Source organism: Scatophagus argus, chromosome 3 (assembly GCF_020382885.2).
Source record: "Scatophagus argus isolate fScaArg1 chromosome 3, fScaArg1.pri, whole genome shotgun sequence".
Classification (NCBI taxonomy): Eukaryota; Metazoa; Chordata; class Actinopteri; family Scatophagidae; genus Scatophagus; species Scatophagus argus.
The window spans coordinates 27,786,576-27,929,976 of record NC_058495.1 but is presented as its reverse complement, the minus strand read 5'-3'; the positions used below and the strand labels follow the sequence as shown (position 1 = coordinate 27,929,976).

The 143,401-nt window shown below is 44.5% G+C and overlaps 5 protein-coding genes across 13 annotated transcripts; 3 read left to right on the top strand and 2 right to left on the bottom strand.

The window, feature by feature from the left end:
- The first annotated feature begins 760 nt into the window (after window positions 1-760).
- sdc4 (syndecan 4) lies at window positions 761-12,219 on the top strand. Of its 3 annotated transcripts, none has more exons than XM_046385240.1 (5): window positions 761-1,110; window positions 8,251-8,455; window positions 8,538-8,581; window positions 8,796-8,994; window positions 9,092-12,219. In XM_046385240.1, exons 1-5 carry the CDS (start codon window positions 1,057-1,059, stop codon window positions 9,241-9,243), a joined length of 654 nt encoding a protein of 217 aa, XP_046241196.1. In that variant the 5' UTR covers window positions 761-1,056; the 3' UTR covers window positions 9,244-12,219. The 3 variants fall into 3 exon arrangements, with proteins under 3 accessions (XP_046241196.1, XP_046241198.1, XP_046241195.1); XM_046385242.1 differs by having other exon boundaries at window positions 8,248-8,455; window positions 8,541-8,581; XM_046385239.1 differs by having other exon boundaries at window positions 8,248-8,455.
- A 14,497-nt stretch (window positions 12,220-26,716) lies between these two features.
- oser1 (oxidative stress responsive serine-rich 1) lies at window positions 26,717-30,377 on the bottom strand. Of its 3 annotated transcripts, none has more exons than XM_046385236.1 (4): window positions 30,087-30,377; window positions 28,997-29,106; window positions 28,716-28,832; window positions 26,717-28,031 (listed from the first exon to the last, which is right to left on the bottom strand). In XM_046385236.1, the coding sequence occupies exons 2-4, from the start codon at window positions 29,071-29,073 to the stop codon at window positions 27,110-27,112; spliced, it is 1,116 nt and encodes a 371-aa protein (XP_046241192.1). In that variant the 5' UTR covers window positions 29,074-29,106; window positions 30,087-30,377; the 3' UTR covers window positions 26,717-27,109. The 3 variants fall into 3 exon arrangements, with proteins under 3 accessions (XP_046241192.1, XP_046241191.1, XP_046241193.1); XM_046385235.1 differs by having other exon boundaries at window positions 29,854-30,376; XM_046385237.1 differs by lacking the exon at window positions 30,087-30,377 and adding an exon at window positions 29,657-29,812.
- A 3,769-nt stretch (window positions 30,378-34,146) lies between these two features.
- Window positions 34,147-38,877, top strand: manf (mesencephalic astrocyte-derived neurotrophic factor). 2 transcript variants are annotated; one of them, XM_046385246.1, is made up of 5 exons: window positions 34,147-34,362; window positions 34,981-35,108; window positions 36,189-36,330; window positions 36,833-37,080; window positions 38,661-38,877. In XM_046385246.1, the coding sequence occupies exons 1-4, from the start codon at window positions 34,275-34,277 to the stop codon at window positions 37,015-37,017; spliced, it is 543 nt and encodes a 180-aa protein (XP_046241202.1). In that variant the 5' UTR covers window positions 34,147-34,274; the 3' UTR covers window positions 37,018-37,080; window positions 38,661-38,877. The 2 variants fall into 2 exon arrangements, with proteins under 2 accessions (XP_046241202.1, XP_046241201.1); XM_046385245.1 differs by having other exon boundaries at window positions 37,137-38,877.
- Window positions 38,878-39,475: 598 nt separating this feature from the next.
- rbm15b (RNA binding motif protein 15B) lies at window positions 39,476-45,338 on the top strand. Its single transcript, XM_046385225.1, has one exon. The coding sequence runs from the start codon at window positions 40,316-40,318 to the stop codon at window positions 42,851-42,853; it is 2,538 nt and encodes an 845-aa protein (XP_046241181.1). The 5' UTR covers window positions 39,476-40,315; the 3' UTR covers window positions 42,854-45,338.
- A 6,159-nt stretch (window positions 45,339-51,497) lies between these two features.
- Window positions 51,498-116,297, bottom strand: pcbp4 (poly(rC) binding protein 4). 4 transcript variants are annotated; one of them, XM_046385231.1, is made up of 14 exons: window positions 116,206-116,297; window positions 83,242-83,551; window positions 82,886-82,909; window positions 81,768-81,800; window positions 78,922-79,038; window positions 73,931-74,062; window positions 73,146-73,274; window positions 70,008-70,082; window positions 65,835-65,906; window positions 63,997-64,038; window positions 63,842-63,920; window positions 63,497-63,552; window positions 60,682-60,851; window positions 51,498-52,340 (listed from the first exon to the last, which is right to left on the bottom strand). In XM_046385231.1, coding segments are annotated over exons 2-14 (1,086 nt in total). In that variant the 5' UTR covers window positions 83,398-83,551; window positions 116,206-116,297; the 3' UTR covers window positions 51,498-52,339. The 4 variants fall into 4 exon arrangements, with proteins under 4 accessions (XP_046241187.1, XP_046241184.1, XP_046241185.1 ...); XM_046385228.1 differs by lacking the exon at window positions 51,498-52,340 and adding an exon at window positions 57,134-57,769; XM_046385229.1 differs by lacking the exons at window positions 51,498-52,340; window positions 116,206-116,297 and adding exons at window positions 57,134-57,769; window positions 93,248-93,295.
- Window positions 116,298-143,401: the final 27,104 nt, after the last annotated feature.

Here is a 143,401-nt window from a genome sequence, read left to right as displayed (position 1 = left end):
TCTTGTTTCCTTGTTTTAATTTACAAAAAGATAAAATTATTCAGTAATTCTCATGAAAAAAGAAAAACGAGTACAGAAAATAAGCAGACTTCTTTTTTAAACTTCACTGTTCTGTTAATCACGCCAGGACATTACATTTCTGCTGGTTCAGAATTTATTTTATTGGTCTGATTTAATGGGCAGAAAGTTCAGTCAGAATAATGAATTATGCACACCAGAACTTATTTCATCAAGCTGCTCACAGAACAGTGAAAACATCAATGATGAAACAGGGTTAGAAAATGAAAACACGAGTAATGTTGGAAACCCTGGAGACAGAGCGAGGGCGGCAAAACCCAAAGGGAGGAACTTTTTACAGAAAGATGTCGTCACTCTAAGAATTTCCCTGAAGCAGCACAACAGCCTGCGGGCAACCAGCTTCCCTTTTACAGAAACAGAAGTGAAGGCTGCGTGACCTCATTTTCATTTTGTATTTTAAATACAGATTTCGATGTATTTCCTGTAACTTCTGTGTTGGGACACGGCTCGTTATAAAGAGACATTATGAGCTTGTTATCACGTAGTTAATGAAGACAAACAACAGCAGATATCAGCTGCACCACAACCCCTTTTCTACTGTACGTTAAATCTACGCTGCGTCCCTGTGGACCCCTATGGGTTGACGTACTGGACGTCAGGGGGCGGAGCTAATGTGAGGGATTTTTGGGTTTTTTACCGTAAATAACGTAGAAGTTAGGGAGCGTGACGTCACGCTCGCCGGTGATTGGAGGACGGTTGGGGCAGAGTTAACACGTCTGAAATATAGAGCAGATCGATCCGCCGATCGTCAGTGAAGACGAGCAGTTGGCGGAGAGGAAAGATAAATACAGCGAGGGTGAAGGTGGACAGTTTCTCCACAATCCGGACGTCTGTTGGACTAAACTGGGAGTGGAAAAACTGCTTGAACGTACACTCATTACCGCACTGGTTCAGTTTGAAGCCTCAGCTTTGGAGCTAAAGTTCACCGAGCGGTTATTTTTTAAAAAACAAACTTTAACGCTAGCTGAAAGGACAGCCATGCTCAACCTGTGCCTCGTGTTGATTTTATCTGCCTCCGTCTTTTCAGAGTCGGTAAGTTGATTTGCTAACATTTCCCACGATGCCTTAATTCAAAGTACAAGTGTGAAAAGTTTTTCCCCCGTCAGCCTGGAAGCGCCAGCCAAAAGGCGCTGCTAGCTTAGCCTGAGAGGATTAGCCATTAACTCCTTTACTTTGGTCGAAGTGTCTGCAGTAACGTTTTAACGACTCGTGTTATCTCACGCGGCCGCGGGACAAGTTTGGTGTCGAACAGCGTTCATTCGTGAGCGTTCATGTTGTTAGCTTCATGGCTCCAGGCCAATGAGTGTGAGAGGGACACACTGGCAGCCTGTTTGTTATCCAGCATGGGGCCCATATGGGGGTAGCTGGCCAGTCAGTTTTCCTGCCTGTGATGATCCCTTCAGTGGGACATCTGGACTTCTGTTTATATGGGAATGACTGATGATGATCAGTAAGCCAAAGAAAGAGGCCACACATTTGATTTATTCTCCTGCCTGTTTATGAAGCGTGTGAATATCAGATCTCCGTGTTTTATTGTCTGTAGGAGACCGTCCTTAATGCAGAGAGTGTTTGGTTAACAATAGTGATGAAACCTGAGATGAGTTGTCGTTCTGGTTCAAAGTCATGGTGAGACGTTTATGTCCAGGAGTGAGTGGTGCTTCAGTGTTCGTGTCTGCCTCTCTGAAGACATTTTCAATGTATAACCTGATTTATCGGTTTACTTTACATTTTATCACCTCTTGTTCTCCAGCATTTTCTGATGCACGCAGTCTGACCGTCGTCTTTCAATCCAGACTTTGTTTCTGGTCATGTTATTCAGACACCTGAGAATATCATCACACAGGGAAGAATTCACCGTGTGTGTGAAAGATTATCAGGATTGTTGTTTTGAGCAATGAATGAATGATTTGGCTAAGGAGAAAATAATTTTCTGCAGTTTCTTCTTTTGTTTCCTGCTCCTCTGAAACATGACATCTGGTATGATCACAAAGAAACTCTGTGACATCATGGTGTGGAGTCTGTCAGCCTCATATTCTCCAACTTCTGAAGTCATTTCCGACTGTGTGTGCGCTGGCCACACACACACACACACACACCCTCCTCCCCCCAGTTAGCCCCGTTGGCCAGTACAAATGGTGTGACCAGCGGTCACAGCCTGACTTTCCAGTCGTTCCAGGATGGTGTGTGTTCGTCTTCAGTCACCTGCTTCACTGTGACGTACCGTGACATGAATCCTAGTCTGACTCCAGTGTTTCCAGCAGCGTTGCTGTCATGGCTCTGTTACAGTCTGTTACATTCCTCATCGCTCCTTCTTCTTGCTCCTCTTCCTCTTTCTTTGATTTCTCCTCTGGAATGTGACCTCAGTGACCTTGACCAGCCCTCTTGGGGATTTTGCACACTTGGAGGGATCTCAATAGGGCCCTAGGGCCTTTTCATAAGGGACACTGCTTTCCTCTGGTCGGGCCTGGCCTGGAAAGCCCTGCAGCTTTCCCACCAGACTGTGTTGTGTTTGTACTGTTTCTGCTCCCTAACTGAGCTGTTACCTCCAGATTTCGGCCTCTGTAGTCTCCGTCTCTGTGATCACACTGAGCGATGCCTCATTTTTGTTTCTTTCTCTTAATGGATACTTGGCCTCTGAGCTGCGACAATCCTCCCCTCCCTCCTTCCAGCCTTTTTTTTCTCTCTACCCACTGAGGTCATTGTTGGTATGTGGGTTTGGGGTTCCCAGCTAATCAATAACAATGTTCTGCTATCTGACAATAGTGCGTGCTCTGAATGCAGAAAATGGCTTTTTGGGAGCCACAGGCATGATTGGAATGTTTCTGTCCCTGGACTTGAGAAAGTTAGATGCCAGTAAAATTAGTCATTTTCTCTTTCTGGGAAGGTGTTGCTTCATTCATGGGCCACCATTTTGTTTCTTTCAGAAACACTGAGCTGTGGCCAGGCCGACACCTTGTGTAGTTTTATCGGTTTGTCCAAAACACACAAACAAAATCTGTTCTTCAAGCCTTTTTCCAGCAACCTCAGCATTTTCTGCCTTTTGTAAGACAACACAAGCACAGAGCAGCGGGTGAAGGGGAAAGACGAACAGCACTGTAACTTGTAGGAGCTTTGGGACCTAAACATCTTTTTATGGCCTTGAGTTCAGTTATTCAGTATCACACGTGTGGTGGTATGTGCTGTGGGTTATCAGGGTAAAAAAAGCCCCTTTGCTCCATGTTGCACCACCAAACCTCAGCTTGTGTGGTGGAGGAGTTGTGTTTGCTCTGTCTGGTTGGAATTTCACTGCTGTTAGCTCTGATCATTTGCACCAGAATGAACCTGGTTTTCTGAAGGAAGTGTTTTGTCTCTTCTGTCTGATGTGGTGCTGAAAAGAACTTGGGGAAGGAGGGAGCATGATAAATAGTATGACTGGGATGTAATAATGGCTCCTGCATTGCTGTCCGCTGGTCTATAAAATCCCTTTGGGCTGAGGAATGTTGGCACAGAGAGAGAGGGGAGGGTTTAGTCCTGACACCCGCCCCAGCCTCTACATGTTCTGATAGTCATAACGGGAACTATATGAATACATCCAGGGCAGAAGTCAAACATAAAGCCCCTCCTGTTCTGGTTGGATCACTTTTGAAGCCGCTGAGACCAGTAGGCCATCAAACTTTGTCCTCGACACACGTGTTCAGGTTTGTTGAGGGCTTCCGTTGCAAGCATCACCTTCTTTCTGGACCTGTTGATTAATCATCCCGGTTCTATGGGTGTTTATGTTGACACAGATTAAACTGAGCAGCAGCTGTTTTCTGCAACAGAATCAGAATTCCTTTATTTATTCCCGAAAAGAAATTCTTTAATGTAATAAAAACAGTAGAAAACAGTGAAGAAGGTCGGGAGCATCGGTAACAGGCTGCACATGTATTGACGCATGCGCACCGTGTAACTAACAGCCTGGGAAACGTGAAGCTTAACACGGCACCGCCACCCATGAAAGGAGAAGCTGCTGGGCTTTGTGGTGGACCAGAAAAAAATGCAGAACAGGGAATACGAGGAAACGTATCGGGGCGCCTGAAGGGAGGCTGTTTGATGTGGGTCCTGCTGTCCCGGGTCACCCATCATACTCAGACAGAGGCTTGTTTCAGGCCTGAAGCCAGACGCTGAGCAGCTGTCTGAGTATCACAGAGCTCCGCCCTACAACCAGCAAATCAAATACCCAATGATGTTGACTTGATGTCTCTGGCTGCGGTGTGACTGTACTGCGTCAACACAAAGAGACACAGAGTCTTTCATGTCACTATGGTGGGCTTGTTGTTGTGTTTTGTGACTTTAACAAGTCTCGCCTCATCACTTTCTTATAAAAGTCCGTAAATGGAGAGAATAATTGTTAGCTGTGTTGGCTCCAGTGTGGACTTGGATTCAACTCTCCCACTCTGCTATGTGTGTGTGTGTTTCTTTTAGTAATGAAGTGATCTAGCTGCTGTTACCTTCAGCAGGTTTGACTGTTGTCATACATGTTAACATATTTGGCTTGATGTTCTGAATCACACATTGCTGAAGCAGAATGTTGTTCAAACACAGGACCCAGTGCAGCATGTTTGGTTCAGGCTCTGTGCTGTAGAGAACACGGGAATGTGGTGGTTCGCTGACCACATGGAGACACGTTGCTCAACAGCAACACGCTTATCAGAATCAGAATTCCTTTATTTATCCCCGAAGGGAAATCTTTATCTGTGAAGGCAGTACGCTGACAATGAGAAGAACCACTCTCACAGTCAAATACAAGGCTACAGCTTGGAGATGTTAGTTTAGCATCAAGACTGGAAACACAGGGAAACTGCTAGCCTGGTTCTGTCAGGAGGTAACCACCGGTCAAACAGGAAGCAGCTGTTTTTACCTTCTTATTCATCCTAAACAACAGCAAATGACAACAAAGTCCAATGTTTTAATACTGAGGCACCTCGCAGTTTCCCCCATTCTCAGTCTTTATGCTAAGCTAACGTCTCCTGGCTGTAGCTTCATACTCACTGAGCAGACACACAGGTTGGTGTCAGGTGAGTGTGAGGGCTCGCTGCTGTGGTGGACAACCACGTCCTTGGCAAGTTGATCAGTACCTCAGGATTGTGTCAGACCGGTTCTTCATAATGTGATGACTTGTCTTCAGCTGATGTATTGTAGGTTGAAGAATAACCAACATGAAGGTGTCCGTTATCCAAGGCTGCCGTGTTAATGAGTGTCAGAAGATGGACTTGAGCTCTACTTTCCATGAAGCTAAAGTGAATGTTGCTTACTGATGTTAATTGGATAATGAACTCTAGGACACAGCAGTCTGTATGAATAAGTCAGCTGTTTACCATTCGTGCTTTTTTTTTTACTAAACAGTGAGTTGATTTGTGCTGGAAGGATGTTTCCTGTTTGGCATTTAAAGCTGATCTCTGAGCTGATAACTCCATTCTGACATTAGAGACGTTTGGCCTGCTGCGGGCGTCCAGCTTAGGCCAAGTGGACAGGAAGTGTACCAGGTTTTATTTCACTGAGTTGTGTTGGCGATGAAGATCATTTAGGGTGTGGTCTAACCTGCTGGTTGTTAACATCTGATCTGTGTGAGCCACACAGCCTGACAGGCTTGTGTGTGTGTGTGTGTGTGTGTGTGTGTCAACATGGCTCAGACTGTTTTACGTGCAGCTCAATGGTGTAAATCCTGCAGCTTCATGTCCCCAGCAGCAGGATGTGGATGAGGGGAAATGGAGAGAGTGAACTGAGGAGATGATGAGGAAGGGCTTTTCAGTCCAGCTTCCATTTTGCTGAAGTTGTATATGAGTATGAAATGAGGGAGAGGAGATGTTAGAAAACAGCAGTAATATTCCTTTTTTTGAAGGGGTCAAGAGACACAACAAAGGATCAGGAAGCACATTCCTGTGTGCTGGTGTTTCTTTCTGTCTTTTCATTTGCTGGCCCTCCTCCAGACCGCCGTGTGAATGGACCAGATGGCTCTGTGTGTGTCGGCAGATGGACGGATTGTTTCCCCGGTTTAAAGAAGGGAGGCTGCAGGAGGCTTATCCCTGGTTACCTTGGTCATTGATAGGCTGTTGAGAAGTCCGCTGCCATTGTTTGCTGTCAATTGAAGGGACAGACCCACAGGCTGGGTGGCGGACGTCTTGACAGACTGCCTTTCACTGAGTGTGGATAACTGGGAGAACTGGAAGCTTCCTGGGACGTCCATGCTGAGATAGGCAGGGTCAACAGGACGGGACAGGGTGAGTTAAATATTTTGAATTGAGCTGAAATGACTGGTTCATCCATCTCACCTGCAACTGTTTCACAAGGATGTTGGTGCCCAATGTTTCCTCGCTGGAGGTAAAGGTTTGATGTGAACTGCTGAAGCAGTTGTAGTTTTCATTCTGTCTCAGGCATCACCCTGTTTGCAGATGTATGAACGTAAACTTGTTAGCTTTCTGTGTGGCTGCTGGTTGTGTCGTTCTGTGGTGGTCATGTGGCCGACCGCCTCGCGCTGCAGCCTTGGAAGGACTTCACTTTGATACAGTGAGTCCACATGAGCTGAACTGGGAGACTTAGTTTAGCTAAGAGATGAGTCTCAGACTGAAGGTCATTACGGTCTTTGTCGTCATGTGACGGAAAAGATTGGGACAATAATAATTTCAGTGTTAAAACTAAGGTTTGATGAAACATTTGTACTGACTGGATCCTTCCTGAAGTACACAGTGGTGTACTCTAGGGCATAACTAGATTTGGTTTGGCTGTGATCCACATCCGGCTGCTGTCAGCTGGACCACACAAGGCAGAATAAATAAGACCAAAGTGGCTCAGAAGTGGCTTTCAAAATGGCTGACGCTTAATATGGTTGGGCAGCTGAACAGGCCCAGTTTGAAGAAGCTAGCAAAGGAAAAGCAGCTAAAGCTAGTGCCTGCAGCCTTTCCAGCCTTTCCTCAGTGTGAGCAGTGAAAAGCCCAAAGCAGTTACTGTGTGGAGAGAAGGTGAACAAAGGAATGTTCACTCAGAAATGTAATAAATGACCTCAGCGCAAAATAATAAGTGACATTTGTTTTGTTATGTGAATCTGTTGCACCTGCTTTTGTTTGAAGAAAACAAAAGAAAAGAAAAGCTGATTTTTTTTTTACCATTGTGTATTTATGTACATTTACTGTACGTGTACTGTACTGTACACACACACACACACACCCCGCTGTGTCCACGGGGTTGAGACGAGGGCAGAATTAGGTGTGTTCTGTGTTCTCACTCCTGTGTCCAGGGTTACATGGAAAACTGAAAGATTAAAGTAAACAAAATTAAAGAATGATCTGATTCATGCTCTGAGGAGGAGAATACCGACACAAATGAGTGACGCTCATCGTTGGTCAGTGTGGATTATTGACTTCACGCAGAACAAGCAAACTTCTCAAGGAAATGAGGCGGCAAGCTTGCGGTCATGCTGCTTTCAGAGGAGTCACGGTAAAATGGCCGCTGTGGTTTAAAGCTGCTGCACAGTCACAGCAGAGCGTGAAATGTCTTGTCAGACAAATGTCTTTCCTGTCTGATGGGATGAAGACAGACAGGAGCCGTCCTCCAGGTTTAGACACCAGGTGTTTCCATGTTGACCTGGTCTGTAGTGAAGATTCAGTTTCTGATTCTGACTCTTTGACTGGTCTGTATCTCAGGTGTGCGATTGGTGGAAACGACGTGTGAAGCTGCTGTGTTTATCATGTGTGGATGAAAAACTGCTGTTAAGCTTTTCTCACCTCACTTCACCTCCACACGATTAACCATGTGTGTTAATCCCATTCATGCTGCTCACTGAAACTGAGTGTCCTAATGTGATTAAAGCCTCGCTGCTGACTGGACTGCTTCTTGCTAACGACCGTAATCAGTTAATCTGACATTTTTAATTAGTGAAAGAGAAGCATGTCTGAGGTGTGGTCAGACTGCAGTTCGCCTGGTGATCGACTGCATCGCCTGCAGCGGCACCCAGCAGCAGAACCAATGAAAGACATGGGGGGGGAGGCTGAACTTTCTTCAGTTTCAGTGTCAGCAGTGACATTATTGGAGCCCTTTTATTCCTGAAACCAGTCCAGCACAAAGAGGTCACCTGGTCCTGTTCCACATTATGGAAACTGGTGCACATCCTCTGCCTGAGTCCTTCTAAGTCCTGCTCCGTCTCTGGTGTCCCAGCAGGTGAGGGAGACCGAGACATGGATGCCCATGAAGAGCACGCAGACTGCCGCCATGTTGACACACCATGACGGCCTGGAGTCATCAGGCTCCGACTTCGGCTTCACAGACGACGACGACAACGGCGACAGCGACAGCGATTACTACACGGACACGCTGTATGACGATGAAGACGAGTACGCCGAGTTCTCTGGATCGGGTGATGGAGGTCAGTCTTCACAAACACTTCAGGTGTTCTGTGTTCATATGAAACAAGTGAGATGAAATGAAAAATATTCTTCTTTCCACAGCAGCGACTGTGTCACCTGGCAGCGAGTCCAAGCCACCAGCGAAGGTGAGACGCTTCACTGTCCTTCACTGCGCTCTGTAACTCAGCTTTCTTTCTTCCTCTGGTATCGTGGGCCTTTTTGTTCTCTGATTCACTTTAAAGTCTTCGTAAAGTTACATCCTCATAAAGTTGTATTTGTGGGCTGGTAGACAGAAGCTTATGGTTGAGTTTATCTACTCACAGCTGGTTGCTTTTTTTAACTCCTCCTCTTCATCCTCAGCCTGATGTGAACCACAACAAGATCCCAGAGGTGGAGCGGCCAGTGAGGCCAACTGTCAACGAGGTGGACATTGTCCACAACAGTAACGAAATCCCTCTGCTGAGGAGTGAGACAGAGCCCAGCGAGGAGCACCCTTCCAACGTCCTCATGTCCCATGCCAGCGGAGACAGCATCTTCAACAAGACCGAGGTCCTTGCTGGTCAGTGGACGTGTTGGAGCTGGTTGTACTTGTCCGTCTCCTCATCCCTGTCACTCTTATACAAGTCTCAGGTCTCTCTCTAATCTGTCTCTTCCAGCTGTGATCACAGGCTGTGCTGTCGGCCTGATGTTCGCCATCCTCCTCATCCTCCTCCTCATCTACCGCATGAAGAAGAAGGACGAGGGCAGCTACGATTTGGGGAAGAAGCCCATCTACAAGAAAGCCCCCACCACAGAGATCTACGCGTAGACCCCGACCCCCTCCTCCACCAACACCAACACACACCTCACCTTAAACCCAGTCAGTGCCTCATCATCATACCTCCTCCTCCTCACATTTCTCCAGCTGAGTGAAGCTGGATCAACAGATCAGGAGAGAAGCCCCAACACCACCGTAGATTGACTGACTCCTGATGTACGCTAATGTCAAACAAATAAAAGGAACAGGAGGAGAGGACGATTTCAGCTGCGGTACACAGTGATAATTTTTGTCTTGTGGTTGTTATTTTGTCCCCGTGTCGAGAAAAACAACAGAACTTCCAGCTGAGGAGAGCGTTGGCCTCCTCTTCCTCGTCGTTTCTTACCTTCCAGTTAAAACACTAACACTGTGCAATGATGCCTGTCTCACTATGGTACAGTCCAGTTATTTATTTCCCTCTCTGTCATTCTCCTCAGCGTGTTTGTTGGACTGCAGCCTCCAAAATGACTTTTATGTGAACATTTTTATTAGATTTTTTAATACAGCTCCTTGTAATGCAGAGATTTCATTTTTTTCTATTAAAGATCCCGACACAATCGGAAAGAATTGAATTCATGTTGTTGAAATTCATTCTGATTGGAAACAGGACGCGTCCCTCTGATGGTCCCAACACTAGTCAAACCAGGGTCAAATCATTTTCACTGCACAAAGTGCTGGCTTACATAGTCCACTTTCCTTTAAACTTTCTGCCATGTTTCCTTTCTGGAGAAAGTCAGGTCTGCTACTGAGTGTTAGACAAGTGAGCGAAACTGAGGTGGGAAAAGAATTAGAAATCCTGTATGGACCAGATCACACACACACACACACACACACACACACAGTGTAGGCTTTCATGCCCAATAGGGACATTACATAGGGACATTGCTTTCATTTCCTGCAGACTTACTCAAACCAAAGCCATAACTTGCCTAACCCTAACCTTTACCCTGACCTTAACCTAAACTTCAAACTCAACCTCACCTTAAACCAAGTCTTCACCCTAAAAGTTAATCATTTCCCCATGGGGACTTGCATTTTGTCCCCATAAGGCAGGTGAGTTCCCACGTGTAGCTGTGGAAACAGGTTTTTGTCCCCATCATAAAAACATGTACACACAGACTCACCAACAAACGCTCAGCTCACACACGCGCACACACATTCACACTCAAACTACTCTCAGTCACACACACTCTCTCACACACACACACTCATAGACTTGTCCTCTGCTGGCTGTTTGCAGAGCACTTCAAAAGCCTGCGAGATGTTTCACCTCTGTAATAACATCTGCCGTGGCTGCAGGGTCTGTTTTTCTGTTATTACGGTGAACTCGACTGGAGTCGAACCAACATGCTCCTACAAGGTGACACACCTACATTCCACACACACAGAGCTCGGTCGAGTGTGACGGAACAACAACACCACAATGACTGCTGCTGACCCTCTTTTCATGCAAACATTTGTGCTTAAAGGAGCAGTCTGTGTTTTTTGGATGAGATGATGGATAACACGTTGATAACACGTTAAATATGAGGGTTCAGCCAGCAGCTGCTTAGCTTTGCCTGGCGTAGCACAGAGACTGGAAACAGATGGAAATGACTAGCTGTTGCAATCACTAATTACTGTTTCTTGGTTCTGACCAGCAGGGACTCCAGGGAGTTTCTGCTCCCAGCCAAGAATTTAACAAGATGTGAGGTGATAATTAGTGAGCTTCAGCTACATTTGGGTGGGACTGGGCAAGGTGTTTCCAGTCTTTGTGCTAAGCTAAGCTAACACAGTTTCCATTTGGCTATGAGAGAAAGATGTGGAACTGCTCCTTTAACTGCTGGTTTGTGACGTCACTGCACGGCTGACGACGGAGGCTGAGCTTTATCCTGTCGTCAAGCCTTTCCTGTTGATGGCTCTGGAAAATGCTAAGTATCTGTTCAGAGGAACAGAAGTTGTAGCTCTGATACGACAAATGTTGGTACTTCTTGTTGTTTCTTTGATGATGGTGTTGATGCATCCTCAATAAGCTACAGTTTGTTGTTCTGTTGTCATGTTGGGGTCCACAAGCACCCCAATATTCACTTAACTGAAGACAGACTGATCTAGTGCGGGTTTGTCTACAGCCATTAGACAGAACAATCTCCTTGTGGTCACACCCTGGCAACAAACCTACCAAATATTTAAATGCCAAATTGTTTCTGCTGTTGTCTATCTGTTTCCCAGCGGTAATGTTCCTGTCAGTTACTGTAAAGGAGAAAATGTTTTGATACTAACTCAGCTCCTCCTCACTGTGTGTTTTCCTCTAGTAGATTGACTTGTTCTCTTTTATTTTGTATTAATTTAACTGTCAAATTATTTTATTGCCTTCTTTCAGGTCGGGGTGTTTCCCCTTTGAAGCTGTTGTATATGTGATTTTCAAAGTTTTATATACACTAGTTTGAAATTTTCAGAGGCAAATAGTTTTGAAACTTTATTTTCTAAGAGTTTCTATTATCTTTTTAGACTTTGTTGCTTTTGTATTTATGTTGTTGATGTAGAAGGATTGCTTATATGGCTGGTGTGCTGATGAGCCATGCTGTCAGCAGCAGACCTGGATTCAGTACTGCATGGAGCCGTTTCAGTTTTTACATCACTTGAGCTTATGAATCCACCCTTCGTAACCAAGTGGAGCAAGAAACATTCGGTTCAAAGTCTTTACCTCCCAGGAAACAAAAGTTTAATCGAGAAGACACTGATGCTTGTGTATCAGTAGTCACAGTAGCTCTGAGTACATTAACTGGTTTGTCTGTGAGGGAGTGAAAACGCTGCATGTCCAGTAGTCGTGAGCTCCAGGTCTGCTCCGTGAGCGTGGCAGAGATGACGTATGTTCTGCTGCTTTATGTCACGTACACCACGTGTGAATCACCAGTGGGGTGGAGAAGCCAATGAATCATTGGTTTCTGCATGCAGGTTCTGATTTCTCATTGGAAATAAAGCTATTTTTATGCACATTAACATTTTAAAGTGCTGTCTTTTTCGCTTTTTGTCCTTCTGTTTCCTGAGTGAGACATTTATAGCCACTGAGTTTATCCTTATGGTCGTAGTTCGGGTCGATAAGTCAGCACCTGCAGTTAGCGTGCTAGCCAGTTTTGTACTACAGGAAACACGCCAGAGTTGTTGAGGTCAAAGAGCTGGCTATGGTGATTAAAATTAACAAAACAGACTCTGTAACCTATGTCTTGTCCTCACCATAAAAGACAGTCTTTGTTCGTCCAATCCTGAGACAAATGTGACGCAGCAGCAGGAAGTATGTGTTAGCATTACTGTTAGCATTAGCAGTAATTCAGCTGTGATTTAGGTGCTTGAGAGTGAACAGAGGCAGATATGCTGGACTACATGCTGCATCACTTCCTGTCCTCCCTATGCCTGTGAGATCACATGACTGCTAGCCCTTGGGCTAGCAAGCTAATCTGTTAGCATGACTGGTGCTGGCTGTTATAAACCACAGTGCTTGCAGGTTCATTTGCGTTTCATCCTGCTGGAAGCTTTTTACTTCCAGCAGAAGTTTTACTTTCTTTCATAATTGTTTCTGTGTTTTTGCACAGTTTGTGAAACTCAGAAGAAATGAGAGAATAAAATCAGCAGGCTGATCTGCAGACTGGGCGGCACGGTGGTGCAGTGGTTAGCACTGTCACCTCATAGCAAGAGGGTTCCAGGTTCGAATCCCGGTCTGGGCCCTTCTATGTGGAGTTTGCATGTTCTTCCTGTGCCTGCGTGGGTTTTCTCCAGGTACTCCGGCTTCCTCCCACAATACCAAAAACATACATACACATTAGGTTAATTGGCTACTCTAAATTGCCCCTAGGTGTGAGTGTGAGAGTGTGTGGTTGTTTGTCTTTGTGTGTTGGCCCTGCGATTGACTGGCGACCAGTCCAGGGTGAACCCCGCCTCTCGCCCGTAGTCAGCTGGGATAGGCTCCAGCTCCCCCGCGACCCTGACAAACAAGTGGTATAGAAAATGGATGGATGGATCTGCAGACTTTATTTTGTCTTTGTTTTCCTCTGCAGCACAAGCAGCTAACAACTTAAGAGGCTAAGTACCCGGTAACTCAAGTTTTAAATAAATGTACTGGAAATGTACAGTAAAAGTATGTCAAAGTGTACTTGTGCAGTATGTGAGTGGATGCACTGAGTTCCTTTCCTCAGGTAAACCTCCATGTTGTGGAGTTTGTGGATGTTTCCCAGCCTTTGATGGCGCTCCAGGTGTCAGATTTCCTCCATTGTCCCTCTGGACTCAGTTGAGTCTTTCTGTCCGACACAAAGGAAGGACAGGAGACAAACTGCAGAATCAAATGGACACAATGGCATAAATACACTAAAGAAACTTGGAATAAATAAGAAAACAAGAAAAACAGCCAAGAAAAAAAGATGTCTGATCATCAGCAGAGGAGGATTTCAGAGCAGAATAAAGCTCTGTGTGTGCATATGGTTGACATTCATTCAGAACTGACAGACAAGCTGCTGCCTGTCAGCCTCTGCTGCAGGGAAAAACACTCACAGGTGATGGCAAACACTGGCGAATACACAACACACACATTCCAACACACACTCACACTGGTGAGTAACTAATTGGCGAAGTACATACTTAAGGAGAGTTTTACAATTTTGTGAAAATCTCTTGCTCTCCAACTTTCTACTGTACTATATTCACAGATTCCTTGTCAGATTAATATTTTGCACAGAAAACATAGTACTACATTGTCATGAAATACAACAGCATATAAATTATAAGTTAATACTGATTCAAGTCAAGTCAAGTCAAGTCAACTTTATTTGTATAGCCCATTTTTACAAGCAGTTTGTCTCAAAGGGCTTAACATAACATCAGCAACATCCTCTGCCCTTCGACCCTCACATCGACTAAGGAAAAACTCCCAGAAAAACCTTTAACAGGAAAAAATGGAAGAAACCTCAGGGTGAGCAACAGAGGAGGGATCCCTCACCCAGGACGGGCAGACGTGCAATGGATGTTGTACTGATCTGCAGCCTATTGCATACTTTGGATGCTACATCTTGTTACTGTTCTATGCTTTTCTTAGATAACATTTTGAATGCAGGTGTTTTACTACAATGTGTGTACTTGTACTTCCGTAAAAGATGTGAATACTTGTTCCACCGCAGGTCCGAAGGGCCAGTTTGTTCAGGCTCCCTGGAGGAAACAAAAGTTGAAGTGTGATTCAGAAGTTTTTTTGAGCTTCAGCAATACTGCCGCTGTCTGATGCTGAGCAGTACATGCAGAACAGACTTCCCTGTTTGTGAGAATCACAAGATACAAGATAGGTTTACTTGTCACACACACAATCACAGAGTACAGTGTGCAGTGAAATTCTTTATGTCCCTGCTACCAAAAAATAGGTAAGTAAAAATTAAATATTGTAAATTTGAAAACTTTATTAAAATAATAAAATTAAAAAAGTGAAAATGTGCAGTATTTACATGAATGGTATTTACATCTAGTGCATGTAGTGCAGGTGGGAGCAGGATTGTCCAGATTAACGCTCACTGTTGAGCAGACGGATGGCCTGGAGGAAGAAGCTTCTCCTCATCCTCTCAGTGTTGGTTCTCAGGCAGCAGAACTGACGGCCTGATGGCAACAGGGAGAAAGAAGAGTGAGTGTCCGGGGTGATGGGGCTGCCTGAGGATCTTCTCAGCTCTCGACCTGCATCGTTTGGTGTAAATGTCCTGCAGGTCGGGTAGAGTTGTTCTGATCGTCCTCTCAGCTGAGCGGACTTCCCTCCTGAGGGCCGAGAGTTCCTGCTTTGTGCAGCTGCCCATCCATGTGGTGATGCTCCCACTCAAGATGCTCTCAGTGGTGCAGGTGTAGAAGTTCCTGAGCGCCTTGAGGGGGAGCCTGAAGTCTCTGAGGCGTCTGAGGTGGAACAGACGCTGCCTGGCCTTCTTAACAGTCCTGTGAATGTGCAGTGACCAGGACAGGTCCCATGTGATACATAAAGATGGCAGTCATATCTTCACTTCCTCCCACTGTACAGAACTGAAGCCAAAACATTCTGGATGTGAGTGCTGCCATCTTGTTCTGGTGATGTCATTTGGAGCCAGAGTCTGTGCACTTCTCATGAGGAGGTGAAGCTGCAGTATGAAGTTCCCACCCAGACACAAATCTGAGTCTATCAGGAGCAGCACTCAGCTGTCAGTCATATTTCAGCTCCTTTTCATAGCATCAAATAACTAAAATTAAACAGATCAGAAAAATGAACACTTGAACAAACATCAGTGTGATAAGAACTACCTAAAATGACAGAAACCATATTCGGGAAAACCTCATTTGATGTGTACTTTGAGCTCTTTCTTCCTCTCCCTCTCCTTCTGCACACATTTATGTCCCATTAATGCATGTTACTAACTCAACTTCTTCCCTGGAGTCCTTGTGCTTTCTCGTCTCTCAGGTTCTCTTGGATCATGGTTTAATTCTCTTACTACTCTGCTGCAGCTGCTACCATCATTACTGTTACTAATATAGCTATCATAATCATCATAATACCTTCTGTATACTTCATTGTCATTATTATTATCTACATTTCCGATACTTCAGGTATTATTGCTGTTGCTATGCATCTCTGCTTGTGTGCTTCGTCTCTCACACCCCACCCCCTCTATGTCTCTGTTTCTCTGTGTCTGTCTCTCTGTCTGTGTCTGAATTAAACTGAAAACTTTTAATTTGGCTCATGTTAGTTAGTTGGTTTGCTGTGATAAAACTCTGAACAGTAGGTGGCGCTAGAGGAATAATCCAAAGGACTGATCATCTGGGACCACAGGTGATCCCAGTTCATCCAGTTATTGTTCAGGTGTTTCAGTCTAAAGCAAAAGTGGTGGACTCGAGTGTGTTAACAGTGAGCACACATTCTTTTCTTATTCTACACACACACACACACAGAGACACACACACACTTTTATGGGAATTTCCAAAGTGTGTTGCACCAGGCAGAGTAATCTCTCTCTGCTCAGGAGGAAGAAGGAAGGAAAAAACAGACTGCATCAAATGGTGTGTTTTATTTTCTTCCTCACAGTTTCAGTCGGGATTAGAGCTGAACTCCGAAGAGCCAATCACAGCAGCTTTTAACTTTGTGTGGTGCAATCAGTTTTTTGAATGAAGGAATTCAGACGGATAAAACAACACAGTTTGTGAGCTTCTTCCTCCAAACTGTGGCCTGTGCTGTCATTTGCTGTTTGAGGGTCACATTTGTTTTTTGTTTGTTTGACAGATGATGTTAACAGGAGTCTCTGCGCTTTGTCTCCAGTCTCCTCTTGTCTCTGAAAGAAGCTGTTCAGCTTTCACTCATGTAGAAGTATGTTGTCCTGTCCTCAGTTCGAACCTGGTTGGAGTAAATCTGTTTGGAAATCGGCTGCTCCCCCTCGTCTTCTTTCTCCTCCAACTGGAAGCTCGCTCAGTGGTCCGACTTGTTCAGTCATGTTGGATGTTCTGTCAGCCTTTCAAATTGAAAAACCTTGTGATGTTGACGGTATCTCGAGTTCCCAGCATGCATCAGTTTGACTGTTTCCTTTTGATGATTTGCATGTGGCTCAATGTCTTCCTCCTTCCTGCTCCTCTGATTTGACTGTGAGGAGGAAGTTAAAAGAAGTATGTGTTAGTGGAAATCCACTCTTGTGGCACGTCCTGATTCACTACTCATCTGGAGGTCAAAAAAAGGACAATTAAAAACTTTGCTGAAACTCACAGAACCACATAAGGTGTCAAATAAACCTCCGTCCATTCATTGTGTGGAAAACGGATCACAGAAATGACAAAATGATCACGCTGTAAACAAGTGTTACAGGTCCAAAGACCAGCTGACACTTTAAACGCACTGAAGATTTAAAACTGCAGCTGACACATCTGTTACAACTTCACCAAACTCACATTCTGAAACCCAGAGAACCTGCGGACAAAACAAACTGAGAAATAAAGAACAAAAGGACATCAGGAGGTCATCAGAGCTCAGTCTGATGCATGATGCATTCTATGCTCATGTCATGATTCACCTGCTGACCATTTGCACTGTTTACCTCACTTACTCGCACTACTTCCACCATGTATTACCTCACTTTTGTACTACTTCCAGAACCATATTTATTTTACTTACTTACTACTATGTTCTGTGTATGCACCAATCACCAAAACAAATTCTTAGTAATGTGAAACCTCTTCACTTACATGGCAATAAAGATGATTCTGATTCTAATGAGTCAAGGAGGAAGAGGGTCTTCAGTCTGTCAACACCTTCACGAATGTCAGAGGTCAGGTGACGACGGGTTAGAGGAAATGAGGCTGACAGTGTGAGTGCGTGCAAGCTGATTCAATTCAGTTCAATTCAGTTTTATTTATACAGCACCTTTTCCAATCAAAATTGTCTCTAGGTGCTTTACAGAAACCCAGAGCCTGAACCCCTGATGGATAAGAGTTTGGACACATGAATCCATCGCTGCACCATAACATCAGTTTTATGGATAATAATTTTAGTTGTGATTAACACACATGGGACATTCAAAAGAAAAGCAATCAAAGACTATCAGTCATTCATAAATGTGGATAAATGACTGTGCTTGGAGGATGAATTTTTTTACTCTATTCTGTTCTTGTGAGCTGTCATGACCAGTGAATATCCCCACTGTGGGATCAATAAAGTTCATCTTATCTTAAATTAAAAGGACTAAATGTTTCATCAAATCTCCTCCTTTTGCTTTATAAAAGCATTGAAATCAGTTCTCATGTATTGTTCTACATGCCTTTACAATATGCTAACAACCAAAACTTGGAACATCTTCACAAAAACACACACTATTGCATCAAAGGTTTCAGGTCTCCACACTCTCAGTCTCAGTCAGTTGAATGCCAAAGCCATCACACACATTGCAAGCACAATAATGCAAGACCACACTCACCCATTACACCAGTACTTTACATTACTGCCCTCGAAACACAGATACAGAACTCTTAGATGCATCAGAGCACAGTTTAAAAACAGTCTCATACCTGCAGCCATCACAGCACTAAATCAGTAGGGAATCCAGCATTATGTGAATGACACTGAACTGTCTTTGTTATGAGATGTCACTACATGCTGCACAATGTTGGAGGTGTGTTTGTCATGTAATACCCCAAAACGAAACTGCCATGATCTGTTAAGCTTGTCATTGTTGAAGTGAATGCTGTACGTTTGTGAACGTCTGTTACTCTGTCCAATGTATGTAAGCCGTTTCTTTCATATCTGTGTGCACAGAATCTGTGATAATAAATTTCATGAAAAGGACAATAAACTAAGTAACTAACTCAATGCAGCTCAATGGGTTTACGGACAGGAACACTTTATATTAGCCCAATTTAGCATCTTCTGTTAGCATGTAGCAGTTAGCTAGAAGCAGTGCTGTCGTGTTTGTTAGTGAATCTAGCGGTTTGCTGCAGGACATGAAGCTGAACGCCTAATTTCTCCCTGGGGATTAATTAATGAGGTGATCAATTTATCTATCTGACCAAAACAAAGAGCTAAAAGATGCTAAAAAGGTTGCGGATGATAATTCCCTAACCTTCCTTTTGCAAATGCTAACACAGGATATGCGAATGTGTTAGCATGGAAACAAATACTGTCCGTCTCTCTATGTCCCTGTCTGAGCCTCTTCGTCTCTGCCCATCATAGGCCACCTTTTGTCTCCATGCAACAACTCAAATTCCTCCCAGCCTTTGACCCCCCCCCCCCCCCCCCCCACACACACACACGCACACACACACATGCACACTCACACACACGCACACATTCCTTTGCCCAGTAACAATGAGGTCTTTGTGTTGCACTCTGTCCATGTTTTCATTTCATTTTTTATTGCTTTTGAGCTCCTCTCACTGAGAATTTAATCATCTCTCCGCTGGTTCCTGAGTTTGGTTTTGAAAAGAATTTTTTTTCTAGCGGCTGGTCGTCAGGGAAGCCGGCAGCCGCAGTGTGTGTGTTCCCACATGAGCCCAAGACAAAAGAACCACATGTTTCTAAAGGCACCTGACTTCACTTTTGTTTCTGTTTCACATCGTGCGGCTGACAACTAAAGACGAGAGAAAGACGTAAAGCTTTGTCGAGGAAATTCTGTTAAAATACAGCAGCCGTAGATGCATTAATTACAGGAATAATTCCACGTTCTGGGAATAAGTGCACCAACATTTTTTGTTGAGAGTGAGCTAAGATTAACGTGACTATCATGACTGCCTACTAAATCTGATGCTGGAGTCCAGAGGTGATTATCCTAGCTTAGCATAATGACTGGGAGCAGAGGGAAAAAGCTAGCGTCACTGCCCTGCAACATGTACTACAGCCAACATTTGTTCCACCATATAAACTGCAGTGTCACGAGCAGGTCAAAATGTTCCTGAAGCCAGAGACACGTTCTGGGCTGGTTGACCCGAGATGTGGAACTGTTTGTTGCCAGGCCTTGTTCTGAAGTGTATGAACTTCCCTGTTGAAAAAGACTCCTGGAATCTTCTGAGGCCATATAAACAAGTACTGAAGTACTATGTTGAAGTAGTTTACTCCATGTTTGGCAGTGCTAACACTGCCATCCATCCGGTTATGTTATTTTCAAACGGACCCAGTCGAGTCCCATTTAAGTCCCATTTGTATTCTCTCTTAGTATGTTTTCTTGTAGATGTTTTCAGTCCAATAAGAATCTGTAAAGTCATTGAGGTTTTCATTAGATTGTGTTCGGATTCTCTTTTCTTGTGTCACTCCGCCTGACCTGAACAAACATCAGCTGGTTCAAAATGCTGCAGGAACAACACATAGTCCACATTACACCTGTTTTAACACCTCCACACACACACACACTCAGACTCATACTCACAAACACACACACTGAGTGTGATCCTGACACACTGGGGCCTATACACAGCGTGAGCGAGGGCCCAACACACCAGGGACACTGCAGGAGGCAGGTGGTGGAATGATGGGGTTAGTGCACAAACTCCTGAGTTGTATGGCCACACCTCTATGACACGAGCTCCATACTGTCATACAGCACAGGAAGTGTGTGTGGGTCTGCGTGTGTGTCTGCTGGCCTTGACACTCAGTTTTTGACACTTGTTTGACTTTAACACAGCCTCTGATTGGACAGAAATTTAGGTAATGACCTTCTTCCTGTCAACGTTGACTTATGGGAGGTCGACCAGGCTGCAGCAGAGCTCAGCAAGAGCTTGGCTGGCGTCAGTTCATCCTGCCAGGTCAGATTTTTATTAAAACAGCACGTTCGCATTCAGCTTCCAGTTCATTGTTCAAATTAATAAATCCTGCTTGCCATGTCAGATTACTTTTCTCACATTCATGTCGTTCTTTGACTGCTGATTGGCTGAGTAGCATCACATGAGAGGATTTGCACATATGCAACTGGTCTGTGAGTGAATGAACAAAATGTACTCACATTTCTGGGTGTGATGGTTTAATTGATTAGTGTTAATTTCATTTAAAAAACGAGCTTAATAAACAAATGCTGTGATGTGCCACAATCCCAAACTGTTTCCTGGAGCATTCAGTTCATTCAACTGGTTTCTCACAGGTTTGGTTCTCACAGACGTACAAGCGGAAGCATGTGGAAGCATTTAGAGCCGACAGCTTCGAATCAGCACGTCCCAGTCACCCCGACACTCCACCCTGAGAGGGCTTTGAACCCAGCCCCAGAGGTCAGAGGTCAAATGAGGCGGGTGAGCACCTGGATGGAGTCCAGGCCTCCCAGGAACAAGCAGCAGCTGAGCAGAGAACACAGAAGACCAACAACTTTAGCAACACACACAAAAGGTGAACCGTCGTCACTTCTCTCACACAATCAAAGAAGCATCTGTAGTTAAAGAACTTCCTAAAAGTCATCAGTGTTAATCATCAGTTCACTCCATGTCTGTGTCTCAGAGCAGTTTAAAACCTGTTTGTCATGGAACTGTGAACCTGTAACGAAAACGTCCTGAACTCTGGTCACTTCACCTGTTTGTGGGGTTAAAGCAGTTCACCTTTTGGCTACTGGCACAAAGCGCTTTCTTCATTAATAATGGATTATTTATGTTTTCTTGGTTTGTCAGTCCCAGTCTCAGCTGCTTCCTTTCCTTTCTTGTTGCTGTCTGTAGGAACTGTACCTGTTTGCCTCTTCATCACATTACAGGAACTTGATCAGACGCCCTGCATTCCTGCAAACAAAAAGGAAGGAGCCGATACAAAGGCAGCGAGAAGAAGGAGGCTACCTCAAAATGATAACCAGTGAAGGAAAGCAACTAAGTACAGTTATTCAAGTGCTGTACGTCAGTACAAATGTGAAGTACTGACTCCAATAAAGTCATGACACTGTGAGAAACGTGAGCAGAATATCAGAATCTGCTGATCCTTTTGACCAACCGAGATCAGTACAAAGACATTCAAAGTTTGACCTCCTCACCTTCATTCTTGAATTTCCCTTGGTATCAATAAAGTATCTATCTATCTTTTTTTGTCAACATCTGCCTATTGTGAGTATGATGGCAGCAACACGTTTCAGAGGAGTTGGGACAGCAGCAGCAACAGATTGCGAGCAATTTGGACCAGTCCACAGGTAAACTGGTCAACAGGATCCTGACTGGTTGTAATGGGCTCAGGAACACTTGAAACTGAAAAGGGTTCCTTTGAAACAAAATGCACTCGCTAACACGGGAAGTATAATTTTCACTTTTAGAAGAGACTACCTGAAGAAAACTAGTAAAAGCTGTGTCACTGCAGCACCAGACTAAAGAGAAAAACCCCATTTCAAGTGATTAGTCAGCCACTCTGCAGCAGGTTTTGTTCGACATGACTGATCAAACATCAGGAAATCCTGAATTGACTCATCAAGCTTATAACCAGAGACTGAAGACAAATCCTGGGTGAAGCTGCCTCGGGCCTGTGCTTGGGTTTGAAAAATGTGTTTTTGTGGTTCAGTGCTTGTTCTGGTTTCATCGTGTGAAACAGGCTGCTGCACAGTCGCTCCTCCTCACTCTTTTGATTTACTTTTCACACCTCTGACACACGCTTAGTTCTGTTTGTCCAGCGTTTTGTGAACATTGTGATTGTGAAACAAGTCCTGAGTAAACACATCGGAACAGCAGAGGAGAAGTGAGTCACGTCGGAGCTTGACTCTGGATTTCCCGTCATCTTCGCACTTCAATTCTTCTCATGACACAAACAGGAAGTGGACAGTCAGGTGTTTTCTGTCTATGTAATGCCTATGAAATTCATTAATTTGGTAGACGACTTATTGGAACCTACATCCAAGACATTTTTATGTATTTTTTTAAAATTTTGTGTTCGTTTTATGATATGATATGATTGTGAACTTTTTGGAGATAATTTGAGAGACACTTTGATTTGAAGACATTGTTGGTTCTAAAGTTAATCACCAACGAGAAAATTCAGAATAATTAAATGGAAAGTGAAAATGTAATCGTACCGTGACAACCCCAACAGGGCTGGTGATGTGAGCCAATCATAGCTGCAGTAACACTTAAGCTGATGTGAACCAACTGCACTTGGTTGATCAAAACAACACATTTTTGGGGAAAATTATGCGGATGTATTTTTGTGTAGAAAACATGGGAATGAAACCACAACCCTGCAGTGTGAAAACAGATTTTTCAGATGAGCGACTCTTCATCTGTTCTCTCCAGGCTGAACTTCATTCTGCTTGTTCTTTATGGAGTTTTCTGGGAGTCATTTGTTCTGTGGTTGTTGTTAAATGTGGGTCACCACTGCCAACCACAGCAGCTTCCTGCCATGATCTTTGTTCCTGAAGCTCAGTGTCCCATTCAAACCACAAATGAACTTTCGTTTCCAGAGTGAGCCTCTTGTTCCCACACTGACTTAATCTGAGAGCTGCTTCCTCTTCTGACATGTTCGAGTAGCTGCAAAGCTAATGACAGTCTCAGCAGCCTCAGTCCTACTTTGTAATGATTAACAAATGTTAGCATGCCAACATGCTAAACTAAGATGGTGAACAAAACATGTTAGCATGCTAACATTAGCATTTAACTCAAAGCAGCTCTCAGTGTGTCTGTGCACTGCCTCACTGAGCTGTTAGCATGGCTCTTCGTCTGTTGGGTGGACATCACCGTTTTCCCCAGTGTCAAAGCGTACTCAGTTCTCTCTGCTCACAGTGTCCTGAGAAGGAAGGCCAAAGGTCATCAGCAAACAAACCTCAGCTGAGGTGTGGTGTGTTCGAGAGAGTGTCACTGAAGCGTACATTACTGTCGACTGCCACATAAAACAGGCTGCGGTTGAGCACGATTACTTTCAGTGTAATCTCACACATTGAATTTCAAAGGCTGCCATTACTTCAGTGTCAGTGTGTTCTGAAGTGTCCCACACTGTAATGAATCTGCACAAACCAGTAGTGAACACAACACCACTCTGGAGTTTTCAGCGTGTGGTTGCTGATGACCTACAGCTTTAAAAGTGAGACACATCATCACATCCAACAGAGGGACATTATAGCAGGAAATCTCCTGCGAGTGTTTATTTTGGCTTTCAGACATTTGAGAGTGTAAACCTCTGTACTTTTGTCAATTTGTCACTTGAAACATGTGATCGGAGGGTCACTAGTTCGATTCCCCCACCGGACAGGCAGTAAAAATTTGGGTGTGGTGGAGTAATTAATGTGAAAAATGTTCCCCCCCTCCATTAGCCGGCTGATGTGCCCTTGAGCAAGGCACTTAACCCCCCCAGTATGCTCCCCGGGCCACTGCTCCTGTGTGTGTTTCACTGCATGTAATTAGCCGGGTGTTGCATGCAGAAGTCAATTTCAGTATGTGTATGTAAAAATATATATACTGCCAATAAAAGTTGATAATAACAGCACAGAGACCGCACTGGCAAAAGTCACCAACGACCTGTTAATGGCCTCTGACCAGGGCTGTGTTTCAGTACTTCTGGACCTCAGTACTGCATCTGATACTGTTGACCACCAGATTCTTTCACAGAAACTAGAAAATCAAATTGGTATAAATGGAACTGCTTTAAGCTGGTTCAAGTCCTATCTATCAGACAGACATCACTTGTATGTAAATCACAATTTGTCCATGCACACTAAGGTCAGCCATGGTGTTCCACAAGGTTCTGTGCTTGGCCCAATCCTATCCACAATGTATATGCTCCCACCAGGCAGTGTGATCAGAAAACACTCTATAAATTTTCACTGTTATGCTGACGACACCCAATTGTATTTATCAATGAAGCCGGATGAAAGCAATCAGCTAACACAACTGCAATCCTGTGTTGCAGATATTAAGTCCTGGATGATCCACAACTTTCTTCTGTCGAACTCAGACAAAACATCTCAGACAATCTTTAGCTAATGAGTTCCTCTGCCGTGGAACCAATTACCATCCTCAATCGGGGCGGCAGACACCCTCTCTATGTTTAAGAGTAGACTTATAAGCTTCTTTTTTGACAAAGTCTATAGTTAGGACTGTTCAGGCTCTGCCTGGACCAATACTTAGTTATCCTTAGACACGGAGTTTCAGAGCAGGGGGACTCACTCATCATGTTCCATCACCGGTACAGCACTAACTTGTCCTCTCCCCGGAGCTCTTGTGCTCCGTTTTTTCTCAGCATTTCCGGAGCATGTTGCTGGATCCAGAATCTCCTACCCCGCCCTGCTGAGGCCTGGTACTGCTGCTAGATCCAAAACCCTCTCCATGGTCCTGCCTGGATCCTGCGGTTCCTGCTCTGCACTGTTCCCTCTATCCTTCCTGTCTCTCCTCTCTCCCTCTCCTTTTTCTCTCTATCTCTCTGTCTCTCCTCTCCCTCTCTCTTATCTCTCTGCATCTCCCTCTCTCCTCTCCCCCTCTCCTGTCTCTCCTTTCCCCCCTCTTCCTCCCAGGCGGTCACAGCAGAAAGCCGTCTACACTGAGTCTGGTTCTGCTTGAGGTTTCTGCCTGTTAAAAGGCAAGGGTTTTTCCTTTCCACTGTGGCCAAATGTTTATTCAGTGACCTGGACCTGTTTCTCTCTGATTCTCTTCTCTCTTTTTTCGAATGTGTTATTTACACACCTGTAAAATGTCTTGAGATAACTGTGTTATCAATTGACACTCTAAATAAAATTGAATTCAACTGAATTGAAAGATCTCATTTCTAGTCCTAATCCTGCCAAGTGTTCAGCACATGAAGGCGTAATGACAGTGAAGTCAGATGACGGACAGGAGATTGATGGGAGTTAAAAAGAATCAGTGTGTGTCTGGACTCCATGTTTCCTCTGTGCATCTCTGTAGTTCCTACCTTCTTCATGTCTGCAGATCAGTTTCGTCCCTGAATGCTGAGGACAACAGGCACACAACTTCATCGCTGCCTGTCCTACAGTAAGTTGAGGCATACGCGGAGGAAATCCAAAGGAAACACTGCCTCTTGGTGGCCAGAAATGGCAACAACTGGTCCAAAGGTAAAAGTCAGCCAGCTGACTCACAAACTTCATGGGTTTAAAACCTTAACTTTACTTTCAGTTCTGATTTCCTGTCTGTTTATATGTTTACTGCAGTGAAGAAAGTACTCATAGCGTTTGCATGAGTAAGAGTCACAAGTCCACTGTGTCCAAATACTGTATGTCCTACATTTAAAATGTAAGTAAATGCACAAAAGTAGTATCAAGTGTAAAAGTACTCATTATTCATTTCCAGCATATGTATTATTGAATTATGATTTCACTTTAGTGCTGCAGCTGTTAAAGTTCGGTTTGATGACTTTATGTACTGTGCAGCTAAGTGTGTAATAATGCCTCACAATGCAGTTTTTAATTGTATTTAATGTCTGAATCTGTGTAGTCATTGATATCAACTAAATGTAGTGGAGTAAGAAGTGCAGTACTTCCCTGTAAATGTACAGAACAGCGGGAAATACTCTAAAGTACACATACTTTAATACTGTACTTTATCACATTCCCACACTGAGTGTTTATTGGAAATACGTTTGTTATTCATTTCACTGGAGCGATGTTGTTGTTTTCCTGAAAATCAGACTTTGATGAAGGCCTTCATCTTGCCCGGCGTCATCATCGTCATGCGGTTGACCCTGTGATGACGGGCGGTTAGAGGCTGCCGAAGATGAGAAGAACACAACAGGAACTGATCATTTCTTCTGAGCACAAAGATGTTTGATGTGGTCGGTTCAGGACATATGAGAGGAAGTTACCTCCTTACTGAAAGTGAAACTGTTTCTCTTTGAATGAACAGGTTGAACTTTCCACAAAAAGACCCAGAAAATTACCTAAAAGTACACAGTGGAATGTGCACGCTTCCATTTCCAGAGTAACAGCATGAAAGCCCCCTGAATCAAATGCTGTTTTCAGTTTTCTTTAAAGGAACAAAACAAAGTAGAATCAGCCTGTGGACGCTGACATCCAGTGTGAACTGATCAAACTTTAAGACTCAACTGTCCGTCCTGCTTGATGTTTTAGTCATCAAAGTGAGACACAATGACTGACTCCGAACAAACATTTTGCTTCTTTATTGAGTGAAATGAAATCCAGTCAGGTGACTTTCAAGATCACTACACCACAAACACTTGGCATCATAAATTCGCACATCCTTCCTGTTATTTCGTTCTGCAAGACCCTGCACCAAGAGCTTTGGCATCTTCATTTAGAAACAGAACATTAAATCATTTAAATGTAGCACAAAAAGCAGGGCAAAATTAATGAGAAATAGTTGGTGAGAATCTGTTTCTGGCAGGGAAACTGGCTTCAAATCAATTAAATTACAACTTCCAGGTCTGATCAGTTCTTCTCTCCACCGCTGACACTTCGAGGCCACCTTGTCCCTCGGCCACAGAAAAGAAAAGCCCTCTCTATCTTGTGATTTCCTCATAATATTATAAAGATTTCGACTAAGTGTACATCATCTCAGCCATGTGTGACATCTTCTTGGGGATGTAGAGGTAATACTCCATGTAGCCAGAAAGGTCCTCTATTGTGATGTCGTCAACATAGGCTCTCGCCTGCTCCGAGCACGAGCGAGGGGAGCCCGACGACAATGACGAAGCTGAGGCGGTGTTACTGCTGGCGCTCAGAGTTCTGGGGGAGTCCTCGTGGCTCGGCAGGCTCTTCTCGCACTCTGAGATAACATTGCGGAGCCCCGTGAAGGAGTACACCTCCACACCAGCCCAGCCCTGATGGCTGGACTGGCACTGACACTCAGCCCCCCGCTGGCTCTCGTCCTGGGAATCTGAACTCTTTCTCCAGGCACAGAAGCAGGACCCGTGCGGGCTTTCTGCAGATCCAATGCTGCTACTGAGCTCTGATAGAGCTCGGAAGTCAGCGGCCTCCGATGTTCCCGATATCAAAGGAGCTCCTGCTACAGACTCTGCTCCATCACAGGCACTTTTCCTTGGGCCGCTCTTCTTGCTTGACGGGGCAGCTCCAGAGCTTCCTTCATCCTGCCTGCTTGATGCCACAAGAGCAGTAACAGCAGTGGGCATCTCTTGTGGGGTAATCACAGCTTCTACATGCGTCTCATACTCAGCATGAGATCCAAACACCAGAGGAGAGATGTGGCCCGAAGTCCCTGAAGAAGGGAGCTCTTTCTGGGCAGGGACTGCTACACAGGACAGTCTTCCATCGACTGCAGGACGAGGCTCCACGGGCTCAGGCACGGCCAGGCGCTGGTGCTTTAGGCAGCCACTAGGGGTCGACAGTACGGAAGATGCCGCGGTGCTGCAGTAGGTGAACTTAGGAGGGTGGAGGATCGGGGACTTGGACCTGCGACGCCGCTGGGTTCTAGACGCTCCTCTAGAGGTTTTCCTCATACAGCTAAAGAGGGAGGGAAGGGAGGACACAATGATAAACATTATAGAATAATCATAATCTTAAAAATAATCTAAAAACATAAAGAAATCTATAGAGAGAATCACACTACAAAACCTGGAAACGCTAAATGTGGTGTTTTGGTGCGAAAACACACAGGAACATTTCAAGGTCAGGACCTGAAACACCTGAACAACAGCCCATCCTCTTTTCCGTTGGCAAACAACAAAACCGTATCACTTGTGACATGTGACGAGTCCGCTGAACGAGCCGTGATAGCCAGTGTCACCACGACAACAGCTTTGCTGTCACTTCGGGTTTCGTCATACCGACAGAAGATGCTTGAATGATGTGGTGCATGTTTTTCTGATCATCACTTCATACGCATCACAGTAACTAAACATCAAAAATATGCGCTAAATGTCACATGAGGTGAATCTTCAGCAGCTGTCAGCAGATGTGCAGATGTTCTGCTCATCATCAGGAACATAACGACATGTTGCCATTTTTATTAACAGGCAGCTTAGGCTGCACATACAAAGCTAATAAAATAAGATGAGTGATGTTGGTACATAAAATGTTTTTATCACAGTGTCTGTGTGAAACTAAAGCAGAGTGTTCTGCATGTCAGGTCACTTTATCACACACTCAGATAGTGCTGACAGGACAGACCCGTCCACCTCCACCCACCCATGCCAGTTGTCCTTCGGGCAGCTGAGTTTGGGCTTCGCTCCGATGGAATCGAGACAAGCGCGTGATGCTGCTCGGGGAACCATTGCCTCCGAAACACTCACAGCTCCGGGTAAACTGCGAGGAAGACGGAAACAGATGAAGTTTTAGAAAGTGTCTGTTACTGAGTGAGTTAAATCCGTCATGATGGACATAAGCAGCACGTGGTAACAACACACTAGCATCTTCTGCATATGCTAACAGCAGCAGAGTGAGGAAGGCAGACATTCAGTCTTATTTACCTCTCAGCATCGACCCTCAGCTTCTTAAAGGCTGTCTGCAGGGTTTCCTCCTCACAGTCCTTTCCTCCTGCCTCCATGGTGGGAGGAGGCTGCTCTGACCAGCCACCCAGCTGAAACAAACACACAACACTCAGACTATCAGACAGTTTTGGACTGCGTCTTTGTGGACAAGACTTTCAGGTTAAATCTGCGTGGAAACTCAACATTGTCCAGGTTTCCACAGCCCAGGGCCAAAATATTAGGGCAGTGGCTTCAGGAAACAAAGTCAGGCAGAAGCGTTAGACTGAAAACCAATTAGCCAGGATATTAAAATAGATACACATGTGAATACCTGTATTTTTCAGAATCGGAATCAGAATTTCTTCATTTATCCCCGAAGTGAAATTCTTTAAGTAAATTTATACTTATCTTGTTTTTGTTTATCCTATTTTTATATCTTTCACTTTTCTTTCTTGGTCGGGAAAATTGCAAGTGCAAAGTCTGTACGAAAAAGAATTTCCCTTCGGGGATAAATAAAGGAATTCTGATTCTGAAACTGTCTGACATGTTTGGCATTTGGTTCAGTAAGCTGCTGAAGTCCCTGCCAACTGTAGCAGGCCTGGTGTGTAGGCAGGTAAAATCTTATGAGGCTCAGAGCAGAGCACACATCTGTTTACAGACCTCTGTGATCCCTCAGCAGGACCACGGAGACGACTGGGGCTCCTGCTGCTTGTAAACATAGGATGTCTCCCAGCTCGCTGGCTACTGCTAACTCGTTACTTTAGCTGCGGAGCTAACTGGCCATCTGTCCACAGGACGTCGCCTGGACGATTCTGAACCGTGTAGAAATCTCTGGAAACACTGGAGGTGATACTCACGGTTCAGGATATCCTGGTCGCAGTGAAGACAGATATGCCCAGGGCATAAAGATCAGCTCCCTGGCGACAGGCCGTTGGACGGTGACAAGCTAGCGAGGCTAGCGACAGCTAAGGCAGGCTAAGAGGGCTGACAGGCTAGCTGTGGCTAGCTTGAAATGTTAAAGCTCCGTGTTCCGCGAAAACACGACCTCAGCCTTTACTGAAACACAGCGCACGGACGGCGAACCTCGTACCACGAAGTCGCTGACGAACGAACACCGATGGTCGCGAAGATCCGAGATGAAGGGACGCCGAGGCCGAGCTTACTTCAGCCTTGTTTACAGTCGAACCGTCGCAGTGACTCTGCAACAACGCGCTGAACTACTGACGTCACCGTTGGAGAAGGACCGCCCCCTCACGTCACTCCCCGCGTTTCGATCCGTTCGATACAAAAAACATCAAACTTAATGTGCCACGCATCAGCCAAACTGGACGCGGCCCGATACCACGACACTGTGCTGTTGTCCTGTTGGTGTTTGTGACGGTGTGTGTGTGTGGCCGTGACGCGACGTGTCAAGGTGTTACGTCATTGTTACATAACAGGCAGCACGCAGCCTGTCGGCCACAGCCAGTCGCTGCCTCAACTCCAGCTATCCAGCCAAGTACTTTAATGCAGTTTTTGGGTACTTTACTGCAGTGTTTCCATTGTAATGCTATTTTATAAAAGGGAAGAATTGTTCCTTTTTACTCAGTCACACTTGTTTTATAACTGTAGTTATTGCACATCTAATTAAAGAGTTTGTTCTAGACCTGCTCTTAGAAAGTGTCATAAGATAACTTTTGTTGTGACTTGGCGCTATATAAATAGACTGAATTAAATTGAATTGAATAAATTCAGATCCTATGCAGCAGTATTTAAGCCATTAAAATTAGCCCCACCTTTTCCAGCTGCAACATAAATAATACAAACATAATACAGGCCTACAGTGCTTCTGCTTTCATTTTTGATACTTCAAGCATTTTAATGCTGATACTTTTCTACTTTTACTTTAGATTTTGAATGCAACAGAGTACTTCTAGACTGTGGTATTTCTGCATTTATCTGCATACTTCTTGCCCACTGACATCTGAATCTGAACAGAAGCTGTCAGCTTGCTGCAGTTCTGAGCTTATTTCTGCTGTCTGTCGTGTTTTGAATACAAGTTGTTGTCCCTTGGATGGACAAACGAACCAAAAGGAGCTCACAGGGCCGTTGGTCAACAGTCATCCTTCTGAACAGGTTTATTATTAGACGCCCTATGCCGGGCTCTATTACAGGCACGCAAACTTTGGGTAAAAACACACAAAGTGTTGACTTGATGTGAAAGCTTTACACAAGCAGGCGGAAGTTCAAGAGGAACTACTACAAATACAGGGTTTGTAGAAATGCAAAATCTTGTCATATTAACAATTAAACTTATAATGGAGGAAAAATCAGTATCTTTATCATAGAATTTTTTTATCTACAGGTTTTTGATAAATAAAAGCTGCTTCAGGTCACAGTTCACAGAAAGAAGATCTCATCAATATAGTTTTCAAACTTCTGAAGGAAAATATAATTTATGATGTTTATCACATCAGTGGACTGTGTGTCCTTCATTAGACTTCTCTTCTTTTTAACGTTTAACTCCTGTATACTAATAAAAAAGTGATCTGTGTGTTGTGTCTGATAAATCTGAAGCCGTATCAAAGTGATCAATATGAACATTGACCAGCTGAGCTGTGAACAGCGCAGGTTAAAAGGTTTCCACCATATTTGAAATGAAAAAGTGTCAGTTTCATCAGTTTTCTCATTCTATTGCTGTCTGAATAACTCCAAACTCAAAGTAAATCTTATCTCTCCTCTGTAAAAGCAGAAAAATGTGTGACACACTGAGCTGAATATGGTGTTAAGGACTGAACACTCTTCTGCACTGCATCTGCAAATTGTTGTGTTCTGCTGGGCTTCTTCTTCTTTTTTTCTTTTTTTTTTTGTTTTCTTGGCCCGCCACCACCCCCTCACAGGAGGACAACTTTATTTTTATTTTCAGTTATTTACAATCAGTGGTTACTCCAAACTGACGCACATCCATCCGATGTTGAGAAGTAAACAGATAGTATCGTAAACAAAAATTGATTGGACAGATTACACAAAATTGGACAAAATTAGACCAATTATACAGAAGGACGCGGACGGACAGGCGGGTGGATAGACAGACAGACAGATGGCAGACAGACAAAGAGATCAACAGGGGGACACAGACAGACAGACAGTCGACAGACAAACACAAGTTGACATACAGACAGGTAGAACAACAAGTACTATTCTAAAGTATTACTGTTACAGTAGGGAGGTCTACTGAGAGGGCTAGTAGTTGTTTGTGTGTGCATGTGTGTGTGAGTACTTGTGTGTGCAAGGAGGGAGAAAGAGGGGGTGGGGGTTATGTATCAGGAATGCAAATACTGCGGTGTGATGGAAATTTTGTATGCTTTGTAGTATCAATGAGATAATGTTATACTTTTACTTTATACTTCATGTAATTAGTGTGTAGCCTTAGTCATAGTGACCAAACAATGACCTGGTGAACCTACTCCTATTGCCCCGTTGTGAATACCTTCCTGGGTAAAGCAGAGGGGAGGATGACATCTTGATCACCACAGATTACCTCAGTTCCTGAAATGGCTCACTGCCTTTTCATTGTGCCCGACTTGTCAACCTGCAGAGGAATGTTGGAATGTTTGTGAAGCTCCAAATGAAGGACCAGAGACACATCAGAAAGTATAAAAATGTGATGTGTTCAGTCAGTAGGACAAACCTCTGAACTGCTTACTGCCGTGTGGTTCTGTGCGCTGCCTCCTCTCTATAGAGATCAAACTTGTTGGTGCATGCTGCCCTTCCAGTCTTCTTGTTTCTTTTTTAACTCGCGACAGGCAGACAAGAAATTGCCATAACAGAGGATAGGTGTTGTAGGGGGTGTATGTGGCTCAGTTATGGTTGAGTTTGGAAAAAGGTGATGGAAAGATTCCAGATGTCTTTGAAGGCTGATATATTATTCTTGTTTTGAGCTGAAAGTTCTTCTGTGAGGATGTGTTCTGAGATTAGGTTGATCCAATGATTTATGTGACAAGAGTTCCTAGATTTCCAATTTTGAAAGACTATTTTCTTAGCAATAGTTAGAGAGACAAGTAGTGGGTATTTCAGTTTCTGTGGAATGAGGATAGATGTGGTGTCTTCTAGAAGACAAAGTGAGGGGGAGAGTGGGATTTTACAGTCCAAGTTGGTGGAGAGTTTCTTTGTAACTGGGATCCATAGTAGTTTGACTGGCTCACAGATCCAAGTGGCATGTAAATATGTGTCAGTGCTCCTCACAATGCAGGGTGAACAGGTGTGTGTGTTGGATATTTCCATTTTGAATAGTTTGCTTTGGGTGACGTGAGTGCTGTAAATAGTTTTATATTGTATGAGTTGTAGGTTGGTGTTAGAGGTCATGGAGAATAGATTTTTGCAGACATTTGTCCAGAAATCTGGGGTTGGAAGGAGTACCAGGTCATTTTCCCATTTTACTTTTGAGAGTGTTATGGTGGAGGTAGAGGAGGCAATCATTTTGCAAAGTTTTGAAATTATTTTTTGTGGATGATCTGCAATTCTTAATAGCTGTTCAATGTTGTATTGCAGACTTTGTGAGTCTGCTGGTCTTCTTTTGCACACCATGTCCACATTCACACACCTACCTGAAGACTTTTCTGCACTGTAAGACTTATATTTTATATACTGTACATATTTCCTATGCATATATGTATAACTGTATATCTCCTGTGCAAATATAATTTAATGTTCCTTTCCATTGTCTCCATCTAATACGAAATATTTTTGTTTATATATTTCCTGTATGCAGTGGGGAGGGGCTTACAACTGCATTACATTGCATAGTCCTATATTGTATAATGATATCAAGTCTGAACATAAATCATGAGAATCAGTTTCTGAATAATATTGAAAGCAAAGACCACCTGCTGTTTACCTTTCTTCTGAACCGTGTTTCTATTCTTTCAGTAAACAAAAGAAACAATAAGAATTACACTATGAAATAAGTTTTTTTTTTTCCTGTACGTATATTTTACATACAAATACTCTATGAACGCACGGGGTGGATGTGGTCCAATCAGACGGCGCCAACTGGACGTTGTTCCCGGAATGTTTCGTCTTCGTCCAATCAGAAAAAAATGCGTGGAGGGATACCGGAAAAGTCGGACCTATTGACCAATGAGATGCCGCTATAGCATGACGTGGCACCGGAAAGCCTGTACAGTCAGGAACGGCTTCGTGCTCACTTCGCCGGCGTCCGTAACGACTCATGAGAGTGAAGCTCACACAGATCCGTTAAAGATCATAAAGAAGACCGTTTCCGAGCTGTTCTACCGAGATGTTGTGCTTAAGCGGCCTGTCGGTGGCCCTGGCCCTCGCCCTGGTGCCTGGTTCGGCCGAAGCCCTGAAGGAAGGAGAGTGTGAAGGTAGGTTTGTCTGCTAGCGTCGGTTAGCCAACGTTACTACCGCTGCTGAATGGCTTCGGCAACTTTGACATACTGTCGCCGTGAGCCGAGCGGGGGGAGCGTTTTAACTGTAACACATCGGTTACCACACGGTGCTCTTAACTATTAACAGGGAACGCAAATCCCACCGGACCGGCCCGTGGCACACTTAAACCGCAGAGTTAACACCTTAACATTAAACCCCAGTGCAGTGAGATGTTATGATTATTATTTTATTAGAGCTGAGAGCAACCGTCGTTTCCTATTAATCGTTTATCTATAATCGTCTTTAAAGTAAATGGAAAGAACAGATTTGAATGGTTCTTTGTAGAAATGGCTGGGAGCTTGTTCACTTTCATTGTGCTGTAAGAAGCAGATTCACGTCCACACCAGGTTTTGTATTCAGTACAGGAAACGAACATCATCACAGTATTTGTACACCATTGGCTTCAGGTGTAAGTACAATCGTTACTGTACCATCACTGTGACCTAATATAACGGACAGATAATTAGCTTCAGGAAGACTCACGGCAGATTGTCCAGCTGTTCCGGTCCTGCACCTGTCCAGGTGTCTAACATGTGTGGTACTCTTTGTTTCAGTGTGTGCGACCTTCCTCGGAAAGTTTTATCAGTCTCTGAAAGACAACAGCGTAAACTTCAACAGCGCAGACATCGAGAAGGCCCTCACAAAGATCTGCAGAGATGCCAAAGGCAAAGAAAACCGCTTTGTGAGTCAGCTGCACCGGCCACTCCTGTCCTCACCTCCATCTTAAATCATAATTTTAAAATCGAAGAAAGTGATGTTTTCACCAGTTGATGAGCGGGCATTAGATCTTGATGTTTCTATGGTTACAGTGGCCAAAAACATCACAAGACCCATCGAATTTTTCTTAATTCTCCAGTTAGAGTAGTAAAATGACTTCACACACACAGATTTGGTCAAACCTAACAAACTGAAGTGTATGTTACTCTGCTGGAGTAAAAGCACCACAAACTGAAGCAGTCAGTAGTTTAAAGTTCAGTACAGTGACTGGACATTACTCTCAGTGCAGCATCGTGTGTGTGTCTGTCTCTTAACATCAGTTCACTTGTGTTGATGTGGACAAACAGTAAGTAAGAATTTAATTAGACAACATTTAACAAAGTTTCTAAAGTTTTTTATTTAATTCAGAAACTCTTCAAATGATCCAAATTTTAGAAGAGAGTCTGCTGTAGGGGTTGTAGTTCTGTACATTCACTGATTCTCTTCACTGATTCAGTGGTGAAATCAGTGGAAACAAACAGCGAGCTCACTGCCTACCTGAGCAGGTACGAGAGCAAAGACATCATCTGCACCACAGTGAACCAACTGGAAATCGGCCTGTTTCTGTTATCAAGAATCCATTCTGTCTGTTGCTCTGATGTCGGTTGCGTCTGTTATCCTTACACTACTCAAAGCATGTGGTCTGAGCCAACCTCAGAGCAACCGTCTCCTGCTGTCTGCAACCATAATAATTAAACTCAATTTAAAATGGCCCAAAGACTAAATTGAATTCATGTCTGGATTTTTGTTGGGTGTTAGTAGTTGTAAAAGAACTGATTACTTACTTACTGCTACTGACTTTACCTCATTGTTTTAATTGTAGGCAGCAGGATTCTGATTCTCACTTTCTGATGTGAGTTCCTGCACTGTAAGAACTTTGTAATTCGTGTTTTTTGTTGGGCGTCACAAGGCAAAACAGTTCAGAGACACTGAAATCCCTGTTATACCCTCTCAACCCTGTTAAACAGTCCAATCGGCTTCCTTCCCCCCTGTCTCACATATCCAGTGTTACTACATCGGGGCAACAAGTGACGCAGCCACCAAGATGATCAATGAGGTGTCCAGACCTCTCAGCTACCACGTCCCTGTGGACAAGATCTGTGAGAAACTCAAGAAGAAGGACAGTCAGATCTGTGAGCTGAAATATGGTGAGCATGATAAAGTTCCGTCTTTTCCATCTTTCCATCTTTCCATAGTTACATGATGTTGTAGCAAGAGACACACATCAGCTGTGTCAGAAAGGTTTACCTTTTAGACGCTGACAGAAGTGTTTCTCAGATGTAGTCAGAGAAAGTGTTTTTCAGTAACTGTGCTGTGCACACTTCAGGAGACATAACAGAGCAGAGCTCATACTGAGGGCTCTGAGGCCTGGGGCGACTAAACGTCCAGAGACAGAGGGTGAGTGGAGGGTGGAGGTAGGGTGGAGCAGCCCTGTGGGCAGCACTGTGAATGAGGCTGACTGCAGACAGGTAGGAGGAAGCTGCAGTGGTTCAGGTGGGACATAACGGACACCTGGATAAGTCTGACATCCAGTCTATGATCAGATGTCAGTCAAGCAGCAGCGCAGGTCTCAGAATAAAACCAGCTCAACAGGGAACCTTTAAGGATCCATTTGTCTCTTGTGTCTCTTGTCTCTTGTGTCCCATGTAGACAAACAGCTGGACCTGACCACAGTGGACCTGAAAAAACTCAAAGTGAAGGACCTGAAGAAGATTCTGGAGGAGTGGGGCGAGTCCTGCAAAGGTTGTGCCGAAAAATCTGACTTCATCCGCAAAATCACGGAACTCATGCCCAAGTACGCCCCAGCGGCCGCCAGGGCACGGACAGATCTGTGATCAGCGACAGCACAATTCATTTCATCACACACTTGGACTTGACTGGGAGCAGACTGCTAACCAGTGAGTGTGGAGGGGGAGGGGTGGGGGGGTGGTATGGTTGTGGTACATGGATTCAGATATGTCAGCAGGTGACAGGTGAGCCGGTTGTTTGCAGGAGGCTGCTGTTTGGACCAAACCTCCAAGAGAAGGAGCTCTGTCTTAAAACAATACTCACATGCCCACGTGTGCATTAACATTGCCATCAGGCCCTCCTAGATCCCTCCATCATGTGACCCACATGTAGAAGATCCAGCTTCACAGTGTGGTTGTCTTCCACTGGAGCTTTGTATGAAATTTTCTCTTTTTGTTACTAATAAGCCTGCAGGAAGACAATTCGTGAAGCTTGAGCTGAACATTAGAGCACCTTTAAACGGAGAGTGAGGGCAATGAGCATTCATCACTCACATGATAATCACTTGAAGAAGAGCTCTCTTAATGGGCAGTGTGAGGAAGAGTGAATGAGTGTTGAATTAAGACAGAGCGTGAAGCTGTCCTTCACATCCATCCTCCTGTAGAGACATTCAGATCTCCAACACTCTCCCCTTTTAACCACCGTGTTAGTCTTTTCCTATCAGTTTACAGCCAGCAGTCGCTCCAGTTCCAGCCTGTCAAACTACCTGTTTACTGGTCTCATTCAGGACACTTGAAGCTTCTTGCAGGACAGCAGTGGTCAGGAGTTAAACTTGGCATTTATGGCAGTGGCCATGAGTCCTCCACACTGCAGTTTTAAACAGAAGCAGAAAGTAATGATCTCCTTGTGCCAGAAAACTGATGATCCTGCATAATAAGTGAAAAACAAGGACATGGAGAGACTTGATGGTGCATACAAAACCTTTCCCACATTTTGTTTCTTATTCAAGTGGATTCACTTCATTTTGTTTTCTCACAAAGTCACTGACAATGACGAAGCAAAAGGTTTTTGAAGTGTTAATTTATTCAAAATAAAAGACTGAAATATCCCTTTTCCAGAGTCACTGTGTGCCTGATTGAGTTCAGTGGCCATCATTAGTGAAGGCGCTCACTTGTCTGTGCCAGGGCCCTCAGGTGAGGTGCAAGACAGACCTGTGAAACACATCTGGACAGTCAGGGACGAAGGCTTCGGTCAGACAGCTGACCGAGTCACCCTCCGCTCAGCAGGAGCGCCAGGACAGGTAAAATCCCATGGTCTGACGAAACCCAGGCTGGACCCAGCAGAACTCAACAGCTCAGTCAGGGTCTCTGCATTCGGGTTGGAGAGACGGAGCTTTAAAATGCACTGAAAACCTTTTGCTTTGGGTGTTGTTGATGAGGTAAGGAACTCGTGACCAGGTGAGTCTGAAAGGTTTTGTATGTGCTGTAGGTTAGACACAGGAAGGAGAGCAAGTAAGATATTTATTTGAAAGATTTACTTTCCTTTACTGTATGTTAGTTTTGCCCCCCCTGCCCCTGCTGACATTCAGACGCTTTCTGTGGCGCTGCTGTAGGTCTTGTGAACCCCACTTGAGCGCTCTAAGCAGCGCCGACTCACCTGCAGGATCCCCCAGTCAGGAGCTGGGACACATCCACATCTGTGTCTCGAATTCAGTAAGAACATTTCATGTTCTTTTCTTCTCACGCTGCAGTGGCAGGTGAAGCTGAACCTCCCCCCCCACCACCCTGGACTCTTTCAGAAGGGATGGATGTTTTATTGTGTACCTGGAGAGACGTGATAGAAGGTTTGTTATGTGGGCAATGGAAAATTAAAATACGCTGCTGTTTCACGCTGACCTTCGAGTGCAGCCCGGACGTTTGTTATGACTGTACTGTTCTACCTTTTCATTAAAATAAGAGAAAAACTCATGCGGACTGGAGGCTGTTGTGGTTCTGAAATGAAATGTGATGTTGAGTAGATCAGGAATCGTCTGATATCGGACAGTTGGCCACACGAGTAACGGACACAACGGACTCAGTAACTCGCAACACATACTGTACCCAAGTACACCTTTCCGAATCAGAATCAGAATCAGAATCAGAATTCCTTTATTAATCCCTGGAGGGAAATTCTTGAAAGTTCCGAGTACTCTGCTTGAGTATTTCCATACTTTATGCTTCTGCTCCAGTTATTTTATGTGGTAACTTTCATTGATTTTTATTTTATCACCAATTAGTTGAGAAGAAACCCAGGACAATCAGATCAGAATCAGCTGCTTGATTAACTCCTTGTAAACATGTAAACACTTAACTTATTTTACTTTTGATACTTAAGTACATTTTAAGTCAAGATACTTTTAGACTTCAAGTATTGTTCATATAGGCAACTTTCACTTCTACTAGAGGTAAAATTATACAAAAGACACATACAACGATATATATATATATATATATGTATGTGACCACAGATGTGTGTATCTAAACTTTGCTTTTTCCTCTTTCGCTGATCATGCAACGACCTCTCAGGTATTTCTGGGGACCCTCCAGAGGGGCCGACCCCTCAGGTTGGGAACCTCTGGACTGAACCAACTGTGTATAAAGTAGTTCAACGTGAACTGCTGCTCTCACACTGAAGCTTCAGAACGAACAGCCCGACAGAGAGGCAGTTTACTGCAGAACAACACTGCAGTACTTTAACTACACGAAGCTGTGCGACCTCACACTACTGCACACATGATGCCAGTTTCTCAGCATTTTCCTCAACACCTTTTACATTTTTTGAGGTATTTTCTTTCTCTTTGGCTGTCTTTTTTTCTGACTTTTTGCTTCATCCTAAAGCGTGTAAGAAAAAGAAGAAAAAATAAAGATATGTATAAGAAATGTTAATCAAAACAGGATTTCCGGTAGAGCCGTTTGCAGTTGTTTACAGTAAGAAACAAAAGCATGACTTCTGTCCACATGTTTTTCATTGAAAACCTCCTGCCCCCCTGCAGAAAGTGAAATCAACATCAGTCCACAAAATAAAAACGACTGGTTGTAAATTTGACGGGCTTCCAGACTAAAGCGTGACACGTCACGACGGTAGCCGACAGGCGTCATCCAGTCTCCTCCCTCCGCAGGGAAAGCGCACATTCCTATTGTCCAAGATGGCGGCGTCGGTGCAGCCCGTCCGATGCTGACATGTTTTTAAACGCGTTTATCATTTTATTTCGACATATGTGCAAGCGTTCGGGGTCCGGGCTGGTAGTGTGTTTTCGTCGGGGCTTTTGTCTACCGCCGTATCTTTGCTAACGCCGCAGGGATTCGCTTTCCACGCCGGATTCCCGCTGCAGGCACCGAAAAGTTTGAGCTCCATCATCTTTTGAAAATGAAGAGGCAGGCCGGGAGAGAGTCCAGTCCGTCTAGGGCCATCGCTAAACGGATCCGGGAAAGGGAACGAGAGAGCGCACGGAGAGAGGAGCTCCCCCCGCCGCCGCCGCCGCCGCTGGCTCTGCTGCTGGCGGAGAGCCGGGGGTACCATCGCCGGAGCCGCAGCAGGGAGCGAGAGAAGCCGCGGCTCAGGGAGGAGCGGGCAGCCGCCTTGGAGCTCCACCACCGACATGAGCTCAGCCTCCTCGGCCGTCCGCCGCTCCGGACAACGGCGGCGGAGCTCCCTGCAGCGAGGCCGGGCACTCTGGAGTACAAAACGCTGCTCATTAGCAACCTGGGCTCGCAGGTGTCGGACGAGGATGTGGAGGACGCGCTGTTTCATGAGTTTAAAAAGTTCGGGGACGTCAGCGTTAAGCTGTCGCACACGCCCGAGCTGGGCCGGATCGCCTACGTCAATTTCCGGCACCCAGAGGACGCTAAGGAGGCCAGGCACGCAAAATCGTCCAGGTTAGTGCTGGGTGATCGACAGCTTAAAATTGAACCTATGTACGTAAGGAGGCGGAGTGTGACGCCGCCTGACGTCGGTTATTTGCCTCTGCACCCACCGTACCCGTACAGACAGCGGTCCCTGTCCCCGCCAGGACCCGGGGTGAGCAACATCAGAGACCTGAGGGCCAGACATTACGCCCTGGAGACACTGGGTCTCGGCAGAGAGAGGGAGAGGCTGCTGGATTATTATGGTATGCTGGATGAGAGGGGCCGACCTTATGGCTTCCCCCCAGTGCCCGTAGTGGAGGATCTGAAACCAGAGGACGATCAAAGGGCCACCAGTAACCTTTTTATTGGGAATTTGGATGGTAATGTTACTGAGGCAGAACTGAGGAGGGGCTTTGACAAGTATGGCATTATTGAGGATGTTGTGATTAAACGGCCAGCACGTGGACAGGGTGGGGCTTATGCTTTTGTCAAGTTTCAGAACTTAGACATGGCCCATCGGGCCAAAGTGGCCATGCAGGGACGGCTGATTGGTGGCAACCCAATAAAGATTGGTTATGGCAAAGCTAACCCCACCACGCGGCTCTGGGTGGGCGGCCTCGGTCCTGGAAACTCCCTGGCTGCCCTTGCTAGGGAGTTTGACCGCTTTGGAAGTATCAGGATTATCGACTACGTGAAGGGGGACAGTTTTGCCTACATCCAGTATGAAAGTTTGGATGCTGCCCAAGCTGCCTGCACCCAGATGAGGGGGTTCCCCTTGGGTGGCCCCGAGCATCGTCTCAGGGTGGACTTTGCAAAAGTGGAAGAGAGCCCCTCTCGGCCATTTCCTCCAGGTTACCAGACCCCTGTGGCTCCCCTCTCCCACTACGACCTCCTTGGGGAGACCTACAGCCGCCATCGCAGTCTGGAACGAGAGCTGAGGGGAGCCAGGGACCGCTCCTCTCCGCCACCGCACAGCCTTCTCTCCCAGAGGGAAAGAGACAGGGCTCTGCTGGAGAGAGACTATGCCAACAGCCCCACCCGGAGCCTGGAGAGGAGAGTGGGAGGAGTTGAAGCGTTTGGGAGGGGTGGAAGAGGAGCACGGAGCCGCAGCAGGAGCAGGGAGCGGTGGCTGAAGGAGAGGGAGGAGAGGAGGAACCGGAGGAGGAGTAGGAGTCCGTCCACTGACAGGCTGACAGAGGAGAGGGAGAGAGAGAGGGAGAAGGAAAGGGGGAGGTCCAGGGTCCGAGGTCCGGGAGGGGCCGTGTCTCCTGATGCGAGCCCAGACCGTGCACGGGTTCGAGCTCCTGACTCCACCACAGAGCCAAGAGACCACTCCCCTGACAGCGGCTTAGGAGGGCGACACCCTGCCACCAGCGAAGAAGATCCACCGTCTGGTCGCTACCACAACAAGAGGTCCTCCGTCGAGCATGTCAACAATCACCACCATCGAAACAGCGAGGTCATCACCGCCGGCTCTCCCGTGACTCACACGGACACTCACACCTCTTCCTCTCCCAGCACGCTGTCAGAGTTCGCCCAGGCCTCGCTCTCCAAAACTTGGCATGGCTTCTTTGCTCTGAAGAACAGCAGCTTCCCCACAGACCTGTACATGCTGGAGGGGGGCTCCTCCTTCTTCAGCGTGGTGATGAAGGACAGCCTGAAGCTGCAGAGCCAGAACCAGCCCAGCCAGCTGAAGATCGCCCAGAGGCTCCGTATGGACCAGACTCGACTCGATGAGGTTTCACGCCGCATTAAACTCGGACGGCCTGACAGCTTCGCCATCCTGTTGGCCATCCAGGGCCCTGTTGACCGCCAAGCACCCGTCCCTGAACCAGGACTGCAGGTGCGTTTGCTTCGCCACCTGGTGACCTACCTGCGGAACAAGGAAGCAGCTGGAGTGGTGAGCCTGCCCGCAGCGAAGGAGGGGGGGCCTGGGGCCATGCTGTACGCCTTTCCTCCCGGAGAGTTTTCTCAGCAGTTCCTGCAAGCTGCCAAAAGGACTGTGGGTAATCTGGACGAGGAGCACATGGTGATTGTGATCGTCAATGACACTAACTGATCACTTACAAGTGTTCAGACACACAGGCAAACTGTTGACCATAAATACTTCCATGTTTTTACAAAGATGCATTTTGTTGTTGTGTTATAAAGGAAACACAGTCCAGAACACTACACACGTCTTCTACTCTCGTCTGATGTGAAACACTTAAACTCTGAGCTGTAACATACAACACTAAACCTGAGGCCCAGGTTCATATGCTTCTTTACTTTATTTGTCCTTTAGTTCTCCTTTTATCAGAATTTACCACGTTCTTCTGTGTATCCACGTGGGACTGGGGGCTTTTCCACAGAGTGATTGTACTGTAAACTGAATGGACACTTTGTCTCCTGTACTGGTTCTACTGGTTTGTTCTGGCAGGTCATCGACTCAGTGACCCTACAGCTGATGTAGTTTGTGTTTTATCAGTCGATCCATTCCAGTTTGGTTCTGAAAGTTGTGGGTGTGTTTGCTGCATGGGGGAAAAGAAGAAGTTGGATTTTGTCTGTAAAAAAAGTGTTAAAGTGTTAGCTGTTGTCACGGAGGTCCCAGTTTGCTGGAGAGACGTTGAGCTGGTTTTATATTGTGTACTCACTTTTATTCTCTTTTAATACGTCCCTCCGTCTGTTTCTTTTTCCTCCATCCTTGTTGTTTGTGTCTGCCATCATGTTGTTGTCTTTTGTCTGTAGTTTTAGCTGAATAACTCGGTCACGTTGAGTTGATTGTTTCAGGTAATTACATGAGCCTTCAGGTGTGAAGTGTTCCCGTCAGTCAGACTCCCGGCTGTATCCATGACAACACTCTTGTGTGTTGTTTCCATCAATCAGATGATTGTTGCGTTTGTGGTGATCCGTCACACAGCAACATTTCAGACTACGTTCGCTTTGTTTAATGTTTCACAAAAAACCACACGAAGGCCGAACGCAGCTTGAAAATGTATCAGATGTGATGTGAGAACAAATCAGACTGAAGATAAACGTGAGATTTTAATCTGTTCATCGCACAAACAACTAAATCAGGACGACGGGCTGAAACACACAGAACACATGGAGGTGCTTTACATAAGACATGACAGACCCAAAGAACAGAAAGACAAGGCGGTAAACAGTTAAACAGGATGGAGGAAACAGAAAACTGAGCAGCAAAATGTTGTTTATAGAGCGGAGAGATGGAGCAGAGCCGCACTCAGACCAGGTTCAGCTTGGACCGCAGGCAGCTGAGTTCTTTGACACACAGGAGGCAGAGTAAAGACGTGAGCCATGGACTGATGTGGTCTCTTATGGTCTCAGTGAGGACTCTGAGTCTGATGTGAGACCAGTCGCCTGATCAAGTGACCGTCTGAAGTCCTGCAGCAGGACGTCTGGTCTTAGTTCCTGGAGTCCAATCTGTGCTTCACCGGTTAAATCGTGCGCCTGCTGGAGAAACTTTAACAACTACTTGTTGGTAGATTGTTGCTGATTGTTTTTATCTGAGAAAGACTAATTTATAGAAGGTTTTTCTGTTTCTGTACAGGCGTGAATGTTTCATATGAAGAGAAAACAGAATAAATAAGAGCAGGAGGAGCTGCCAGAGGTGGAGAGTACAGTACAGTAAAGTACACATTTTCTGCTGCTCTGCACCACTGCGTGTTGTACTTTAACTTCACTTTGTTCATCTGACAGCAGGTGTAACTCGTTTTGTAATAAATAGGATCAGTTTTTCTTTAAATCAAGTCGTTTCAAAAAATTTTAGAAAGAAAAAAAGTGCAACACATCTGTTTTCAAACTGTTTTCAATGGAAAAATTTCATTTAAAACTTAGTCATTCACATCCTCGTCTCTTCACCGGAACAGTTTGAACTGAGCCAAATGAGATTAAAACTGGTTGAAATAATCTCACTGCACTTCGAAATAAACTGAGGGACTCGGTAACCGACAGAAGTGCTTTCATAAGATCAACGTTTTTTTCAGGTTAAACAGCACAACATTTTATATAATAATTCAAATCAGATGATCCTAAAAGACGTGTAACAGTTGGACAGGACTTGTCCTGTGTCATGAATGCTTTTACTTCTAATGGACCGTTTTTTAATTGTAGTATTAGTATCTGAGAACTTCCTCCACTTCTGCTGGCCACCTTTTTCAGAGACCAGACTTTGTGTTGTGCTCGTCGTCAGTTGTGGTGTGTGTGGCTCTCAACGTTCCTCCGTCCAGCAGTCAGGGACCTCCGCTGTGAATGTGTTGGATTAGAAAATTATGCCTAAAGACTGTTCTGAAGAGGAGCGACACGGACAGGAGAACGCAGAACGTTCATAGGTGTAGAGCCATTTTGTACAGAACCTCCGCAGTGACAGTAATAAGACAACACTACCCTCCCCGTGTTGTGCTGTGTGTGTCACGGCCGATCACGTCACGCAGGCCAGGTGGTCCACATCCATGATGACAGTCGGTTTCTGTGCACACACCCGCCGGTTTGGTTTTTGTGTTGACAAAGAAAAATGGAATAAACATTTTATGCTCTTTCTAAGACCGGATGGTGTGCACTCATTTGTCATGTTTTCTGTACATTACAAGGTATGTTACACAAGCAGTCACTGTTCCAGTTTGTAGTATTGAGATTTACATGTGTGCATCATATCTGCTTGTTTTTCATGCAGGATAAATTGACCTCCAGACTGTGATGGACGGAGGTGCCGGCCTGCTGTCCCATTGGGCAGCTGTCTCATTCACAGAGCCTCAGAAGGCTGCATTTGGGTTTGGTCGTATTTTAGATGATCAGTGCGGAAGCTTTATGATAATATGGACAATACAGTAGAACAGTGCTGTAGAATGAAAGATTGACATGTCCTACTTTGTCACCTGGTCCCACTGAAATGGCTGCTTTCCCCAGTTGGGCCCCTGTGTCAGAACCAGTATTGTTCAGTCTTCCAGTGTGCAGCATTAAAGGCAGCTGTCAGACAGCAGACTGTATAATATTTTAAATGTAATGGAATAGAAATGTAAAGTTACATGACCTCAACTACAAGTACCTTTTTGATGTACCTTCCCACAGTATTTGAGTAAATGTCATAACCTTGTCCCATTGGTTCAAAAACCAGTCCGGTCAGGTCTGACTGATTGACATAAATATCAAAAAATAAAATCAATATCAGTGCAAGAAGCAAAAAAAAAAAACCTCAAATAAAAGGGAAATTAGACAGTAAATTAAATGTTAAAATCAGGACTGGCTCTCTCATTTGATGATGTCAAAGTTCTTTAACAGACAGGAAATACCAGTGCAGTTTTTTTAATGTAAAGTCATTGATTTGATTTGTTTTTTGAAATAATTGTCCACAAAATCCTGTTTTCAAAAGCAAATCTTTCAGGTTTTTGGCTCATGATATTCAAAAACTACAGCAATGTTATGTTTTACTGTTGCACAAACAAACGTCATCGTCCTGCAGGTTTAAAAGCCTTTCAGTCTGAAAATGTTCTAATAAAATGTTGTGTGTGACATGTTGGACTGCGACAGCTGAGCCTGGTGTGTCAGAGCCGAACAGGCTGCAACACTGCAGAAACAACATCTGGTGCGGGTCTCTTGATCCTGCGCTGCTCTTCACATTATTGTGTCCATTCCCACATCGTTTCTGAGCTCCAGACTGAATTCAGTACAGGGCGGGTGTGGCCACAAGGGGGCAGTGCAGGCAAAGAGGAGAACAGGAGGCAGAAACAAACAGCTGCTTTGTTGTTCTGCTTGTGTTCTCTGACTCTCTGTCAAATGCGTTTGCTGGCAAACCTCATCCAGACCTTCATGTTTGTCTTTATGTCTCTTACTATGTGTTTTGTCACCAAATTTAATTTTATATTTTTGACTTTGCTGTCTTGTATAAAGCACTTTGTCACTTTGGTTTTGATGCAGGTGAAGGGAACCTGTTCCAGCTCAACAGGTTGACTGTGAACCCTGTTTTCAGCCCAGGATGGAGACTAACTCAGCTCACTTATTTATAAAGCAAACAGGAATTGCTTGACAAGGCCTGGTTCTGGCATGCTCACATCCCTCATCTTTTCTCATATTAAAGATGCAGGACTGTTTACCTGATTATCGTCTTGTGGTCCCCTCCCTGTGGCCTTATTGTGTGAACCAGGTCACACCTGCAGTGGAATAGCAGCTTCTGGTGCTGTCAGTGGACTCAGTGGAAGACTGATGAAATATTAAGGTGGAATCACAGGCAGTCCCATGAAATCTATTAGGATGCTCATATCAGTGGGAGGAGGAAACAGGGCCTGATTCACCTCCCTGAAGCTCCGCTCCCTTACAAAGACCAGTACCTCTTCACCCTGCAGGCCAGGACCTCCCCACTCGCTGCTGACATAAATGTAATGGGTCATTGTGCGATTAAGAGGAAGGAAAAGATGAGGAGAAAGCATTTCATATTTTCTGTTTCTTTTCTCAAATCTTTGCTCTGATGTCAGGACCGGCATTAAATACCTTTAAGTCTTCAGGTGTCTATAAACAAATGAGATGCTGCTTGTTTCACAGTGGACCACAAGCTAACACCTCTGTGAAGCTGCAGCTACAAGAGCTAAATGCTAGTGTCAAAATGCTAATACAAAGATTGTGCCAGCATTTTGATGAAGATGGTCTGAGAGTTTTAGGTTGATGTTGGAAGTCAGTCACCTGCTCCTCGACCAACCACAGCCTTTGTCATGAGATAAGTGACACCTCGCCTCAGGGCATGAATCCATGCTGCCAGATGGTGGCTTAGAGGAGGAGCTGCTGGTTCCAGATCAGCTCAGTTCCTCATCTGCTTTCTCTCTGCTGCTCCTCTTCCTCAGTTCCACAAATACTTTCATTCTTTATTCTCACTCTAATGGCACATTCCTGTTCTCTGTCCATTCCTCTGTCCATTTGTAGTATCTGCCCATCCTCCACCCTTTGTCTTTATTTGACCTTTCTCACATCTTATTATGGCTCTGTCCTTGTCATTCCCCGTTGAAGCCTTCAGTCTGATCTGAGAACAGTTGTTTGAACTCCTGACTGACCTTATTTAATGAAGAGGTGAGGTCCTGTACCTGATCTCATTTCAAAAAACATGAAGAATATATATATAAAAATATGAGTGTTAAACAGTGTCAGTTTAAAAGCAGTCTGTCATGAAGACAGTGACATATCATTTAGTTAAGCGTAAAAGTGATCAATGAACTCATCTCTCACAACATACATCACCAACATGGCTTGGCACACAAAAAGTACAGTAAGAGCTGAAAATCAAGTCTGTCCATGAGCGGAGACTCTGTTCTGACGGTGTCTCCTGCCCTCTGATGGGTCAACTGTCAAGTCTCATCTAATCCTCCCACTGGGTGTGTCTGTACGCACACCGCAGTGACCTTAAACTCCATCAGGAGGTCAACACTGATGCAGGCTGAACGTCAGGTATGCATGTGAGCCTCAGCACCACCAAGTTGTCCTCATCCCCTTTCACTGCAAACACCACCCCTGTCCATTGCCCTGACCCCCCTACCTCCTCTGTCACCAATGATGGATAAGGTCTTGTGATTGCCTTGTCAGACCTCAGGAGCATGTGCCCCTGGGACTGTGGATGTGTGTGTGTGTGTGTGTGTTGTCCCTGGCCTTCAGAATTGATTGGATTGGATTGCATTTACAGGCCGGGATGGAAGAACAAAGCACTGACTGACTGATGAATTTTGGCTTTCTGGTTACATTTCACTTCATATTTCCTAAACCCTGCAGTGACCCAACCCGGTCTCATCAACCCACCTGTGCAAGTGATACACCTGTGGTGAACACATCCAGATTGTGGTGACTGTCGTTGTCATAGCAACCAGCCCATAACGGCTTGGTCAGGTTTAAGAAAAGAAGATGCTGACTTACAGACAGAGATGAAAAGAAGTCAGAGCTGACTTCTGGTTTCACACAGGACACAAACAGCATTTGGCAAACCTCCACCCGACCCCCTCACTCTTTATACTACGTCACCTGATGTTTTGCATGCGTGATGTTTGTGTGCATCTGTATCCACAGAGGTTAACAGGAAGAAACTTCAGTCTTGATTTAGTTCATCTAAAGAGAAAATGTTGTCCTAAAACAGAATCTTTTGCTAAACTCACCTGAACCCCAGTTTGAGGTTTGTCCCCTCCAACAACCAAACGAGTGAATGAATGAATGAATGAATGAATGAATGAATGAAGTTCCTGTGATGAAGACAATGCTATTCAGGGCACATGTAGGACTAGTTCATGAACACTCATTTTAAATCAACACGGCAGAATTCATCACACAAACATTCACTGACTTCTTGAGTTTTCCTACCAGCTCTGCTCATCTCATTGTTCATCTCTTTGAGTCTTCTTGATATTTTGAGTCATTTTCAGATTGTTTTCCAGGTTTTTCTCTCTCATCATCCACATTACCTGCATATGATACGAATCATTTCTTGCATTTAGTCTACAGATAAATTCTGTACATGTTTATTTAAACTAATGTTGTTTTGACTGATGAGCTCGTTCACTGTTCACTGATGAACTAGTTAGTGCTTTGACTGCACTTGTTGTGTCTGAAGCAATTGCTCATCGCAGCGCTGACTGATTTTTTGTTTTACGTTTCTGACCCTCACTTTCTGCTGCAGTAAAACAGAAGAAACCTTTCAAGAGGAAATGTCATGTGAACGTGAGTTGTTGTGTTTGTGGAGGATTCACACACAAGCGTGACACATGCAACACGTAACCCACTGGCTTCATCTGGTTGTAGCTTTCATGTCACTGTTCCTGTGTATCTTCATTCAGACGAAAGGTTGGATGGTGAAGGAAGGAAGACGAGTGTCTTCTGTTTTCTCACAGTGAGCTCAAGGGGCGTTCACGAACTCTGACTATCAGACAGGTTTAACACAGGTTAAACTCACCGAGGACACCTGGTCAGCAGGTGAGGTCTGAAGTCACAGCAGAGGTTAATAAAACTTCATCCGGAAACTTTTCTTTAACTGGAAAAAAATACTGGAATTTGTATTCAATTCAAAATCTATGGATTCTTTGAGCTCGTCCATTCATTCTTCAACTATAAAGTTAAATTAAGCAAATGAAAACATGGATGCCTTTGATTCATCACTACTGAACACAAATGGAAAGCGACTGTCAAAACCCAAAATGCATTTTATCATATCCTAAATCCTCTTCATTTTAGCGATGCTGCTTCAGTCCAGCAACAGCTGTCAACTTCCTGTCAGTCATGAACGAATTCCCACACATTAAATTCAGATAATCTTGACGTTTCCTGTGGAACCTGTACACGATTTGATGTCTCCGTAACATTTGAACATTTTGCTCCTTCAGGACGAGCGCAGTTTAGGTTGGACCCTTATGTTCAAATCTGACATCAGACTGAATGCGCTGCGTCTCGGACCTGGCGTGTCTAAAGCCTGATGTTGACTGCTGTCCATTTCCTGTTGTCCAGGACAAAGGACGTCTGTGAAGACTGGCTGGATGTGGATGCAAGGTTAACTGAACTCTGACTGTTGACCCCCCCCTCCCTCCACAGAGACCTCCTCCCATCAATAGTCTCTTCAGGTCCAGCCAATGACTGACTGGGGGAAACGTCTCTGTCAAATGTGAGAAAAACAATCTGTTGATTGTGTAACGTTAACAGATGAAGTCAAAGCTCAGAGATTCCTGAAGGTTCATTAAAGCAGACTGAAACACTGCACTTTTCCTACTACTGCCACTAAAACACATAAAACACATGCGTGACTCGCAGCGCAGCTGCTGAAGTCCCATCATGCTCGTCATTTCTCCTGCTGCTGTTAGCATGTGCACAGACGTGACGTGTGTGTAATCATGGGCAGCACTGAGTCCTCAACAGGATGCTCCTTTAAAACACACTGCAGCCAAACACGTAACCAGTGGAAAGAGAGTGAGTGTGTGTGTGTGTGGCAGGATGCAGAATTTTCGGCACCATGACAACTTTTTTATCATTTCCTTCGTATGTGACTAGCTTAGCATGTAGCATGTAGCCTGCTTGTCTGAGAATAAGAAAATGATGCTAATAGCCAGTCAGTTATTGAAGCTTTGTGGTGCTAAGAGACTGACTGATGGCTGGACATCATGATGTCATTGGTTGAAACTGATTGGTTGTAGTCTTATTTTGCTAAACAGGGAAAAAACATTGACTGCACTTTGATTTAAAAATGTATTTTTTTTAAGTTTTTGTCTGTATTTTTAAGCTGCTAAACGGTGTGACTGGAGATGTGATGTAGAAAGACATTTTTATCTCATCACGACTTTAACTGGTCCCCACTTGCTGTTGTCGTCTGATTGTTTTACACCAGTGCAACGTCTCATCACATCACATCCAACTGTGTCACATGTTACTAATAAAATATCCTGTCCTTTACTGGGATCAGCATGTGAAACAGCAATGAGCCCAGGTTGTGGAGAACCACACTGTGACAGTCAGACGTCTTCAGATGTAAACGCAATAAAGACATTCAAAGTCTAAAGTCTCTCATGTCCGTCCACCTACACAACGACCTATTTAGTGCACTTCTTTGTCCTTCTGACAGCTGGAGCAAACGTTAACTGTGATGCTGGTCTTCAGATGACAGTAAATTGAATTGAATGTGATGGATCTGCTGACATTAGAGCTGTGTGCTCCGAAGCTGCCAGCCAGAGAAAACAAGAATCGGTCGCTCATGTTTTCAGTGAAGGTTTTATTTATTTGAACATGTCATGAATGGAAAGAAAATGAGAGAATCACAAACACATCAGGCGGATATACAGAGAAATTCAAACAGAAAAACTTCAAAGGTTGCCATAGTGGATTTTTCATGTTCCAGTGCAATACAATATTCATAACCATCATGGTTTTGTTCAGCAGGTGCATTGGGTGTATTTTCACATGTTTGCAGTACAAGCTGTATGTGTTCTGTGTAGTAAATCTTCCTCCATGTTTGTTAGTGTCTTGTGTTGGTGCTGCTGAAGCCTCTGGCCTGCTGCTCTGAGGTCTGATTCTTGCAGCACATTTACCCTGAAAGGCAACGTCTGACCACAAACGGACTGGAAAATGTTTTCCTCAGACACCACGAAGGACTTCACACTGAGCCAGAGTTTGACTCCATCAGTACTGAATCTCGGCTGCTCTTGGAGGTACACAAAGTTAAAGAATGTGTTCATTCCAATCACAGGTTGAACTCATTTTTAGTTGAGACTTTGTTCCAACCAACACCTGCTCTTTGTGTTTGAAGTGTTAGGAATTATGGATGAAATCAGCTGTTTGAGTATTCTGAAGCTTCTTTCTGGAACTTTCTTAAGAACTTACTGGACATTTTCTCTGAGCTCTCGGTTGCATCTGGAATGGCCTTCATCAGTGGATGAAACTGTTGCCACGGAGACAGGTCAGTGGTTGTCACATGACCACACATGCTGTGCTGTGTAGTCACATGACCTGGACTCCATCCTGCGCCATGTGATACCAACCCCACTGTCTTCGTGACAACAGAGTTGTGGCGTTCCTGTTCAGATTTCATATTTCCAAACTGCTGTCTGCTGGGACAGTAATGAAGGTCAGTGCAAGATTTTCTACATGACTACAACTCCTGGTAAACGTGTATTTAAAATATTTGTACTTGGAAGAGATGTCAAATCTCAAGTGACAAAATGACTGCAGCCCTCAGATCAGATGATGTTTGTGTGTCTGAACCTGACCAGAGATCATCTATGAGGGCAGAAGCTCCAGTCTGTGCAATCAAACATGAGGAACCTTGAGTGACATACATCTACAGTGACTGGTCGGGCACATGAGGCCGGTGTGTCTGTGGATATTCTCATTTATCCTGGTCACAGCTATCTCATGGAGACTGAATCGAAGATATAAGCAGCCCTTTCATCTATAGCCAGGAGACTTAACTTAGCCTACAAGAACAACAGTTGTTCACGGTTTGCATCTGACGACTCTAACAACACCAACTACAGTTATTACAATAGAATGGGGAACTAACGAAGGTGACTCCAACAACCTCACGAACTAGAACTATGGTCGTTTGCCACATCTTGGAGCACCAACGAACCAAGGATCAATGGCCTGAACAACAACTCCACAGAGGTTTAACACCTGTGTTTCCCCACCAGCTGGTCATACTAGCCTAGTCTAGTCTGGATGAGCATAAGGATCTGGATGAACTGATGAAGCCTCATGGATGAGAGACAAAACGTCTTCAAAGACAGATAACCAAGTCCAGTTGCATTCGATTCAGTCTCCTTGAGATACACATGAGCCAATGCAGCACTGTCAACTACCATATTAAAAAGCTGTGAAACGTTAGCCGTGTAAACAACAGCTGCTAGCAACAGCTGTTGTGTGATGTTACACCTCACTTCAGCATCCCTATTGATCAGACATTTAGTTCACTTCCTGTCAGAGTCAACAGAACTGCAACATCAGCTGATCTCTTTTTGGTTTTGACAGAATTCATATCGTCATGACATCAAGAAGGTTCTGGTTTCGGAGCTAATATTGGTCAAAGTGGTGTGACGACTGTTTTTTGATGAATGCTTTTTGTACTGACGTTACTTATTTACTTATCAAGTGAGCACTACTTAAACTGAGCTGCTGTGTCATTCCAGTGAATCTAAATATGGCAATGACCTCTCTGTAAACTGACCATGAATGGATCATCAGGGCAGGTGCACTGCAAGCCAGACCCATCGTCCACTGTAGCCCTTTCATTTCACCGGCAGCGCTGAGCCAAACCACACACTCTTGGTTTTGCATAGACATCGATTCAAGTCAGACTCATGCAAATGGACGATGACAGGTGGACAAAGACCAGAGAGAAACGTAAAGACTGAGCGTGGACAGGACGGACGAGTTGAACACACTTCAGTTATCTGACTTTAGAAAAATAAGTGAGTTTGTTTCATATGCCACGACATTATCTTTAAAAACAGAGGAACAGACAACAACCTGTCAGGTTAAATCTCATCTGCTGAAATGCACACACGTGTTTGCCTGCCAGTGTGTAGCTACTCATCATTCTGTTTAGTATTGCTCTTAGTGAAGAGGGAGTCAGTGCAAGACCGAGGCCTGAATCTGTATCTGCCAGACTAATTCAATCATCTCTGTGTGTATTTACATGTCAGTGTGTGCGTTAGTGAGGCCAATCAAACATGCAGCATTAGTCTCTGAGCTGAGCATCATTTTAGTTGGAAAAATAAAAATTCAATCAAATAGATGTTTTCGTGTACTTTCAGCCACAGAGGAGGGACTCTGCCACAGAACTACAATCAGTAGAACAACCATCAGTCACAATGATACAGCAGGGATCAATAACCCACAAGGAAAAAAGAAAAGTACTCGTGCAGTAAAATGTCTCTGTGTTAAAGTGACAGCACTGGACTGTTAACACTGATGTCTCAGTGTCTTTAATCTGGTGACCCTCTAAAACTAAATCTGAGGGGTCATCACATGATTGATGGGGGGAGGAAAGAAGAAAAAAATGAATTCTGATTCATCAATGTGGTTTTGTTTCTGGCTCTAATCTTTGATTTCTTTTTCAATAAAATATTGAATCATTTAACCTTGAACAGTTACTGAAACCAAACACTGTGAGCGAGTGATTCATTCCTTCATTCTACAGATTTAAAGTGTGACATTCTTCACATTGTGTCCCTGATAGATCGGCTGTCCATCGACTCAGAAATGACTTTACAAGACGCTGACGTGCCTGTCTCTCAAAGCTCACAACGTCACAATAAAACCACATCTGATTGGTCCTGCAGACTACAAGTGGTTCTATTGGATTCTAGTTCTGTGGATGCTGAGACACAGGATGGACATTTACAAACACACATCAACCCTTTAGAGAGAGAGAGAGAGAGAGAGAGAGAGTGTGTGTGTGTGTGTGAGAGAGAGAGAGTGTGTGTGTGTGAGAGAGAGAGAGTGTGTGTGTGTGTGTGAGAGAGAGAGAGTGTGTGTGTGTGAGAGAGAGAGAGAGAGAGAGTGTGTGTGTGTGTGAGAGAGAGAGAGAGAGAGAGAGTGTGTGTGTGTGTGTGTGTGTGTGTGTGTGAGAGAGAGAGAGAGAGAGTGTGTGTGTGTGTGTGTGTGTGTGAGAGAGAGAGAGAGAGAGAGTGTGTGTGTGTGTGTGTGTGCGTGTGGTAAAACGTCCAGTTTGAGAGGTCTCAAGTGAAAATGTTGCTCTTCTGTCTAACAAAAACATCTGGTGCTAAACATGAATGTACAGTAAAAATTATTGTTTTTTTTCCCCCAGAAATCAACAAAGTTAATTTGTTCATACAACTAAAAAACAGACAAAGTTTTCCAGTGTTCACCTGCAGAAAAGAGAAATTTGTTTTCTAAAAGTGTAATACTCCTCTGAATAAGTTAAAAATAATTTAAACAACACATTTTGAACAAAAACAAGTGACAGACTGTGAAGAAAATGTTTTTAAAAAACTCTAAACAACAAGGAGAATAAAACAGACAGGAAGCAGGAAGTAGACATCATTGTATACAAAAGCTGAGTTGTTCAGCTCAGTGTTAGTGATCAGTGATATAAACTCTCTGAGAGAATATTCATATTATTAATAAATATGAGTGTATACAATAGAATAAACAGACAGGGAGGGAAAACTGAATAGTCTCTATGGCTTTTATAGGCTTTATGGCCCAGATAACCTTTCAGTATCAGTGTCATCACACACACAGTCGCTGTGACCGGGCAGAGTCATGAAGGAAAGCAGACTGCCACTGAAGTGGGATTATTGGAGGGCGATGATGTGGTAAGTATTCAGACCTGCAGCTTTTTCAAGTGCCTGTGCGCACCTTGTTTTATATTCAACTGAACTCGATCCGTCTCTTCTTACGTCTGGTTTTATCTTGTGTTTGTTCAACAAAAATAATAATGATTGATTACACAGTCTAATGGCCATTGAAAAATGACACTCTGCACATTTATACTGGTTCCCTCTGAGCTTCACTTTCACTACACTCTTCTGTCGGCCATCAGGCAGGAGTTTTCCAGGAAAAATGAAGGTTCGATGTACGGCACAAAGGAAGCTCATCACTGTGCCACTCTGCGACCAAAACAGGAAGAGGACTTGTTTTACCCAGCAGCTGTGCTCGGGTAACGGTGGAACAACCAGAGTATCTGTGGAAACTCTGCAAAACAAAAATAACCCCCATGGCGGAGGAGACAGAGAAGCAGAAGAGGGAGAGGAGGGGATGGTAAGAATTTTATATATTTGTAAAACCACAGCTGGTGTCAGCATAAGGCCAAACTTAAGTTGCTGCTACTGAGAAGATCTTGTTTGTGCCCTGAATGAAGCTTACGGGTCAACATACCGACAGCCCGCACACAGAGACGTGAAGGCATCCATCAGTTTGTCTGTGTAAGAAAATAAACTATGAAGCAAACTGTGAACTGACTTTGAGTTGTGGCTGTGTTGAAGACCACGTGGGCAGAGAGGAGTCAGTGACCCTGAGTGGTTCATTAAACCAGTGAATACACAAACAGGCAGCATCAGTAGCTGTCTGATCCATTTGCTGTACAGGATTGTCTACTTTTGCACATTTTTAACTGCACTCACTGTCACAAGTACAAGTGATCAGACAGACACTGCTGGCTATTTTGATAACTGACTCAAACATGGTGTTTGAGGTAGAAAAGGTACAGACTGTCTGTCCCTAACTGAGACCAGCTGCCTGAGTCTGGCAGCACATTCTGAGTTAACACACCTCCGTGTTACCCCTTCTGTTCATTCTCTGGGATTCCCACAGACTGAGTGGAGAGTCAGTCCTCTTAAGTTGCACTGTGCCAAGCTGTGATGACAATTCACTGCAGACTCACAGCAGCAGAAAGCCACCTTAGTTTCAGGACTGACCAGGGCTAACCCATGACCCAGAGAAACCTCTGGTTATTAAAGTCTCTGTGTTCAGAACTTTCGCATATTCTAATTGATTCTATTTTCTACTGTTGCTACTGATGCTAAAAGTGTTAGCGTGATGAGCCAGTAGGAGCCTTTTATTGTGAAGAAGGGAAAAGCAGTGTATTTATTCCCACGTAAGGGGACCTCCCTTAGTGGTATGGTCATGGGATGAGTTTTAAATGTAGCAGGAAGGAACAGTGCATGTACTCAGGGTAAACTTCATCACTGTACTTTGGCATTTCGGCTTGACTGCTCACAGATTGGCTATGAGCGACTGACCCATGAAAAAAGCTTGTTGGTTGGTCCAGTATCATTACATCTGAAATCATACAATTCAGTACAATTCAGTTTATTTATATGCGCCGATTGATAACAAAAGTTATCTTTATCTCATGACACTTTCCAATTAGAGCAGGGCTAGACCAAACTCTTTAGTTAAATTATGGTCCAAATGCTCCAATGATCCCACTTGAGTGATGAAAAAGAATGGAATAAGAATTGGAGAGAAAGAGAAAGTAAGAACAGAGAGAGAGAGTAAAAGAAGGAAAATAAAACTGCCCTTCCATCTAAAACTGGCCTCATCCCGTCATTCTACCGTTCATCAGTACGGTGCAAACTTCTGTCTCTCCGGCTTCTTCAATCCATTGGCTGAGGAGGAAATCTTGGCAGTGTAGGATGCCAGGGCCGCTGCCGCATGAGCCTGCACGGGAACGGCTGCCGTCGCTGCTGTCTGCATCGAAGCAGGTAACACAGGAGCCCCGATAGCAGCCGCTGCCGCCGCCGCCACCGCTGCTGAGGCAGGAGGGGTGGAGAGTGCCAGGTAAGGGATGGATTTCATCCCAAGGAGGCTGGAGAGGGGGAGGGCGTAGGGAGCACCCAGAATGGGAGCGTGGGGCAGTGCAGCGCCCATTGCTGCCAGGGGTGAGGAGGAGGAGGAGGAGGAGGAGGACGAGGCGGAGGCAGGGGGGGCAGACTGGGTGAAGCTCATGGTCAGGTCAACGGGAGACGGCATGGAGGAGGACTGGGCAGTGGATTTGGCGGTCTCTAAACTGGAGGAGGGGAGGGATGGGGGTAGGGAGGGAGGAACAGGTTGGGAGGGGAGGTGGAGGGAAGGGATGGAGGGTGGAGGGGAGGAGAGGGATAAGGGACAAGGAGTTTTGGATGGAGAAGGGTTAGAGGGTTAAATTAAAGACATGTTGTAAAAACCAAAGAAAATTAAACACAAACAAACAAACAGGATATTTTGGAGAATAAAAATGAAATAAAAGAAATTTGACAGAACTAAAATCAGAAGACAGGTGTGTTTTGCTGGAGGTTGCAACGGATTATTGTAGGGGAGTTCGCTGTACGGATGGGGGATGTGCTGTATAAGTTGGGGTGATGGCTTGGGAGGGGGCTTAGGGAGGAGGGAACAGAACCATTATAGAAATGTTAGGACAGCAGCTTTGTCAGAGCTGATGCTCCTTCAAAAGAAGAAAAAAGAAGCATCAAAATATCTTTTGTACCACAAAAACACAGGTTTAGGCAGCCAAGTTCCTTGTCCAGGCTAACATCTGTGATATTACCTTTCAGGTACTTCTGCTGCACCTTTTCAGGCTACCATTTCTATATTAAAGTCACAACTGACAGATTCACAGACGCTCAGCATCTCCCTGAATGCTGTCAGTGCTTTGGAGATGGTCATGTTAACCTTCTTCTAGATCAAACATCTGTTGGTTAATCTATAACAGCCTGAACTGACCTCTAACTAACTGTCAACCATCTAACAGCACACAAATCAATATTGGCCCAAAGAAATCTGTAAGTTTATTCAAGCTAATGGTGCATTCATTTGGTCATCTGTCACTATGACTTCCAGGTGACAGTCAGAGAACGAGGAAAAGGAACATGTGGATATGACAGTTCACCAGGTGAAGACGTGGATAACAGTTCAGTTGTATTTGATGTACACAGCTTGGCACATGCAGGAACATCACTCACACTAAACATGGCAGGACTGGCTGCATTTGAGGTATTTTAGTCTAATATTTAAGATATTGCAACTTACAGAAAATAATTTGTAGCCTCTCAGTTATGCTTCAGTGCATTTGGTTTGATCAGTTACTTTTAATAGCTGCTGCTTTGTGAAGGATAAAAACTAAAAAGAAAGGCACCAGAAGGAAAGAGAGAAAGAAATAATTTTACCCAGCAGGGTTTTTCTTGGCACAGCAAAGCATGTCCATGTCAGGGCAGAAATTTTTTATTTATCAAGATTAGAGTCAGGTTTTATTTCAGCTGATATGGAGAATTATTGCTAATTTTAATGACCTAGTTTTAATAAAGATGAGGAGCAAAATAGGTTGAGGCTACATCCACACTGGTCTGTATGCATGCTTGGCCATGCGACAATTGCATGAATTGTCACGTGTCATGTGTGAATGACCCTGTGATCTTTAGGGTGGATCGTATCTTTTTTAAACAAACATTTTAGTTTTATGATTAAAAAGGTATTTTTGACACATTGAAATTCAACATGTACGGACTAGCAAATTTGTTGTGTGTATATTTGCCTTTACTTTGCTTTTCTGACTGACTTATTCTTGTTAATACTGCCAGGAACACAACCCAAGAAAGTTGAAGTGCTAGAAGCGAAGGCAATCAGATGTCTTGAGGTTGTTGAAGACGTTTCACCTCTCATCTGAAAGGCTTCTTCAGTTCTGAGACTGAAGGGGAAACTCCAGCTATTTAATCTCTACTGGGGTTGTTATCTTGGAGGTGGTCTTGAGGGTCATTGACACTTTGTGCCTTCATGTGAGTCCTTATGGTCACATGAGGGATGATGCAGATGGGGGTTAAACCATTTGGGGAGGGAACTCAAAGCTGCACTACAGGTGGCTTAAAGTTCCTCACAACTGTGTTTAAGTGTTTAATCAATAGCTGTTTGATAAGTAGCTGTCAAACAAGTTCAGTCTGCATAACATCACTGGTGGCTTCAGTTCCCAGTAAGGGCTTTACAGGTCAGAATGCTTATTATCTTACTTTCTCTTGTTTTTTATCTGTGCTCACTTGCTCGCTCCTGACTTTAACTTATCACTGTGAAAACAATGTAACAACAGAACAGAATAATGTAGCGAAGAAGAAAATGGTCGTACCTTAAAAATATGTTCTTACTCATAGATTTCCTTAAAGTTACTTCTGTCTATTCATGCAGGTCAGACAGACGGGCCAACAGCGACTGACTGCGGTCTAGACCTGCTCTATCTGGAACGTGGACTCAGATAACATCCATTATGACTGAACTGATTAAAAAAATAATGGAAAAGCCATCAGCTTCTCTGACCTGAAATTTCAGACTGAATGAGGCTGACCCATCTGTGTGGGAGTGTGTGTGTATGTGTGTGTGTGTGTGTGTGAGTGTGTGTGCGAGTTTGCATACTGCTGGTGGTGTGCTGTTGTGTCTCTGATTGAATGTCTGAGCAAACATCTTCTCCTGTGACTGAAACATCCTGCAGATGTTCCATATGAAGCCTGCACTGCACTTTGTGCTGTAATGTTGCTCCACTTCACCCACAGTACAGTATAAAGACACAGTGCATTAATTAATTAATTGATTAATTGATTGTGTGATTATGCAGTGAAAGAGAACAAGAATGCATGGAGATCATGATTAACGTGAAGACTGAGTCGCTCTGTAAGGTCGAGTCCACAGTCCAGTGGGCTCAGAACATGAACTGACTGAACATAATAAGTTTAGTGAAGATGAGTTTCAACTCATCTTCACTAAAACAAGTCAGAGTCAGAGTGTTGACACTTCCTGGAGGGGTGAGGCCAGTTAGTGAGAAAGAAGCCTTCTTTAAAATGGGCTGTACTCTACCACACTGGACTGCTGCAGCAGGTTGAAGACTTTACCTGAGGTTCTCAGGTAAAGAAGGTAAAGAAGGTTCTCATTGTGAAACAGTAACTGCCATATCCAGATGCTTACCATGAAGTGATGAGGTACTGAGCCAGGTTGATGGCTATCGGGGTGCCCGTGATGGTGACATGACGGTCACTGGTGCTGTCGATCTGACTGCCGATCTTGATCTGAGCCCCTGATACATGCCGGATTTCATTAATCTTGGTGCCCTGGCGACCGATGATTGAGCCAATCAGCTGTGGGGAGGAAAAAACACACAAGATGAGGATTAGACACATTGAAAGAGGGCATGTATGCTGCAGGGTTTGGACTTTCTCTGGTACTTTTTTTGAACCACCGGTTATCAGAACTGAGTCTATCTGTCGACCCATGTGGCATTTCAGTGTGCGTGTATGACTTTGTGTATTTCATCACGTTCTAGACGAGACCAAGAGACTACAGCCATGCTAGCTGCTGTGTGAGCTTTGAGTTTTTGGAGCGAAAGTGGAACTGAGAAAAACATCCTGATTGGATATCTATGGAGATTCTCAGTCATCCAGGTCATGGTCAAGGTAGAATAGTTCCTTTAGGCAACTGGAAGCTTCTGAAGAAGCTTCTTAGATGAGAGGCGAAACGTCTTCCAGAAAACTTCACGTCCAGTTGCCTAACGGAACTATTCGACCTTTATCCTGATTGGAAAGGAAAGGAAAGTGACATATCTTGTCATTGGAGGGAACTCACTCCAACGAAATTTGTTCTCTGCATTTAACCCACCCAAGTGACGTGCACACACACAGCAAACCCGGGGCAGTGGGCGACCGCGTGCAGCGCCCGGGGAGCAGTGGGGGTTAGGTACCTTGCTCAAGGGTACCTCAGCCATGGACACCGGGACGGGGAATCGAACCAGCGATCCACCGGTTACGGGTCCGACACCCTAACCGCTGATCCACAACATGGATCTAACTGAGCACTGCTGGACACGCCCTAAAGTGTCAAAATAAAAGACCGCTAGAGCTACCAAATGAAAGCAAACACATTATAAACAGAATACTACAAGCTTCATTAACCTCATTAACTTCTGTTTTCTCTCTCCATCCATTCTTCTTGTTCTCTATTTGAGTCTGTCTAGGAACATGGAAAAGCAGCAGGTGGTAAACTGTGACCCACCGGTGTGTCAGTGCTACACTGGTCCCAGTGGCCCTTTTGACACAGTAACAACAGACAGATCTTAGTTTTCTGGGTGTCACTTCACTCCATAAATACGCCTTCTTAACTTTTTCTTCTACCAACATGACTTGTGTCGCCAGTGTGAGCTGATGCAAATGTTCACACATCAGATAGAAACTTGACAATATGAAAAAATAGAAGAATTGAAATATTAGGGAGGAGCTCTTGAGGCTCAAGCTCAAATTAGAGCAGGTGCCACTGTCTGACAAAACAATAAGCATAACTGCATTGTTAATAACTCAATCTGTCAGTTATGATGTTATGAGAACAAGTGACAGGAGAGATAACGAGAACACCAAGGCTGTAAATGTAATCCTATTAAAATGTAATAACAATAATATACTGTGATGATCCCCATAAGAGAAGCTCAGTGTAAAGGACTACAAACAGCTCATTAGCTCTCAGCTCGTTAGTCTGACATTCATATGCACACATTATTAGAAAACCTGATCATTTACACTTCATTATTTGTTTACTTGTGAAGACAATTAAGAGACAGTAAAGTCACAACACTTTGCCTCAGAAGGTAGTGATTAATGTCAGGTTAATGACCTTTAATGACAGAAAATATAACTCTGTGTTTTTCTTGTGATCACAGTAATCATGTCTTTATTTCAGTATTTAAACTGTTTAGATAAGTCTGTGTCGTGGTTTCACGACAATCACAAGTTGGCATATCATATAGAAAAGGAAACAGCATCAATGCAGATACACGTCCTCTGAGGCCTTGATCCTCAGTGCACACACACAGTATGGAGACGAGTTTCTCCTCAGTCGCACATTACGAATGCTAAACTAAGTGGCATTAAACAAGCTGTAACTGAAGAGCATCTCCCCGATGGTTTAGTCTGTTAGTAAGGTGCTGTTTCACTGCTCCTTCATATCACAGGAAATATCAGCGACCAGTCTGACATGGGAAAATGTACATTTGATCTGTTATTGTAATCCATACACTACGCTGCGGCTTGTGTTTCATCAGGGGTCTTCCTGCCCAGCACACGGGGCTAAGTACTGGAATATTTTGATAAAGTGTCGACTCATGATGATCACATTAGGACAATTTGTGTGAAATTGACTTCATGGAAGCCCCAACTGAATCATAAACTGCATCCAGTGAGTCACAACCAGCAGCACAGGGTTGGACAGAAATCTCCAGTCAATCATCATCAGAGTTATGTCACCTGGCTGGTTTCGTAAAGGAGAACAGATACCTTCAGGTGGACAGACACACAGAACTTTGACACAAAGTGTTCAGTGTTGTTCTGAATATTATACTTCATAATGTCCGCCCAAACAAATTACTGTGGTATTAATTTACAACAGAAAATTCATTCAGGATGAAAAAGTGGTTCTCTTCATCTTACCTTTGTTATCATCATGATGAAAAAAACATCATAAGTAGTAGTAGTAGTAGTAGTAGTAGTAGTGCAAGTAAGTGAGGTAAACGGTGCAAATGGTCAGCAGGTGGATCATGACATGAGCATAGATCAGTGACTGTACTGAAGTAGCTAAAGTGCAGAGCAAATTCTACCATTTAATATAAATATTGATTACTGATCAGCAGTGCTACACCAACAACATCTGCATCATGTGAATGACAGCTCAAGGGGGAAGATCAATTTTCTGTTTCCGTTAGAATAACAGATTCATAAGGGGTTTCATGTAGAGGACTTACATCGTTTGGAATGAGGAGCTCCTGAGACGTGGTTGGAGAAGAAGCATCTACTCCTCCTGAGGGAGGCGGGGGGAAAGGAATATCGGCTTTATTGCATCAGACACATGTGTGCACACACACACACACACACACCTGCACACTGTAAGCTGTAAACTTTACAAACTGAGTTTTGTTTCGTGATGGTGAAGAAGACAGCTGAAGTCAAACCACTCAGACGTGGGAGCAGCCAATCAGGAGTGAGGATTTTATCACTGAATTGTATGCAGAATGCACACTTTCTCTGTGGAAACAGTATGTTTTCACACCACAGACTGTGTGTGTGTGTGTGTGTGTGTGTGTACATACCAGGGAGAACCGATGCGGCTGACTGGCTGATGGGGGCCAGGCCCTGCTGCTGCATTGACAGCTGGTGGAGCTTTGCTACCTGAAGAGAAAACAAACAGTGAGCATCATGGCATCATGTAAAATGTCAAAGTGTCTCTCAGGTGTTGTGTTGTTACCTCTGAGGGTGGAACACCGTAGTGACTTTGTACTGCATAGGTCTGAAATAGAGAAGGGAAGAAAAAAGTGTCTTCAGAGCCAACGACTACATAGACGACACACCTCTTTCTTATTGAATTCAGGTGTGTTATGGGGCTGTTTCTCAGGGTTTGGGCTCGGCCCCCGACCTCCAGTGAAGGGAAATCTTAATGCTTCAGCACACCAAGACATTTTGGACAATGCTATGCTTCCAACTTTGTGGCAACAGTTTGTTGAAGGCCCTTTTCTATTCCAGCATGACTGTGCCCCAGTGCACAAAGCAAAGCTCCATAAAGACATGGTTGGATGAGTTTGGTGTGGAAGAACTTGACTGGCCCACACAGAGCCCTGACCTCAACCCCATCCAACACCTTTGGGATGAACTGGAACGGAGATTGTGAGCCAGGCCTTTTAGTCCAACATCAGTGTGTGACCTCACAAATGCTCTACTGTCCCAGTACTTTTGTCTACACAGTGTATAACTTTAGAATGTTCGCTCTGTGTGTCGACTCCTTTTTCCTGTGGTCACTCAAAAGCAGCAACATTTCTCCTGCTGTCATACAAAAGTAAGAAAAGGTCAAGTCCATTTCTGTGCATGTGGACACTGAGAGCCTCTTCTGACATGATATAATCTGGACTTAATGTTCACAGACTGTGAGTGTGTGAGATCCTTCGTCTGAGGTTCACCACACCATAGACAACCGAGCATCCTGGAGCTGCTGACTTTCTGAATCCTGCTGCTCACTCAGAGGTTTGAATAAAAGGCAGTTTGCTGAACTGTCTGTGCTGCTCCTCAGAGGAAGGAACCCAGCAGAGGACAGAAAACAATGTAGACACCAGGAGGACATGCAAACCCCACAGTCTGACTGTCATGAATGTTGGTGGAGAGCCACTTTCTGGTTCTTTCACTCACTTTCTGCTTCGTTCTGTGTGAATGAGTTTAACTTGAGCTCTCTTCAACATACAGTCCTTCTGTTTGTGTGATTTAACGTCTTCGCCCTGTCCCAGCACTGAAGGACTGCTGCTGTTAGACCGTGGCCTTGACCTGTCCACGAACCAGTCAGTGTCCACGAGTAGATCATAAAAACAGTCCAACAGTGACCGTTTGGCAAACTTAAAGGTAATCTTGGGAACACAGAAAAAATAAAATTCGATCAGTGGATCTTCAGTGCTAAATCAATAGAAATAAGAAAAATCAGACCAGTCCATGAAACACCCTGCTTTGCATTTGACGTGGGTTTGTGCAGCAGGATTTGGATGGGGGACTGGGTGGTGGAAGGGCAACTGGAGGACTGGGAGGTGGATAGGAGACTGGAGGACCGGGTGGTGGATGAGGGACTGGGTGGCCTTCCTTTACATATCTGTGTTTACACACTTTGCTTGGGCACTTGCATCTCAGCTGTGGTCATCATCTTGCTGTGTTGTCTGAGCTTTCCACATGAAGAAGAGATCCTCTCTAAGCAGAGATGTTAATCTCAGATCCTCGACCGCTCTGAGGAGCTGCTTTATGAGGCCTTCGCCGGCTGATTGATTTCAGCTCCTTTGTTGTTTACCTGCACAGCTTGGGCATCATATGAAGAAATTTCTTTCAAAATTAGACACAGATCACGTGATGCAACAGAAGGGACACACTAAGAATGAAAACTGAAGTTCTGTGTGACGAATTCTACATTAAACAGGATCTTTCACATTCTGAAAACACTGAAGGAAGCCTTTTTAAATGGCTCTCTGTACATGGTTTGATATCTTCAGTCAAAGCAAATTATTGGCAGCTGGATGAGGTGGCCCCTGACCCCTGACCCCAGTCAGCCATACTCACTTGCTGCAGGTCCACTCCTCCCTGTGCCACTGAGAACAGGGGGTGAGAGCCAAAGTCTGACGCCTCGAACACCTTCAGCCAGCACAGAGAGACACAAGCAGACACATCACTGAAGTCAGAGCTCAGCAAACTGAAACAAGTTTGAATCTACAGCTGCCCGCTCATGGGGAGCTTTCCTGCTCCGCCATCACACCTGTGGAGACAAACCAGCTCGACACACATCTGCTTTAACTCCTTCCTCCTCCACAATGTGACGCAAACACGAGTGTGCTGACTGTCATAAAGTCATTCACACCAAAAGTCACTTTGTCTTGTGCAGTCCACATTAGCCTTCTATTGACCAATCAGATCACAGAGAAAGTGTTCTTCCCTGCAGGCTAGAATTTGGTGTGAAGGCAACAGAACAACCACAGGGTTTCATGACACTATACAAGTGATTCAAAACTAAACTTCTGTAGGATCTGTTGGTCTGTGGAGGTGATGGATTTGGTGTCAAGTTGAGGCGCGTCGAGCATTCACACAGTAACTTTTCCCCTGATGGCATTAGGGGAAACTGAATGTCTGTAGTTCCAGGTGCAGCAACAACCTTAACCTCACCCTGAGGTTCAGTGAAGTTCAGTTCAGTTAGATTCCACACAGACTTGTGGAAAGAGAGATTTGAACTCATTCATTTTAAGTGTCTCACACACACACTCGCTGGTAAGCTGACAACATTTCAACACCTGAAGCGACCTATCATGAGATATTTCATGACGTAGCCAGCTTTAGCTTTAGAAAGCTGCTATCTGCTGTCTGTCTGTCCTTCCATCCATCTTACTGTCATAGTGGAAACTGTTCAAACAGGTTGACAGCTCGTTACGTTTTGGACAAATGAGTGCCACATGAACCATGTGAGGAGGCGGAGAGATAAAGGTGAGTCGCTGCTTGTTTTCAACATGTCTGCATGTCTCCATCACCAAAACTACCCATTCAGATTTCCTGTTTAGAGCTCCTGGTTGGTTTGTAAAGATTCAGTGAGAATGAAATGAACCACAGGTGTTGAAAGTTTGGTGTTTTAGTCTGATAAACTACTGATTTCATCCCCTTAGTGAAAACAAATTTCTTTTTCTTTGCTGCTCTGCATTATGATGGGGAAGCAGAAGTCAAAATCCATAATCAAACAAAGATAAGAAGTTCATTTAGTTTTAGTTTATTAGCAGATGAGAAGATGACTTAGAGCAGAAGGAAAAGTTTATTGATCCCTGAGGGGAAACAGTCACATAGCAGCATACGTACTGGTTTTGTTTAGTCTGCTGTCTGTCATGTTCTCATAAAGAGGACAGAAAAACAGATTTACATATTGGATAAAATAATGAATAATGATCGATCAGACGGCGGCACGGTGGTGCAGCGGTTAGCACTGTCGCCTCATAGCAAGAGGGTTCCAGGTTCGACTCCCGGTCTGGGCCCTTCTATGTGGAGTTTGCATGTTCTCCCTGTGCCTGCGTGGGTTTTCTCCGGGTTCTCCGGCTTCCTCCCACAGCACCAAAAACATGCACATTAGGTTAATTGGCTACTCTACATTGCCCCCTAGGTGTGAGTGTGAGAGTGTGTGGTTGTTTGTCTTTGTGTGTTGGCCCTGTGACCAGTCCAGGGTGAACCCCGCCTCTCGCCCGTAGTCAGCTGGGATAGGCTCCAGCTCCCCCGCGACCCTGACGGATAAGCGGTATAGAAAATGGATGGATGGATGGATGGATCAGACGTAGTTAGCTAGGGCAGAGGTTTTTTTTTTTACTGTTGATTGACACAATCACTTGTCTACCAGGGAGCCTACAGCACAGTTTAATACTTTAAACCTCAGATTCACTTAAATTATAGTTAGATTTTAAGGAAATCCACTGTTGAAAAGTTTAGTAAATTAATAATGTTTCAGCGAGTTATTGTGTTAAATAGTTAGGATCTTAACATTGATCCCAATCATCGTCATTTTGGTTTGTGTCATAGCAGCCTTAATGTACTTAGTGTACTTGGTTCTCCTGGTTCTTTCACTTCTCATCTGTCTGAGGTGATAAATGCTGATTTGGTTAAAATTGGTAGTTTAGTCTTCATGTAGCACCTGCAGCTTTGAGTCTGCTGACGACTTCGAACTTCAGCCTTTGATGTTATACATACACACACACACACACACATTAATGTTCTAATGGTGTAACATTTACGGATATGAATGGATATTTGATTTACTTTTCAGTCAAGTTCTGAAAGAGGAACTAAACTTTGGCACGTCTGACACGTCATACAAACAAAAGACAGCAAGGTCGACAGACGTCTAAGACTGTCTCGACTTACTGGAAGAACACGTGTGGGACCTTTGTGGCTAAGTAAAGCAGAGTCAGTTACAGTCCACTGATTTGTGACCAAGGACAGACTCTTATGGAAAATCATCCGTAGCTCAAACTGACTAGATGACAACCTGCTAAGCTCCGATGCTTCGCTGAGGCTGAGTGCACACGACAGCATCTGACCAATTAAGCATCAGAGCTTGTGTCTGTGAAAACTTTTCAGAGCTTAAGGAAAACCTGAGGGGGAACATGTTAAAGATGCAGGATTTTTTTTGCGATGCTTGTGAGGAAGGGATGGCTGGGGCTAAACCAGGCCAGTATACTTGGATCGTTACGATTCAGTCAAATTCAACAGCCTCACACTGTGGTACAATAGAGTATTTAGCATGAACGTCATCTTCTTGTTGACTTTAGAGAGTCTGGTTGAAGTGTTTGGTTTTGTTGAACCTATAACCACATCCAACAGCGACGTCACGGTCTTGAGGTACACCTGTACATCATCACTGCAGCAAGGTGACAAGTTAAACCACCAGATCAACAAAGAACAGAGCATCAACATCACTTCAGGTCGTCTGAAATGATCCAGCAGAAGAGGATAATTCACTTAAAAGTTACGTCCTATTGCACTATTATATAACACCCTACACCACTGGAACTTTTTTGGTGCCGATATTGCGCATCCTGCATTGCACTGCCTTCTCTTTGTACATATTGTGTAAATCTCTTTTGTTGTTATTCTTAAATTATTCTGTTTTCTTGTTTTAATTTTCTACCTCTAGTGGCATTTAGAGTGGAAAGCAAAGGAAGAATGTGAATGTGCAGAGAACTTCTTTTTTACTGTGCATGTAACGCTTTGAATCTTGACTAAATCTCAACATCATGGGAAAAGTCAGCAAAGTCATAAGAACAGATCGCATGGAGACAAAATGAGTATCTGGACCAGATTTTGTGCCACTGAAATATCTAGAATAATTGACCTGCAGGTGGCAGGAACAATCAGGACATCACCAAAGCCAGTGGTATCCACAAAAGTCTGTACAACGTTATGTAACTCAAAATATTTCTACAAACCAAGAATGATGTTGAAACTTTATGTATGATATGTTGAAACATTTTGCACTCCTTTAGATTTCAGTTTTCTGGTCCCCAGTGGTTGCCAGCTGCTCCAAACATGAAGGATTGGTTAAAGGCAGAGAACGAATTTCCCTACAGGGGTCAATGGAGCATAAAAATTATGTTGAATTTTTTTTCCACTCTTGACTCTAACCAGATCAATCAGTGCCATATGGTCACATATTAGAACTGACTCTTGGTATAATTACTGGTATAACCTGAATCATTGACTTCAGGTCTGAACGTCCCAGTAGACACTGTAAGCAACAGGAACAGGAGTTCGACAGTGAACATGTTAAAAAGTGGGTTACCACGTCAAGTAATTTGCCACTAAAAACACAAATTAATGTAAAAGTCAGGTTTGGTATTGTTTCTCTGTGCATGCATATCACAAATTAAAGCAAATTCTCTCACTATAAAAGATGTATTATTTCTTTCATGCATCCATTCCTCTGTCTTCACCTCCATCCCTCACTTCTTCTTCCCCACATCCACTTGTTTCCACCACCATCCCTTCCTCCCTCACATTGTCTATAAAACTGTTTTTTACTTCCTCCATCCATCCTTCTCTTTCTTCTATTTTTTTTCTTCACTGGTGTTCCTGTTTGAGTCTTTTCTATTCTTCAGACATAATTTCTATCCAGTTTGTATCCTTTGTATCTAACTTCTTTCTAATTTTTATGTTTGCTTGATGTCAAATGATTTCCTGGAAGTTGGCTGTCATCGACCTCATTGCTCTCACCTGGTTTCCTGCTAGCAACACAGCTCCTGGGGTCGAGCTGGGTCGGTATGGAATAGTCGCTCCCTTTGGCGGAGACTGAAGGAGGGGAGAGAAAGGGATCGAAAGGGGGAAAAGACAGAAAGAAAGTGAAAAACAAGGAAGAATCAGAAACTGTATTAATTAGCCTTGACTGATGTCAGCTTTTATTATTTCCTAACTTGTAGTATCCAAGCTGATGTTTAGAAGACATGTTTGGAAGAGCTAGATTGTAATGATTTGAAGATACTGTTTATTGACTTTGTGTGCGATGCAGACGTTCCCCAGCAGTCCGCCCATCATCCCTCTGATCAACTGCTGTTTGTTGTTTTGTTAGGGGTACATGGGTGGGATGAGAAAAGGTCAGGACAAGGGCAAATCTGAGACAGAGTAGGGACATAACTTTGGTATAAAGAAATAAATAATGCAGGAATTAATGTTGGAACAATGGCATGGCTTCTTGTTAAATACCATTATGAGACTGAGCCTTTTTGGCATCGTGCATGTAACCCATGGTTTGTTCAAAGTTATTTGGCTGTACACATTTTCATATTTTGAGGAGAACTGGGTGTGAATCTTTAAATAACTCACTGATTTAAATTGCATTAAGGCTTAAAGTCATGTATAATTTAGGCCATGACCACTTTAAGTGACAGTTGCTGTTAGCTGCTAGGATTCTCTTTAGCTAATTTAAGTCACTGAACTTGATGTGGAGTTGGTCCCTTTTGGACAATTTCTCATAAAAATAAAAAGAGAAAACAAGGAGAGCATAGAGTTTATTTTTAAACTTTTGGGACTGAACAGTGGATTTATCTTCACTCTTCACTTCTCAACCTCTGCAGTAATGAATGTGGAGCTGCCGAAATCCACTGTAATGTTTTGTAATCTTCTCTAATTTGGCTGTTGAATGGAGGGGGGATGTGCTTTATGAAGGGGAAGAGAAAATGAAAACACTGGAGAAGCAAGAGAGAGAACCACAGTCTCTGGTCAGTACTGAACCCAACACAAACACACAGACTGTCTGCTGTTGCTCACTTGCTTGTGGTTAAGATAAGAGTGAACTTTATTGAAATTCACTTGTCATGGCAGCTCACAAGAACAGAAAAGAGTGCAATAAGCAAAAAGTGTGCAAAACAGTTTCAAAAAATATAAAGAGATAGTAAATTAACAATTTTCAAAGTAAACACTGTACAACACACAGCTATATACAAGTCTGCATAAGGGAGGACATGAGGAACTAGACTGTTGAGTTGTACAGTCTAACAGCAGTGGGAATGAAGGACCTGTGGTGACGCTCCTTCCTGCAGTAACATTAAGGTAACATTAACACCACATTAAGGTGGTGTTCTTGGTGTGCTTGCCGAATGAAATGTAATAAAGTAGTAATAAACACAAATGATCAAAATGATCAAACTTGTGTGAATAAAGTGAGGTGAAGATCGGTCTTGCTGTGTCCAAGCATGCAAACACCGTTCTAGCCACTTCTTTACATGGGGGACGTTTCGAAAACCTCCAGTCAAGTTTGTGGCCACAAAACCAGGAATATTCAGGCAAAACATGGTCTTTTCCTGAACCTAAACAAGTGCCTAATTTATAATAAAACGACCTTATCAACGATCAAACCCAACACGTGAATGGAGGGATAGACAGTAAACACTTGAAAGTTTTGCCACGTTTGGCTTTTTTAAGAGGTTTCCTTTCCTTTGCTCTTGCTTTGTCTTCCCAGATGAAGGTGCTTGGAATATCAATGAGTTCCAGCAGTCTTTGAGTTCACTGTTTTCGCTCCTAATCTCCAAGACGTAGCTCATCTTAATGACTGCTGCCGATTAATACAAGCATGAATTATAGATTTTGTTTGGAAGATGATTGGAAAGTGGACGGTATCTCATAAAAACACGGACTGCCAGCAGACAGGTAGACATCATCACAGAGAGCATTATTAGCAGTTTATAAAAGAATCACCTCTGTTCATTGTGTCCTGTCAAAATTAGCATCAAGTTTCATCAGCGACAAAGCTGCGTGACTTGATTTTCACTGGGTTTGATCATTAAAATGCATCGCGACGGAATGAAAACTGAGTGAAACTCATGTTTGTCACTGAATCTGTAATGGATTTAATTATATGAAATGTCATTGAATTTTTCCTGTAACAGAACCAACAACCACAGCAGAGAGGGCAAACATTTAAAAACTTGGACACATCCTGGATATGTGAGCTGAGGACACAGAAAATGATTATGGACTGTAGGTAATCTGGAGCTTTCCTCATCTTTACAGAGCTTTGGAGAGACTTTCGGCTCATTGTTTATCTGAATTCATGCAACGTTCCTGTTCTGGTTTTTTCTCTATAAATCCCTCATAGAGTGAGCAGCAAACAGACACAGTTAGTTGGTGAACACAGTGGAACAGTTAGCAGCTGCAGAGGAGATGTTTCCCTCAAAAGGTGGTGGAGGCCAAAAAAAGAGAGTGAATGCTGAACTAAGATTCATCAGGAGACACAAACATGAACCAGCATATTGATTTCCATCAACTTGAAAACTGATGATGTGTTAAAGTTGTGTTCAGTGCTTGTTTTTGCAAACCCCAAGCAAGTTTAGAGAAGCAAAGTTGCCTTAGCTCCACTGGGTCCAATTCAGAAATGTTTTTTATTTATATCTTCTCTAAAATGTGTAGGATGAAATTGATTTAGACACAGACACCATCAAGAGCATACAACCATGCTAGCATCTGTGTGAGACTTTTCAGCTACATGTTAAAGTCAGCATGCTAAAAGGCTCACAATGACAATGATGCTAATATTTACCATCTTGGTTTAGTGTGTTAGCATGATAACATTAACTAATTAGTGGTAAACACAGAGTGCAGCTGGATGTCATCAGTTCTGTTTACTTTGACCTGAAGATGGCGCTAGATGACACCAAAGTGATTATCAGTCATTCTCTGTACTGATTTGCTGGCCATGTGCCATCATCTAATATAAAGCTGATTTGTTATGAATTATTTTTATTTGTATTAAATATAATTTGTGATTCCTGAGCTAGAGTTTCATGATTTAAACCCTGTGGATCCTGTGAGATGTTGATCTGATTGGACAAACACACTTCCTCCCTGGTGGACACACACCTCGAGAATCACAGTGCAGATGAGTTTAACACACTGGATGATGGCGTCATGGCTGCCTGATATCGTCACTTCTCTCTCTGTGGAGTTGGGAAGGAGGTCACCTGCCACCTGCACCTGGGCACCTGTCGTCTACACCCACCCACACACACACACACACACACACACACACACGCACACATATAATGTAAATGCTGTGACTCTGAGCTGTGGCTAACAGCTGCATTAGAAGCAACAAAGAGTGTGTGTGAGCAAGAAAAGTGTAACAGGACTCATGAGCTGGCAGAAGATGTGAGGTTTGGTTCATAATGTGTCAAATCATTAACAGACACAATGAAGTCAGCCAAGTTTGGACAGCCAGTCACTCTGAATACAAGTGAATTTCAACATCCTAGAGTTATCTGGAATTTATTCATCTGATATTCAGTCTCCTCAGACTGCAGTTTGACCTGCGTTGCTATGGAAACAAGAGATAACAGCCACATACTTAGCATTCAGCTTAATACGATTTACTTGAGTAGCAGCCTTTGTGAAGTTCTCAAGGTCTTATTTCGCCCTGTGTTTCTGTTCTACTGTTCAGTGGGTGCATCTGGAACATCACAGGAACATTTTCAACAGTCTGACAGGCATCCAGAGGAGCTCACCTAAACAAAGGAACTCATCAGTGATGGTTTATGGTTCTTCCTCTTTGCTAGACGGACGTCCATGAGCCACACATCAACGCAAAGCGTGCTATTTATGGACAAACTATATAACGAAGCGTAAGATGAGTCTCTGTGAACACTCACCTCTCTGATCTCCTTGATCTTTGAGCCGCCCTTGCCGATGAGAGAGCCACACTGGCTGGCCGGGATGACTAACCTCAAGGTGACTGGAGGCTTGCTGGTCACCGTGCCATTGGCTACAAGGGCTGCCAGGTCCTGACAGAGGGAAACCGATGGATTTACACTGATAAGTCTTAAAAGCACTCAGTGAGTTTTATATGAGTGACGGTCACATTGTGGGGCTTTTCTCACCGAGGAGTATGAATATGACACAAAGTGCAGGATGAAAATAGAAGCAGTGAAAAATACGAATGGAGAAAGTTTAGACAAAATGTTTGTTCTGTCTGTCCCACGACGACACGGTTTTAATGGAGCAGAACTATCAGCTGTCTGCCATCACTGGAGCAAAAGCAAAGCATTTTGGGATTCCTACCATAAAGCAGTTCCCGAGCTGCACTGGAAATTTCTTTCATTCCACTGTGGGCCGATGGGACCGACGCATCAAGCCGTTTACAATGTCAAACGGTGTGAGTTCGGTTACCTTTAGGAAAACATTGCGGTTTACGTGGACATTACGTTACGTACCTGACATGATAAGAATTTCGGCTGCACTAAGCTGCCGGCAAAGACTGAAGAGGATGGACTGATTATACTGCATCAAATGCTCCCTGTGTTTAAAGTGGTTCAGGCCACTAGTGGCCACTGTGGAGGAGAGTTTCTATAAGTTTTTAAAAAATTTCTTGGCTCTGAGCATTTGCTCATCAAGCTGTTTCCCCCGTTTTTAGCCCTTATGCTAAGCTAAGTTAGGCAGCATTTGGCAGTAGCTTCTTGGTGCGTAGAGATGTGAGTGGTGTCAATCTGTTCATCTGAACTCAAGCAGGCAGCAATCACAATTGACACAATCAGTCATTTCTCTCAGCCTGCTGTGAGTTTTAGTTTCAGAGTCTGTTTCCTCCAGCTGTGTACTGGTCGAGCAGTATCAACCCATCACTGTGTTCTGCTGGTTCTTCTCTAATGCAGTGTGTGCTTCAGGAAGGACCCACACTCACTCAGTGCTGCTTTGAGGATCTCATGTGGACTTGAACCTGTGACCCTGCAGTTCTTTCTATTCTTATGGTGTTTGAGCTCTCTGAGGGAAAACAAATGTGTTTCTGCAGCAGAGGAGACAGAAGCAGCCACTGTGACATCTGTTTTACATCTTCTTATGTTTTATATGCACAAACCAACAAAAAACACCATGGATTTCTGTGTTTTCTCCGATCTATTTAAATTAGAAGTTGGAAAATGTTTCATTCATTCAGTTTTTAAAAAAATGCAAAGAGAAGAGTCCCTCCTCTTCCTCTCTGTAAGGTCGGGGCTCCAGCCGGTGAAAGGTTAGCGCTGACTGAACAGACAGCTTCCACATTCGTCTGTCAGTCCTTTAATTCAAATGCAGATCACACACAACGTTTGCTCTGGTCAAACATCTGACTCGCTCCCTCTGACCTTGACTGCTCCCGCATCTCTGTCATTTCTGCACACTTCCTCCTCTTCCTCTGTCTCGTCCTCTCTTGAATAGGCTGAATTTACGTCAGATTTATAATATATTCTGAATACTCTGGAGAAACGTGACAGTCTGCACAGGGAGAAGGTTGGACGGGTGGAAGGATAAAACAAACACAGGACTTCCACCCAGAAGTCAGTGGTGTGGTTTTGATGTCCAACATAACTGTAACCTTTAAGTAACTGCAGAATTTATTTTCCTTACAACATTTACGTGACTAACTAAAGGACTACAAAACATAACTTCTACTAATTTAACTGACTATGACTTAATTAGCATCATGTAAGCAAGACAACTTTAAAGTAACTAATGCTGTAATTAAAATTCTGGTCAAAGTCAAGGTCCATGTATCCCTGTCTTCACAGGGACTGGGACCCAGAGTCGCATCCTGTGGTTCCTGTTTTAATAAGTTTTTATCTGAAATGCTGCTGTTCCACCCTGCTGGCCTGCACTGTCATTCATCACAGAACTTCATCTGAGATGCCTGCTCAGATTCCTTTCTTCCTAACCTCAGTCTTTCCCTTCACCCATTTCCTCCCCTTTACTTTATTGTTCCATTTCCTAAAACTGCTGGTCTTTATTGTCCACGTCAGAGAGGACTTCTCTCATCCTTTCTCTTTTAATTGCATCCAGTTTCCCCCTCCCTGACTTCTGTTTTTTATTTCCTAACTTTCTCTCTCTTGCCATGTGCTTTTTTTCTCATTACATCCTACCTCCCCCTTTGGCAGCTTAAAGCCCCTTCTCTCTCTGCTGAGTCTCCCCCTCTCCACTCATTCTTTAAAACTCTTTCACTCCCTTTAATTAACTCCAGTAATAAATGGTGGTCTAAATCACCTGTTCTTAATGCGATTGGCTCAATCAATTAGGCTGAGTTGGACTTGTGGCCTTGTTGCACCTCTGATGTAAATAGAAGCGCTGACTTGTCTTGGCTGCCAATCAGATGAACGTGATCTGAATAAATTAGTTCCTCCCTCTGCAGGAACATCCAGCACATATTTATTCACCTCACCTTGCCATGCAGGAGCCTGTTTCCTGTTTTTGTGTGAACTCATCACAGTATTTGAAGTTGTGTGCTGACGCCCAGTGTGAGGTAGATTTGTGAGTGGCTTTCAGTGAGCAGGCTGATTTCAGGTTTATTTTGAACAGTGTATTTCTATGGATAAAGTGATCTTTTCCACCTACATTTACTCTATATTTCAAAATAAACTGTAAACTGTACCCTGTCCTCAGTCTTTCCACCATTACGCATTTTCTTTGATCGTCTTTGCTGATCTTTCTAATGCTCTCCTAACGCATCCCCTTCAACATCACTTCTTTGCTTTCTCTTTTCAGTATTTGCCACTCCATTTTGCTCATCTTCCCCCTTTTCCTCATTTTCTTGATGGCATCTCTCATTTGACAGCAGCTCTCCTGTTTTATTTCAATCATCTGTTTATCGTTCTGGTTGCTATCAAGTCTTATCATTTTCCTATCAGAATCCAGAATCCACTGCCACATCTTCCAGTGTTTAAAAGTCACATATATTCTACTTCTTATTTTTGTACTGATGAGCAAACTGACCACTCGGCCACAAACTGCAGCTCTTCAGTGTGCTCACAGCTGCAGGTGTACCTGTGGCATCTTGTTGAAAAGCATGACTTATAGCAGAGTTTTCTCTCAAAGTATCTTTTTCAAATCTTATAATGTTCAGTGGTAGAAACACAAATGAGACTCAGATAAAGTTATCCTGCACATGCTGACAGGTAAAAGGCTGTTTGGTAACCCAGTAAGCCCCAGACAAGAAAACTGCTTCATCTTTGTCTCGTATCTGAATACAGAAACCAGGAGTCTAATGAATCGTATTACTGCAGAAGGTCCACAGTAACTGTGTGTTATTGACTTGATTTTCACCAGAAAACAAAGGCCAGAAGGAGCCAGATGTTGTCATACAAGACAACCAGAATTTAACCTTTGAGGTGAGACAACAGAAAACAGTCACAAGTCCATAAGAACATGATTAAACTATACAGAATCAGATATCAACTGGCCAATCTCTTCTCCACGTTATTCATCCTGACACGAACAGCTGACTGAGTTCTGTCACCAACGAACTCATCCGACTGTGTTCTTCACGTTCATGTTGTCAGATACTGATTATCATCATCTTTGTGTTGGAGTTGCAGTCATCAGCTGTTTTTAAGTCAGTAATTTTTTCCTTTAATTTGAAAGATTTTTGAAACAAACTTTATTAATAAGCACAGAGCTGATGGTCTGACAGTAGATGTTAATGACCGCTTCATCACATGATGCTGATGAACGCAGCTCTTCAGGCTGTCGTCCCGACCGATGCTGCTCACCCTCTCTCTGATCGCGCTCTTCATTTAATCCCAAAATCACATTTTTCCTTCTTAGAATCTCAGTTTTTCAATCTCATTAATTTTACACAGCACCGACTCTTTCCTCATCTTTGCATCTCTTCCTCCCGACTCGTTAAACCCTTTTTCTCCCGTGTGCCCTCTTCATCTTATTCCCCTCATCTCTCCCATGTTTTTAATCCTTTCCACCACACTCTAAATCTCCGTCCACTCTCTGCCCCTCCCTGCTGCTCAACACATTTTATTTCCATTTCGTTTTCTTCCATTAGGATCATGAAGATTTAAGCATCAGCTTCATTTCTCAGCACATGATGTAACTTTGGGATGTGTGCTATGAATTAAAGCTGTGTGGGTTTAAATGTTTGGCTGAAGAGCATCAGTTTGTATAGACGCTGCTTGATGCCAATAATGAGCACACAGCAAATGTAGGTCTACAAGACCTTCTCCAGGCCTGACGTCCTGCATCAGCAACCACAACGCTGGGCTTTGGTTGGGGAAAGATGGTTGATTTGATTAAATATGGAAAACACTGATGTTGTTCAATATCTATAGTTGTTATCCCTCAGATTTTCATGGAATTAAACCGTGTTTTAGAGCACCAGGTTCTCAGCAGCAGACACGTTTACGTTCTGTAATTAACTGGAGGTTTTCACTGACAGTGGTGGATCCTGCCAGTCCTACGCTGGATTAAAATTCACAGGAAGTGATTCGGCGTGTAATCCAGTGTTGCTATTTGTAATTCAAATATCAGCGTCTGGTCACTCATCTGCGGCCACATCATAGCTGACTGGACAAACACGGACGTGCTTTTATTGTGAAGCAGTCACAGGAAACACATTTGTCACAGAATGTGTGTGTGTGAGAGTGCATGCATGTGTGTGTGAGAGAGGGAGAGAGGGTGTGTGTGTGTGTGTGTGTGTGTGTGAGAGAGAGAGAGAGAGAGAGAGTGTGTATGTGTGTGTGTGAGAGAGAGAGAGTGTGTATGTGTGTGTGAGGTCAGACAATCCCATTAGACATCTAATAAATGGCTTCCTGTCAGGGAACAGCCACATTGTAGAGGAAGTAAAGGCTAAACACTTCACTGAGGGCAGCTCAGGGATGTGTGTGTGTGTGTGTACCTCCTCCAGCTTGAATGTGATCATGGTGAAAGCTCTAAACACACAGTCTGTCTGTCCTGTGATGGTGATGATCCTCTCTGGACAGGAGCCCTCAGAGATGTTGATCCTCGCACTGCTCTGTGGATCCAGACGGGGGGGAGTTATGATGGAAGGTAGAGGAGGTTGATGGAGGGAGGAAGGGGAGGAACACAGGAGAGAGAGAACACATTAGTTGGGGGAAGGATATGTGGTCTCAGAAATATAAGAGCAGTTAGTAGCAGTAGTTCCCTATGCTGCTCCCTAAAGGAGATTCACCTGTGATGCAGGAGGAGAGAGGGATTAGCATGAGGCTGGAGGAGGGAGGAGGCAGAGAGGGGAGGTGTGGGAGCCGAGGAGGAAATGAAAGGGTGGTGGGAACATTGGGGGAGATGAGGGAGAGAAAGATTAAGATGACAAGGAGGAGGAGGAAGATGGAGGAAGATGTGATTTAAGTCCAGTTAATGGAGAGGAGAAGAAAGAGAGCGAGTGAAGATTTATTAAAAGGAAGAGGAGGAGATAGACAAGGTGGTACAAATATTTCAGGAGACATGGGAGGTGTCATAACTGCAGGAGGACGGACAGAGAGGACGGGTGTCAGGAGAAAACTGTGAGTTTTGTCTCCTCTCAGCATCCTCATACAAATACTGTCTCTCCCAGTCAAAAGTCAAAAACTGACTGCATTTATAACCCAAAATAAATGTTCAGAAAATATCCATCCCATGTCTCCCCTCCAACGTGTCTCCTTGCTGAGTCCCCCTCCCTCATGTCTCCCACCATAACGAGTGTGATGTGCAGCTGCAGGTTGTCTTCATCACTCTTCATCTGGAGCAGAGGAAGAAAGGATGGACAGCCGTGTCATTCAGCAGGATTACACTGCTGTGTTTGGTTTTATTACAGAGTGTGTGTGTGTGTGTGTGTGTGTGTGTGTGTGTGTGAGTGTGTGTGTGAGAGAGAGAGAGAGAGAGAGAGAGAGACAGACAGAGGAAGTCTGTTGTTGTTGCTGTTAATCCAGTAGAAATATATGTGCAGTGCTGTGGTTTGTCCTTGGGAAACAGATCTCCACTTAAATATTTATGTATTTTGCTCGGTGAGTTTGCTGTCAGAGAGGAGCGTTTGGACGAACACAATCTGTTTTCTTTCGCTCTTCACTCCTTCACTCCTGCACTCCTTCACTCCTTCCGTGCCTCCGGTTTACACCTCCTCTCTCAGCCTCACTCTGCAGAGGTGATACCTCAGGCTGATTTCATTTTCTAATCAAGTGATTCCTTTATGAGGTTTGGTTTTAATTTGCAGATTCTGTTTTTTTCTTTCATTTAGTTTGTTCTGATGTAGTTTGACTTTACTTGTGGCAGTTTGGTGTTGAAGGGTTGCAGACTCAGTGGCCATTTAATTAGGTACACCTCACATCATGCAGCTTGTGGTGCAGTTGTTGGAGGCCAACAAAACACACTGGCTTCTGGTGAAAGTGTCCTATAATGTGACATGGCATATTACAGTGTTGGAAAATCTTTGTGTCTTCACTGACGTCTGAACTGATTCCCTGACAAACAAACAGGAAGTTGCTTCTCTCTTGCTCTCTGGAGAGCTGATTCATGTCTCGCCATCTTCACATTATTGCTCTGAGGACAAATCATATCTGAAATCATTTCTTCCTCCAGAATGTACTGTTGAGTTAGTATGTGAAATATTTAGGCCCGTCACAACACGGTGCAGCGCTGTTTTCTTGTTGAAGTGCCTCTGCGGCCTGTGTGGAGTCCTGCTCGGTGCAGAAACAATTAAATCTTTCCTCACATGACGGACTGCCATGTTGTCTGCTTGCAGAGGCTCCCTGGTGTAACATGCAGCATTCACTTTATAATAAAACAAACAGACACTGTTTTCAGCCACTCCGTTCCACTTCCTGTCTGTGTGTCACTTCCTGTCCTCTGCGTATCTGCTCTGATCCTCACTTTAACACTCATGTGACTGAATACATAATGAATTTGTCCAACCCTCAGGGAAGCAGTTTGTGAAATATATTAAATTGAATTTGGAAGGATAAAGTCCGGTGTCCGTTATTAGGACTGTCCTCCATGGTGCTCCTACATATATGATGGCAGGGACCTCGTCGGACTTCATTTCTTACTTACATCTTGTCATCTGAATTTTGAGTTTTCAAAGTTGAAGACATTTCCACTTTAAATTAAAGCAAAAAGGCAAAAAATTGGAGCAAAAAAGATGATGCTTAAAATGTCCACTGGGGGGCCCTATTAATATGTGGCCCCTCCACAAACAAACCAGCGGCTTTGGGTCAACATTTGTTTTGCTTGACAAAAGGAAGACTGGAGCAAATGGTTGGCTCTTATTTCATGCATCCTGCTGTCATTTACAAACCGTCTGTTCCTGCCCTTTTCTCTTGCTCTCCGTCTTCCTCTGCGTTTTTGTGCCAGCCTTTCTCTGGCTCAGTTTGCATCTCTGTGTACTTGAAGTGATGTGAATGCAGAGAGGACAGATATTCCACAGGGAAGCTCCACACTCACGGCTCCAAATCGAGCTCCTATTTCACAGGCTGCTGACAGTCAATGACCAACATCACAGCAGGCTTCCAGCAACACAAAATCCACCTTCGCTTAGAGTTTCTGCTCTGTGCTACAGCAGAAATAACAAGAAGCTTAATGTTGCAAACACCTGAACTGCGCCTCTTCATTTCACAGTTTAGCATATTGCACAGTATTGCTGTAACTATGAGGAGTGTGAGCTGAGTCTGAAGGCCTGCCACGGATTATACGAGACAGGAGACGGCAACAGAGATGACAGGATGACGGAAGAAGGAGGGTCGGGGGTCTTACCTCTTCTCGTATTCTCTTCACTGTTTCTCCTTTCTGAGGAAAGACAAGAGAGATGAATGTTTTAATCTTCAAGTCGGGACGACAGTCGTCTCTAGACTGTTTCGTGAACAGAAGAGTGATTTAAAGGTTTTGTCACCAAACTGGACTTCATGTTGTTCTCAGTGTGACTGAACTCATTCATTCAAACCTGCCTGTGTGTACACATCCTGAATACACCTTTAAAGATTTTTACCTTTCGCAGGACGACAACATGATATTAATTTACAAAACAAGAGGAAGGAACACGAACAAACCATCCATCTGAGCCTTTCTTATACCTCAGCTTATAAACTATTAAACTATACTAAACTAAACTAAACTAACTAACTAAACCATAAAATGTGAAATACTATCATATATATTATGTTAGTTTCTCATGTTTTACTGTGTACGACACCTGACCTGTGAACATCAGTTCTGTGGAAAGCCTCACACCGAGGTGATCTTCAGGCCCCAGACTGGGAGCTAACAGACCACACACTGCATGATGAGGATAAGGTCCCCAGTCCCGAGTTAGTGGCCATTATCACATTTCATTGGCTGTGACATATCTGGAAAAAACCCTGCAGGCCTTTATTTAACACGGTTAAATTGACTGGCGTCCCTGGAGAGCAGCTCCTCTACAGGAAGTCCAGATTGGCATGATGCGGCCTGATGGGAAATTTTACACACTTTTAATGCTTATTTCATGGAAACTTTATGTCGCAGTAGCAGGATTACACTGAGTGCTGTCCTGAGCAGCGTGCCTGTTTTACAAAACCACACTGTGAAGACGGGGAGGATTCTAGTTCACAGAGGCGGAGGATTTCCTCATGTCAGATTATTGCATTAATGTTTTCTGATGTTGCAAATACATTATGAGCTGTACTGAATGGCCGTTAGATGGACGCACACAATCACGTGCACTGTGCTTTCATGTAAAAACACAGGTTTGCACTCCTGAGAAATCCTTAGTGACTTGCAGGTTTTTAACACCTGAACCTGAAGCCGAGTGTTCAGGGGTCAAACCAGCAGGGTGAACAGGACGAAGAGCAAAGCTGCTCTCATTGATGAACAGCATCGAGACATGAGATCCTCACCTTGCCGATAATGCTTCCTACTTCCTGTGGAGAAAAGAGAGAAAATGTTACTGCTTCTGTCATTACTCGTTTTTTAATTTTCTTACTCATCAAGCTGCCTGTGTCAGCATCTGGTTCTGGAGTGAGTATTTGTGGTATTTGGACGTGTGTGTGGGACTGAGTCAAACTAAACTACAGAGTGTGTGTTCACAGTGCTGAACGAATGACAGTGTGGCTGATGAAGCTGATGAAGCTCTGAGGCTCAGAGGATAAACCACACACAGGACTTGTTCACTGCTGGTTTGGTGTTTTTATGGGATGTGTTGGCAGTCAGAGCCATGTTGAGCATCTCCAGACTTATGGAGCATCGTTCTCACCTTCCCGTGCATGAGGAGGCGCAGTGTGAGCGTGACTCCCATGGCCCCGTCTCCAAACTCCTGTTCGCAGCTCATGGTGGTGCTGGTGCTGGTGCTGGTGGTGGTGATGGTGTGGTGCGTGGAGGTGTGGGTAGACTCTGCTGCTGGGAGACGCATGAAGGTCCGAGGCCCTGAGGCATACAGAGCTTTCCAGAACACCACGAAGAACTGTTAGAGGAATCTGGTGAAGGCTCAGAGAGTGGGGTGAGGGGAGGCTGGATGGTGGTGAGGTCCCAGGAACTGGACTAAGGCTGGGTTTAATCCTTCAGCTCTGTGGGAGAGAAGAAACAAAAGGTTACACATGAATATGAACTTTTAAGGATTTCTTTAGTTGTGGAGCATCAGCAGATGTATCACAGCCCCACATCCAAAACAAACATGAGTCAAGAAAATCTGTAACGGCTGATGTTTGGACTCAGAAACCACGTGGAAAACAGAACAAAACACAGGAGGAGACAAGCGCTAGAAGCCGGGGAAGACATCTGCTTACATGTTTACACACCAGTGAAGGTCAGCTGATGCTCGTCTTCATCATGAAGCTGGTTTGTGGTTAAATGATTAGACTTTGGGTTTGTAATCGACTCATCACGTTGAGAGTTTAGTTACATAGCAGCAGTGTGTGTGTGTGTGTGTGTGTGTGTTTGGCTGTTACAAACTGTGCGTTCGGCTCCGTAGCCACGAGGTGTGCGAGGCGTCTCATTGATTCAACATCCTGAGCAGTCTGAGGTGTGAAAATTAACATAATTTCTCAAGTGTCAGAAGCAAGTCGACGAATTGGCGCAGTAATTTAAAAATTAATTGGGAAGTGGTTTTAAAAAACTCTGAGGGCTGAATTAAATAAACTCCTGGCCAACAAGGAGCCACTCAGGCGTGATGACATTTCTCCATTTCTATAACAGAGAGAAACAGGTAGAGACAGCAGAAAGCACTGCATACTGTGTGTGTGTGTGTGTGTGTGTGTGTGTGTCTGACACACACATCTTTTACATCTTTTTCTTGGATTAGTTTGTTTGAGAAGTCGTCTCTGTGCCAAGCAGCGTCCTCAGTGGCAAACAGGACGCAGATGAAGCAATGAAAAGAGCACATGAATCATATGGAAACATCTGTGTTTGTGTGTGTGTGTGTGTCTGCATCTCCCACTCTCATAAAAAAAATACACACTCTGAAGCAAAGTAGGTCACAATGCAGGCTGTTTGGCACGCAAGACAAGCAACATCTCATGAAATCTCATGACACACACACACACACACAGGAGTGTGTGTGTGTGATGCAGTTACAGAACGTGAATTATTGACAGATGCTTCAGTACAGGGTTAAAATGCGGGCCCACCGGCGCCCCCTGTAGTTCAGTTGTTAGAGTGTACGACCCATGTACTGAGGCTATGGGATTAGAATCCTGCCACAATCTGAAACCGAAAGAAAACGTTTTGAAACCTTGAAAGTCATTGTTTGAAAAATTAAAACCTGAAATAAAGTTTTGCAAGTCTGAAAATAAGTTTTGAAACCTCGAAAAGTATTTTGAGTCTGAAGAAAAATTGAATCTCTGCAAGCATAATTTTGTACTTTTTTGAATTTTTATTTTTCATAAGTGCAACATGCATATTACAGAGTTTCAGCTTCACATTTTCAGAGATTCAAACCTCTTGTTGCACCCTTGCTGTTTTTAAGTATACATTTTCAGAGTTTCAAATATGGCATTGTTGTCCCACCACATCAGTTTGCAAAAAACTTTTGAAACTTTGTAATATGAGATCTGAAAACCGCTGTGTGGATGTTTGCAAAAACGTTTTGAAACCTTGAAACTTGAGTTTCGAAATGTTAAAATCTTCTGCAAACGTCATTTTGTATGTGAGCTCTGGGTGCGACACTGGTTTCTGTTTGTGCAGAGTTAACCATTAACGACAAACCGTGCTGGTTTCACCCTCACGTTCTCAGAGCTTCAGATGTGTCGCTGTTCTCGCACTCCATTTAGGGTTGCAGTAAAAGTGCTGAAATGGTGTAAACCTGAGGTTTGCAAGCATGAAATTTTATTTTGAATGTACTTGTACTCATGCGCCAATGACTGACAGAATGCGTCAGCGTCACGCGTGATGCCGTCAGTCCCACCTGACCTTACATGCGATTGGACTATACTTCACAAGAGAAACAATTGGTTAGAAGAGGCAGGTGTCCCTCCCCCGGAGCTGTTTTGTTTTTGGGTTTTTTCTAGTTTTTCAGAGTGTGAGTTTCAAACCGAAGCAGCGAGAGAACACTGCCAAAAATCACATGATCGCAACCTCGCAGCGGTGTGGACGAAACGCAAAGCGGCACGAAAAGCAGATGTTGCTAAGTTACGAGCGCAAAAGTACAAAAGCCGACCAGCCCGACAGAGAAGCAGTTAACTGCAGTATTTCTGCAGTACTTGACATAAGACAGCTTCATATAGCAAAAGTACTGCATTATGTCACACAGAATCACAATGAGTGCCTCTGAGTACGTTGTACAGGTAGTACTTCTAAATGTGTAGTGCCATTGTGAATGTAGACTTTCACTTTACTAATTTTACATTGTGTTATTTGTAGTTTTACTCGAGTATAGGAGCAGGGTACTTCTTCCTCCACTGGCTGTGTGTGTATGTGTGTGTGTGTTGTGACTAATAGCATCAGACGATGATGTCATGGCATGAGATGGTGAAACGGGGGAGAGACTGACATCACTGCTTAACTCTGTGTGTGTGTGTGTGTGTGTGTATTTAAAGGCAGACTGCAGCATGAGGAAGAGGTGGGCTGAGAGGCAGGCAGCGGGGGAGCCTGAGGGAGAAGGATGGAGGAGGAAGGAGGGATGAGGAGATAAAAACTGGCTGACATTAAACCCCAGAAGGGGAGGGAGGTCCTTTTGTTCCACGAGTCTCCTCCACTCTGTCGCTGCTGTCGGTGATCACTGTAATCACACAGGACGTGCTAATGCTAGGATGCTAACTCTGTAACAGAAGGCGGAGCCACGACACTAATGCTAAAGATAGGAAGGCAAAACGGTTCCTAATCTGGACTCAGAATTGAGAAGAATTGTGAGTAAAGATCTCCCCATCGCGTTTGTCATACAGACAAGTCGATGAATGCCCATGTCTCTGCCCTGTTTGCTGTTAAACACAGTAAAATAAACTGGTGAAATCCTCCTTTAAGGCTTTGGTCGTCACTGGAGGCAGAAATGAATTCAACTGTCAGCATGCTGAGTGCATGTTGTAGTGTCTGAACACAAACAGGTCAGCAGGGAAATTAGCGACAAATGTCCCGGCTATGGACAGGTGGGGTCTGTCCAATCAGCTTCACTGTGGGTGGGAAGGACTTCCTGCAAACCAACCCACTCTCAGACTGGGTTAATTCCATAGCATGTTCAACATGCAGTCAGCTTGTGAGAGACAACACACACATGAAAAGACACGCCACCATATCAAGTCACTGCTGAAGAGCTGAGAAGAACTCTAAAATTCAGAATAGACTTTAAATTCTTCTCCTCACTTAAAAAGCCCTAAATGGTCAAACGCCATCTGCAGGTTCCCTCTCACAACTGGACACTTTTTCACATTTAGCATGTGTTTTAACTGCTTTTGGACTGCAGTCTAATGGTCAGATGCACTTTAATTGAATTGGATTTATCATTTCCTGTAATGTCCAATGGGGGGTCATGCATGTGGTGCACTGAAGCATCGCAGTGGCTCTGACTGTGTTTTGGTGGTTGAACGCTGAAGAGTAAAATCAGCTGAGGTGGCTTTAGAGCCAACGTACCGACACTCGCCGACATTTCTAACATTCAGGTTCAAGCGTCTTCCTGTCTGACATAAAAGTCTGTTGACCCCTCAGGAAAACCTGACTACCTGCTCACACATACGAAACTCCATCCTGTCTCTTCCGCTCTCATAACTGCCCTCAGCAGTCACTTGATGAAAATCAAGCACTCATTCAGCCATATTTGCTCTGTGTGTTGCGGGAGTCGCCTTCAATTGGCTCCTTCGCTCAAGAGCCTCTTCTCTCATCTCTGAGTGTGCATGGATATCATCTCTCTGTTTGGCTATCTTTATGAGGCCACAGGCAGCTGGGAGAGGACGAGGAGGAGGAGGACAGACATGAATGGAAGGAGACAAAGCAAATCAGAGGAGAAAGAAAGACAGGCAGGGGAAGGAAGAAAAGACAACATGTGAGAGCAAACAGAGAGGAGTTCATATGAGAAACATCAGGGATGAAACTACAGTTCACATTTAAAACTCACAAATATCAATATCATACTGTCGCGGCCCCGTGGAAAAAAACAAAATCCGAAGTTTGTTTTTTCCACAAGCATTTATTTTACTATGAGCTCCAATGACGTGCGGTTATTTACGATCCTCCAGTCTCATTTTTATGTCCCACCAAACTTGATTGCAGGCTATTCTACATCTCCACCTAACACATTACGCTAACAAAAGCTTTTGGTTCGCATTTTATATTGAAATCAAGATAAATCATGGGCAAATCCCTCTGGGGGGGAACTTCACCACAGATGAAACAAGTTTATTCACCAACAGCAGCCTCAGCGCACCAAAGCAGCCCACAGACTTCGAAGACGGGAGACAGATCGGACTCGTGTTATTTGTGCTGTTAAAGCAGTGAAAGTAAACACTAGGAAAGCGTGGCCCAGCCGGAATCAAACTGTGGACATTGTGGTTTTATGATGATTTTATGATCTGCCATTCGACGGCTGGAAAGGTATCCAGACATGTCTGCTTTTGCATTTGACCTAATGCTGTTTCTTACACTCATGCCAACAAAAAAATACAAAAAAAAAAAAAAAAAAAAAAGTAGCTGCTGTGATGGAAGGGCAGAAGCTTCGTTGGACTAACAGACAGGAAGTAATGGACTCTTTATTGAATTAGATGCTCCACAGAACCAGAGCAGTCATTATTACCCAGCTGAGATCCTGACACAACCACTGATAACTGCATCCATTAGCCCAATTGGCTGCGCACACATTCATCACAAGGACTTTTAAAATGCTTCACTCATTCCTCTTGCTGTTTTATGCTAATTTGTAGCTGAGCGCTTGGTTGTGTTGTGGGTTGGGTTTTTAGCATTATGTTCTCAGCTTCATCACTGATGCTTTTACTGACTAACATAAAAAAATCAAACAAGTGAGATAAACTACTGATTCACAAGATGTAGTCAGCACTCACCAGAAACTGACGCTTCAAGGAGAAACAAAAGCAGTGACAGGAGAGATGGACAAGAAGTCTGGTCACACAACATGACAGTGATCAGACAATAATCACTGTCTTCAAAACAAGCTGTTCAACTTAGTCCAGAATGGACTAAAATCGCTTTCAGAAGCACCGGATGTCCGGTGGGAGTGAATTCCAGAGTTACTGGTACTGAGGCGGGCCAAGGGCGCAGAGAGGTGGATAGAGGAGGAGGGTCTGAGGGAGCGGGAGAGGGTGACAATACGGAGGAGATTCGACAGATAAGGTTATGGATGGCCTTGAAGGTGTGCAGAAGTGAATCCTGAATTTGACTGGGAGCCAGTGGAGATGCTGTAGTACAGGGGTAACGTGGTGAAATGAAGGGGTTTTGGTGATGACGCGGCAGGTATGAACAGGCTGGGCTTTCCAGCGACCTCCACGACCTGAGCCAAAGGGTTGACAGATGTAAACAAACCCAGGTGGAGTAGAGCCATTAAGATGAGAAGTCGTTGGGTTGTTGCCAGGTTTTGGTCAGACAGAGAAAGTCTAACTTACAGTCAGTGAGGAGATCCTGGATAAGATGTCCCTTGCTCGTGAGTGAGCGAAGCTGACGGTGGTGTTGTAATGTTTGACGGTAGTGTTAGCCAATCTAGCAAGGCTGGCTAACGCGGTGCGATCAAGAACCTGGTTGGCGTTTCTGGGAGGATGACGAGAGGTGGGCCAGAAAGATTTTATTGCTTTTGAGTTGTTGAAATGGAAATTCCGGTGAGTCTCCCCATGGATGTAGAATGATGTTCGGTGGAGGTGAAGCATTGCCGGCGGAAGCTCAAACAGGTGACAGTGAAGGCGGAGGAGCTCAGCGAAGAATCCAGGCTTATGCAGACCAGATACAGATCTTGCTAGCCCACATTGTGCTCCACGACGGCCAGAAGGAATCATGAAATCAGGTGGAACAGATGGTGGTGTGTCAAGCTGCTAACAACAGGCTAATGTTAGCCTGTTCACTCACACAGAAACACACAGGAGCAACAAACCGATCGTACACACTACACACTCACGCCACCACTCAACCAGAAGTCCAGCATGAACCAGCTGCTTTATGAACCAGCCTGAGCTTTTGGAGAAGGACAGACTACTGCAGGTGTATGATTTTCATCCCACTGGCATCAGATCAGAACACACCTTCATCTTTGTCCAAACAACCCGTTATGTCATTAAACTCGATTGCTGCAATCGATGACGATTGCTGTTGCGCTTAAACTGTCAAAATGTGTAATGACATCGAACAGGAAATGTCATCAGGAGAACTGATGACCAGCATTTTGTGTCAGGCCATCTTCAGCCTGATATCATACAGTCTGGAGGCTTTCAGAGGCCAGCTGATAGCCAGTAAAGCCTACATGCACAGACAGTGCAGAGATGGCACGAGGAGCTGCATCTCTCTGCCACATCAGCACATTCATTCTGCTAAGCATGAACCATCCAAAGGACATGTAGTCAACGTCCAAAGTGACATAGCTATGACTTGATGAGACATCCAAAGGACACAATTTACACTGAAGATCTGGAGAATCAAAACGACTTCTAGTTGGACAGAAGCGTCAATGTGAACTGATTTGGAGACTGAGTGTTGATAAACTGGGCTGTAGCTTCGTGCACAGAGTCAAGCTAATACAGACTTCATAGTGAGCACAAACACAGTGCTAGCTCTCTGGATGTGTGCTTCATTAGCACAGGGGTGGGGGGACATCGACTCTTGGAGACATCTTTAAAGACTTTGTCTCAGTGCCGACAAGTCAATCAGACATTCAGAATCACACTTCCATGTGTGTCTTGTGCTTCCATGTATTATGTTCAAGGCTTTTGTCATGTCCTGTTTTATTTTGAAAGCGTCACTTCCCCTGTGTGCCCTGTTCTCATGTAGCTTTGCTTTTAGTTTTCCTGATTGCTTTCTCCCTCCTGATGTGTGACACCTGTGTCTCGTTATCATGTCTATTTAGTCCTTGTCTTCCCAGTCACCTTTGTCTGAGTGTTGTATGTCTTTTGTGTCATGCCAGGAGCTTTTTGCCTTATCATGCCGGGCCAGGCCAGGAGTTTTTGTCCCACAGTTAGTCATAGTTTCCGAGTCACAGTAAGTGTGAGCTTGTTTAGTTAGGTTTTGTTTTCTTTAATAAAGACTTTTGACTCTGCATCGGGGTTCAGTATTTTTCTGTGTCAGCGACGCCGATCCCATTTTTGACACTTTTCCTGCACCTGGAGGTGTAAATGTCTGTGGTGGTGGACAGGCTGCGTCCCACAGTCTTCTGTGCAGCTTTCTCCACCCTCTGCAGAGCCTTCTTCTCTGCTGCAGAGCAGCTGCTGTGCCACACAGTGATGCAGGAGCACAGGACGCTCTCCACCACACATCTGTAGAAGGATGTCAGGACTGAGCTCCCCAGTCCGGCACGCCTCAGCCGCATGTACAGACATGTAAATATTTGACATTTTATATTTTATACTTTATTTCAGTTTTTATCTTATTTTATATTTTTCATTTTCTTATTCTTGGTCGGTAAAATTGCAAGTGCAATGCCTGTACGACAAAAGAATTTCTCCTCAGGGATAAATAAAGGAATTCTGATTCTCATTATGAATGACTGATGATCTTAGAGCAGACTTGACTAAATCACAAAGATGTGGACGTGCAGTCATTTCACATGGGCATTGGCCTGTTGACTTGATAACTTTTCCCAAGCCCAAAGACTAAAAAGTATGTTAATTAAACATTTACCATTTCCTGAATCAATGTTAGTGCCATGTGTCCAAAATGAACATCAAATGTGTGCAGATATTCAGTCTGATGTGTAAATCTCAGAAGGTTGTTCACCACAGACATATAATAAAATCCATACTGAGAGTCTCTGCAGGTCAGGCTTAGTCTGTCCTCTGCTGTCTGTCTGTGTTGGAGTTTGGCACACACACACACACTTTATAGGGACGTAGAACTCATTTGTGGCTCACACGAGGCCCCTGTATACACTGTCACCGTCAGGTCGTAGTGGTCATAAAGTGGTGATGTGGGCAGGAAATTAGCTCAGACTGTACCCCCAGACCTGCAGACCCCAGACCTCCTCACCGACGCTCCAGATGAGGCCTCAGACTCAAAATGTCAGCTATCTGTTTAATGCAGCAGTCGGGAAAACAGCAGCTTAAAAATGCAAGGCTTATCAAATGCTGAGAAATCTCACACTGCTCTGCCCTTTGAAAAGCTAATCCCATCCCGGATGTCCCCAATACGCCCTTTAGCTCCAAGTGTACAGAAGTTAAATCTGCTCTGGTGTTTCTTTCACCGTAACTCCCACAACTAACTTGACTTCTTCCCCGGAGTCTTTGTGCTTTCTGGTCTCTCAGGTTCCCATGGATCGTGTCTGGACCTCCTGCTGTGGTCCTGCTGGACACCGACGACTGGTTTTACCACCTGTTATATTTCTGCATTATTATTATTATCATCATTATTGCTAATACTGTTTTTTATAGTTCCAGTACTCTGTTGTTATGCACCTCAGTCTATGTACCCCCCACTGTCTCTCTGTCTTGAATTGATTATATATAGTATAAAATACATATAAATAACCTGAAGAAGCTGCGATTCAGTCAGGTCAGTTCATCGAATACCTCAATATGCAATGTTTATCCAATAAAATAAAGTCATGCAGGATGAAAAACACAAGAGTTTCTGTGGCTGAGTGCACAGTGCACAGATGACCCAAATCCATTTGATTTCTACTTTATTTGAAGACACGCAAGGCTGTGTGTGAGCTTCTGCATTTCACACACTAATTGGCAGCTCAGCAGAGAGATGGGAGAGAGGGAGATGAATAAAAAGAGTGGCGAAGGGAGAGACAGGGGGGACAGGTGCTTCGGAAAGCAGCTAAAAGACTGAAAAAGATGAAAGTAGAGAGAGGTAAACAGACAAATTCAAAAAATCTGTTGAAACTGCTTCATTTCTCACGGTGAAAACAGACGTGTAGCTACAGTCTGACCTTTGCTTCAGGTCCTCTCTATTTCTGAGATCTACATGTTTCATATGACAGGCTTTGTTCTGAGCCTGTTGAATGGCAGCTGAAGTGAAGGTCACTCAATTGAAGTCTGTCTGAGAAAGTCGTCTTTTTGCTCCAGAGAAAAATATGAACTTGTGTTTGTGGTCTGCCATGAAAATGGATGGCGTGCAGCGGAGATGACAGAAAGCATACTGTCATCCTTGTGGCTTCTTTGTTGACCGGGGAGCCGAGTTGTGTCATCAAACATGTCTTGCTGCCCTTGAGCCAGTTTACTTTTCAGTCAGGAGCATGTTTTACACTTGCTGGTGAATTTCCCCATTGTGGGACAATCAAGGAAATCTTATCTTTGTTTGAAGCTACTGAAGAGTTGTGGCTACAGGTGAGCTTTCACCTCCACAGGAGCTCATTATTCAACTGGACTGTGTTGAATTATTTCACCTGGATCAGCCTCTGTTGTTTCAAACAGAAATGAAATGTTGATGAAGAAATACTGCGATTAGATGATGACAACACGCATGCTGCTGTGCCTGGCCCTCACACGTGACTGACAGGCAGAGCTGCCTGTTTCAGGGTTCCCTGGCTTTAAGACCTGAGCGTGGTCTCTCAGGCATAACTGGACCCTGAATCACATGCGCCATACATTTAATAGTGTGTTGTTCTCTTTTCATCCTGGGTATAGAATAGATGATCACAGTAAAACTGGACAAGCGGCAGAGTGGGACAATAACATTTTACTCACCGAGCTGTTCAAGTGTGTGGATGTGGGGACATCACTGGGACAATCCGTCACATCCGAATCTGACAGAAACTCAGTGTGGTCATCATATAAGAGCAATTTAAAGTCGATTTGAGATGGAGAGGAACAAAATAGATTTAAAGGTTTTTAAAGCTCTGCATTAATCAACACACCGTCTGAACTGATCTTAGGATGAACTGAAATTGAAATGATGCCCGACATTTGAATCACACAATCACAACTTCAGTGTCCAACATTCCTTTTGTTTTCCTCCATGTTACAACTGCTAATAAACACAGACCGCAGAAAGCCCGAAGCAACTGCAGTCGAGGTGTTCAAGATGAGAAGACACTGGGACAAGTGCAGGGACGGAGACATGAGCCCAAAAGACGATAACAGACTAACAAAGTATACTGGAATCCTGGGACTTTTCTCCATCTATGTGTGTATGTGTGTGTGTGTTTTCCAGATGTCTGAGTTGAAGTGTGTTCGTGTGTGTCTCCTTCAGAGCTATAATGAGGTCTTATGGGACTGCAGGCTCTCAGTCTGTCTCTTTGACCAACACACACTGTCAGGATCCTGACCCTAACCACACACACACACACACACACATGCAGGAGACTGGACAGAGTCTAACGAAGCAGCTCAGTGTTCACTTCTCTGTAATGACGTCTGGTTACTGTAACTGCTGAGACTTCATGTTCTCCCTGAAACACTGAGGACAGGAAAGGACTAAAGGACTATTGTCAAAACCACTAAGAACCAGGGAGAGCTGATCAGATCAACTTCATCACATATGATCAAACAAACAAGCACAAACAACTAAACAACTGGACACGACTGAACGCGACTGGACACGACTTGACTTGACCCGACTGGAAAAGACTCGACTGAGTCCTCAGAGAGGAATGGGAAAGGTTATGTAATTGTTATCAGAATCAGAATCAGCTTTATTTGCCAATTTCGTGTGACCATACAAGGAATTTGACTCTGAATTTTTCTCTCTCCTGTGCACCACACAAAATACAAAAAATAAAAAATAGAAAATAATAATAATAAAAAATAATAATAAAGTATTTAAAAAAGGAAACAACAAGATATAAATACATGTACACGTAGTGCAAACAGTGCGATGGTTCTGGTTATGAGTTGTGAACTACAGATGATTTTGAAATAGTTTCTGTAAATGGATTTCATTTTGTAGGAGAAAAAGAGAAACTAAGAGAGAGAAATAATATTGTCTAATAAAGACGGATGCTGAACAGACACAGCTAATCTCTCCTGTCTCTACTTCACCTGCACGAAACAGGACATCACATCTGTCACAGGTCGCATCAGCTGTGAGGCTTGTAACATCTGTGTGTCAGCTCTCAGTCGCCACTGATGAAACACTAGAAGTGCGTGCTGGTGTCTTCTGCTGTGCTTCATTATGCTGCTGCGTTTCTGGCCCTCAGCCTTTGGGTTGTGGGCTCCCAGCGTGCAGGGTGTGAGGCTGAAATCATAGCGCCCAGGTTACGTCTATTCCTCTTCCTGTCATGTTGAGCTGCAGGTTTACCCAGAGGCCAAAGTGACACCTTCACACTGTGTGTTCAGTCCAACCACCAGTCCCGACCTCAACTTTGCTACAAACTCACGCAGATGATTCACATCAGAAGCAGCAAACCTTCACATTTGAGGAGCTGCAGTCAGCACATTTTTACCTGAAAATCACTGAAAACACCATTAAAGTTGTGAAATAAATATAGTACATTTGTTTTACATGATGTTTCTGTGACTTTTCAGCTACTTGTCTGATGTTGCTGTTTTTGTGGTCGTACATGAGACCAGAGATGACCTGACTGAGTAGATCTTTGATCACCTTCAGGCCGTGCACTTTGCACTGGTTAATGTGAATAATGGGAGTACCAGGAAACAGTGGATATGTCCTTCTCATCCTGCTGTTGTTTCTTAGTGACAGCCTGGCTGGAAAACAGCCTCAAACGGGGAAAAATAAAACCAGACACATTTTCCTTCATGTGGACGGCCCATGTTTTACCATGTTGTTGAATTTTAGACAAAGATGGCATCTGGTAATATGCAAAATGAAAGAATCCACCACTCTTCATAGTTTGAAACAAATAGCAGTCATTTGCATTATAAATAAGCATATATACATATATATACATATATATATATACATATATAATTAAATTTATCTCAGACCAAACAGAGCATTCATCAAAGAAACTGGGTCATTATTTCATATCCAAGGTCAACAGAATACTAAAGGCTGCAAAACAGCCATCGTTTGACTTCCTCCTTATAAAGTCATAAAAACTCTATTCCCATGTCAGAGGTAATGAAGCAGGAAAAACCAACAATCTCAGTAATCAGCTTAAACAAAAATTTGTGCTGCTGACACCAATAACAGCTGACTAAGAAAACACACTGGGCTCCAGCAAACAGATTAACACACAGCTGCTGCATAATGAGAGGAATAATCAGGTGTGAGCTAACCGAGGGCCCACACTCGACGAGCTCTCAGCGTTTAGCCGAGCAGGCTGATGAAGCCTCGCAGCTCACCAACAGGAATCAGAATCAGAATTCCTTTATTTATCCCCGATTCTGACATTTTACTGCCATCAAAACCCCCCCACAGTGGAAGCCTGGGAAGAACCAAGCACCTTGTTAAACAGAACCACACAGTGACTGAGGCCACTGGGAATTTGGATGTTTCATTCATCAACTATGAAGTAATTTAATCACATTTCAACAACCTGCTTTTTCAATGAGACAACAAGCAGGCGGGAACCCAAACCAGGTTCCAAAGGGGAATGTTCTCCAGCCTGAGAAGGTTCCACTGTGACAGAACTTGTCTGGTCCTACTCACATTCAGCATTCGGTTTATGTCCTCTGATTCCATCTCTGCCAACACAGGCAGCCTCCAGCAGCACATCAGGGACTCACTGGTTCTGTCTGCGTTCACTGGTGATTCACCCAGTTGACTTTGTGTCTGAGTCTTCGTGCTCACGCTTTAATTCCACGCTGTCGTTTCTTCTGGCAGCCTGACATTATCCCGAGTGACGTCTCACTCGCCATCACAATGAAAGCACCAGAATTACTGCCTGACTGCTTCACTAATAACACATTATTGTCCTGGTCATTTTCTGTTTGTTTGTTTCTCATCACAGTTAATGATGTTGTTCTGGGGTCAGCAGCAGGTTTTATCCAACAGAAGGAAACAGCAGATCATCTTCTCCAACCTCCTTCTCTCCTCCACCTTCTCCAAATCTTACAATTTCGTTGTATTCCTTGTACAATGACAATAAAGGCTTCTGATTCTGATTCCATCCTCCTTCTCCGCTAAGTAAAAGGTAAGCTTCAGTCAGTAATGATGAACCACAGTTTCTCTTCTCTTTTCATTCACTCCAGTGTATCCCTCAGTCAGTTGGCCATCTTATCTCATGTTTTTAGCTTTGTTCTCATGTGTATCTAGATTAAGTGATTGCAGCTGATTCCCAAAGTAATGAACAGCACTCACATCATAATAGCATCAGAAAGGTTTTGAATTTTTAGAGCAGCCTAATGAAGGATCTGATAGGTGTATCTGATAGTATCTGATTGGATGAAACATCAATTAGTTGCATCTGATTCACTCTGTGAAGTGAAATTCATTCATTGAATCAAATACCAAAATAAACCATCGAAACAATCAACAATATGAATTTATCAAATGAGAAAGAGCTGATTATAGTAACGAATCCTCAGCCTGTTCAGCTCTGGTTTGGTCTCACTGCTCACAGCATCATCAGCCAGCTGTTCTAGTAAATGGCTGCATTAAGCTGTTGAATCTGAAGGTGAAAGATTTCAACGAGTCTGTCTACATTTAAGAGGACAAGAAAACCTTTATTTGTCCCACAAATGGGAAAATGCTGCGTTACAACAGCAGGGTACAAGAACGACACTGGAATAAGAGTTACAGGGTCAGAAATGTTTGAGACAATAAGAATATAAAATACAAGAAATATAAAAATAAACATAAAATAGCATCCACCTATCTAGAACTCAACTACAAAGCTCTGCATAAATAATAATATGTTATGTTATGTTAGTCCGAGCTGGACTTCTTGATGATCTTGTCCAGCAAACCACACCATGACATGATTTAGTTTGGATTAAGGGGGCAAGTTATGTACGTTAGTGGTTGTGAAGACAGAGACGAGTAAACATGAATGTTTCAGAAAAGAGAAAAGCTGACTCTCAAAGTTGTGTTGCACAGTGTAGGTGCACAAGCAGTTTGACAGGCCGAAAAGGACTTTGATTGGGTGAGAGACGATCGCAGCATTCAACAAACATAACATCAAGAGACATTTTCCATGTGAGACAAACTCAGCAAGGGAAAAGGAAGGAAACTGAAACTGTTCCAACTTAACTGCCGGACAGAATAGTTTTACAAAGCAGCCGACCATCTAAGACTCAGTGGGAGAAGTTCACTTTATGCTGTCAGGAGCTCCTGAAGCAGAGCAAACCTGAAGGTGTCTGATGGTGACTGTATGGGGGAGACAGACGGCATGTAGCCAAGAAACAAAGGTCAGTTTGAAAATGTGTTATTTCAAGTCCAAGTGGCCCTCTGAAAGGAGTCTGTCCAACTAATGTTTGTCAGCTCAGAAAAGATAAGTTTAAAATAACCAGTGTGTCCTGCAGAGTCTGTTAAAGCTAAAAAGGAGATCTCGGATTCACTTTGGGAGCCTTTCATTCACTTCATGGAGAACAAAGACGTGTTCGAAGAATTGCAAGAAGATGAGCAAAGGTGGAGCTGCTAACATGTGGCTACAAACAGTTTATATTTTTCCACTTTGTACAAATTCAAGCAATCGTGTTTCACTTTGTCATTATGAGGTATTTTGTGTAGAATTTTGAGGGAGAAATTTAATTTAACCCATTTTGGAATGAGACTGTAACATAAGAAAATGTGGAAAAAGCGAAGCGGTGTGAATACTTTCCGGATGCTCTGTATGTTATCTTTCTTCTGTATGAGTGTAGGATCTGATGAGCGTGACAGAAATCACTGGGACTCCTGGGACACATCTCGTCTTCATATGGAAGCAGCGTCAACACTCCTCCCTTCAGTCTGTCTGTGTCTGTAGCTGTGGTTTTGTCCTCTGTAATGTCTCCACTTCTCTGTCCTCTCTTTATGTCTTTCAGGTCTCAGCGAGTTCTCACATCTTCAGAGATCAGAGAAGATTGTGGTGGTTTTCCTCTCGAAGCACATGACGGTCAGCCTGTCGGGATCACAGGATCGCTCTGTTTATCCTCCCTCAGCTTGTTGTCTATTCTGGTAAAGTGAAATGAGGCTCACTCTCGCTCGAGGCAGGTGAACAAGATCCTGAGAGAGATTCTCCATGTCACCAGTTTCACCAGCGTCTCTTTCAGATCAGTGAGTCTCAGCTGCTTTTCTCTACATTTTCTCTTTTCAGTTTCAGCCCCTTTTCATAGCATCAAATAACGAATCAACACACTAATGTGTGTGTGTGTGTGTGTGTGTCAGTGGCACGTGTTGCCTGCTGTATTGTTTCCTTCTTTTCCTGTTGTCCTCAGCTAAAATGATGCACAGCCTCTCAGACGTGAGGACTTTCAGGTTTCAGGAACTCAAGTTAAACCTTTCATATTTTTGTCTGACAGACAGAAAAGGAGACATTTAAAAGAGTCACCGGGGGTCTCTGCTACATTTTTGTGTCATTTTGATCTGTAAAATAAATCAGTAATAACTAATCATTAGGTGCTTCCTTTTTCCAGTGGAGGAGAGGAGGAATGAATCTTTTTGAAGCTTTTTAAATTTGGTTTCTAGCATCGAGTTTCTATGTTGAGCTGCACTGGAAAAATAATAATACAAAGAGAAAGAAAAAATACTCATGTGAGTTGTGTAACTGCATCAAGCAGACAGAACGAGGAGCAGATTTGATCAGTTTGAAGTGAAGGAATGATCACAGCATGCTGACACCGTGCGGTTCTGCAAAGTAGAGATTATATTCAAACTTTGAGGGTTTTTTTCATATTTTCATTTTCAATCTCAAATTGTGCTTAAGCTCTGGTTAGGTTTGGACAGTGAAGACTCTTGGGTAGGGTCAGGAAAGACCCCTGGTGTGTCCAAAATGAGGGAATCTGTTAGCTGGTTGAAGCGGTCTCAGAGTCAGACCACAGCCAACCACCAACCGCTCCACCCTCCGCTGAGACATTAGGCTCACACGTGTTCATGTCAGCGTGGACTCATCTTTTGATATGAGTTTAAAGGTTCAGTCGGAGCAGTTAAAGTGAAGGATCATCAGTCGTGTGTTTGACCTCGAAGTCCGGCTGAAGGACGACTGCGGTGTCTGTCCTGACCCTGAGTGTTAAATTACTCCCATCAGCACCACATCCCCCCTCACATCCCGTCAGACTCTCTCCTCTTTCTTATGACCCTCTCCAGCTCATTTTTTCTCTCCTCTTTCTTTATCTTTTTTTTAATCTAAATCCATCCTGTCTCCTCCCTCCTCTCTGTTTTTATCCCTCAGGCTCTTCTTTGCTCTCAGTCCGGTAATATGACCTCCCTCCATCACTCCATCGCCATTTGTGGGTCACATGATCTTCATCTCCCTCCATCCTCCTGTCTCCATACAGTAACGATTTAAAGAACCTGAGACCACCCCAGAGAGAGAGGGAGGAGGGAGGAGGGAGGAGGGGAGGGGAGAGATGGGAGGAGAAGAGAGGAAGGGAGGAGGAAGGAGCAAGGAGAGGGAGGAGAGGAGGGGAGAGGAGGGAGGAGAGAGGAGAGGAGGATGGTCGGATCAATACCTTTTAACAGGAAGGTGCTCTCAGTTCAGGGTATCGATGTCTGCTGCACACACACTCTCTCTCTCTCTCTCTCACACACACACACACACAGTATCTGAACTTGATCTTCTACACGTTTGTCCACAGTAAAATATCTCAAATAGATGAGACAAACAGCCAATCAGCTCGCAGGAAAGTCAGCTGGTGGGTAACAGAGTGAGGGTCACCTCATCTGTTTGTCTGACAAGCAAGTCGAGTGTGTGGAAGGCTGAAGGTTTACCGACAGTCGGGACCAACAGGACTCCTCAGCACCAGACACATGAACTGCTGTCATCCCAGAGACGCCTCACTGTCCCAAACAAACACTCAAATCACTGACGTGGGAGGTTTGTGTCCGTCACAGATCAGCACAGCTCCGGTCCAGCCGACTCATTCTGTTTGTATGACTGGAAGAACAAAGAGTCTTAATGTTCTGTTTGTCGTTTGAAGGCTGAGCTGATGTACGGTTTTTAAATGAAACGTGCTCTGGACCAAGAAGAAACAGAAATACAAAGTGAGGCAGCAGTTAGCAGACGTGCTCTGACAGCTGAACACACACTCGGCTAAAAATATCTGTTTTTAGAGTTTCTCAAACCCTTTACATCTCACTGTGTGTACCGTTTTAAAGCAGCAAGGCTTCATTGTTTTGTAGAGTTGTACAAGTTGAGAATGAAATCAGCCGAGGGGTAAATTACTCTGAACACGACTGACTTGATGTTGCTGGACTCTCACAAAAGCTTCTTTTGTGGGCTGGTAACAGACGTGTTTGTGTGTTACAGACTTTGCCCTTTGCTGCAGTTTGCTGCTCGGTCGCTGACGCAGAGAGAACCACAGTCAGAGTGGGAGGAATACGTATGAATTACTGAAACATCTGCATCAAGCTTGACTGGTCTGCAGAAAAATCCCAGGAGAAAAGAAAGACTGAGAAAGTTGAAGAAGGAAAAACGAGGTCAGAGAAAGACAAACAGGAGAAAAGACAGCTGAAGAGAGAGAGAGAGCAGCTTATGAAACCTGCTCTTTAATTTTGTCTCTTTGTTTATTCTTCTGGGCGGCACGGTGGTGCTGTGGTTAGCCAGAGGGTTCCAGGTTTGAATCCCGGTCTGGGCCCTTCTATGTGGAGTTTGCATGTTCTCCCTGTGCCTGCGTGGGTTTTCTCCGGGTTCTCCGGTTTCCTCCCACAATACCAAAAACATGCACATTAGGTTAATTGGCTGCTCTACATTGCCCCCTAGGTGTGAGTGTGTGTGTGTGTGTGTGGTTGTTTGTCTTTGTGTGTTGGCCCTGCGATTGACTGGCGACCAGTCCAGGGTGAACCCCGCCTCTCGCCGTAGTCAGCTGGGATAGGCTCCAGCTCCCCCGCGACCCTGACGGATAAGCGGTATAGAAAATGGATGGATGGATGGATGGATGGATGGATGGATGTTTATTCTTCTTCTGCAGAACAGACTGGAGTTCTATTACACAAAGACCATTAAGCTGAAACCACCTTTTTGGGAAAAACAGAGGGGCTTCGACCTCGAGGGCCATAGAGGGATGAGGAATCGGTTGAGCAGCCGTCGTTGAGTTTGTCCCAGCTGAGTACAAAGAGAAGCAAACAGAAATCAGCTCACAGCATCAAATCTACCTGCTTCTCCTCATTTCTACAACAACAATAAATGCAAACATCACACGTCTCAGCTCACACATTGAAACATTAACGCAGACTCGGACGTGGTCTCATCTGTTCACATGAGGAATCTGCAGATCAAACAAACACGCTGAGGTCAGATCTGTTTTCTGATCTCATTTACTTTCACAATCCTCGTCATCACCGGCAAGCAGTAATGGAACCTCTCAGAGGACTGATGCCGGTCAAATCTGTTTTGATGAATCAACAGCGTGAACACAGAAAGCTCCGCCTTCTCCCCGCATCAACACATCGTGTTCAGCGCCTCTTACTCGTCCCCACGTCCCATAATTTGTCTTGCGTCTACATTTCATTTAGTAACACCGAGGCTGCAGATCTACTACGCTTACAACTTTCAACCTGAGCCTCCAGTCGCTGGTTTCATTTTTCTGACATAATGTGGCTTCAGCAGAACTGATGAGTCATTCCCAGTCAGCGCAGTGACTCATCAGTTGTAATCCTGCTCTACGTTTCCTCTCAGGATTAGATCATATTTCTCACAGAAAAACACGTTTTATTGTTTTTGCTGAGTGTAGGTACGAGGTGACAGGTATTATCTGTAGCTGCTGCTGATTCATTCTGGCGCTGAGATATTCTGTCAGTGTTTAAACTTTTAGCTAACTGACATGTGGAAGAAAAAGCTGCTCAGTTCTCAAAATCAGCCTGACTGAAGCGTTTCTTATACATCAGAATCAGGACGCACTGCAGGACAGATCGTCCACGACTGATCTGACAATCTGACGTGTTGGCCGAGTCTGATATTCACTGACATATGGATGAGTGTACTTGCATAAGTGTTGATTAGGCATCAGTTCATTTTTATTTATTGAATGAAAGCTGAACCAGAAGAAGGTGACTCCTGAAAAGACATCTCACTGTGAACAGAGAGAGCTGTCCACAAGGGGGGCCTGGGAAGGCCAGCCATTACCCCGTCTGGCCAGTGTTGTATGCATTCAGTGCTGGGAGGTCTCATGTGATTAGCCTGGCCTCACTCCGTTCTGATTGGTGGGACTTTTAAAGGTGCTGCTTGTGTCAGCTTAATGACTGTAATGTAACAAAGTGAGAGACAACGTAATGTGACTAAAGGTGATTAAAGTACACAGAGTCTGTGAATTAAGGCTATTCTTGTGTGTGTGTGTGAGACTGGACACAGTCAGCACCCCATGTGCCATACCCTCCACGTTAAATTAATCAGGGGGTACAGCGGTGTGGTGTTAGCACTGTCGCCTCACAGCCAGAGGGGGTTCCAGGTTTGAGTCCCGGTCTGAGATGTTCTCCCTGTGCCCTTCCAGTCCCAAAAACACGGACTTCAGGTTAACTGGCTGCTCTTTGCTGCCCTGAGGTGTGAGTGTCTGTCTTTGTGTGTCAGCCCTGTGATTGACTGGCGACCAGTCCAGGGTGAACCCGCCTCTCACCCATAGTCAGCTGGGATTGGCTGAAAATGGAAGGATGGATGGATGTTCAATTATTTTCCACTGACATTTATTTTGCTGCTATGTATGGCCTTTGTTTTCATCACGCTGGTGGACTTAATGGTTTTTAAAGCTGCAGGAGACCCAGTTAGAAGTACCGATGCAGAGTCTGTTATCGTATCTTGGCCCACTCGCTCTTTAGACTGTAAAGACTACATAAGTTCAGGAAGTGGACTGAGAGGCCAGTTGAACCCATAGTGTCTCATTCCAAACCAGAGACACAAACTGTCTGTCCTTTGCAGCCCCCCTGCGGTGTGCTTCATGAAGACCCGTTCGCCTTTGGACCTGAAACTTTTGGTTGAACTGTGTGCACCACATCGGAGCTCCGGTCCGGAGCCGTCAGGCTGTGATTCTCAGCTACAGCAGGAGGCAGCCGCTCCCAAAATAACTCAGGCCTTGTTAAATATTTCAGAGGCTCAGATGGGAGCATAAGGAGGAGGAGGAGGAGGAGCAGGAGAGGGAGGAAGACAGGAAGAGAAATGAAACACAAAAATGAGCCCCAAACAAAAACACGAGACTGATGAAGACGCAGAGCAGCTTCATCGTCACTGTGGCTCATCACAGCTTCTTCATCTGAGCTCTGAGAACAAGAGAACAGGGAGACAGAGACAGAGACAGGGAGACAGACAGACAGAGAGAGAGACGGAGACAGACAGACAGAGACAGAGACAGGGAGACAGACAGACAGAGAGAGAGACGGAGACAGACAGACAGAGAGAGAGACGGAGACAGACAGAGAGACAGAGACAGACAGAGAGAGACACACAGACAGAGAGACAGAGACAGACAGACAGAGACAGAGAGAGACGGAGACAGACAGAGAGACAGAGACAGACAGAGAGAGAGACAGAGACAGACAGGGAGAGACACACAGACAGAGAGACAGAGACAGACAGGGAGAGACAGAGAGAGAGAGACAGAGAAAGACAGAGAGAGACAGATAGAGAAAGACAAAGAGACAAAAACAGAGAGAGAGAGACAGAGAGAGGTGGAGAGAGAGGCAGACAGAGAGAGAGACAGGGAGACAGACGGGTGTGTCTGTGAGTGTGTGTCTGTATGTGTGTGTGTGTTTCTGTGTGTGTGTGTGTGTGTGCGTGCGTCTGTATGTGTGTGTGTTTCTGTGTGTGTGTGTGTGCGTGCGTCTGTATGTGTGTGTGTTTCTGTGTGTGTGTGTGTGTGCGTGCGTCTGTATGTGTGTGTGTGTGTTCTCAAGTTTACCAGGATGTGTTAAAAGTAGGTCAGCATATTGCAGCTTCCCAACATGAATGTTCTCTCAGATCTAATAATAGAACTACAAGAGTTTATGGAGACGCGGAGAGAAGACAGGAAGGACAGAAAGAAAGACAGAAACACGAGGATGACGGGACGAGCGAACAGAAGCTCCAGGCCTCCCAGTCTGACATGACGTCACAGCCACAGTCCAGCTGGAGGCCTCTTAGTATTGATCGGTTCCAGGAAGTGCAGGCTGCGGTCAGGCTGTCCGTCAGGCTGTCCGTCAGCTCTTTATGACCGACTGTAATTCTGTCTCCGTCCATCCATCAGCTGTCCGTCCATCCCCCCCTGCAGCCACATTCCTCAGCCTGCCCTGGCCCCGTTCATCCCTCCATCCTCCTTCCAGTCCGCCCATCCTTCCACACAAGCCTTCTTGTTACTGTATCTGCATTGTTCTTTGTCTGAAAAGGCATCAGAATGCTGCTTCCTCTGCAGTGCTGAGCTTTCATTTTTATACAGCTCACATTTTATTCAAAAACCTTCAAACCAAAGTTCGACATTGTGCACTGGATGCACAAACACTTCAACCTGCAGTAATTAATCCATCGGTATTGAATGTTGGATCAAATATGATGCTTAATGTCCGACAGCCTTCCAGTCTCTGTTTGGAGTGAAGACTCTGCTGTCGTTGTTCCTACCTGAAGCTCAGTCCACACTGCACTGCTACAAAGCTTTTCCACCAATGAGTTCAGACCGTTTCAGCCCAAAACAAACTGCTTCACAACTCGAGTATTTGGCTTCTTAATTTTATTTCCTGACCTGAAGAGTGTCACACTGCAGAGCTGAGAGTGAGAACTCTGAAAAGCAACGTCTGCAATGTGTAGTCTTACCATCTTACTAATGCACACGTTTCATTTACATGTTGATGTCGCAGATTGATTATTACTTCTCATCGTATCAGTGAAAATACAGCTGTGACAATCAGACGTTTCCTCCAGATTTCATGTCAGTTGGAGTGTTGTCGCTGTTTTCAACAGATGTTATGTGTCATTTAGTGAGTTGCTGTCAAGTTCTGGTGAAAATGTGCAAAGTGCCCGCATTTCAGCAGCATTTAAAAAGGCTCTTGGAGACAGATTAAAGTCTCCCTTTGAGACTCGTCAACTAATCTGAGGTTGAATTTGTGTTTGATCATCTATAATCTATAATCTATCATCTACCCAGCAGCATCCTGTGTTTCTACACTCTGTCACCCTGAGGAGAGATGTTCAGTGCCGCATCACCTTCACAAGATGACCGTTCTTTTCTGTTTTCAGCTCATGCTGCTGCCCCGTTCAATACATTCATTCTGAATTAAAAACACAAAGAGCAGCCAAACTGAGACGCATTCATTTCTGACTGCTGAGGCTGGTCTCGTTGATACGGGAGCTAAAGTAAAGCCGAGCCCCACAGGGAGACCTGACCTGCACTGAAACAGCACCGAGGGTTCGCACGACGTGGATCACAGGGCAAACAAAAACCTTCGAGAGGATTCCCACAGCACGCCCAAAGCAGGACGACTGCACTGTTTGTTTGACGATCAAAGACAAATCACAAAGACGTACAGTCTTCAAATGCACACGAGTTTGCGGCCTTGTTTATTCAGAGCAATCCCACTAATGTCTCCAGATGTGCGTGCTAATGATTTATTGATGTTAAAATGCTGCACGTCACATCATTAAAGCCGGCGAGCCACAGAGTCTTTCCAAATGAAGGGCCGAGCCAGCTCCATCAATCCATTAACCCTCTCAGCCACGAGGTCTCTCATCTGTCCACCCACCCATCATCCTCTGCTTCCTCCAAGAGGCCGCATGTCTCATTAGCAAAACATCCTTCCTCTCCCTTCATCACCTCTGTGCATTAGCAGATTAAACAGAGAGGGAGAGATGAAGCACATCCTGTCTGAGTGCCAGCTCCCTCCAGCCACACCTCCTTCCATCTTCCTTGACGACTCGGCGAGTAGCGATACCACCGGGGGTCAAGTGAACAATCAGCAATCTCAACATGTCACCAGTGACTCAGCAGTGACTCTTCGTGGTCTGAAACTGCAGTCAGAAATGGATGGAGGTAAAGTGACAGATCACTCAGGGTCAGACAGGAACATTAAGTTGATCTCTCTCTCATGTAAAAGCAGGACAAACTAATTTCTGTCTTCTCCCAAGAAGTTCTGTTTCCTGATTTATATCCAGAGGAAATTTATCTACTGCACAAAAGTCACGTGTCAGGTACATGTGTGTCATTTCTGACACATTCATACTCACGTTTAGTGACATTTGTCAGATGAGATAATTAAGATTTTGTTGACAGAACACATGATGTCAGCAGCTTAAAATTCCTTCCAAATGTATCTGTCATGACATTTGAATATTTGATTAATGATATAAAGTTCAGCCTCAGATCTTGAGCGCATAAAGGTGTTCGTCCACATACTTTTGGATACAACACAAATTAAGACTCAGCTTCACAGGAAGTCATCAAAAACTGATGGAAGTTACATGTGAATGAAGTACTGAAGAGGGAAAATAAAATGTTGATGTTCCTCTGGAAATGATTTTCAGTTTGTCACCAAAAGAAGTGCAGAGCGAGAAAGAAAGAGAGACAGACAGAAGGAGGAAAGACTGAGGGAGGGAAGCAGCAGGAGACAGAAGTACAGACAAAGCTCGGCCTTGTGACACTGAAGGCATCAGAACACAGTGGAGCTCTGTGTGTGTGTGTGTGTCACACACACACACACACACACACACACACTCTGACATGTGAGTGTCTGCAGTCTGTATGCAGCCTCAGTGTGAACCATCACCCCTGATGGTGTCATGATGACTGATGATATCGATGACATCACTGCAGCGGAGCAGAAAGTGAAAATGGTAATACTAAAGTAACTAGGTACAGTACTTGAATAAGGTACGATAGGTAAGTTATTCTCCACCACTGACAAAGTATGGATCTTCATCAGTAATACTTTAAAGCTTTCTGACATAATGAAACCGTGTGAGCTTCAGGGACCGTCAGTTTTTCCCCTTTGAACGCACGCTGCTGTAAAAACAGACAGACTTCTTTCTTTAAACTGCATTCACTTGGTGTTTGGTATGCGTCACCTCTGAGATGTTTCCTATTTTTATAAAAGTCGATATTTCTCAATTGCGAGCCAAGATTTGTTGTTGGTTTCCATGGTAACAGCACTCCAGGTGCACGTATTTCTGACTCGTACATCACCTGCTGTGAGTGATTCTGCAGCGACTCTCCTCCATCAGCCACCAATTCGGTGCTCAGTCTTGTCCTCAGGATTGGACAGGGGGACGGGGTTATTTTCTGCTCTCTGTTCAGAACATCTTTCTCCTCTATTCTTATTTTTATTGATTGAACAAGACAATCAAGACTCTTCAGTTTAACTGTGAAGAAGCCAAGCACCGTCTCTGACATGCAGCTTCTCCTCAGCCACAGTTCACATCTTTTCTTCTTCAAACAGTCACGTTTAAAGTTTCAGCAAGATGTGGAGCAGACCACCGGGAACGGACCAGACTTACGTTGGTACGTTAGGTTCAGGCATGCTTATTTTATAAGAAATACTGAGAAAAAATAACAGAGCTGAAGCTTATGATTGAGTAGCTCTGAAACACTGAGGATCCTGACTGTCACTTATTCAGATTTGTGTTTTCATTAAGCCATCGGTTTCTTCATCGTCCTCCTCTCAGTTACAGCTCCAGCCCAAACAGACTGCAGGTGAGACAAAACTGTTGGGAAATGTCTGATGATGGTTTCGGTGCCACTAACAAACACACTGATATTATTCATGTTTTCTGAGGCTCTGTGACTCGTATTCGCTTGAAAAACAAAAGCTCTTGTGTCTGATCTGTTTGACCCAGATCTCCTGGCTGTGTGAGCGTCTGAGGGCTGCCTGCTCCTGCATTAGATATGAGAAAGCCATGCTCGAGTTCAGCTCGATTATGCGGATGACAGTAGAGCACAGCTGGCTTTGTAGGCCAAGCAGCAGGGACCACCAGAACCTCCAGTAAACTGGAGTCCTATTTGGTGTTTGTTTACACAAATATCACAAGTGCAGTGGAAAAGCGCGGTTGTTTCTTTAAACTGAGAAGTAAATCCACCTCAGCAAAGGACCGCGATGGCTCGTGCTGCTTGGAGTGTTTCTGCAACGTGCATTTCCTTGAAAACATCTGGAGTAACTCTGCTGTATTCGCAGCTGATTTTTAGGAGCAACTCTGCTGAGGTGTCCAGCTGGACTGGGCTGTCTATGTGTGAGGATGGTTTTCAATCAGGTGTTCACAGAAAACAAAGCAGACTGCTTCTCTCCACCGTCTGTCCCACGGGGCCAAACGGTGGAGAGAAAAAAGGCCCTTCGTGTTGCAGTTAAAACTTCACACAAGTCTCAGTTTCACAAAGCGCCTCAGCACACTTTCTTCAGAATGTGAGATCCAGTAAACCGTGATGGGGAACAAAGCTGTGAAATGGAACGGAGGACCTCAAAGTGCTGCACATCCGCCAGATAACAAACTCCATTTTGCTGTCTCTTTCTGCGCACGCTCCAACGTGTTGTTCCACAGCGACACACACGTGTGTTCAGGCTGAAGATCATCAGGGAGGCTAACAGCAGTCTAATGTCACATCACTTCCTCATCTGTCCCGAATGTGCGCTGACTTGAGCTACAACGACGCCAGCTGATGCAGACGTTGTAGCTGACGCAGACACGCCAGCTACAACGTCTGCAGCAGCTGGCGTCATGAAGTCTGCATCGCCGCAGGCGGCTCGCGGTGAGGCGGAGCCATCAGGAGGATGAGGAGGAGGAGCAACCTGAGGATGTGTGTGTCGCACTTCTGGCGGGACCTGGACTCACTACAAAACAGTGGAGCTGTTCAACAGGGACAGATGGACTATCAGATCGGATATCCAACGTGTCTCTGATGGTCGTATCCGTGTTTCGTTTGTCCGTAACTACACTCAGACGAACGTAGAACAACATACAAGAAAATCAAAATACTCACACAAAGTGCAAATACCTCAGACTGTACATTGCTTGCCTAAACAGTACATAGATGAGTACATGACTGTGTCATGACTTTATTTTTTCTGCAGGTGTCAGTTCGGTCTTCCTGATTTCTGTGTGTCAGCGTTTTAGTGACACACAGAACCTCCACCCACTGCAGTGAGTTCACCTCCAACCATCTGATGGCTTAACACCAACTTCACTCCGTCCTCTTCTCCGTTTCTCGTCTCATCTTCCTCGGCTGTTTCCTCCGACACACACACACGCGCACACACACACACACACACACACACGTCTCCTCCTGTCCGTCTGTCTGTCCGCCCCCCCATCCTGCTCAGCCTCCCCCTCCATCTTCCTCTGGAGACTTAAAGTGCAGTAGGACAAGAGGCTCTCTTCTCCTCTGGTGGTCTTCCTTCAGGCTCCCTCCCCCCTCCCTCCCTCACACTCGGGGGAGGACAGCACTCTGACATTTTGCATTTTGATGAAGCGAGCGACATGGAGATCTAGGGATGGGCGATATGGACTCAAAAACTAATCCCGATAATTTCTGGTGTTAATCACGGTAATGATAAAAATAACAATAAACAAACACCAATTCAGCCTAATCTTTTTGACTATAAATCTATCACAAAAATAATAATAAAGGCTACTAAACTACATCAATTAAGTTCAAGTAGTACACGTGTACTGCAAAAGTGTAGTGAGTGACACCAAACAAACAAGTCTGAAATGTGAGAACAGAATCTATTATTTACTAAAAATGTATTAAAACTTTTTGGCTCACAGGCAGTAAAAAACAGTGCAAACAACAAAAATAACTTAGCTTATAAACATCACAACTGCCTCCGTTAATTCTTTCCACCGTTTGCTCTGATCTTCATACGGCATGCAAACCAAAAAACCAAACCAGTTCCTGGTAGCGGAGCTGGAGCGCCGTTTAGGAACAAGCTTCTCGCTGCCGCCGTATCTGCTCCGCCTTCCGCCATTGTTGTCATGTTTTTGACTATATATCATAAACGATAACATAGTGCCCATCCCTATGGAGATCCGCATCCATTAGCAACCAAATGCCCAGTTGATACCATCACAACTTTCCTCGTCACAACTTAACTCAACCGGCAGCTGGACGAGCTTCCACCGTGACTTTTCTAACATGAGAGAAATTAAGAAGAGATGATGATGACATGTTTAGCAGCTATTTCAAGTCACTGACTCCAGAAGACTGACTCCACACTGCACGCAAACAGGAAGTAGAACAGGCCGGATGGACGCTTTTCTACTGGGCAACAGGCAATCAGGCTGCTGGATTTGAGCTATCAGTTTTATAATGAAAACTGCAGAGATTACGAGTACAGACGTCAAGCAGCACCTCCTGATGGAGGAGCAACACGAGCGAGGCCCAATTGTGAGTACAGAGGAATAGTTCTGGAAGCACATTAAGAGAGAGAGAACAGCCGAAACCAGGGAGAAACATCCTCTCACTAATTAATAGGTGTTTGAATTTCAATCGACGCTGACCTCAATTTCTGTGAGGAAGACAGAGAACAAGAGCGGGAACACGGAGCTGATGAAAAGGGAGAGCTTATGTAAGCAGGCATTTTGTGGAAAATATTTTGTTTTTCCTGTCGCTCTGCTGACGTGAACAATGACTCCATTCTTTGTTGGCTTCAGCTCTGGATGCCACTGCACTCACTGCCGTGTTGTATTGAGGCGTGTGCTACAACACACGGTGCAGCACAGGAAAACCAGCATGTTTGGTGGTGTCACGTGCCAGTCTGGATTGTGTTTGTCAGCAGGATTAAAGAAATACTGGCCCACTTTTCATGAACCTTGACACTGAATCCATTCATGTTACGAAGCAGCCGTGATAAATACGTGATAAATAATAATACTGAGTAAAGCGACACCCAGGCCTGCCATGTGGAGCCCAGTAAGACTCCACACCTCAGTGTGCAGCGTTTCCATCTATTTTCAGCTCATTGTTTGCTTTGTTTAAGACTGTTGAGCCTGGCAGAGAGATAAAAGAACAAGCAGCTGATGCTTCTGAAGGGAATGACATGATTGGATGGCCTGTCAGACATTGTTCAGACATTCATGTTCCCCTCAGGATGAATCGCAGTACCTTCTGTGATCCTCTGAACCACCAGTAGGTGGTGTATTACGTATTAATATGTATTTTATCTACATTCGTGGTTCCCAGAGGATGTATCACCATGATCCAGTATGTTTATGACCAAATACCTGCAGAACTAATGTGCTCATTCATAGAACAACAACAACAATAATAATAGATTTGACTTGTATGGCACTTTAAAAAGACACTGCCACTATAAACACTGGAATGCAAAAATATTGCTTCTGCTCTGCCTCAAAGCTTCACAGAGCCGACTCGTAGTCGTTTGTTAGGATGTGATGACCAAAAAAGAGCCTGGATGCCGAGCAGGTGTTCAGCTGAAGCTAGTATCTGGTACATAGCACCTGTACTCATACTGTACTCAAGAATGTGTAGCTGAAGTTCATTCCCTCTGATTTATACAAAACAAGTTCTCCGACTGTGTTCAAACACTTTGAAGCGCAGTTCTGAGGCTGTTCTCTAAATACATTTCTAATAAATAATAAATACAGCAACTTCTGATCAACTCCTATCAGTTCCAGGCTTCCTGTTAGACCCCAGTTTGAGCCCCTCCCATTTGTCTACAGAAGCTGAACACAAACAGGCGAGTGTAGCTGCTCATCGTTATTTCAATTCAATTCAGTTTATTTATATAGCGCCAATTCACAAAAGTTATCTCATGACACTTTCCAATTTGAGCAGGTCGAGACCAAACTCTTTAATTAAATTGTAAATACAGAGAGCCCAACATGCCCTTGGCGACAGTGGCGAGGAAAAACTGCCTTTTAGAGGACAGAAACCTCGGAGCAGACCCCGGCTCAAAAGTGCTGATACTAAAAAACAAAAAGCAGGCAGATCAGACCACATTTTCTGCACTGATATGAACAGTGCAGATTTGGTGGGGGCTTCACACCAGCACTGAGCGCAGAGGAAAATCCTAACCCGAGTATCACTGCTTTCCACCTGTGCTGCATCAAACCTATTGTAACAACGTACACACACACCTCCACTGCCTCTGATTTCACTCATTAATCCACCTTCTGTTTTGCAGTCACCAGAAGAGCAAAGATGGCAGCTCTGACAACACGCCAGGTGAAGCACATGACATGATGACGCTTTGTGATTCTTCACAGGAAAAACAAAACGTCAGAGAGAAACAACGGAGGGTACAGACATGAAAGTGTGAGCTGCAGACAGAAGCAAACAGATGGTGTCTGCCTACAACTGACGCTGAAAATAAACCCAGATGTGTTCACAAAACTAATATTTATTGAAACATTCACAAAACTGGCTGACTGTTGGGAAGATGAGTCCGATATGAATGTAAATAACAACGTGACACATTTTCACTGTCGGTCAACATGCGTGAGCTTCTTCTTTGAAACTAAACGACTTTGAGAGGAAAGCTGTTGCCTGGACAAAGTTCTTCTCTCCTCCTCCGCTCCGGGCTCGAGTGGATTTAATCAGTGAAATCGATGAAGGGACCGGAAGCTTTGATCTGGATCCTCCTGGGCCATCTTCTCCATGGAAACCAGCGGGAGCTCCTGACATTTTAACGCATTTGTACATCCGGCAGATTTGACTCACATTTAGCATAAACAAAACAGGCGGCGCTCATTTGTTTAGCATCCAAGAAGTCACGCTGTTTGCCTCGAGCCACTTCTGCATGCAGGGGAAGCCATGATGGATATCTACGTCTCTGACGATCGCACACGCGAGCATGAACACACCATCTATCTGCAATGAGCCACACACTCAGACAATCAGACACGCTGCAGGCTGAGAGCTCTTTGAACTCACAGCAGCACTACGTGTGTGTGTGCAGGTGTGCATGTGTGTGTGTTTGTGCGCGCGCATGTGTGTGTGCGTGTGTGTGCGTGTGTGTGCGACAACTCCTCGTCATCCCTCAATGCTAACAACAGCAGCAGGCCGTCAGGCTCTGGACGTTCTCTGTCCTCTCTGCTCTGTGTCTGCCCTATAAATAGACCATTACTTTGAAATGTAAGCATGCTTCCTAAAATCCCCACCACACACACACACACACACACACACACACACACACACACACACACACACCGAGCCCAGATTAAAGTCTCCTTTTTAAAGCTCGGCTCAGGAGGACGGAGGCTGTTTGATGTGGCTGGTTGATATGCAGCTCGTGATGTTTTGCTCACTGAGTGGATGCAAAGCTATGAAGGCAAAAACACGTTTTACCTTCCAGAGTTTAACACAGAACGAGAAGGACTCGCTCCTTCAGCCGCTCAGCTTCACAAACACCTCAATGACAACAGCAATCTGCAACGGTCATGATGCTTCCAACTTCTGAAACGTGTGCTCGTGTCCTCCGCCTCCTGGCAGGACAAACTGAATGTCTGATGGACCGACGTCTTCCTGATTATCAGTTACGTGTACTTGTACGTGTACATAAGTAATAAGAATGCCATAAGTAATTTTAGATGTTACTACTATAGAAACATTATTTTTCACTTAATTGTATTAACAGTAAAAAATCAAGGACATGAACAACCGGCCAGGCCTTTGACCGAGACCAAACTGAAATGTAGACCATATTTTGACATTTTATCAACATAGACAGAACTGACACAACAAAACCCTTCACATTATGACTAGTTTTGTGCTTCTAGGAAAAATAAACTACGTCTTAAAGGAAAAACTGTCGTTCATGACACAACATCATGAATTTCCTTTCAAACACAGCATTTGTTTATGAAGGTTTGACAGATTTTACACAGCATTTGGTTTGTCAACATGAACTGCTTCAGGTTTTAATGAGCCCCCTTCCAGGTTCTGGAGTCCATTAGAAACTACCAACATTTTCACTGGACCCTGAAGTCCGGGGGCAGCAGCTCGAGCAGGGATGCCCAGACTTCCCTCTCCCCAGACACTTTCTCCAGCTCTTCCGGGCGGACCTCAAGGTATTCCCAGGCCAGCCGAGTGACATAGTCCCTCCAGCGTGTCCTGGGTCTTCCTTGCGGCCTCATCCCAGTGGGGCATGAGCGGAACACCTCCCCAGAAAGGCGTCCAGGGGGCATCCGAAACAGATGCCCGAGCCACCTCAACTGGCTCCTCTTGTTGTGGAGGCTCTACTCCGAGCTCCTCCCGGGTGACAGAGCTCCTCACCCTATCCCTAAGGGAGCGCCTCGCCACCCTGCGGAGGAAGCTCGTTTCAGCCGCTTGTATCCGAGATCTCGTTCTTTCGGTCATGACCCAAAGTTCATGGCCATAGGTGAGGGTAGGAACGTAGATTGACTGGTAAATTGAGATCTTCACCTTACGGCTCAGCTCTCTCTTTACCACGACGGACATTACTGCTGTCGCTGCACCGATTCGCCCGTCAATCTCACGCTCCCATCTTCCCTCACTCGTGAACAAGACCCCAAGATACTTAAACTCCTCCACTTGAGGCAGGAGCTCTCCTCCAACCTGGAGTGTCTCAGTTTATTATTATAATTAATTATGAAGGATCACTTTATTGACAGTATATATATTTTTACATACATTTATCCCATCCTTAGTTGAAGACACACATGCAACACCCGGCAAATTACATGCAGTGAAACACACACAGGAGCAGTGGGCAGCATCAAGCGCCCAGGGAGCAAATTGGAGGTTAAGGACCTTGCTCAAAGGTACATCAGCCCGGGGGGGCACTTTTCACATTAATCACTCCACCACACCCAAATTTTTCCCACCCATCCAATGGGGGAATCGAACCGGCGACCTTCCGATCACAAGCCGCTTCTCCATCCTCTAGGCCACGGCTGCCCAATCAGTCTAATCAGTCTGCTGTTGAGGTGGATTTTCAGGCAGAAATGCTGACGGAGGCTGCTTTTCCTCCTCCTCTGTGACATCAAACTGAATCCAACCAGGAAACTTAGTGGCAACAAAGATGAACTGTTGGTTCCAGCCTTAATGTTGTCTACAGTCAGGACGAGAGCTCCACCACACTGAAGAACCTCGACGTTGTTCCTCCTACAGACCAGAGACCACAGAGCAGCTTCATCCTGCCTCTCATCAGCTGAGTGTTACAGCCCTGCAGTGAGAGCACGACGCACTTTACTTTACCATCAACACACACAACCTGCACGCGCGCCCGCGCGCACACACACACACACACACACACACACACACACACAGCAGCAGCAGAAGGCAGACCACAGTCTTCTGAGTGTCTTCTGCTGATGGAACGACTGAACATCTGCGAGCCCTGAGGACAAGGAGCCATATGCCACCCAGACCCTGAGATGGGGGTCGCAGACGGGGGGGGGGGTTAGTGCAGAGGGTGGTGGTATCACCTCCCGGGGGGGGCACATTCTCTGTCGCTGGACAGAGAGAGAGGTATTAGGAAGAGAGGATCCAGTTGTGAATCCCGCTCAGAGCCTCGACTGACTGCCTCAGTCCCAGGCTCGTTTCATCAGCGGGTCCGAACTGAAGCCGAGCGGTCCGACCATCAGTCCAGCACAGAGTGTGGATGAACACGACACAAAGAGCTCACTTCTTGTCGGAAGTTCAGCTCACACAGCCGTCCTGTCAGACTGACCCGCGCTAAAAACACAGCACAGAAACGGAAACACTCACAAAGGCTCTGATGGAAGAACACATTTTCTTACCGTGGAGGAGAGCAGCGAACGGAGGGCACGAAGAAATGATTAATCCTTAGCTGGGGTCCGCATTGTCGGACGGAGAGGAAGAGGAGGAGGAGGAGGAGGAGGAGAGGCAGCAGGCTGCTACTGTGCGGGAATAGTCCGACTGTCAGTGACAAAAACCCGGAGAGGAGGGGGAGGAGGGGGAGGAGAGAGGACGGGGAGAGAGGGGAGGAGAGGTGGGGGCTGCCACGCCGTCCAATTAGAGACAGTCACAGGAAATCGGGCAGCTCGCTGGTTTGTATGTGTTTGTTTGGACAACTGATTTAAAACTACAAAAACATGATGGAGGACAATCCGAGTGAGTCACGTGATGCTGGCAGTTGTCATTCAGGCTAACAACAGTTTGAGCAGGTCTCAGGTCCACTGTGTGATGTGCACAGCACAGATTAGTGCAGCAGATTTCCATATTCAAAGCTGGAGCTGCCGTCATCGTCTGTCCTCATGTGCTGCCACCTGCAGGCACGAGGAGGAAGTTACTCCAACACTTTGATTTTCATGCTCCAGAACGAACACAGGCCCCCAACATGTGTGATAAACACACACAGCTTCGTCCAGCCACACTGCAGAAGCTCCTGTACTCCTCCGATGTCTCTCTGCCTGTCCCCCACATGTCCTCACGAGTCGTCCTGGAAGGTAAAATCAAGGTTGTGTTTGTGGTTTTGAGTGAAACGTCCTCCTGTGAAATCTGGTTCAGACCTTTTTGTCCCCTCAGGATGAATTTGTCCTCATCAGTTTGGTTTGTTTTCACATGTCTCAGTCTGTAATTATCTGCTGGTTGAAGCTGTCCTGCCTCCACACTCTGTTGTAGGTTACTGAGTCACGATTAGAGGTGTGAGCCCAGAGAATCACTTTGGTGTCTGTTTTTTCCAGACATTTGAACTCATCATGGCAGAAGCTGATTTGCCTCTGCAGTTTAAACTTTTACGACCTTCTGGAAGCTTTTATTTCTGTTTGAACAGAATCACATTTCACAGGCAGCTTCTGTGTTCATCTTGACTGAGAAAGGACGTGAAGAGCCATTGTCACTGTTTTCCCTCTGGCCTGACACCCAGCAGGTGCAAACAGGATATGGATGAGAGTGGGACAGGATGTCATCAGGTCCACACAGAGTCTGCAGGCTTCACCATCACCGTGTGAAGAGCCAACACTCAGGACTGTCCCTGCTGTGTCCTCATCAGCATAATGGGGTTGGTATGTGACTGTGTGTGTGTGTGTATGTGTGTGTGTAGCTATTGTTAACATAGTTATATTAGGAGCTCCCCTGTGAGTGTGACGAGGAGCAGTGACATGTCGAAGAGGCCCTAAAGAGGCAGGAAAGAAATGGCTTAACAGGTGTGACACACACACACACACACACACACACACACACACACACTGGAATGTTCCTAATATAACTATGCTGACAATAAGTGCAAGGTGAAACAGAGGTGAAATGTTTCTAGTAAAGGCTGACTGACTGACAGACAGACAGAAACAAAGAGCAGGTAAATGTCTCAGAGGTGTCTTGTTGGGAAACGCTGCCCTCTACAGTCTAGTGCCGTCATGAGGAGCTGAAAGAAGGACTCGGACTCTGAGCAGCAGCCTCCCTGCGGACTGTTTAAACTGAGGTTCTCGGTGTGTACGTGAGACTGTCAGAGGGCTGCTGTTCATTACGGTGATGTTGGCATACAGAGCGTGTGGAGGTCTGATGGTTTCCTGACTCTGGACTTGTAGCCGTCCTGCAGCCCTGACCGCCTGCTGTCGTCCATCCCGGCCCTGTTTGGTGATGTGATGGACAGAGAGCAGACTGGATTGTCACAGAGCCGAACTGGATCAGCAGGTTGGACCTCCTGATGGGACGAGAGACCTGTCCCCTCCAGGAATCAAACCGTGTCCATGTTACAGCTGTTTACACACATCCAAACTTCAGTAACGCAGCAGAAACTCCTTCTGCTCATCTCAGGACCAACTGCTGCAGCTCAGCACTCCAGTACTCCAGTAACGGGTAGCGTCTCAATGGACTTGACCAGGACATATTGATCAGCAGTGCTTCTCCTGTCGCGTCTCGTGTCCTGTATGAGTCAGTACTTAGTGTGTAGTTATTCAAGTGTTTTATGGCAGTGATTTTGTGTTACATGTTGAAGATAAATTAAACAGAAGGGAAAGTAAACTTCTCTCACTCTCTGTCTTTATTTAGTTTGTTATTTTCCCAGAATGCACCTGTTTTGCAGCAGAGGGGGAGGAGCTCCAGGTCTGGGTCGAGTCAGCTGAACTTAAGTGAACTTCTGGAGTGTATTAAAATTCATTAAAATAAGAGTGGTGGAAAAAGTACTTTAATTACTTTTATTAGTAATACAACAGTGTAAAAGTACTGCATTGGAATGTAGTCCATGTTGACTGCTGGGTCAAGTGGGTGAAGTGCTGAGACAGGTGAGTGTCACCACCTGTAAAACAAACCTTTTGTAGTCCAGCATGCTGGACCGGACCGAGTGCTGACTCTGGACTTTCAGTACCTACCTACCTCATCTCTAATCACTGAATGGTGCTCTGTTGTGGTCAACTGATCTCAGCCCAGCTAAGAAGGTGTTTTACCTTCAAGTAAAGATTCAAGTTTGTTTATTTATTGTTTATGTTTATTATTATGTTTATTTATGTGTTTATTGTTTAATGTCGCAACAGATGAGCTGAAGTTTACAGTCAGTGCAACAAAGAACCTGTTGTTGGCCTTCAGGGATTTTTTGTGGCACACTTTCATCATGACCTGCAGCTGTCCATTAAAACTGGATGTGCTCTGTGACTCGTACAGACAACGAGTGTCTGCTTAGTGTAATAAATAATAATCCATAAGGTATGACTGAGTAACTTTATCCTGAGTTACTGCCCTGACCTCATACAGAGAAGAACAGATGAAGAAAATGTGAGAAACAATACTTGAGACTGTGAGTTTGCTGATCTGTCAGCAGGGGGTGCTCTTAGACCACACTGAAAGGCATGCAGAGGCAGAGGAGGCTGGGGGGAGGTGAGGGCTAAATGAAATGCACACTCCATTCCTCAGATTCTCAGATCTTCATCAAGAGGGAAAGTTAAAAACAAAGAGGATCGAACAGAAAAGATGTGACAGGATTCTATCACAGCAGAATTTTATTTTCACTTCCTGTTTGTACTTTGTACTGTACACCACTGTCTTCTTCTGTATCTTTGTTAGGGTCACGTTCAGACAGTATTTGAGTGGTAAACAAACTTAAACGCACGTCGTAGTGACGTTCAGCAGGTTCAGGTCAGGTCTGCTTCACTAAAACTTCAGACATGACGTGAGATTTTCCTGTCCGCTTCGCCGAGGCTGTGAGACAATTTTATTATTTTCAGTTGTTTTCACTTCACAAACTTAACGTGACAGGACTCTTTTCTGTCACTGTGGAACCAGGTGAAAACAGGGTGCAGTGAACACAACATCTCAGCTGATGTGTTGAACTGAACAGCAGATCAACACGATGGTTCAGTCTGTTTGTGTCAGCTCAGTTTCTTTACAGCCTTTTCCTCTGAGGAACCACAGCGATGAAACACAGGAATAGAATTGTGTCCAGACAGAGAAACACTGAATTAAGAGAATTACTTCATTGGTAGTATATGTATTTGCAGTACATACATTTTTATACACACACTGAATTTGTCTTCTGCATTTGACCCATCCTTAGTTGAACACACACAGGAGCAGTGGGCAGCATCAAGTGCCCAGGGAGCATATTGGGGGGTTAAGTGCCTTGCTCAAGGGTACATCAGCCGGCTAATGAAGCATTTATTTTCGCATCAATCGCTCCATCACACCCCAATTTTTCCTGCCTGTCCAGTGGGGGAATTGTACCGGTTACCCTCCGATCAGAAGCCGCTTCTCCAACCTCTGGGCCACGGCCGCCCTCACAACAATCTTCTCAAATATGAAGGAGAAAAACTAGACTCAAAACTGTTTTATTAAATTAGTTTGTCTTCTTTTTGAAATGATTTTATGACCTTTGTAAATTTCATGTGTCAGTTGTGTGACTTTGTTTTCTGATCATTTATCTGTCGTGTTATGTTTTTCACCTCAGGGCCTCGGGGTTTTGTCTGGATTCATTGCACTGTTTACCACCTGGTCCTGCACATAAACTTTGGTGGGACAATACTGAGCAGATGTTGTGTATGTGCATGAAGACTGAAAGTTTCCAGTTTAATACTTTGTTCTCCATTTGCAGCAGGCAAAGTCACAAAAGTCAGTGTTAAAAGAGAAAAAAGAAAATCAAAGACAGCACAGAAGCAATTTATTTGTTTTGGGCAGGTGAAACAAAAAGTCTATGAGGGAAGAACATATCACCTTCAAACAGAACAGGAAGAAAAACAAATAAGAGAAACGTCAGGATGTGGAGACAAGATTGAAAGTAAGGAACAAATCCAGAATGTAAATAAGAGCAGAAGAAAAACAAGCCTGAATGCACCAGGTGCTGTCCCAAACTGAACACACGGTTTGGTTTCAGACTGTTTACCCACCAATTAGTCACCGCTGAGCCGAGTGCAGTCGCCGAAGCTCAGGGGAGGCTGCGATGCCCTTCGGACCATCAGGCGGCCATAGTGTGAACGTTCATCATCTTCCTTTCATTTGCTTCGACAGATCTCTGCTGAATGAGCTCGACCGGTAAGGCGGCTGTCTATCATACTCCAAAGACTCAGCGGCTTGATGGGAAACGAGGCTCAGTGGGAGCAGCAGCCCTCACTCAAATGAATGAGTCTCTTTTTAAGTTTGCTCATCCACTGTGAGGTGCTGGGCTCAGAAAAACACATGAAAATCAAAACAGAGACTCCACACAGTAGAAATCCCACTTTGTGCTCATGAGGGCCTGTTTTCTGCTGCACACAACAAAGTAGGCAGGACATATTTAATATTAATTTATGGTGTCTTAATGCTTCTCTGTGTGTGTTTTAACCTGCTGGTTGCAGGCAGGTGGATGGGATTGATGAGCGATATCTGAAGATTTCTTTAACCAGAAAAGCCAAATAGGTTCAAGATTCAGTTTATTGTCATTCAAACATGTTACAAAAATGTGAAGGAACAAATTTTTCTACCAAAATCCAGGAGCATAAAGAATAAATAATATCACAGAATAAATAACAGAACAGTGTCACAGCTGAAAACAGGCCCTATAATAAATACGCTATAATACACTGCAGGATGGTTGACTGGGTGGCAGGATCATCCCTGGCATATCCTCCCCAAGTCTGACTGTTTTCAGGTAAAATGCAGTGTTTACAGTGGTCACTCACAGTGACTAAACCAGAGTGAAGTATCCAAACCTGCACTACACCTCATCTCTATCATTCCCAGCTATGGCTGCGCTGGAGTTTCTACTTTTACACATGAGCTGAATCGACTTAGATTCAGCTCATTCATTCAACAAGGAAGTTCTATACTTTTGAACCTGACAGAAGTCATTAGGTTTGGCTGGGGTGGAGCACAGTTTTTTTTTTGTCGCCTCATAGCAAGAGGGTTCCAGGTTCGAATCCCGGTCTGGGCCCTTCTATGTGGAGTTTGCATGTTCTCCCTGTGCCTGCGTGGGTTTTCTCCGGGTTCTCCGGCTTCCTCCCACAATACCAAAAACATGCACATTAGGTTAATTGGCTACTCTACACTGCCCCCTAGGTGTGAGTGTGAGAGTGTGTGGTTGTCTGTCTTTGTGTGTTGGCCCTGCGATTGACTGGCGACCAGTCCAGGGTGAACCCCGCCTCTCGCCCGTAGTCAGCTGGGATAGGCTCCAGCTCCCCCGCGACCCTGACGGATAAGCGGTATAGAAAATGGATGGATGGATGATCATTCCTTCACCCTAAATCTGCTGTGAGTAAAATATTTATGATAACAACATATGAATAAACACATAGAGGAAATACTGGACTAGGATTCATCAGGTGACACGAACGAGACACAAGCAGCCGCGTTGATCTGATACATCAGTGAAGGCAAATGCAGACCTTTTAACTGGCACTTAGTCAGCAGTCCAGACAAGATAAATATATTAAAATGTTAATTTTTCAGGTTGTTCCAGGTTCTGAATGCTGCACACAAACAGCTCCACTTGGTGCTGGACAATACCAAGGTTAATCATTGCCGCTTTCAAAGCAAACAACATGAAAGCAGAACAGGAGAATGAAGTTAAAAGGTTGTGAAGAGTAACATTACAGAAATAAGTGTCTGTTTTCATGGCTGATTTGAGATCAGAGAGGAATGCTTCCTCACCCAGAACAATGACTGCTCTCATACTGTGTAACTCACAGTAACGTGATGCCCCCTCAGAGACTCGGTAACTCGTTACGTCTCCTTCATGGAAACAGCGTCTCTCTCATCATGTTTACCTGCTGCTAATCCTGTCAGATCTGTGGACAAGGTGCCACATGAGACAGATTAACTTCTTCAGGCCGCATGCTGAGCTGAGGGCAACACGAGGAAGGATTTTCATTTTGTCTGCCTTTAGACCGCACATCATTGCTCAGATCTGTAGAATTCAAGGATTGTGGTGTGTGTGTGTGTGTGTGTGTGTGTGTGTGTGTGTGTGTGGTGGGGTGGGGATGGGGTAGCAGCAGGGGCTACAGAGGTCCTCCTCCAGGCCTTTCTGTGACAGACCCTCTGATTTGGCCAACAGAGGACAGTAAATGTGAAAAAAACAAAATGCCTGAATCAGTATGAGAATTAGAGAGGAAAATGAGTTGTGTTTTGAGCTGTTAAGAGTTAACATGTAGACATGTCTGAGTGTCCAAGGGCCCAGCAGTCTGGGGTTCTGGTATTTTTGGTATATTTATAATGTCACAATAAATATCAGTGTGAACTGAGTTTAACTGAATGTGAAATCCTTCCTGAAGTGGTTCAATCTAGTGTGCTTTTGTGGTTTCAGCTCCACTCTTCTCTGAACACCTGAGACTTTCTGTTAACATCCAGGTGGAAAGTATGGGGGTTTATTTTGGATTTGTTCTAATAAATTGTTCTAATGGCTTCTGCTGTTACATTTTAAAGCTCCTCTGAGCTGCTCTCCACATATTTCCAGGTACTTCACAAAGATATATTATGAGAGAATACTACGCTAAATCTCATTATCATTAAAGTTATGACTGTCCTCTCCACTCTGCTCCCTGACTTTCATTTCTTTCAGCTTTAAGTTTTTTTCCCCACCACTTGAAAATGAACTAAAACTGTCAAAAGATGATGAAATCTGTCACTGTGCAAAAGGAAGCATGAATCCACTTATGGACCAGAGGCTCAAGCTTGTGGCAGGTTAGGATGTGAACATTAATGGGATCCTTTTCGAGTGTCATGTTAGCTAGCTTAATTCGCTAGCCTCTTTTCTGTGAGTAGATGAACACTTCCATTTGCGCCAAATTACAGACGGAAAACAGTTCCGACATGAAACAACAAAGTCTATGGATTATCTTGAGTAACCAGGTCACGATTTCTGGACAAAAGACATTGCTGTTGAGTTTTTCAGATATATTTCCTTGATGCTTTGAGAAGCACAAGTGAACATCCATCTACAGTAGTTCCTGTCCAGACATCTCAACAGCCGATATCTTCAGAACTCTGCAGCTCACACCAAAATGATCTGGATGGATGAACAACACTAAAGCTAACAGGAGAATTGTTTTTAATTTTGGGGTGAACTGTTCCTTCAAGGCAGCTTGAAAATTTGATCTTTGCTGATGGCTTGCATCTTTGCCACCATCTGCCATCAACATCTCAGGTGAAAAAAAACTCTGGTTAGGTGTATAAATACCCCTCCAGCACCAGTTCAATCAATGGTAGAAGCAACAAAATAATTCAGCAACATCTGGAAGTCAAATCAATACGACCTAGAAACAGAAATCCAACAATGTTAAATCTGTCTAGTTCTGTTAAAATAGTCCTGACATAAAAGGATTCAAGCACTTTCTGGGCAGTTATGTCTTGACTGAAATAAGTCCAAGGTGGCTGCAGCGGATATGCCGTCTGCTCTGATTGAGTCACTGAGATGAGAAGATCAAAAGCCAAAAGGAAATGTGGAAGACCAGAGCTGGAAGGTGAGCTGGCCAGGATGAACCCAACTCTGACGTGGCCTGATATCCCAGAGCGAATGAAGAGGATGAGGAGGATGTGAAGAAACAAACAGGCTCTCTTCACATTAAGCACTGATCATCAAGACATCCATCCATCCATTTTCTATACCGCTTATCCGCTCATCAAGACACATTACATGAATTATTCAGGTATAACATTTTGAAGGGTTTTCCTTCCCATTATTAACATTAGCAAAGGCATTTTCTCAAAGAATGAACACTCAATGAAAACTGCTGTGTGGACATCCATGTTAACTGGGCTGCAGTCGTTTTCTTCACTTCCTTCGTCAGGGGACAAGTGTATTTCTTGACATTACCTCTGCCCGTTGACCATAACTGATGTGTTTCAAATCATGTCCTTGTGGAGTAACAAACCCACACATGAAAACATCACTGTACAGAAGAAGTGACGAAGGGATTCAGCGTGTGTCAACTCAAGAAGCAGGCTGATTGCTTGGAGCTTTGACACCAGAGAAGAGTCCACAGTGGCGGACCTCAGCGTGACAACGTGTGGCTTGACGTTGGTGAGTTGTGTGATGTTTCCAGGTGTGCTGTACACTGAGGTTTGTGCTGCCCTTTAGAGGTTGGGGTGGAGGACTGAGACCCTGAGACACTGAGACCACAGTTCTCTTCCCACCGGTTGACTTTCTAAATTTAACAAGTGACCTCTGGAACATTTCTAAACATATTAGAACAGTGACCAGTGAGCTGCTCTGTCAAACGTGGAACAGAACAACAGTGTTGCATTACATCCTTATCTTCATACCTGAGTCCTTGTGACAAAAATGTGCCAGTGCTTTTCAGGATCACCTCGAGAGGATTGGGAGCATTTTGATCTGACACGTTCTGTCACCTCACATCAGTAAGAGGAAGGAAATCAGAAAGAACTGACATCAAACCGTGAAGTTCAGTAAAAGTTTGTCTCATGCAAAGCATCACCCTCTCCTCCTTTGAAGCTGTTAACTGTTGAGTCTGTTGAACTTAATCAACTTTGAAGTGTGTGCTTACATGTCACTGTGTGTGCTTTATGTTAGTGTGTAGGTGTGTATGTGGTTTCCATAAGGGTGAGTGTGCGTGCATGACTGCATTAAGAGAACACAAGCACATGAGGATGAGCTGTGTGAGATGAGCCAGCGATGTATTAAATCAAAGAGTCAAGGCTGGTCACGACATGAAGGCCACAGAGACTCCACAACACCATTTAATACGAGGATAAAGGCTGGCAGGATGTGTGGAGGGGGGCCGGGTGAGGAGCGGCTTCAAAGGCACTACTAATGCTGCATCGCACCCAGTGAGATCCAAACGACTGAAATCCCCAGTCAGAAGGGAGGAGGGGGAGGCACCAGGATGAGAAGGGACAGAGGCAGGAAATTGAAGAGAAAAGGTTGGCAGAAATTTACAATTAGAATTGTTGCATGGAAATACAGAAAAACCTACAAACCTGCTGATGTCCTTCAGGTGGCATTGCAGCAGCCATCATAATGGAGAATTATGGAGTGTTGGTTTAAAAACAAAGTCAAACAGTAATACAAACAGCAACTAAGTGCACTATCCAGATTAGGTTCACTATTTTATTTTAGTATGTTAGCATGCTAACATGAACATAAAACACAAAGTGCTGCTGAGGCTGATGGGAATGTCGTTGGTTTATGACCAAATAACTGCACAAATATCAACCGAAGAAAATTGACTGAAGTGGTGGACCGTCTGCCTGACCGCCATGCATAAAGTCATGCTGCTGCATGATTAAAAATGTCTGATCCTCCGACATGACGACTGGACGAAGCTCCTCCTGAGGATCACATCATCACACAACTTTTCATAAGCTGAGGAGTTTTTCACGTGACTGAACTGGAAGATGGTCTACGCTTTCACATCACGTTTAAGGACTAAAATAACCCAGTGCCACGTGCCCAGACTGAAACTTCTCCAGTCAGTTGGAGGCAAACCTTTCTGTATTCAGATACAGAAAAACCAAGACTGTTTGAACAGTTTCACATGCAGCCAATCACCATAAGCCTTCTTTGATTTTAACACAATGTGTAATTGGCCACAACCTATACACTCCGTGGCACAGAGGAGTCGAGGGTGGTGTATCTAACTGAGTGGTACTTCCCTTCACATGATGGGTATTGAATGGAGAGCTCTACTGGTATCGTACTCACTGATCGTGGACAAAAAGTCATGTCAAAAACAAATTGTGCTAATATTTCATCCCTCATGCGGTGGTCACAGGAAGCCAGAGGCAGATAATCATTTCCCATCATTGGTTATGTTGGACGTTGTGGATGAACAATTTTGTACTTTGAACATAAACCACTTTTACTTTTTGCTCAAACGTGTTGTAAAATGCTTGTCTCAGCCTGCCAAAGGGCTCATCTGTGCATGTGGAGGTGCTGTTCATGAAATGTGTCAACTAAGGAAACTAAGCAACTAAGGAAATGTACTCAAGCATTGCAATTAAGTACGGTTTTAAAGTACTTTGTGTAGTTCCATTCACATTTAACACAGTGTGTGTTATTTGAGATGCTGATGAGCGGACTGAACGTGACATACATGTAGTTAGTTGTTGTGTCTTCACGTCAGACGACTCGGTCCAATCACAGGTCATTTGTTCATCAGGACTCTGGAGGAGAAACGTCCTATTTATCCGGCTCCTTTCCATCAAAAACTCACTTCTGCAGCTCTCCTCCTTCATGCTCTCCATTGTCATTACCATTATTGCCTTCTTCATCATCATCACTGTCTCAGTCGACATGATTACTGTCATCAACGCCACCCCTACAGTCCGCACCATGACATGAATAATAAGGAACAATCTGCAGCAGATTCGATCTTCAGATAAACGTGTCATTCTGAACACATCCGTGCGTCTCGTTTGTTAAAAATCAGCTTTGTTTATCTCGTCTTCTCTTCTGTGTTTTCTTTTGTTGTCTTCCTTCCAGTTATTGTGACTATTGCTGCATTGTGAATTCAAATGCTCTTCATCATCATAATCACCGTCATAATCATCACAGCTGCTATCAACAACAAAAAAGAGGGCAAGTTCCATCATCATCTTCATCCTCCTCAACAGCATCACATCACATCACATGACTGCGGTCAGCTTTCCACTCAGTACTGTCATCTCATTACATTTAACTGCACATATCACACAATAAACGCTCACACCTGTTTACAACATGCACTGTAACCGTTGGTATCTCAGGAGAGTTTCATTAAATTCTGCTTCTTGGATGTGAAATATAAACACACACTGAATTTATTGGCAGCTATTAGTCTGTCCCTGACCCTGGAGATCTCAGTGTGTGTGTGTGTGTGTGTGGACATACATTGACCCCACCTGACCTTCCAACGTCCACGTCCGATCACTGGCCGTCTTTTAGTTTTCTAAGAGGATGAAGTGCAGGAGCTGTAACAGTTACACTCTGAATCCAAACGGTTTCAGATGTTGTTTCTTATTCCTAATCTGGATTAAATGTGTTTTTGCCCCCCAGAGGGCAAAAAGTCTCACATTAGTTTCGTTATTTAACCTTCATTTAACGAGAAGAGGTCAGTCAGGGACAAACCTCTCAGAAACCTGCTATTATTAACTCTTCTGTTGTTAGGAAACAGACCTTGTTTATTTCACACACATCCCGCTGGTGTGCATGTCTCTTTGAATATCCTTTTTATGTTTTTAATTGTCTTAAGCATTTCTTTTTTCTTTGGTCCCTTGTTTGTGTGGAGTGTTTATTTTTGCTTTAAATCTCAGACTTACACCTGGAAGTTAGAAACAGTAACAACCCAAACTATGGACTCACACTGAGGGAGGCTGGACTAAGAGTTCAGCCAATCGCAGCAGATATACGGTAGCTTCAGTAATTTGAACATTTTGTCTAGAAAACAGGTAAAAAAACCTTTTATCTGCCTTCAGTACAAAGCGTAAAACTGCGACTTACTGTATTTTGACTTTGATAAAGCTGACTTTGACTTTATCATCACTTTGGGTATCCATCCCTGTGACGTTTCACTGCAGGCTACATGTATCTGTTACTGTATCACCATAGGACTGAGGGTCCATGTTTACTCAGGAGCAGCAGACAGCCATTGTGAACATGGTTTTGGCAAACAATTCCATCAGACTGAGGGAAATCCAAGCCAATATTGTCAGTGATGACATTATTTTCAATAACATTAATTGGGTCTCTCTATCGACATTAACTCGAATCCTTAAAAAACATCAGGTACAAATGAGGCAAATCTATCGCGTGCTATTTGACAGAAACTCACAGAGGGTAAAACAAGTGGCTGAGTACGTGGAGGTATGTATTGTTCACTTTACTATGGTGTAGAATTGTACACATAATTCACTCAAAGAGTTAAAGCAAGGCGTCTGGACTTGTGAAGATTTGGTTTGAAGACGTTTCGCTGCTAATCCAAGCAGCTTCATCAGTTCTGAAAAAACTGTCTGGTGGGGAACAAACATATACCTCAGTGGGAGTGACTACGGGGAACTAAATAACTGCATCTCAGGTTGAATCGTGGGTGGTTCCTGTAGTCCGCTTATTTCTTGGAGGTCTTCTCATGTTCCCTCACCAATCGTAGGGTATCTTTCCCAAGATGATTGGCGACATATCTGTGGAGCCAGACAGATTTTTATCAATGTGTGTATGGCTTTGACTGAAGTGCTTCATTTTGCAAACAAGCTGAGGTGTTCTGCAAACTGGGTGTGGTGTTTGGTTAATTGTGAGAAAAAGAGGCCTGTTTTCAATATCGTGTGTATACAACCGTAAAAAACTGCAACTGCTGCCCCAGCTAACTATGACAACACAAATGAAAAAAGCGAATAAAAAGACAGTTTGTAAGGTGTCTATATGTATATTTTTGGGAGGAAATGCTCTTGTGGCACAGGACAGACCTGGGACAGACAGGTGTGGTCAGAGAAAGGCTCCTGAGAGGAGATAACTGAGCTGCTGAGTAATAAAGAAGAGCAACACAAAGTCAACCAAAGTAAACAACTAAATGCATTTTGTTTTGTTTTGTCTGGTTTGTCTGTCGCGGTCACTGTGCCTTCCTGTCTCCTGGGACTGCTTTCTTTCTTCCTGCTTCCTGCTCTCTTTCCTCTCCTCCTCGTCCTCCCTGAGTCCCTGTTGAGCCTCAGTCCCTGCCCTCCTCTCTCCTCTCCTGCTCTAAGCTGCTATCATTTCCTTTCTGTCAGCCTTCAGCAGATTCCCTTTCCTCCCTCTGTCCTGTCGTCTTTCAGCTCTGTCTGTCCTCTTGCCCACTGGGCCTGTCCTCTCTTCTTCTATTCCCCATCACTTCATTGTATTATCTCACCCCCACCTTCTCCCTCTCTTTCCTCTCCTGACGGTTATCTTCTCTTTCTGTTTTGTCTCCTCATTCCCCCATGACCATCCCATTTCTTTCCCTCTATCTCTGGCCTCCACTCTCTTCCTTTCTCTCTCATTTCTGGGTGTCTCAGCAGCGAGTGCCATTTTAATAATTCAGCCGTCTCTAATCTTAAGTTGTAAATAGTTAATCAGGAGCAGAGCTGGGTGACATCTCCTGTTCGTCCATCACTGCACCCTGCTTCTGCAGGCTCTGTAGTCCCTCTGTCTGTCTGTCGACCTGCCTGTCTGCCTGCCTGCCTGTCTTTCTGTCTGCCTGCCTGCATGCCTGTCTGTCTGCCTCTGTGTCTGTCTGCCTGCCTGTCTTTCTGTCTGCCTGTCTGTCCGCCTGCCTGCCTGTCTTTCTGCCTGTCTGCCTGCCTGTATTTCTGTATGTCTTTCTGCCTGCCTGCATTCCTGTCTGTCTGCCTCTGTGTCTGTCTGCCTGCCTGTCTTTCTGCCTCTGTGTCTGTCTGCCTGCCTGTATTTCTGTATGTCTTTCTGCCTGCCTGCATGCCTGTCTGTCTGCCTCTGTGTCTGTCTGTCTGCCTCTGTGTCTGTCTGCCTGCCTGTATTTCTGTATGTCTTTCTGCCTGCCTGCTTGTACTGATGTAAAACATCCAGATCATCCTGTCCACTGGATCAAAGTTCAGGTGTAAATAAGGACTTTGTTCAGGTGATTTTTACAGTTTAGTTGGGGATTGGGAACAGTCGTCATAGTTAAAGAAAATGCTGATGTGTTCAAGTGTACACAAACCAAACCTGTGCTGTTGGAGCAGGCGTGAGGACATCAGACAGAGAAGTCAAACCAAGTTAGTCCTGCATAGAGACGACTCTTTCCCGTGCTCTGGTGAGTCTGATCATCAGACTGCGTCCCTTTCATGTCCTACTGATAGTGCAGACAGAAAGTTAAACATGTAAAGACAACAACAACAACAAAAAACAGGAGGCAGTTGAGTTTTTCTTTGACGAAATTACTGAGCTCTTGATGTGTCTTTATGCTCTGATTAAATTTGGCGTTACCGGGGCCTCACCCTGGAGCAAGGCCTGGGGTTGGGGCTCGCAGGCGAGCGTCTGGTGACCGTGGCCGTGTACAGCCTGAATAAGTGACGTGGGCCCGCTCTCTTGTAGGCCCACCACCCACAAGAGGGTTCAGAAGGGGCTGGTGTAATGTGGTTTGGGCGACAGCTGTGGACGGGGCTCCCGGTGACCCAAACCCTGGACAAAAACTCTGGCTATGGGGACATGGAATGTCACCGCCTTTCTTTGAGTCCCTGGGAAGGGTGCAGGAAGGTGCTCTGACCGAGGACTCCATAGATCTACTGGGGGACTTCAGTGCCCACGTGGGCGATGACAGTGACACCTGGAGGGGTGTGATTGGGTGGAAGGGAAGGCCATGGATAAAGAAGAAGAATCAGCTTTATTGGCAGTATATATATTTTTACATACACACACTGAATTCGTCTTCTGCATTTGACCCATCCTTAGTTGAACACACACATGCAACACCCGGCAAATTACATGCACACCACACCCAAATTTTTCCTGCCTGTTCGGTGGGGGAATTGAACCGGTGACCCTCCGATCACAAGCCGCTTCTCGGACCTCTAGGCCACGGCTGCCCCCAGCAAAATATAAGCAATGTCAGGGATGACAATAATATTTACAGCGGTATTGTGCAAATGGAAGAGTAGTGCAAATGAAAAGAGTATTGCATAGTTCTTGTGAAAGATGGCTGCATTGTGCAATGTTCACTGTAAAGTGGGGAAGTGGGGAGCTGCCGACTTCAACTGGGGATATTGTTGGACCTGCTGACACGTCTTCCGTCATGGAAGTGGAGGCTGGGGACTCAGAGGCGGATCCACTCATTACCCAAGCTGAAGTCACTGAGGTAGTTGGGACGCTCCTCAGTGGCGGAGCACCGGGAGTGGATGACATCTGTCGTGGGTATCTTTAGGCTCTGGATGTTGTGGGACTGTCTTGGCCGACACGACTCTGTGGCTGAAATGAGCTTCCTCCACAGGGTGGCGGGGCGCTCCCTCAGGGATAGGGTGAGGAGCCGCTGCTCCTCCACATCCAGAGGAGTTAGTTGAGTTGTCTGTTTCAGATGCCCTCTGGACGCCTTCCTGGGGAGGTGTTCCAGGCATGCCCCACCACCAGGAGGCCCCGAGGAAGAAAGTGTCTGGGCATCCCTGCTCAAGCTGCTGCCACTGCGACCCGGTTCTGGATTAAGCGGAAGAAGATGGATAATTATAATAATTATACGTTGATTTGAATGTGTTTCCTTTTCTACCTAATTCAATGGCTACATGTGATTTCTTTCACCGTTGGGAGGATTTCTCCCAGTGGGCCAGTCAGTCTGTTTGATCAGCTTATTATACAAAGACAAGAGCGAGACAGACGTGTCCTCTGTCCATTCTTGTCTTGACCTTTTTGTTTTTTTCTCTCCGATCACCTGCACTACGTTACATCAACGTCCTTCGTGCTTGTTTTCGTCATGTTTCTTTATTTTCCAATCATCTCTCCATTCACCCCCTCTGCTCTCTTCTGTTGCTTTCTGTGTTCCTTTCTCCATCAGGTCCTTTATTTTCTCTCCCTCTCTGCCTCCCCCGTAGCCTCCCCCCTCTCCCCCCTCCTTGTCAGGTGAAATCTACTGCAGTCAGCGCTGGGCCTACATGATACTGCGTACGTTGGCTCTCTCTGTGTCGCTGATGCCAGGTGGAAACCTCGTACAGTTAATATTTACTTTGTGAGCGCTCAGTTCAGTGTCTGAGATATGTCTGAGATATGTCTGTTCACTCGCTGCTGAGCTCGCTGGGATCATTTCTATGTGGAGAACACAGCGAGGGACTGGCAGCAAAAACTGACAGCGGAAACACTGAAGCAGATTCAGTTTCATTCACTTCAGATGTGAGCTTCCCTGGTTTTCTGCTTTGAACAGACACAAACAGAAACAGGGGCAGGTCAAATGTTTGTATTTTTCACGTGGCTGTAGTGCAGTGCTCGTTAGGTGTCTCAGGAGAGCGAGAGCCCTCGATAGAATAAGGCAGGATCCTGTAGGCGCCGCAGGCGGCGGAGCCATAAAGGTTTTATGGGTTTTATTTTCTGCCTTTACTGCATCAACATTAGAGTGGAGGAAGAGCAGATAATGTGGTGGTCTTGACCCAGAGGGGACGGACGGCTGATAAAGAAAGATGAGGAGGAAGATGTGGAGGTTAAAGAGAGACAGAAAGTGGAGAAAGAAGAAACGTCTTCTTTAAGGCTGAGCTGCCAACAACTTGTGAAGTGAAATGAAGCGTTTTCAGTGGGCATTCAGAAACCTCAGTGACGTGGGCACCCCACTCACGTCTTTTCTCATGCAAGGCAGCTTTCAGTAGTTTAAAGCACAAAAGGCAATGAAATAAAAGTCTCACAGAGCACAGGATCATATGATACTACTTAATGGAATCATTTAAAACATACTCAGTTTGAAACTGCATAATGAGTGAACAAAGAAAAGATTCCAGCCAAGCTGAACATAACAGTTGAAAAATCACCACAGGTCTGACAGGTTTGTGCTGTGCAAATGGATCCACTGAAGTCGCATGAACACACTGGGCTTTGAGATAAACACTGATTGGGCAGAGAAGAATAAAGACGCCATCAGAGTTGGTTTTCTATAAACAACACTTTCACTGCACACTTCTGTCCACCACTGTGTACGAAATCTCCAGAGAAAATTGTCATGCCCGGTGTTTTGGTTATGCTTTGTTTTTTGATGTTGGTAGTCCACGTGCCATGTTCCATGTTTGTCTCTCATGTGTTTTTCATGTTTTAAGTTCAGGTTTCAGTCACATCCTGGTTTTCTCCATGTGTCATGTTCCATGTGTGTCTTGTTTCCATGTATTATGTTCAAGGTTTTGTCATGTCCTGTTTTATTTTGAAAAGCGTCACTTCCCCTGTGTGTCCTGTTTTCAGGTAACTTTGCTTTTAGTTTTCCTGATTGCTTTCTCCCTCCTGATGTGTGACACCTGTGGCTCGTTGTCTCGTCTATTTAGTCCTCGTGTTCCCAGCCACTTTTGTCAGAGCGTTTGCGTTGTTTTTTTTTTTTCCATGTCATGCCAGGAACTTTCATTTTGCCTTGCCATGCCAGGAGTTATTTTGCCACAGTTTGCTTAAGTTTTGAATTCACAGTAAGTGAGAGCTTTTTTGAGTTTGCTTTATAAAATAAAGACTATTTTTGGACCTCCACCTCGCCTGCCTGCCTTTTGACTCTGCACCGGGGTTCAGCTTTTTATGCGTCAGCGACGCCGACAATTGTGACAAAAATGGAGGCTGACTGCTGACTTTTTGTCTACTTTCATCTACATTCTAGACTACACGAATAAATAAACTTGTGTTTTTTTGTGTTTAAACACCTTGAAAAGTTGTACAGTCCAGTACAGACGAATGAATCACCTCGCAGCAGAACTAAAGCAGTACACCTGAACAACAGAGCAAATGAACCATGTCCACCAACCAGCTTACTGACGCTGTTCTGCTGACTGAAATGTTGTCCAACACCCGAACCTGTTCTGCAGTCCTAACACACACATAAACACACACTGACTGCACAGGTGTAGTTTCTTTACTCACCTCTTGGTGAATATTAGAACGGCTGTGAAAATTTAAATGACAGTAATGGAGCGTCTGTTAGAGTGTGGCTCTAATCACTGGATGACCTGAAGTCAAAGTCAACTCGGAGTGATCAGAAAATCAGTTTGATCTCGAATGCTGTACTCATGTCAGAAGATCCCACCTCTGTTGTACACATGCAGTGTTGCATCATGGGAACTGGACTCATTATGTTATGCCTAATCCTCACCAGTTATCTCAGATGATTGTTTTTACTTTGACTGTTTTTTACTGAGACTGTCCCGAACTGAGGCCTATCTTATGTCACTCAGCTACATCTATTATTATTTTTGTTAATTCTTAAGTATCTTTGCACAAATCTCCAGACTGATGATCACACTCATGCTGAACTGTAATCTGTGATAAAAGGAAAGGCTGCCATGGTAAGTGCAGCACTAATCGAGGAGCTTCGGTGACAAAAGGCCAACAGAAGGAAACACTTCAGGAATGAGCTGATGGAGCCTGGAGAACCGTTCTGTTTAGAACGTGACCTTCATATCAAACCAATCAGGGAGAAGTTCTCTTTATTAAGCTATCTATTGCACAGGAGTTTTTAGCTCACATATGGTTTGTCAGCTGGTTTTAGGTTGCAGCTGTTTGATGTCGTCCACATAGAGAAAAAATATTTTAGTAGTTTCAGGGAACACAGTGGTGCAGCAACAAGCCAGGAAAAAAGATAAAATCATTCTGTAATGTAAAGTGTCAAAGTTCAAACAGCCCAGCATGTTGTTTAAATGCTCTGAGTGAGAAAATATGTCACATCTCCTTTGTTTCTACCACATTATGACTTGAAAGCTCACAAACACACCAAAATAGTAACTACAGTTACTACAGATACCTGGGAGTGTGGAGTGGTGACAACAGACTGGACTGGACATCTAACACCGAGGCTGTGTCCAAGAAGGGGATGAGCAGACTCTGTTTCCTGAGGAAGCTGAGATCCTTCAACGTGTGCAGCAAGATGTTGGAGATCTTCTACCAGTCTGCTGTTGCCATTTTCTCTGCTGTGGTGTGTTGGGGCAGCAGCATCAGAGCCAGCGACGCTAACAGACTTGATAAGATCATGAAGAGGGCTGGCTCTGTACTCGGTCTCAGGCTGGAGTCTGTTGAGACCGTGGTGGGGAGCAGGACGCTGAACAAACTGTTATCCATCGTGGACAACGATCAGCACCTCCTCCATCACACAGCAGACAGACAGAGGAGCACCTTCTCCCACAGGCTGCTACAGGAAGTCTCTCCTGCCACACGCCATCACACTGTACAATAACAGCTAAACTCTGCTCATAACATACAGTCACTACACACTTTACAGTCTACTGGCACCTTACACTCTACCTCTACTTTATTTTGCACTACATTACACTGTTTACTGTTGTATATATACTTTTTATATATTGCTTTGTATATATATTTATATATGCCACTTTTTATTTTGCTATTTTTAACTTTTGTTTAGGTTGTTTTGTGTATTGCTGCTGCTGCACTGCAATTTCCCAGCCTGGGATCAATAAAGTATATCTATCTATCTATCTATCTATCTATCTATCTAAATCATTACAATTTTCCAACTTGAAAATCCTGCTCAGTTCTTAATGCTCAATGTGCCCAGGGGTAAATCAGATCAGCAGCACAGCAGGAGATTGTAGTGATTTAGTCTTGTTGAGGCTGTGTGAGATTTTAATTAACTTACTCACACGAAATCCTACAGTTATAGCTGACAAAAATATGTATGTATGTGTCTGCATGTCCGCCACCTCTGCAGTCTGTAAGTGTCTCTCGGTACATTTTATGCATGTTGGTCTCTAAAACGTTTTTCAGGCTCAGTGGTGGCCATGAGTCTCGAGCCCATCTGCCTGAGCGGGTCACCGACCTGAGAGATGACCTCACATGTCAAAGAGGAAGCAGGTTGGAACTTTTCAATGTTTCTGAAAAGAGGCAGACTTAAATAAAGTCAACATTAACATGAAACGAGTATCTCTGCGTGAGTTAACCAACCTCTCTGAGAGTGAAGAAACAACCAGCTGCAACTCCACACACACTTTGTGCACACAGAGTGAAGCAGGAAGAACATCTGCAGACTCTGTTCATCTCAAGACTCGTAAACACATCAAAAAGATCACTTTAGAGGGAAGGGAACCTTGTGCAGCCACAGTTAGCAGGAACTGTCAGATAACTGTGCTTCCTGGCGTGAATGTTTAAATGACTTTTCTCATATCTCCTGACAAAACAAAGTACACAGAAATTTAACAAGAAGTTTCTTCCCTTTTGCCAGTTTCTTATAAACACTGACAGGTTTGAGGTTGAGAAAATAAGAATCTGAAAATCTGTTTGTTGTTTACTTACTTTTCTAAAGAGGCAGTTTGCTTGTGATGACCTGAAGTCTGCCATCTGCGGTGGAAGAACCTTGATTTTGTTATGACAGGAATATTTAGAGTGGAAAAGCACAAGGGCAGGGGAAGCAAAGCAGGCAGGACTCACATGGTGTTAAGTGGGCAAAATTTCACCTAATAAAGTCTCTCTTGACTCACGTTTTTTGCAGACACACTTTTGGAAAAGCTCTAAGGTCGGAAAAGATTAAAAAAAACTGAATACTTGATTTGGTGTGATGCGGAGGAGTTTTGCAGAAGGTTGTACCTGAGTCGGCAGCATGTCTGTTTGTACTGTAATGCAAATGGGGTGAAACAGCTTCCCTCAGCAGAGGGGAGGAAAACAGTGTCAGACAGAAGCTACGTCTTCACAAACACACACACACACAACATGTGCAGAGCAAAGATGTGTCTGACTGTGTTAAACAAGCTCTTAAATTATCTTTGCCAAATGGAGGGATTGGAGAAAAGAAAGTGAGGGGAGAGGAGGAAGTGATTTCCCTCGCAGGCAAAACGCCATAATAAGTGTATTGTTTTTCAAAGTGAAAACCTTGAATCCAAGTCTCTTCTCCCCAGAGATGCAGAGGCTTACTCCTCTTTGCTATTTGCAATTTCAAATGCATGTCTTTGCGTGCACAAAATCTGTATGTGAGGGACAAATTCTTGGAGAAACAGAAGAAGAGAGGGACCATCGAGGAGACACAATTATATCCTCTGCTTCGTTTTAATGAAGTGCAAAAGTAATTCCCTTATGAAAGCTGTGGTAATTGCCCAAACAGACTTATTATGTGACAATCATACTTAGAACAAAATGTGGTATGAAATTGCAGGGGATTTCAAATCGGGAGAATAATTCTTTTTTTTTTGCAAGAAGCCTGACAAGTTAAGATAATTAAAATAAATTTTGTTTTTATTTTTGGAACAGAATGATGTTTTTCTCTGTCTGCATGTCAGGATGTCAAGTTCTCCTCTGTGTCTCGTCACGAACATTACAGGCAATTACACAGCCAGAGATGTGGCTCAAACAGGCGCCATCAGAGGAGAGCAGATTGTAATCTCCCTGTCCCATCCCTAATGTGGGCATTATGAACAGAATCTACGACTTCTGTCACATTTTGATCTTAAACAGCTCAAACAAGGCCATTGTGGACATGTTTAATCACTGCGATACAGGATGAGACTATTCAAAGAGGCCTCAGAGCCAGTCATGTTCCTGGGCCACTGGAAGGAATAATCCACCAATGAATACTCATAAACTGTGATGCAACATGCAGTCACAAGTTATTATATGAGACATGACTGTTTCAAAGAAAGGCTCTTCCTGTCGTGCTGTCATTCACTTTGTAATTTCCTCCATTTGTCAGAACGAGTCCCAGCAGTCCTCAGAGAAGATGACTGAACCTCTTCACTTCCAGCTCTACATTCTACTTGTAGGCTGAGAAAGCAATTAGTAATAGTGATTAACGGTGACAGAGCGATGACTCCAGCCCCGTCATGCCCCTCACCACTATGAGATGGGAAATGATTTCCTTCTCTTCTGTGATGGATTTCTCTCCCTGCTTTGTTGTTCAACGCTGATTGAGAGTGATGGTGCTAAAAAGAAGTTCTTGCTCTTTGACCATTTACCACTGATGTCTGAGACAGCTGAAAGATTTCATGCAATCACAGTTCATTCGTATGACCCTGAAATAACTGAAAAATACCTGAAAAAAAAAGGATCAGGATGTTCAAGGTGCAATGGTATCAGCAATTTACAAATACAGCAAAAGTGTTCAATGGGGATGGCTTTATTGAACGAAAGGCTCAGCAGGCCTCCCCCTCCAGGTGATTGTGGACACCTCCAGCTTCTCACAGAGAAGCTCCACTGCTCCTTTATCTCTCTAAACCTGTGTGGTCCAGCTGTCTTAAGCGGCTTTAATGCTCAGGCTTTGCATCTGATTCTCTGTAGCTCCAGAAGTGACGCTGGTTTTAATGCCCATACTGACCAGTAACTGCTTGTGTCTCACCTTTTAAACAGCTGAAACTGGAAGGCGAAGAGTGTGGCCACTGGCAGACAGACTGGCAGTGGTTTAGGTTACTCTGACCTCAGTTGACAGATCAAACTTTAAGGTGCATTATGAACACCCTTGGCCCTTTGTGATTGTGTGGTCACCGTAGACCTGATATGCTGCTCTGAATGAAGACCTCCTGTCTGGCCTAAAACCAGGTTCCAAGGCCTCCTCCCTCTGGAATCACCTTTCCATTCACCTCAGACAGCCTGACTGTCGAGGCCTTGAAATCCAATCATTTCAAAATCCAATAATTTTGTTATCCTGACTGTCCACACTGTAATTTCACAGTGTTAGTCTGTTCTCTGCACATATCTGCTCTATTGATTTCTTTTGTGCTGTTGCTATTCCTGAAGTTTCTTTCAGTGTTTCTGTCTGAATCCAGAGCCCGTGAACACAGAATGTCTTCTGTTGCACACACTGTGAAGCACATGTTTGTTGCATAAATGGAACAACAAAAAGCAGCAGCAACAAAATGAAGATGTGAAGACTGACATGATGATCACCTGTATGAACACAGGAAAGGCAGTGAATCAACAGACTGCAGTGACCTGGAGATTTTGTGCAGTGTTGATAGAGGTGAAGTATTTATTTGTAAAGGTGAAAAAAGCAGCAGTAACATCCATGAATTCAGCAGGGATTATCCAGATGGCTCGAGGACATGTGTGACAGGTCGTCTTTAAGCTGCTGTAGGGACAAAGTGATGCAGCAGTGAAAAGACACGATAAAACAACATGCAGGAGCTGCGCTGTGTTGTCTTTGTTGTAGATAGTATTAAAGAAAACCCCAGCACTAAAGGTGCAGTATGGTTGAGTACTGCTACTGTTGATACTGTTCACATGGAGTGTCCATTCGGGTAGGTCACCAAATCAAGTCAACAAGTTAACAAGTTCTCAAGTCTGCTTATAAGAAGAAGAAGAAGAATCAACTTTATTGGCAGTATATATATTTTTACATACACACACTGAATTCGTCTTCTGCATTTATCCCATCCTTAGTTGAACACACACATGCAACACCCAGCAAATTACATGCAGTGAAACACACACAGGAGCAGTGGGCAGCATCAAGCGCCCGGGGAGCATATTGGGGGGGTTAAGTGCCTTGCTCAAGGGCACATCAGCCGGCTAATGGAGGGGGGGAGTATTTTTCGCATTAATCACTCCACCACACCCAAATTTTTCCTGCCCGTCCGGTGGGGGAATCGAACCGGTGACCCTCCGATCACAAGCCGCTTCTCCAACCTCTAGGCCACGGCTGCCCCCCGGCCACGGCTGCCCCCCAAGCCACGGCTGCTTCACAGTGTGTGCAACAGAAGACATTCTGTGTTCACGGGCTCTGGATTCAGAGAACGTTGGCCTTCCACGTCTTTCTTATTCGTCAAAGACTTCTGTTGGGTGTGCTAAAGGAACTTTACTTGGGTTTGATCTTTCCCGTGTCCCACATGCCAAAGCTGTTATGTGGAAATACTGGTTACCATTCACGTGCTCGGTTTGAACACTCAGGTTTCTTCTAACTTGAGTGGCGGCGAGGGGAGCTGAGGGACATCAGCGAGGAGAGGAAAGAGGGAGGCGTTACAGAACAAAATCAAATGCATAGGAGAGAGGGAGGTTGACAGAGAAGAGGACGAGTGAATTAAAGAGATTAGAGAAAGTGAAGCTGAAGCTTTCGTGTATGACAGTAAGTGGGAGAACATGCAGGAGAGCGAACAGCATGGGGGCAAATAAGCCATAAAAAAAGACATTAAAGAAACGGAAAGGCTGAATGTGAGCAGAATATGAAAACAGTGAAAAAACAGAAAAACACTAAAACAGATAAGATAAGTGAAAAGGAACTGAAATGGAAGACGGAGAGTTTTAGCAGCTTGAGTGAAGGAAAGTGTCGACAATGGGGTAGGCGTCGCTGACGCATAGAAAGAGCTGAACCCCGACGCAGAGTCTAAGGAGCAGGCAGGCAGGTCCAAGCAAAAGTCTTTATGTTACGAAAACAAAAACCAACTCAAAAAATCACACACTTACTGTGTCCTAGGATCTATGGATATCTGTGGCTAAACTCCTGGCAAAAAACAAGGCAAGGCATGGCATGGCAAAACTAAACAAAAGATCCTGGTTAGACATGGGTAGAAAACGCAGACGCACTGACAAAGGTGACTGGGAAGACAAGGACTAAATAGACGAGACAACGAGACACAGGTGACACACATCAGGAGGGAGAAAGCAATCAGGAAAACCAAAGCAAAGCTACACGAAAACAGGGCACACATGGAACATGACACATGGACTCAAAAATCAAAAACAAAGCATAACCAAAAACACCAGGCATGACAGAAAGAAGGCACAACGAAGTTGGAGGGCAAGAATCATCAGGATGTCGACAAGCAGAACAAGAAAACAAAAAGAGACCGTGAAAAGAAAAAGAGGAGAAGCAGATGAGGAGAAGATGTGAGAGGAGAGGCAGAAGACAAGATGAAAGAAGAAGGACAAGAGAGATGAAGAAGAAACAAAGTGAGATGAAAACGTAGAGAGAGGAGAGGACGCATGAGAAGGATTCTTCTTTTGTGTGTCCTTGTCACATTGTGTGTCAGTGTCCTTCAGAACCGGTTCAGGTTTGGGTAACAGAATGGTTTGACATTCTGGGAAATCCACTCGTTCATCTTATGGTTGTCAAAAAGGTACGGCGTCGGCGCTGATGCAGAGAGAGCAGAACCTCGATGCAGAGTCAAAAAATGGGCAGGCAGACGAGGCAGAGGTCCAAACTTATAATCTTTAATAATAATAATCAAAACTCAAAAGACTCACACTTACTGTGGCAAGGGAACGAAAAGGTAAGGCAAAAAAAACATGGCATGAATGAGTAAATCTTGGCATGGTGAAAACATGGAGACAATGCAACGCACGAACACCAGTGACAGGGAAGACGAGGACTAAATAGACGAGATGAAACACATCATGGGAGGAGAAAGCAATCAGGTTAAACAAAAACAAAGCTACATGAAACAGACACACAGGGGAAGTGACGCTTTCAAAATAAAACAGGACATGACGAAGAATCAGCTTTATTGACAGTATACATATATTTACAGACACACACTGCATTTGACCCATCCTTAGTTGAACACACACATGCAACACCCGGCAAATTACATGCAGTGAAACACACACAGGAGCAGTGGGCAGCATCAAGCGCCTGGGGAGCATATTGGGGGGTTAAGTGCCTTGTTCAAGGGCACATCAGCCGGCTAATGGAGGGGAGGGGGCATTTTTTTTTCCGCATTATTCACTCCACTACACCCACATTTTTCCTGCCCGTCCGGTGGGGAAATTGAACCAGTGACCCTCCGATCACAAGCTTGGGCTTGGGCAGGTAGAGGGGGGCTAGAAAGGGAGTAAGGAAACACAAACCATGAGGAAACAAGTCAATGGATCAGCCCGGGTACAGGGCGTGGGCCCGACTCAAAGTCTCGGGTGGGCGGCCCCAGTTCAACACCCTGGTGGGGCATGGTGCCTCAGGCGGCCTGCTCAAATGCTGGACCTGGTCCTGACACGACACAAAAGGCAGCCACCTTTTGTGTCCATGCTGTTGTATTTCTGATGACCGTGGCCTATAGGAATAGGAATAAGAAGGGAAAACAAATAGAGAAGTGGAAGAGAGAAATACATAAAAGAAAAGCTGGAAGACAAAGACAAGGAGAACACAATGAGAGAAAGACAGAAGTATGTCGGGGACATAAGACATAATAAAAACTTTTTAAAACACTAGACTCAGAAGGTGACCTTTGTAAGAGGCTCACCCAGCTTTAATGTACCTCCAGTGGAAACACACCCACATCAGCATCACACAGTTGGAGCAACTGCACAACACAACACAGCTGACAAAGTCACATGACAGGTGGAGGTCAGCCACCACACTTCATCAGCCAGCTAAAATCAAACCTCTCTCATCTCTTCCTAAACATAAGAGGGAATTTTTTTGTTTCGAACCTTTTTCACATTAGGAACATGCTAGAAAGCCTTTGTGGCAGGAGGGTTTTGGGCGTCGCACACAGACATGTGTGTCTGAAGACCAGGGATAAACCGTGTTGGCGTTAAGTTAAGTTTGGAACAAAACTGATGTCTAATATGTCATCAGTGTCCGTTTGTCTTTCTCTTTCTGCCAATATGTTTCTTCATCTCTTCCTTTCCTTTTAGACATGATTCTCTCAGTCCGTGAATGGATATGAATTATTCAGCAGGGGATCAGGTGGCCGACTTACCTCTGAGTGAGACGTGTGTGGATGCGCCAATATGGGTTCACAAACAGGTATAAAAATATCTCACCGACACACACTCATCAGTGCCTGTACTCACTCACACACACTTCGATTTTCACAAGCACACCGCTCACATTCAAACATACGCAGCCCAGAGGAGAACCTGTCCAGCATCCGCCTGTATGAAGGTGCAGTATAACGTGGTGCAGTCAGCGGGTTGGCTGGATGGGACACCAGCACTGTGTCCAGTTTGAAACCAAAAATCAGCGCTGACTGGGCTGAGCGAGTACTCAGCTGAAACAAGTACCCGACAAAGATTATGTAGTTTATGTAGTTTATAAAGATTATGTGTTGGATCAATAAAGTTCATCTTATCTTATCTTATTTGTTAAT

Excerpts from the sequence above, each read along its gene's own strand:
- sdc4 (XM_046385239.1), top strand. The coding sequence starts at position 1,057 with ATGCTCAACCTGTGCCTCGTGTTGATTTTATCTGCCTCCGTCTTTTCA. Across the intron at positions 1,111-8,247 it reads CCTCCGTCTTTTCAGAGTCG|CAGGTGAGGGAGACCGAGAC; the intron begins GTAAGTTGATTT and ends CTGGTGTCCCAG. Across the intron at positions 8,456-8,537 it reads CTCTGGATCGGGTGATGGAG|CAGCGACTGTGTCACCTGGC; the intron begins GTCAGTCTTCAC and ends TTCTTTCCACAG.
- oser1 (XM_046385236.1), bottom strand. The coding sequence starts at position 29,073 with ATGGAGGCAGGAGGAAAGGACTGTGAGGAGGAAACCCTGCAGACAGCC. Across the intron at positions 28,833-28,996 it reads CTGAGGGTCGATGCTGAGAG|TTTACCCGGAGCTGTGAGTG; the intron begins GTAAATAAGACT and ends TCTTCCTCGCAG. Across the intron at positions 28,032-28,715 it reads CCGAAGGACAACTGGCATGG|CTGTATGAGGAAAACCTCTA; the intron begins GTGGGTGGAGGT and ends CTCCCTCTTTAG.
- manf (XM_046385246.1), top strand. The coding sequence starts at position 34,275 with ATGTTGTGCTTAAGCGGCCTGTCGGTGGCCCTGGCCCTCGCCCTGGTG. Across the intron at positions 34,363-34,980 it reads GAAGGAAGGAGAGTGTGAAG|TGTGTGCGACCTTCCTCGGA; the intron begins GTAGGTTTGTCT and ends TCTTTGTTTCAG. Across the intron at positions 36,331-36,832 it reads GATCTGTGAGCTGAAATATG|ACAAACAGCTGGACCTGACC; the intron begins GTGAGCATGATA and ends TGTCCCATGTAG.
- rbm15b (XM_046385225.1), top strand. The coding sequence starts at position 40,316 with ATGAAGAGGCAGGCCGGGAGAGAGTCCAGTCCGTCTAGGGCCATCGCT.
- pcbp4 (XM_046385228.1), bottom strand. The coding sequence starts at position 83,397 with ATGCGTCTCCCAGCAGCAGAGTCTACCCACACCTCCACGCACCACACC. Across the intron at positions 70,083-73,145 it reads TCTGCACTGTGATTCTCGAG|TCTCCGCCAAAGGGAGCGAC; the intron begins GTGTGTGTCCAC and ends CCCCTCCTTCAG. Across the intron at positions 65,907-70,007 it reads TGTTGCTAGCAGGAAACCAG|GTGTTCGAGGCGTCAGACTT; the intron begins GTGAGAGCAATG and ends TGCTGGCTGAAG.